At 45.6% G+C, this 105,410-nt stretch overlaps 1 protein-coding gene across 1 annotated transcript; it reads left to right on the forward strand.

The window, feature by feature from the left end:
• The first annotated feature begins 28,086 nt into the window (after window positions 1-28,086).
• Window positions 28,087-75,080, forward strand: SMOX (spermine oxidase). Its single transcript, XM_059817842.1, has 7 exons — window positions 28,087-28,119; window positions 48,887-49,121; window positions 54,568-54,794; window positions 63,178-63,351; window positions 65,950-66,649; window positions 73,411-73,571; window positions 74,664-75,080. Exons 2-7 carry the CDS (start codon window positions 48,914-48,916, stop codon window positions 74,799-74,801), a joined length of 1,608 nt encoding a protein of 535 aa, XP_059673825.1. The 5' UTR covers window positions 28,087-28,119; window positions 48,887-48,913; the 3' UTR covers window positions 74,802-75,080.
• Window positions 75,081-105,410: the final 30,330 nt, after the last annotated feature.

Here is a 105,410-nt window from a genome sequence, read left to right on the forward strand (position 1 = left end):
ACCCCTGGGATTGCTGCCTGTGCTGCTGAACCCAAACAGCAGCCAAAGGTCACAGTCTCAGTCCTCAAATGTCTCAGAAGAGGAAGTGCTGTACATGCTGAAACTGTCTCCTTGACAAAAAAGCAAGACAAACACTGCATCTGGTGTTTAAATAGCCTGACCAAGAGTAACACGGGCTTGCCAACTTTAAGAGAAAAGTAAATGCCATGTTTGGGGGTAGGAAGGCAATTGTGGGAGGGAATGGTTTGGCTTGCAGAAGAGGTGAGGGGCAGATGCCCAACTGCCTTGGAGACCAGGTGTATCTCCACTCCACATGGTGACAGGACAAGTAATGGCGTATAGGTGCCCTGTGGAGCATGTATGTGCCCCATGTGTGCATTGCCAGGAGCTCTGGGACAGCCAGGCTGGGAGTTGATTTCCCAGCAGTAGATGTAGCTACTGAGGCTGTCCTGGGGGTAGGCAACTTGTCCCTGGAGTGAGACCAGCAACCCACTGAGCATGGCAACGACTGGTAGCTGCAGCTTATAATGGGCACTGACAGAATAACCTGATCATGGGGATGGGGAAGTGCTGTCCTGGCCCATGTTTGTCAGCGCTGGGATCATGCTGGGGCTGAGGAACCTGTGGTTGGGGACTGCATGCAGCCTGTGGCTTCATTTCATATGCCTTGCTGCCTTGTTAGGGCATCATGGCTTAAAGCATTCAAGTTGTAGATTGGCTCTAGCCAACCTACATGGTCTCCAGCACTATCCCAGCATGTCTTAACACCATCTGCCGTGCCCATATGCCCACAGTTTTGTCCAAGGGCACTCAACACATACCTTGGACACCACTCTGGTGGGTTGTGACACCACCCTCACAAGATGTTTGAACTGAAAAAAAAAGAATAATTTTGTTTTGTGCACAAAGGCACCAGGGGACCCAGAAGAGACTTGAGGCAAGCACAGTTCAGAGTGGACATGGTTAGTCTATTCTGGGCAAATAGTATAGACAAGAGCCCACAGTATCTAGCCTGGAGACGAGAAACTGCTTCCTGGAGAGGGTGACTTTGGCAGCACAGAGATAGTCCAAATTAATTAGATGATTTGTAGCTTGTTCAAGGGGCGTGAAGGAGCTATTTGACCTTTTGTGATGAAAAAGTCCACAGCCTTGTTTTACAGAGTAAAATGGGAAGGTCTAAGCCCTTGAGAAAGTACTTATGCTCAACAAATGTCACTGGCCATATGGATAGTTGACCTGTATGACCCTTGGTGGCAAAGAGAGGTTGAAACAGGGTAATTGGCTGTCCTGTCCTGGTTTTGTTTGGGGGTTTCTGTGTGTCATCTTGCAATGGGAGCAGTGAGAGCAGTGATGGCGGGAAGGGCATTTTCCAGCAGGAAAATGGGAAGGGTCAGGAGAATGGGAGCAGCCACAGCAACCCTGGCTTTTTGATTTAGATGTGGATATAGACAGTATATGTGGATATAAATGTACAGCTGGCCATGAGTCTCCTGGATTAAAAAAAACCCCAAACCTTGCATAAAAGGTCCTAGGGATCTCAGTGGACAGCAAGTTGGATGTTAGCCAGAAGTGTGCTCTTGCAGTGATGAGCCACAAATGACACTATTGACAAGAGTGCAGGTTGAGGGAAGTGATTATTTCCTTCTGTTCAACACTTGTGAGACACATCCAGCTACTGAGTCCTATTTTGGTCTCCCTGGTAAAAGACAGACATTGACGTAGTGGAACATGCCCAGTGGAGGCTACTGAGATGGTCAGGGGGCTAGAGTACATGAGATAGCAGGGTTTGTTCAGCCAGCAGAAAGGCAGGGCAAGATGGTAGCTTATTGCTGTTTAGAGCTACCTAATGGGAGAGTGTAGAGAAGACAGAGACTTGTCTTGGAACTGGACAGTGGAAGGGCAACATGCAGTGGGCACAAGCTGCAACATGGGGAATTCCAGTCACATACAAGGAAAAAATTCTTCCCCATGAGGATGGTCAAACACGGAACGAGGGCACCGAGAGGTGGGGGAATCTCCATCCTTGGAGATATTCAAATATCTCCTTGGAGATATTCAAAGCTGTGTAGACAGACACCTCAGAAGTGATTACTATGTGATCTCAGATGCCTCCTGGAGTTACCCATAACATCATCACTGTGCAGTGTTCCCTGATCTGTTAGCAAATGCAGAGTATGAGGGAGCGAGTAATGCACTGTAGTTACAGCTTCTGGGATGACATCCCAAAACGAACAGTGAATTTCACTTCTTGTATCACTGCTCCCTTAATGTTCCTTTACAGTTTTGCATTATTCCCTTGTTCTGACTAACCTAAAATCTGAAATGTTGCCATGTCCCTCCTGGGCCCCTTTAATTGGGTCACCAGCCTTTTCAAGCATGAATCTTATCATCTGGCACATGGCTAAGGGATTTAGAGCCAGGGTGAGAGGGGAAGTGATGGCTGTCTCTGTCTCCCTCTGCTCCTCTGTCCTCCCCTCCAGCAGCAGCAGCAGCAGGATAAGTCCTGGCTCTCCTGGACTCATGCTCCACTCCTTTGCCAGAGCCTGGCTCTGGCTGTGGGATGGTTCATGGCGTTATCAGAAATAACTGAGGTGTCTGTCCATAATTGTTCTGTTGGTTTTCTTGATATGCCTGGCTCAGCTTCCTTGTGGAGTCTGCAGTCAAAATGCTCCAGGACAGTGCTGTTGAACACTTTCCCCAATGCAAAGGAAATGATAAGCATAAGAAAAATGGCAAGCTGAGATTGCAGACTTCTCAGGAATGTTGCTATTATTATATCACCAATAACGTCATTAAAGACTCCTAACGGTGAGAATAACCTGTATTTTCCTGCCTTGGTCACTATATCTGCCAAAACCTGCAACAAATGAGGTGAGGATCTAGTGTAAAAATTTTTCCATTCTGCACATCAGGGCTATCAAGGCCAATAAACGGTGCAGGAGTTCTGCAGGAGAGAAGGACTCTGTGCATGGACCACTTTGAATGTGTTACTTCCCAGGCTTCACACAGCTGATGGTTGTGGGTCACTGTCCTCTCACCTCTGCTTCTTCTGTATCAATGAAATTGTTGGCTGGACTTGCTAATCGTTGGCCCTGAGATCAGGGAAAAGTGGACTTCTCCTACCATGTTAGAAATGTAGCTTGGTGGGACCATGCATCTCATAGAAAGGCATGTCTAGCAGATGAGTTTGAAGAGTTCTGTGTTGTCAGAGCATGAGTGTAGTCAGCACTAGAAATTTCTTGGAAGGGTAAATTTCATTTATGTCCTCACTGGCTACAGAAATATCATTTTCCCTTCCAAATGGAAATCTCATAACATTTTCCTGTGAGGCCATGCCAAATCTGAGTGCTTCCAGACTCAAACGTGGACCACAGGACCCAGCACTGTGGACTGGAGCTGGTGTGATTCTTGCCAGTTTTAAAGCTGCTGTTCCAAGCTGACAAGAACTGTGCTGGTTTCAGATGGTGGCTGCAGGGATTTCTAGGGGTAAAAGAAGGAGCAATGACCTCGGGCAGTCCAACCAGATTTAGCTCTACCTAGGCCATTTGGTTGGGTGGCTTCTTGGGCTGCCTGGGTGATAGGGCAGTGAAGCTCACCAAAGGACAGTCCAACAGCCTGGAGATAATGTGAATTGGGATTGCACCTGTAATGAGCTGCCCCAGAGCCAGGAACTGCCAAGCTTATCTCAGTATTTGACTAGAAGCTATCAGAGAGACTTTTGTAGAAGCCTTGAGCTCATCAAGTCCTCTGCCTGGATAACCTGGGATCCTGACTGCAAATCTACAAGTCTGGCTCCCTGGAAGTATCGACAAGCCGGTTTGTAAGGAGTTCCTCACACCATCACGTGAACTAGTAGTCAGGTTCCCAACAGGGAAACATCCAGTGGAAACATCTCTCTGCCTGTACTCCATCAGAGGGTCACCGAATGCAATGTGCTTTCTGTGAAATGTTCAGTATTCCACGAATCTGCATGTTCTGGTGGGAAAAAATGTTTGTCTGGAAAATTCCCAAGCAGCTTGACTGGGTCAGCGTGGTGTGAAGCAGGTCTGGGAGTAGGGTGGTGTTGAGAAACATGACTGCATCATGCTGTCCATCCCGTCTCTTGGGTGTAACCTCATCCCAGACTTGCATAACCTGTCGCTCTCGGCTAAAGGGTCTGGTTTTCTGTCCCTGCTCCCGGCTCCCCTGTCTCTACTGAGCTTGTTTCCATGGATGTCTGCCATGGAGATAGCTTTATCTTGGTCTCCTAAGGAAACAACTTCTGTGAGCACACTTTGCATATGTATGGAAGAGAGGACTGGCTTCATCTGTGACCTCCTCTACTTCAACTTCTCTTGAAGTGTTTGACCAACTTCCACCAGATTTCATTGCAGAAGAGTCATAGATAGAAAGCTTTTACCAGTTTGCAGTCAACTTGTACCAGAGTGGGACCACAAGGCACAAATCCATGTGGAGTCACTGGGCATTATCAGCTCTGTAGCATATTGAACTGCACGTTCTTGGTCCCCTTCTCTTTCTGTCCCTGCAGGGTGAGTCTCAAGGGGCTTAGGGAAGGTCCGCAGTCTTTATCCACGGCTGGAAGAAGGAAGCTGCAGGGTTGTCTCTCTTTTGCCTCCTGTGCGGGGTCCATAGTAGCTCTGCCCCACTGAGAGTCAGTCCCCTCTCTTTCCCCTCTGGATGTTGCTCAGCGGATCAGAGAAGAGACCTGGTGATAACTGCCCAGGAAGCTGCCCTCCAGATCCTGTGTTGGCCTCCAAAACCCTCTGAGGTTCTGCAGCTTTACAAAAGGAGGAGATGTTAATGTTTCATGTTAATGAAGCACTCCTGGCTTAGCTAGCCAGAAGCCTATGCTGTGGAAACAGAAAACATTCCTGCTTGAAAATTCATGCACTCCTTGAGGAATTGCAGGGAGGCTCCAGAAGTAACCAGCTCACACATTTGAAAGTCATAAGTCAGTCCTTCCTCCTTTTCTTCATAAGCATGGCATTTAACTGAAGTTTTAGGCTTATCTGCGTGTTCCACATAAAGCACCAAACCAGAAGCCAGAAGATTCAAGGAATTCTGGTGTGTACGTGACATCATAAAACCCATGTTTCTTCTCTAATTGAGCAACTGCCAGGATGGGCTTTGGGAAGGATGCTGAAGATCGGGACACTCTTGATGACTAGGTGTGAGCTGGCAATGTCCCTTGTCCTAGAAGCATCTCAGGTGGATAAAGTTGTCAACACAGAAATGATGTATTTTCTGGCATCTGATAAAAACCTTTGAATTCTGGTATCCAGACTCTGCCCTGGTTATAAAATGGCCACAGTTACCACCAACAGTAAGAGCGATGTATTGTCTGCATCTGCACAGGAGGTCTGGAACAAGCTCCAGCACTCACCTCCCTCAAGGATGCCAAAGTCATTTGAGGATGGAGTCCATACAGTGGTTCCGCTCTGCTGGAGTATGTGAGCTGAATGGTGACTCTGCTCTGAATTGCATCCCTGGAGTCCTGCAGGAAAGAAAGATTTTGTAACGGAGTAGCAAGCCTCTGTGCAGACAGCCAGGGATATCTTTGGAGAATATCCTGGTGCTGCCAAGCCAGCTCTGCACCTGCTCCATTTTGCTGCTGGAGGCAGCTGACTCCAGCCCCGTGGGACCATGCTTCCGTTTGCTTGTTTGTTTTGCTTTGCGGCTCCACGTTCGATGCTGTGCTAGGCAGATTGTACTGCCCTCTGACCCTGCTCTTATGGAGACGTGACACATCTGCTCCTCGCGCTCCCGGTTTTGAATAGGAGTCCCCTCCCCAACATCAAAATATGCAGCTGCCTGACAGTGCCAAAGAGGCTTTCACAACCTCTTGCATGACAGCGGTGGATGTGGGGAAAGGTGATGATGTCAAGCATTGTTGCTGCAGCAACCCAACCTCAGGGTGAGTGCACCCTTTCCAAGAATGCGGTTGTGGTGCAGACCTGACGTGGAGTCAGAGCCGGAGTCCTCGGACGAGCTGGGTGAGATCTAGATGGTGTTGGGGCTGTTTGGAGACAGATGTGAGTGTGCCTGCCATCTGGGGTGACTCCCTCCAGCAACTGGATCTCTGCAATGGCCCAGCCTTGTTCTGGAGAATGGAACATGGGGATCAGCACAATTTTAAACCAGACAAAGCAGGGGGAGGAGAAGTGTAGGGAAGAGCCATGAAGGAATTTGAGGGGGACAATGGGAATCCATGAAGGATAGTATGATTAAAGGCCTGATCCTGCTAATACATGCCATCTCTGGGAGTGGCCACCAACTAACCTAGGTGTCAGTGGCATTTGACCATCAAGCATTCAGTTTCTTGCTGAGTTGGTTTGACCGGACAGGGAGACCCAATGGTGGAGGGAAGGCAACAAGCTGCTCTTGCATCCCTGACCCATGTCCAAGGTAGAATGGAGACCTCTATCTGATTAGAAGAACTTTAATTAAAAAAAGTTGAAGGACAAGCAGGGTTGCCCAGCATGATGTCCCTGAGCTGGTTAGTGGGGCTGCAGCAGTGCTTGCCCCAGGATGGACCCAAGTCTCTGAACAGGTGAGGGATGCTGCCTTATCTCTGTCTCGGGGCTAATGCAGAGGATCCCAGTGGAGGGCAGAGAAAGACTGTGGAGCAGCAGAGACTGGCAGTCTCTTCTCCTGGCAGGTTTGAACTTCCAGGTGTAGAATGTGGTGGGCACAGGGAAGCCAGCACATGGTGATCGATAGTGTGGTTAGACCGTCCTCTGTGATCTCCTTGCCTGATTCCTCAGCGACAGGTCTGCAGAAAGGTAGTGTGTTGTATTGCATGGCTGACAGAGCTCATAAGGGCTGTTTGGCTTGGTTTTGGTTCTTCTAAGTGCTGCTAGCTGGGACCTGTGGGGACCTGGTTGCAGCCTCAGTTGGTCATACAGTTCAAAACTGCTAGCCTGAGCTAACACACTGGCTCAGTCTTGGCTCCATGTTGGCTCAGGCTAGCGGTAAGAGGGTGCTCACCACCCTTCCTCATCAGGGCAGGAGTCTGGGAAGCCCAAGGGACTGATCTTTATGTTTCAGGCTCTCATCTCACTCTCTTTTCCCATACATCATCCTGGTTGCCTTCCTGCTCTCTTCCCATATGCCAGACACAGGAGGTTGCCTTGATCACTAGACCCAAAGTGGGAGGGAAGCAGTGGCGCTATGGCCCCATTATTAGCAGGGATCTATACTCATGGGATCCCTTCTGGGCAACAGATCCCTTTTCTGTCCCATGGCTGGATGTGCTGGGGTGCTCCTAATGTGTCCCAACATGCACCTCTCACCTACCTCATTGTGTGACCCAGTGTGCAGCTCTCAGATGCCCATGCTATAAAAAATGGCCATTGTTTAGGCTGTGTTGACCTGACATGGAGATCATCTCAGCCTTGTTCCTCACCTTCACCCTTATCCATGGCCACGCAGGTCTCCTCCCTCCAGTGCAGCAGACCCTTCTGAGAGCAGATTTAACTCCCTAATCTGGCAGAACACCATCCTACTGTCCAGGGGCAAAGAGGATGGAGGAAATAAAGAACCTCCTTCTAATGCAGAGAGCTGTTAATTTAACTCACCACATCTGCTAGACTTGGACCTTAATCTGAAAAGGTACCAAAATGCTCTCTTGCATACGAGGAAGAATGAGGCATGACACTTAAATCCTTGCGTAATTCAAACGCATCTCCAGGCTCCCCACTGGATAGCAGCCCAGGGGTACTTTGTCTTGATTCAGTAACACTTTCTGATGTGTGGGATTTACTGAAAAATAAGCATATGCATCAAATTACCTGTCTACAGCAAGGAGAGGGTTCAGCACTTTATTGCTTCCCGAACTCGCAGCTCGATTCTGTGAACCAAGGGTGTATATTGAACAAGAGAGGTGTGCCAAAAGATCAGTCAAGAGGCTTGTCAAGCAGTCTTGATTTCAAGTTCCGTATTCCTTTAGGGTCCCAGAGGAAAACCTCCAAAGAAATCCTCTGCCTTCCAAACACACAAAGGCAACAGACTGAAAGGGCTTTCTCAGAATTCCTCCAGACTGATAAATATAAGCCAGAAATTATTTTTTTTTTTTTAATAGAAAAAGCATATTATGCAGGCAATCGATCTGACGTTTCTTGGTGAGCAAGGATAATTAGATGGTTGTAACTATATGCTGCGAAGTGCTCTTGCTACTATAAATAAAGGTCAAACCCAAGACACTTCCTGCTACTTTTGCTGACACGTGGCTGCCATTTAGTGATTCATAATCTCTACACACGGCTTGGCAAACAGAGGCGATTTTTTTTTTATAGGAGCTGTTTTCCACTTGTGCAAGCACAACAAAGGATTTAAAGGGACCTGCTTCGATCCACCTACACAACCATCAAGTTTCAGCAAAAGGTAACTAAGACAAGTAGGACCGTGGTTTGTACGCTGAACTATGCGCAAGAGGGAGCTGATCCTCCACTAGTTTTTAGGGGTCTTCAAGCTGAAAAAAGCTTAAACCTATGCCTATTTTTGCATGTATATAGCATTTTTCTTCTGTATATCACACTGCGTTCTGTAACTGCATAAACACTGATATGACTGAGCGGCAGCGGGGGAAAATGGACGCTGGGAGATAAGGAAACCTGACAGTGTTTGGATAGGATTGTAGTGGGCTGTGGTCTTCTGGTCCACAGGCCGGGCTTTAGTTGTAAGATGGACTCTAATGAGATTAATTTAATTATCTGGGCAGGAATGGGAAAAATTGTGCATGAATTAAGCGCCGTTCCACGTTGGGTCTGTTCTGTGGTTTGTACAATGCCTCGGTAGCAGGAATATCACAGCAGCCTTGAAGTACAGCGGCAATCACAAAAGATGAGAAAGACCCTTCACATTTCGGAAGACAACTGGGCTCAATGTGTTTGTTTCATCAAACAGTTGTTCTTATTTTTGAAGATTTATGTTTAAGTTACGTAGGATCACAGTTATTTTAGTTGAGACAACTTTTCTCCATTTGTGTGGAAATTATCTGCAGGATTCAGACAAACCTGAAACATCAGGACTTCAAGAGCTGCTGGATATTCAGATATTTGGCCTGAACACAGAAAAGAGGAATGACTTTTTTTAAAGCGTTCTCACTGTTTCTCAGACTGCATTAGAAATCTGCCTCATCTCCTATTTTGATTTGTTTTAATGACCTGATAAGAAGTTTCCAATTGGAGCTGGATTGGGACATATGACCCAGGATCTGTATCGGTGAACAAGTAATTCCATGAAGGATCATCTTCTACCTTTGATGTTTGGCCCATTCCATTTCCTTTCGGTAACCTTTTTTTTTTTTGTGTGTATTTGTGGAAAGTTCAGGAAAATGGTTTGAATTCTGTCGTTTGAGGGAATTCACCGTGCGGTCACTTTGGTGTTTGCATTACAGCCTAGCTTAGTTTCCACCGTGCTGGCCACAATTTAGATGTGCAGCAAGAGCCAGTCCTTGCATGGGGAGCTAACAGCTGAAGAAAACAGGAGAGAAAAAGCTGGCTGGGGAAGGGAAATCTGGAACGAGCACCCGAATGGGAGACTTGCAGTCTGTGGTCCTACTGACTGAATCACGCTGCTGATGTCATTTATTAAGGCTGTTTCCTGGTGAGGAAGAGACTCAGCACCACACAGGTCACCAGCCACCGCTGGCACACTCAGGAGTAATGAATCACTGATGCTGTTTGTTGAGCTGAGTCACTTGCATGGACAGAGACCTTTCCACAGAAAATGTTCCCCAGTGAACAAAAAACCCCACCAATTCAGTAAAAAAATCCAGGTCCCTTTTCGGTGTCCTTTGTCCGATGAAAAGAGCGTTTTGCTCAGTCAAATATCACCTCCTTCTGAGGCTCTGGTCCATAGTAGTGTCCGGGTGCAGAGTGACCTGCGGTTTCCAGCTGGCAGAACAAAGGCGGGGGATCGTGTTTGCAGGCTGTTTGTTCAGCGTCCCAGTAACAGGACATCGGGCACCTGGAAACTTTGGCACGTAAAACTTGTATTTCATTATCATTTTTCTTTTCTCCTGAATCCTAAAGCAACTGACAAAAAAAAAAAAAGTCTAAATATTTTTTTTTCTTTTTAACAAAAAAGCAAATTGTGCAAGAGGGGAAAAATTGTCCTGAGGCCAATTTATCACCTGCTCACTTAAAAACCACTTGAATATTGGCTCAGAGGAGATAAGTGAAAACAGAATGTGGCCCTAGCTACTGAAGGAGCACATGACGGAGGTCTGGAAAATCCTGTGTGCCAGGGATGGGGTGGTGAGGGAATGGCTGTCCAGTGTCTTGGCCAGAACAAGAACTAGGGGCCAGCAAATCAAGTTAGTGGGATACGGGCTCCAGGCAAACCAATGGAGATTGGTCCTCCTGAAATGGGTAGCTGAGCTGTAAACTTCTTGTTGAAGCATATTGTGGATACAGGAAGGTTCAAGAGGCGAATGGGCAAGTGGAAGAGAGATCTGCTGGCATTTACTAAGCAGACAAATCCCACCAGGCTCAGGAGATCCCCTGAGCTGAATATCAAGGATGCAGAGTTTTGGGGAGAAGTATCACAGGTGTTTGACCCATCCTTGAGTGCCTGCTCATGGCCACTGTTTTTGTCTATTTTTTTTCATCTTAACTTGAAACAGCAGGAAGCAAAACGAGCTTAGCCACCAAAGTCACCGCACCTCATGGGTGTGATTGGAGTTGGGCACAGCATCCTTGGTCACGTGCAGCAGGACCATGTTCTCCACAGGTATCTATGTAGGTGATCTCAGGTTTTGAGATGCCCTGAATGTTACCAGAGAACATAGAATCATAGAATTGATTAGATTGGAAAAGACCTTTAAGATCATCAAGTCCAACTCTAAACCTAACCCTGCCAAGTCCACCACTAAACCATGTCCCTAAGCGCCTCATCCACATGTCTTTTAAATACCTCCAGGGATGGTGACTCCACCACCTCCCTGGGCAGCCTCTTCCAATGCTTGACAATGCTTTCGGTGAAGAGATTTTTCCTAATACCCAATCTAAACCTCCCTTGGTGCAACTTGAGGCCATTTCCTCTTGTCCTATCACTTGTCACTTGGGAGAAGAGACCAACACCCACCTCTCTGCAACCTCCTTTCAGGGAGTTGTAGAGAGTGATAAGGTCTCCCCTCAGCCTCCTCTTCTCCAGGCTAAACAACCCCACTTATCTCAACTGCTCCTCATAAGAAGACTTGTGCTCCAGACCCCTCACCAGCTTTGTCACCATTCTCTGGACATGTTCCAGCACCTCAATGTCCTTCTTGTAGTGAGGGGCCCAAAACTGAACACAGTATTCAAACATGTGATGAGAATGCTCAGCTTTGTCTTCCATTTTCTTTTCCAAGTCCCTTCCCACCCACCTTTATCTGTACCTGCCAAAACAACTCCCCAAGCTGAATAGATGCTGGGCCAGAGCAGTGTGGCTGTTTTTATGCTCTTAATGTGTCCCAACAACACCGGGTAGCCAGCCTAGCATTTTGACTGAGATTTTGATGGCTTGCTATTACCAATTCCCTTCTTCTGTTTCTTTCCCAGCAACACTGGGTAATTTTACCAGGTTTTTTTAAAGCCTTGTTTTGCCCTTCCTTTGGGGATTGGGACAAGGAACCTGTTTCCACAAAAGACATCTGAGTGCCAGATCCCTCCTAGTGCCTGTCACCAGCTGTAGTGTGCTGCTACCTTTCTCCTTCCCCACCTCAGAGCCAGGCAAACGCATTTTGTCCTTTTGCGATTATATCCTAGAGATCTGAATGTCACAGCAGGCTGCATGGTTTAACACAAGAAACATTTGTGCCTGCTATTTAAAAGAAATAAGTTGCTCATGTTTCCCTGGGAACCAGCCCGTCAGTCGAGCTTGCTTGACTCCCCTGTTATTAAAATAAAATGTGAAAGAGTAAATGGATAGGTTGCAAGTTGGGGAAGGGTAAAATGCTATCTGGATATATTTTGTACCCAAAATACATACCCTTATGCAAAGAAGGAGCTACATTTGAGTGCTTTTTCAGATTATTTAGATGGATCATTATTCTTTTGGATTACTTTTGCTAGCAGTGCTGTATCTTCATGCACAGAACTTGGAGGCTGGCTGTAAAAAAAGCCCCTGTGGCTCAGCAGTTGTCATATTACGTCTGTGTGCAGGTTATACATAATACTTGCTCCCCCGGCCCCTTGGCACTAGCTTCCTCTGCTGCTTGTGGATGTATCAAGGCTGTATTCTCTATTATACTTCTTAGTCTATTTCTTCAGAGCTTTTATCTTCAAGCCAGGAGTGCTTTCTCGTTTTGTGCAGGTTATATGAGAGCTTATCTTCAAGACCTGTGACTTTTAAAGACTGCAGGTTATCTGTGGGGCAAGCTATTTTTAGGAAATGCAGTACCAGGATGGCTCATAGCACTTGGCAGCGTACACGTGCAAAACACAAAGACAGCCTCTGTACTGGATGGCTTGCGAACTCGGCATCGTCAGGAGCTGAGAGACAGGCACGGACAGACAGCAGGGCACAGCAAAACAACAGGGCTGTTTTGGCCGGCAAGAACGGCTGCAGTCTGCGAGCAGGCATCTGCAGGCATCGCGGTGCCCAGAGCGAAGGCAGAGGAGGAGATGCAGGGGCTGCTGAGACTGGGATGGAAATGGTGGTGGGGGCAGGAGCACTCTCAGGATCATTCACTGGCCTTTGCAGGTATCAGCCCTGGGCCTTTAAGGGGGAACATCCAGAACAGCGAGATATTGGCTGGAACAGAGATATATTGGCTGGAAGTACTGCTGTCACCTGGCCAGTGCTAGAAATTGAAAACAAGACTCGTAAGACTAGTTTGCATTTTTCCACTGTTCTCACTGCAGTTGCCATTGCTTGCACTTTCCTCTGTTACCTGCTGTGAGATAAGGCAGGAGCTGCGCTGCTATCATCGGCAAAGCCTCCTCCCAGATTTCCACATTCAACCCTGTTCCTTTGTACCTGCCAAATTTTCATTTCCTGGATTCTTTGTGTTCAGAATAGTTTAAGTGATTGCGGTTTCATGCAACCTATGCTGAATTGGTGACAAAGTGGAGTAAAGGTCCATAACTGCTGTCATAAGAAGGCACACTAGATGAGCGAGGACTTTCCTGGGGATAACTTAAGAAGGATATGCTAGAGGTGTACAAAACAGTGAGAGACTTGGAGAGAAGTCAGCTGTTCGCTATCTCTGCCAATATAAGAACATGGGGGCAACAAATAAAGATAGCAAGCTCCAAGCAAATCAAAGGATGTGTCATTGATACAGTTCCTTGGTGGAACTCCTTGCTGCAGGGTGTTGGGGTTGTCAATATTTACATGGGGAGAGCAGACAAGCTCATGAAAACAAAATCCAAAGAAGGTTACTAAATACAGAGAAGCCATGTCTATCCCATGAGGTCCCTGAGCAGAAAATAACTGGGAGCTTAGAGGGGTGAGTCTTGTTCTTCCACTTGTGGAGGCAGAATACTGGCCTAGGCAGATCTGTGTTCTCACCCGGGACAGCTGTTCTGCTGTTCTTTGGCAGCCCCATTTTTCTGCCTCTTCGTTTTTTTCACCTTTTTTTTGAAGGCATCTGCTTTGTGGTGTGGCTGGGGTACTGCTGTCTTTCCTGTTGTCTCCTGAAGATGACTTTCTCCAGGATTTTTGAGAGATGTAGCAGGGTTCAAGGGAAAAAAGTGTGTAATAAAAGCATGAAATGCTGAAGCTGGGATCTACACACCAATAGCCTTGCTCACCTGATGATGGTGGGGACTGAAGGTCCGGGAAGGATTTGTCTCCTGTGCACTTTGTCTCTCCAATATGGACAGACAATGGCCTTGGCTGTACTGACTCAGGTTGTTGCCACTGTATATCCCAGAGAGCCCATGTAAGGCGTAGCAGTTGTCCAAGCTCCTTCCCAAATGAGCCAGATGTTGTGTACAACGAGGCACTGGGAGATATCCCGGCTGTAGGACAGCACAGCCCCTGGCCAGCACACAGATGTGTGTTTGTGTGTGGGGTGTGTTTGTATGAGACAGTGACATCTTTTAACCTGCTTTCTGCCTGTGCTCCAGAGAAAGTATTTCCAATTTTCCTAATCAAAATGAAACCAAAGGGGTGCTTTAGCTACGAGAACTCACAGCGACAGAATCATGAAGGATTTTTAAATTTAGCAGAGAGAAGGTTGCAGGAAGAATAAGTATTTGGGACTTGAAGCTTGACAGATACAAGCTAGAAATAGTGACACATTTCAAGCATTCAGGGTGCATGCTCACTACCACAATTTATCGAGGATTGCAATGGATCTTCCACACACAGATTTTTTTTTTTTCCATTGTTGAGATTGGATGCTTTTCTCAGCAGCTATATGCTTCCAGGAATCTATGTAGGAAAGTGTTAAAGCCTGTAGCTCTCAGAATATTAGAAGAAATTATTGTTTGAGCTGTATCATTTGGGAAATCACCTTTCTAGAAGGGAATAAGGAAGAAAAAATCTGTGAGGGGAATTTCAGGAATTCTCCTCACCTGGGCTCGTTTTCTTTCTAACCATAAAGGTGAGCTGGATGGTTGTTCTCTGTCTAGATTGTTTATCATCACAGGGAAATATTTATGATAGATGTCCCTGTCACTTAGACAGCTTGTCAAATGATGACTGAATAGCAAACGTCATTATTACTCATTCCTATGAATTACTGCAGCTACGCTGGAATGACTGGAAGGTCACAAGGCTTTTTTATCCAAGGGCAGACTCTCTGAAGCAGCTTTTGAAACTGCCTGTAGCCTGAATATACTTTCAAAGGGAGGCTGCTGGTCTTTCAGATTCCCTTTGTAGTCTTGGTAAAACCTTTTATTGACTTATTGTCAGGGGATTGTGAGGAAAAGGGGAAAAACATTCACAAGAAGTGATACTGTTTGATCTTTGCCCTTCCCCGTTGTGTTTATGATCAGCAGTCTTGCTTCAGATAAAACTTCTAGAGGGATTTTGTATTTATGTTAGAATGTTTCTCTCTCCTGCACCGGACGTGGTTTTGCTTTTTCTCCTGGGAATGTATGTTTTTGTTTGACTATTCAAGTGTTCCTCAAGTGGGTGAATGAATCATGGAAATTCCGTATTACGTACGGATGGAAAGATAATAAAGCATTATGTCTGAGCCCTCACGGTAAGCTTGCTTTGTCTACTTTGCAGGTAAAATGGATTCGTCCCTCTCTAGTAAACAAACAGTGTAGAGGATAGAAAAGTCAGCTGGGCTGTTTGGAATTGTTGTAATGTAATTATTTAACACAGACATTTCCAAACTGTACTTATCCTACTGCTTGGGGGAACACAAACAGCTCTCCCTTCGTGCGTCGCCCAGCCCAGAGCAGGAGCCAAAATCAGCGCCCAGGTGCCCTTATGATAATGATTCCTGGGTTAGAAAATCAGAAAATCCCTGTTCGAAGCTACATATTTTGTGTTTGCTTTTCAGTTAGTATTTTAACTTGACGAGGGTCCTGCTGGATGTCGGTGTGTGAGTGGATCCCCCAAAGATCTGAGCACATGCCAAAGTTCTGACATGCAATGAGGCTTTTTGACTGCAGACATGCTCTTAATGCCACCTCCGGATCTCAGCAAGAGTGGGCAATCTGTAAAGCATCGCACACCCTGTGGCTTGTATCAGATGGCTTTGCATAGAAGGACTGCTGACTTCTAGTGGATAACGGCACTTTTACCAACATTTTTAAATCTGAGGATGAAAAACACTGTGTGAGAACAGTAAGAGGCAAAGCCTTTTTATACTGAATGTCAGGAATGTGGTGTTTTGGAGCATGGAGGGGTACTGAATATTGCCTATGTTTCATCTCCACTCGTGCTCTCTTTTCCAGGCAGCTGGCTCTTTACTTTCCTAAAAAAAGCCTCACGCCAGGCTTGATCCTCATCTCGCCTGACAGTTCTAGGAATGGGGCATTATGTTGGTCAATAGGAATCTAGAGGACAATCACTTAATGGCTTTAAATCATTATTTTGCTTGGCAGGAAAAAAAAAGGATCAATCCATGCAATAGATCCCCTTGACAAGACTTTAAACACCCCCAAACCCAGAAGTGCAGCTTAATATAGTGTCCAGGTACCTCTCCACCCCCTTCATGCCCACCAAGAGCTCTCCTGATTAGTTTGCTAGACTCCCCCATTTGAATGTGTGTGTGTCGAAGGACATGAGACCTGAGCTAGTTCTGTCCATCCCTGGGAGATCTTGCCGTAACGCAAAAAACCCAACCACCCTCCCAGAAAGAGACCTTCCAGGCAGTAATACCCTTTTCTTTCTTTATGCTGATTATGTCTCTGGCTTGCAGCTCTTGGCAGTCATCTCAGGTGTGTTGCACAAAGAGGTCTTTCTCCCTAGCTTTTAGGTTACACTCTCTGGACTTTCATCATTGGCATTTCATTCATAAACCTGTGGTTCATGGGTTCTTCCCAGGAAAGATGCTCTATTTACCTTGAAGGCCAGCTGTTCACAGACCACAAGCTAAGAAAACAAATGTCAGAGGCACAAGAAGTGCCTATTTTAGGATTTCATCAAATTTCTTTGGAACCACTGTCCGAGTATGGCACCAACATCAGCCATATCTGTCAATTCCTCTTTCTTAGTGCATTGAACACTGCATTAAACATGTGCTTGCAATGCATTTTAGCTTTATTTTCTCACAGGTAATTGCATTTCTACATACCCTCAAAACGTCTTGCAAGCATGCCTAGGGCTCTTGAGCTGGCTGGGCTCTGTTGCCAAATTTAAACTGGAGAAAGAGGGTAGAGCCCAGGGGACCCCAGCTACTCAGAGCTTTCTAGATTTAGTTCAAATCCTTCAAATTGCAGCCAAGCGAGCTGAGAGCTAGTGCAGTCCTGGAGCATGGTTGTTTATTTGCTATGGAGGAAATAGAAGTGCCATTCAGTAGGAATTGGCTCACCAGCTTTCCCAGCTGCTGGATGACTAGCATCTCTCATGGGTCAGCTTCTCTGTGGGAACAGGGAGCGCCAGTCTGTTCTTCACCGTGGCTCCTCTTTGGCTACGAACAGATGCAGCCTCGATTAGAGGCAGCCCCAGGGACAGGTATTGCTCTGTGAGATGCTGATGACTACGGGCAGGAAATCGCGGCTTCCCCTCCGTCCCCTCCAGATAGGTAGCTCCAAGTTAGACCATCAAACTGACCCTATTTCCTCATCATCTCGGACTTTGTCCGGTCCGGTGGGAAAGGCTGCTCTTTCCAGCCAACATAACCAACCTTGCTGCCAATTCCTCTTTCCAGATATAGCTGGTTAAAACAGGGGTATGGCTCATTTCCCTGATGTCCTTTAATTTGCAAAGCTCTGCTTCCATCTGTAGGCTCGGTGGAGACCCTATGCTGAGGCTGCGGGTCATGTGTGAGAGGGCAGAGCTGCTCCCTCTTCTCCGTTAGCACCCCACCATGCCCAGCCTGGCTGAGCAGCACTGGCTGGCTCCTGTTGTGCTGGATGGGGACAGCCATCCTCATGGCTTGCAGGCTCAGAAACCACCTTTCAAACACAGCGTGTGGCCGTGAGATGCCCGTTGTCCTATACTGATCGTCAAATACTACTGTGGCTTCAGCATCTGGGTACTCCGAGGTGCTTTGCAGGTATCGATTGCAGCGGTGACAGCAGCAGTAAAGGGCGATCAGAAGAGCGCAAGGTCTGGAAGAAAATGGTCTGCAAACACTGTATATATGAAATGGGAAAGTTTGCACAGTTATTATTTAATATCTTTTTGAACCTGGGAAACCCAAACCCCGTGTTATTCTTGCTGTTTTCTCCAGATGTTTTGGCTGGCTAAGCAACCTCACCCCAGTCACGCAGGTGTGAATCTCTGGCAGGTGGCTGAGCGTCTTTTACAAAACTTTAAAATGCTTGAAGGCAACTTGCAGGCATGACTGTGTTCATCCAAGACGTAGCCTTTTCTCCAGACTTTTTCTCCAGACATCCAAAAGCGATTTCAGCCAGTGTTTGATAGGAAGGCTGGGGGCTGCCTGAGTGTTTCAGCTCCACTGGTGGATCATCATCCTGTGCTTTACACATTGCTCGTTCCTGGTTGGAAAGAGAGTATGATTTAATAAAATGTGCCGTTTACAGGGCTGCTGCTTGGAGATGAGACTTTGACCCTTCAGCTGCATGAGAGGCATCAAATTCAGAAGCTGGGAGAGCCCTGTCCCCTCTGCTTTAGGGCTCTGGATGCCGTCTCCCAGCTTGTTACGCCGGAATGAGATTTTTTCGCTTTCCCGTGCCTTCGGGAGCGGTCTGCGTGGCGGAGGCTCTGTGCCCAGAGCTATTTAAGAGCATCTATCCCATACCGGCCAGGGCGGTGTGTCTGAGGGGCACTGCGGGCTAACGCTGGGATCCCCCGTGCCGTCCCCTGCCAGGCCTGTCCTAACGGAGGAGACGAGGGCTCACTGCCCCCGGGGCTTTGCCGTTTCGGCGGGTTGGGTTTGAGGTTTCCGTGTCCCAGGCAGGCTGCCGGCTGCCCGCGGGGGAAGGCACCCATCCGCCCCGCGGGCCCCGCAGGCCGCGCCGCTGCCCGCGGGGGAAGCGGGCGGAGAGGAGGAGGAGGAGGAGGCGGTGGAGGAGGCGGAGGAGGAGGAGGAGGAGGCGGGGGATCCTTGAGGCGGAGCCGGGGCGGGCCGAAGGGGAGGCGGCTGGAAAACAGGCCGGCGCTGGTTCTCGCCTCGCAGTGCCAGCAGCCGCCGCCGCAGCCGCGCCGGGAGCCGCCAGACGCGGGGAGGGGAGCGAGGCGCTGAGGCGAGCCGGGCGGGCGGCGAGACCCCGTCCCCTCCGGCCACCGCAGAGAGAGGTACGAGGCGGGGAGCGGGGGGGAGGCGGCGGCGGCGGCCCCCTCCCCGCCCGCCGGAGGTCCCCCCCTCAGAGGGCACGGCGGGCGAGCGGCCCCCTCAGCTCCCCGCCGCCCTCGGCCGGCACCTGCCGCGCCCCGGCCTGTCCCTCGGCCACCTGCGGCTGTCAGCGCCGCCGGCGTCGAGGGGCTGGCGGCAAGGCCGGCGCCCACCTCAGCCGTGGCCAGCCCGGCTCTCTCCTCCTCATAAGGTGGCCAAGGAGGGTTTCCAGCCTGCGGTGGGAGAGGGTGGCTGCCACGGGGCAGAGCAGGGGGCCTGCCACGGCGTCCCCTCCATCCCGCGCGCCCGACTTCACAAAATCGCCTCATGAACGTGCTACCCCCCGCTCCTCAGCCCCAAGAAACCCCGGCCGGTGCCGCGGCGAGCCCGGGTGGAGGTCGTGAGGTTGCGGGCGGAGGTTTTATCCCTACCCGTCTTTCTGGGGAGGGGTGGGGGAAAGGACCACCGCCTCGCCGCGGGTGCGCGGGGCTCGGCCGAGGGCAGAGCGCCCGCGGATGTGTGCCGCTGGGTTGGGGTTTTGGGGTGGTTTGGGTGTTTTCTTCCCTCCGTGTGTTTATGTCCGTGTATCGCCTGCACGCGACGCGTGTCCGCGTGCGCCTCCGCTTTCTCCTCCTCAGCGTTTCAGGCGATGACATGAAGAATAAAGGTTAAGTAGGAAAGTGACCATAATCTGACGTGTGAGGCGGGATGTAAATTATGAGCTGTGAAGACTTGCAGTTCATTTGCGTTTTGGTGTTTCTTGTTTACACAAAGCTGTTACAATAACTGGGAGCTTGGCAGTTCGTAGGGATCTCGTGTTTTCAGTCAAATCCATTGACTTAGGCAGAATTGCTCCGTCTTTTAACTTGCTGCGGTGGATGAGGGATTAGTCCTGGACACGCAGTAGCGAAACGCACAAAGCCAATTGTCAGTTACTGAACCTGACCTCAAAACAAAGCTTTTTAGCAATTTACATCCTTAGCCCCAGAAATACAGCTGCTCCACTTGATCCTTGCCCTTTGATCACCCCTAAAAATCCTTTACGTGGTGTATAGGCGCTCTGTTTCAAATCCAGCGCTGAGGCCAGCTGTAATTGCCCTGATATACTAGATGTAAACACAAGCTTTACGTAAAAGTGAAACCATATGTATCAGCTAATGCACGTCCACTCTGTGATCCTGCACAAATAGAGTCGAGTCCTTAGCTCACCCTGTTGATCCACTTTTCCCTTAGCCTGTACGACACAGTCCCGTTCCCGGAGTTACCAGGCAGGTTTAGTGGAGGACAAGAAATCAGCCTAGGAGCATTTCTGCACGTTGTGCAAGAACGCTGTATGTTTTCAGTCTCATACAAATGTTGTTTTATTGACTTAGTGATAACATTTTGCTCTCCTAGGTCCTTTTCGCTTTCCACATTGTTAGCCCAGCCCTTATTAATCTTTTATGGCACTGCTGTGGAACAGACGTACAGTGTTTTTCAGCGAGTAGCAAGGTCCGTAGTTTCAGCTGGCTTTGCCTCTAAAAAAGACAGTACTGTCTTTCCCTCGTACCCCTGTTGTGGAGTGGGGAGCTGGACTGGGAGCAGATTCAAATGGCGACGGAGCTGGCAAAACCACGATGGTCTTAGGTCTGACTCAGTGCCTGGATCCAAATCATCGCATAGCTGCTCAAATGTTTACCTGGGCATCTTTGGGTTTAGAGAAGCAACTAGCTGGTATTATGGCCAAACTATATGTGGAAATAGGCGCGGAGGTCTGGGTCTTTAAGTCCTGAAAATGCCAGCTGATGTTGGGCGCTGTGGTTGTTTATCTTTCCCAATCCTTTGGCTTGGTGGAGAAGCTGCTCTCGAGCTGTACCATTTTGTGCCATGCTTTCTTGAAATGGCAATGTGTGTGGCTGGAACACCCCGAACACCCCACACGTGTCTTGGGAGCCCTTGTCCTTGTCTCTGCTGTTGCTGAAAGCACTCCTGGATAGCCCTCTCTGGTTTTCACTTGAAGGGCTTTCTCTCTATTATTTCTTTTCCACCAAAATGTGTCCGAGTGCTGTCACAAGTTAACTGTGATATCTCTGAAACACAGTCTTTTCCTGGGATGGGTGAATCTCAGTTGACTTGGTGGGGATGAAGAGGTTGAGATCGAGTTTGGAAAGCTCTGTGAAATTGCTAGCATTCCTCACAAAGAGGAGACTTAATGGTTTACAGGCTCCCTACAGGACTGTTTGGTCTAAAAGGTGCAATGGTGCTCTTTTACTGGTCTCCGCCTTAGCCAAGTAGTATAATTTGGGTTTTTCACAATCTTCCATCTGTAAAAGGTAGTGGACTCCTGCCCGTCTCTGCCTCAGAAGCTTGGAGGGGTATTCCTGCCTGTAGTGTATTCCTGCTGCCTACTACTGAAGTGTAGCTGCTTGTCCTCTCAGCCCCAGTTATATTGCTTCATGTTTTCTGTGACTGTCATCCCACAGAAAAATAATCCCTTTTAATGAAATCTAAGATTCTCCGACTGATTTCCTGCTGGCCCAAATGAGGGTCTACGGAGAATGGTGATGCTGACTTCTGAAGTTTGTGGATTTACTTAATTTGTATGATTAGGTTATATAAAAAAGAAATATAAATTAATTTCTCTGTGCCTTTGACAAATATTAAAATACAGCCTGTTGTATTTCACAAATCTAACTGTTGTCTTCTTCTCTCAGTAACCACAATTAACAGACCAGAAAATGGAAAAATGTAGAAATAGCCTTTCCCAGTGGCCACAAATATTAGTCCTCTCCAGAATTTAATGAAGTTAAGTCTATGGAAATTAAATAATTGATTTTTTTAGCTCTGTTGGTGAGCTAAAAAATTGTGTCAGAGTAATAAAGAGGTATAAAGATTACCTCTTGGAAGTGAAGTGGGTGAAGAATGGATTTGAACTCTTCCTTCTCAAGAGAGCGTCTAAACCATTCGGCTTAAGGATCTGTCCTGCTCTGCTTGGGTGCAAAAATTAACCTGTAGCACAGCGGTAATGTGGGAGAGGGATAGTAACCCACTGGTGAGCAAGGTGCTCTCTCCTGGCTGATGGGAGCTGGGGTTCAAATCCTCTTGCACACCAAGTGTGCTAGCAGGTCAGTGATGAGGGCATAGAAGCATAACTGTAAAAAAACGGATGCAACCACTTTCTTGTATTAAGGACTCCTAAGAAGTGAACTGTTTAACAAACGGCATCACAAAACATTGTGGCGTTTCCAGAACATGTTGTCATCCTTCTTGTGTTCCTGTTGAGGGAACATGAAAATTTTCACCCACCTTGATGATGTGTCCCGTTTTCATCAGCTCTTGTTGATGCGTTGGCTTTGATGTGTCCACGTATTCCATGCTCTGCGTAGAGGGCACGTGGGTGTATGCACAGTAATTATTTAATTTGAGTTTATAGTAGTCACCATGGAAATTGGTTACAAATCTTTGCTTTTTTGAAATCTAATGTTTCTGTGGTTTCCTTTTATTTTAAGAAAAGATTCCAGAAATACTGTGGGTGGGAATATGAACTACTTGGAAAATAGAACTTTGTGGGGACTCCAGTTAGAACAACGTGCATTGTGGCACGTGGAGAGCATGTTGATGCGGTGCGGCTGTTTCACGTGATGTGTGGCTCTGCTCTGGAGAGTGGCTTTGTAAGAACCTGAGTTTCGGGTTCTGTGTTTCTGTCTGTGTACAGTTGTGAACATATTTTGGGGAGCCTGTGGGGTTCAGCTCGTCCCTGTACCTTCTGAGAGTCCACTGCAACCTGTAATAAAGCCTCTTGAGGTTAAACTTGACAGATGCAACTGTCTTTTCTTGCGTAGGATATCATCAGTTGGTGTTGCAGTGGTATGGCTCTTCGGCTGTGCAGGGCGTATGCTCTTTATGGAGTTCATGGCACTGTCCTTTACCTTCACCTGACCAGAGCGTGTCCATTACATCACCGAAATACACAGCATGTTCTTTATTCATTATATGAGAAGAAAAGGCTTTGAGTACCAGAGCCAGCACCCTTAAGGAGTCCTGGACTAGAGGCTGGACTGCAGGCTGGAGAAATGGTGCAGGTAGTGGGGATTCAACCGGCAGCCCTACGCTGCCCACCCTGGCTGTGGGTAGCGCAGCACGTGGGGGTTTTATGACAACCTGTTTGCAGGCTGAACCTGACAGCAGAATGACACAGACCTTTGCTTTGGGAGATGCACTGTATATATTGGTGACCTTTTCCGCTGGAGATCTTTAAATGCAGTGGATTTGTAACAAGTGGCGCTTCTTCGGTGAATTTTAATCATGTCCTTGGTTTTAAGTGCAATTTTCGTGTGTGTGTTTTTTTTTTTTTATGGCCACTGGAGTTTTTGTTTTGTGACACCTCGGGCCAGGGACATGAGGTTGTAAGGATGGATGCAGCAGGGAGTGTTTTGGCACTGAGAACGGCCTGGGTTGCTCTGAAGGTGGTGAGATAAGCTCATCAGCAGTAATATAATGCAACAGGAGTCACGAAGCCCCTCCCTGCTGTTCACACTGGAGTTGGATCCCTGAGCTATTTCAGGGTAGTTCTCTGCTACCAGGCCATCCTTTAAAGTTTTCTGCAGGTCTCGGTAAAACAAGACGGCTATTGTTAGTGCTGTCAGATAACTCAACATGATGGCGGCTGGGAGTTTGCTGGGTCTGAGGGAAACAGATTTTGCAGCCCTGGAGTAGTGATTTACACAGAGCTTTGGTTGTCGCACATTCCTTCTTTGGAGCCATTTTCCACACCATCCTCTGAGACCATGTTTATCTGGCTTGTGAGAATAGGAGGACGGAGGGAGAAAGCTGGAGGCTATGGAGCAGATCAGTGACAGAATGGAGGTCACAGTAAGCGAGGCAGATGCTCAGCTGTGGGGAGCCCAGAGAGCTGAACTGATGTAAATAAAGATGATTTCAGCTTGCGGGGAATCTTTGGTTTTGGTCCCTTGCATTTCTTTTATCCAATAGGTCTTTAAAGGACTGCAGAATCTTTATAATGGCTTGAAAATTTCATTAAAATCCATTTTTTCTTTATCCACTGACTTCAAAGGCAGGAACTACCTTTTAAGAAATAAGAAAATATTTGTTTTCCTGGCTGACGAAGTAGAGAACTAAATGGAGGTAGATAATTTCTGAAGAATGGATAGTTGTTTAGTCATTTCTTCATGGTTCATTATTCTGCGTAATGCCCAATTTTTTTATTTTTTTTTTTCTTTAAGTGTGTCCTCTAGATTTAGCTGAGTGGCATTTAACAGCGTAGGCTGCTGGCATGCTTGGAACTACTGAAAGATTGGACAGGATATGATGATGTTTGCACACTTGGGGGGGGGGGGGGGGGGGAGAAAAAAAGCACTTTGGTTTGGATCATTTCCCTTGTGAAATACCTACTCAGGCTACTTTGGAGCTAATGTATCCAGAAAATACCTTGTGCTGAGCTAGGCAGGTAGTCCTGCCCTATCCCTAAGCTGGGTATTGCATAGGAAAGGAGCAGTTTCTTTTCTTCTACAAGAGCTCTGTTCAGCTTAATTCATTTTGCAGGGCAAGTGGGGAATGTTTTTTCTTCTGAAGAGATTGTACAGGTGTAACATTCAAGTATGCTAACCTAATGATTCTGTTGGATGGACAAACATTTAGTCTGAAACTGAATTTAAAATTCTTCTGTCCCATGGGCTTGCATGTTCCAGGATGTAGGTGTAACCTCCTGCTTTGATCTCCAATCTTTTTCTAACCGGATTTTCTTTTTTGGAATCGGTCACAGTTGTGATCCCAGAGGACTCTGCCAGGAAGATGTGCATCGTTAAAAGTGTCTGGTAATCCTTTGGTTGAACTCTTAAAAATCATAAACCCTTTCGGAAAGTCTGGGTTGCTGGAAGGAGCGTTGTTTTGCAAGACACTGGCTTCAGCAGTGCAACTGCATTAAGATATTTTCACTGTGCTGTCCTATCTCCGACTGCTTGTTTCCTCTCTTGCATAACTGTTCTCCACCCTCACCAGGATATAGTCTTACAGGTGACTTAATACAAATTTAAGGCACTACTTCTAGTGAAAGGGTTGGTCCTGTTCCTGTGTATGTTCTGGTGTGACTGTGGGCGAGAGATGTTGATCAGGGAGCCCACACACCTGGCAGCAAATTATTACTTGTTTTTATAGGGTTATTTTTCAGTTGGATCCAATCCCTGGCCTGTCCCATGACTGCTGCTGTCAGCACTACACAGATAGCCAGGACTGTCCTTCTTAAGGACAGTGCAAACTTAGATCTAAGTTTCCTGGGATTGCAAAACTGTGCCGTCAGATGTGCTGGGGTGTACTCAGAAACACACACCTGCACACATGGGTGGGTATTTCTACTTCAGACCACTACTGTCATCTCACTCACTGCGTGCTTCCATGGATAGACACGACTGAGAGCTTGGAGATTGGCTTTGCATTTACAGGAATGAGCCGGGAGGAGTTGTGGGGGGCACGCAAGGAAGCAAAAACTCCTAAAACCCCCGTGCTGCTGATAGCTCAAGCTTGAACCCTGAGATAAAGGTTAGTGCTTTAGGGCTTGCAGTTTACACTCTGCTGCTTGGATGGTCTGATCTCACTGAACAGTATGTGCTGTTAATTAATGCTTGCAGAAGCACAGTGCTTCCAATAATGTAGTAGACTAAATTAAATGTCCCCTTTATAGTCATGGGGAGCTCACACCATTGCTCTGGTTATACAAAAGCATCTGGTGCCTCTGTTTGGACTTTGAAGAGAACTTGACAAAGGGCTGAATGTGACCACGGGCTTTAGAGTTAAGCACTGTGTCATCACCCTTTTTGTCCCCTGATTCTCTTGGGGTGGGATCCAGGACTGTGTGGTGGGCTCCCTCCGAGGCACAGCGGAGCGTTAGGAGGGGATCCAAAGTTTTGATGAGACCATCACATAAAGTCAGCTTCGCTCTCAATAACTGGCTGCCACAGGCAAGCCGGTAGGAAGTACTGAAGGTTGCAGATCATGGGGATCCCAGAATCACTAAGGTTGGAAAAGACCTGTAAGATCATCAAGTCCAACCATCAACCCAACACCACCATGCCCACTAAACCATGTCCCACAATGCCACGTCCACACATTCCTTGAACACCTCCAGGGATGGTGACTCCACCACCTCCCTGGGCAGCCTCTTCCAGTGTCTCACCACTCTCTCAGTAAAGACATTTTTCCTAATATCCAGCCTAAACCTCTCCTGGTGCAACTTGAGGCCATTTCCTCTTGTCCTCGGATAACTGAAAGGTCAGCACTATCTAGGTGTTTCTGCATGAAGAGTTTATGCAGGTGGGATTTCTCATGCCAGGCTCCCAGCTGAGCAGTGCTGGAGGGGAGATGGGAGTCTGTAATGCTAAGCAGATGATCTGCAAGCTTTTTTGTTGTTAGAAGCACAGACATTTTGCTCAGGGCTTCCCCAAAACATGAAAGGGATCCATGCCTGAAGATCTTACATGTGAAAATATTCCAGGGAGGAACAGAAAAATGGCCTAAGGAAAAAAAAAAAAAAGTGAGCTCCTCTGACTGCAGGGTGGGATGTGAAGGAGGCAAAATGGGAGAAAAAGTGCAGATGGGCTTCTGTTAACAACCATCCCCGTGCTGTGGGATGTGAGAGGGACTGTCTCATTGGGAAGGCTGTGCTAGGGAGCTCCTGTTGAGGTACCTGTTCTGTAAGACCGATTGTTTATGTTATCACTGTATTGCTCCTCCAGAAACAGAGGCAGAAGTTACCATGTGGGAATGGGCAACTGCTGCACACAGGATCTCACAGCATTTCTCTGCCATGTTATGGAAATATTAGGGAAGCTTGTGTGCTCTGGGGCTGCTGCTGATACATTCTGTTGTCATATTTCTGTTATAAGCAAAGTACAGCAGCGCCGGAAGGGACCTTAATAAGTTGTCTAATCTGACCTCCAGCCCCAGGACTGGGTCAGATCTATCTAAACTTTCCCAGCAGATCTTTGTCCAACACAGTTGTTAAAAACCTCCCAGTGATGGACTTTCTCCATCCTCCCTGGGCGATCCTTTAAAGTCCTTCATTGTTCTTACCATTACCAAGATTTTCATAGTTTCTGACTTCTATTTCTCATGCTGCAGTTGAAAATTGCTAACCTCTTGCCCTTCTGTTACTGTACGGAGAACTGTTCAGTCCTTTATTTGCAGCAGACTTTGGGAATGTCTGGGCCATGTCTTTCTTGAGCTGCAGGGTCCAACACTTGCCTGCAGTGCTCCATCTAGTACCTACCTGTACTGAGCTGACAGACACAATTTTATGACTCTCATATGTAGACCTTGGGATATGATGGGTGCATGTAGTTCACGAGTGACCTTCTATTCTCCTTCCCTGCAGTGGTTATGCTCTGGGCATCTGATTTTGTATGTACTATCTCTTAGTTTCTGTGAAGGATACAGTTATTCACACATTCTCAAAGCTGGTAAAATGTGGCTGTGAAGATTATTCTAAGAGGAGAGTAGTACTCCAACATAAAGCATGACAGAAAATGCAGTGGATAAGCATTAGAAACATTACTTAGAAAGGTAAACTAAGTAACACGCCAGCCAGCATTAAAGGAAGAATTAGCCATTTGCTTGAAGGTGATTGTTGTTTGATTGTTATAATTTTAGGAAAATTATTCCAAATAGCTGTCATGTGACAGAGACAGATACCTGAGGGCTGCTTGTCCATCTGAGAGAAGTGAATTTGGGTCTTGCTACTTCCAGATGGACAGATGTCCACAGAATCACAGAATCGCTACAGTTGGAAAAAACCTGTAAGATCATCAAGTCCAACCATCAACCAACACCACCGTGCCCACTAAACCATGTCCCACAATGGTCCACGTTACACAAAACACTGTAGCATTCATTGACCTTCTCATACACCATAGTTGTATCTATTTTGCCAGGTTTTAGGGGGTTCATTTTACAGGATGCTTACAGGAAGGTGGCAGTTTCATTTGAACTGTGTCTAAGTGCTTCACTTTGTGGAGTGCTTCACTTTATTTTTGTGGAAAAAAAAAATGAAAAAACTTGTTTGTGTATATTGTTGCAGGCATTTTCTCCAGATCTATTAACACCTCTTATACCTTTCAGTGGGAGAGAGAAGGAAGTATGTATGAAAGGTATGTCTACATACAGAGAGCCTTTGTCCTGAGACAACTGAAGAAGCTAACACCAAAATGAAGGCTGGTCTGGACAGGTCTGAAACACTTCTTGGCGTCGACTCATGTTTATTGCGGTGGGAAGAGCAGGTAGGGAGGAGCAGTCTTGATTTTGTTTGTTCGAACTATCAGTACGTATCTTCTTTGAATTCTCCACAGTTTTCTTGCAGAGCTTTTGTATGGTAACTTGTATAATGTGAGTCTCCAGTTTCTCTTGTTCTGTTTCAAATAGCAGTGAAAGCTCTAGTGTTTTCTTTCTTACTCTTTTTCTCCCTTAATTGCAGATACAGGGATCTTTGGTCATGTGGAAGGTATTTTATTGACAGCTTTGGTGTCTGGAGTACTTGTTATCACTGAACAAGTGTAGAGTGCTGTAGGCTACTGGGCAAAATCCCTTGTTCAGTGTTTCTTCGTAATGATTTCTTAGAACCGAAGAGTAATTTACGTTGCATAGGACATCTGGAGCTCTCTCGTGCGACCTCCTGCTCCAAGCAGGGCCAGAATTAAAGGTAGGTTTCTTGTGGACTTTTCTCATCAAGTTTTGGACCTTTTCCAGTCAAGTGTGGCAGGTTGATGCCATGCTTAGTGCTCTCATGGTGAGGAATATTTTCCTGTTGTGAATTTTCCTTGCTGCAAGTTATGTCCATTGTTTCTTGTCCTTTTGTCCTACTCACTGAGAAGCATCTGGCTCCGTCTTCCCTGTGACCCCCCCAGTTAGGTAGTTGAAGATAGAAATTAGATCCCTCACTAACTGCCATTTCTTCTCCAAATTAAACAAACCCCGTTCCCTCATTCTCTTCTCTTACATCATGTATTCTAGTGACCAGACCATCTTAGTGGTGCTCCACTGAACTCTGTCGAGTTTGTCAATGTCTTTTCAGGGGAGTGCAGCTAAATTAGGTGATGCTCCAGATGCAGCCTACTTGGTGCCAAGAGGAGAAGAGGAGCCGTTTCCCTGAGCTCTTGGCTATTGTCCTTTCCAATGCAGCCCAGTATGTGGCTGGCTTTTTGTCGTTGCAGGGGCACACTGCTGATTCCTGTTCATCTTATTGCCCACCAGGACCCCCAGGAGCTCTTCTGAAGAGCTTCTCCCCAGTCTCCAGTTTGTGCTGACAGTGGGTATTTTTTGTCTCAGGTGAAGAACTCTTATTTGTATTTCTCAACTCCATGAGGTTTTCTTCAGCCCATTCTTCCAGTTTGCTGGGCAGTCCTGCCCTCCAGTGTATCAACTGCTCACCCCAGCATGTTGGTGTCTCTGAACTTGCTGAGGGAGCTCTCCATCCCGTCATCCAGGGCATTAATTAAGATGTTGGGCACTGTCAGCGTCAGTACTGGCTGTTCATTGAAGAACACCATTCATATAGGGCTGCCAGTTAAGACTTCGGTCTGTTGGCTGCTACCCTTTGAGCTCAACGATCCAACCGAATTTTAACCGCCTTGTGTTCCACCTGTCCAATCTGTATCTCCCCATTTGTAGTGTCAGGTTAAGTGTCTGTGGGATGGTTACTCTTTCCAAGACCTGTGAATGAGGGAGTTGCTTCAAAACAGTGAAAAAGTTGTGTTCAGACTGACCTATGGTGGGGCTTTTCTATGGGGAAGTGTGCTGGAAGAAGAGGGGTGTGACGTAAAAGCAGATGGGATTCTAAAAAGTAGTTTCTGGTCTCTTTTGCTATGTTGATAAGCCTGTGGACTCTTGTTCTTTCCATCCACATTGATGGCCATTAGCTTGTTTTTAAACAGAGATTAAAGCCAGAGTATGAAACTCAGAAGAGCTAAATTCTGAATTTTTCCTTCTGGTTGTAGGAAGAAGGAGGCTTCTTTCAGGCTGTGGCCTGCCTGCTTGCCTGGGCTAGTCTGTTCTTAGCGACATGTCTGGCTTAAATGGATCCAGCTTAATCTCATACCAGGTGTTTTTTAATTTTGTTGTTCTCCAGAAGATTCTCTCCAGTCTGCTTTTATAATAAGCATATTAGCTGCACAGCAGTGAGCAACTGAGGGCAAAACTTTGCAAGGTATAGCTAAGTGCTTTCCATGGGTTATCACTGCAGGCTGACGTTTGCCTTTATGCAGCTGTGGGACATTGTTGAACCTCACAATTGTAGCATGACCCTCTAAAATGCCACATCCTTTTCTGGAGTCTTGCTGTATAGGAAGTTGCTCCCCATTTTCGCATTTGTACCTGTGACTTCTCTTTCTTAAGTATCTCCTCTTGTTGATGTTGGACCAGTGTGTCAAGATCATTTGGAAATCTAAACCTGCACACTGTAGTGCTTGCAGATCCTCCCAGCTGAAATCATCTGTTGGTTTTATGGCCATACATTCCAGTCTATCATCCAAATTGGTAATGAAAATATTGCACAGCTCTTGTGCCTGGCTGGACCCGCTTTCCAGTGCCCTCCCAATTAGATAGCAAACCCTTGATAATTATACTCTGTGAACTATGTTGTCAAGCAGCCATTTTATGGCTAGATTACATCTAGTTCATGTTTTCTTAGCTGGATCTTACGGGAAAGTCATGTGGAACAGTGTCAGAGCTAATAAAGATTGCATTTCTGAATATCCTTATCACTTCTGTACAGGCATACATTTTTTTCCTGCTGACGCATAGATCCTTTATTGTTCCATAGATTTTTGAAGCTAGAAGGGACCTTTGTCCACACTGAAAGTTTAAAAGCGCAAGCTACACCAGATTTATCAGGACTTTCGTAACGGGACAGTTGCCATATGACAGCTCCAGGAGATCAAGAGGAAACAAACATGATGTGTTTATGGGTCCCAAACAAAATTAAACCATTACCTGAATCCAGTCTTCAGAGCAGCCTTTGAACGAATCCCAACCCTTTTTCTGCAAAGGCTGTAAAAATAAAGAACGTGTCTAATCTGTACCAGGTATTGGCCAACGATTATCTGTGCCTACGTGCTGTTACTCAGATCTCGTTAGCTGTCTAATTGGATAATAGGCAGTACACTTCACAACTACATAAGTATATTAAGCTTAATCTGCTTTGGAGCAGGGAGGGGAAGATGTGCTTGGTGACAAATGGACACAAGAAGCTGCACGGTGGAGCAGCAGTGTAAATACGGTCCTGTGTCCCCATCACTTCATTTCCAGGAACTTTCTGCAGTAGAGGCTCTGTATGTTTGTGGCATCTACATTAGCATTTGAGTCCCACAGCAGAGAGTTGCAACACTTTCAGACTTTGCCCATCTTAGCTGGGCAATTTCACTTTTAAAAGCACAGTTCTTCTAGCGGTTAAATCCCTTTCAGAGGTGTCTTTTAATAAAACATGCAGGATAACTTCATCCCTGGTTTTAAATCCAACATGATATAACAGAGAGATGCATCTTACGTGTGTGTGTGACACCTGGATTTTGCAGCAGGTTCCCTGTCCTAAAGCTTGTTTCCAGCACATGAAGGAGGTGCAGAGTGGACAGGATTAGAAAGCTTGCACGGGAGTTGGCATTACCAGTTCTCTACATGGAAGAGAAAAGCTATTTGGTTATGGAAATACTCTTCCCTTTTTTTTTCCTGAGAAGATGCAGTTACTGCATTTACCCATTTTAAAACTTTTGGAGTCGATTGACTCTTTTCAAAGGCGTAACAAAAACAAAGTCAGACTCTTGTAGAAGACGTGTGTTTATATTTTCCCAGCCCATAGCTTATTTATTGAAAGATGTGGATATGAGCACATTTCACTAGTTGTCACCACCTAGGTATCTGCAAGGGACGTTTCTGGGTACAAATGATGCATCTGCCAAGGGGATCTTTAGCTCTAGGTAATGGGAAAGTGACTATGTGAAATATGCTCTGTCCAAATCTTTTGTGGATGCCCTTGGGTTCGATGGAGGATTTTGACACAAGGCTCAAGTTTAGCCCAAATTTTGGCCCTGTATCTTGGGTGAAGTGCCTAGGGCTTTTCATTTATAGCCTGTTTACCTCATCTAAAAAGTATCTACAGCTTGTTATGCTGTCCAACATGTATCTGTAGAAGGCAGAAAAGACAGCAGTACACCTCTTAATCTTTAAGTGTCTTAAGCAAATGTAAACTCCGTTAAGTGTGTTTATCACTGAGCAGCTGATTTACCAGCTGTGCAAAGTACCTTGTGGTTCATTTATATGGGAAGTTTGGAGGATTCTCTGATGCCTTCTGTCTTGACATCTGTGTTTTTGTGGCCCGTAAGGGTTAAGAATTAGACACTTGTCCATGTGAGGAAACTATTCCACTGTAAAGTGGGGTGTGAATTTGAAGTATGCTGACTTTCCCATGGAAAATCTTACTGAATAACAAAACCTCTAAATCACTTTTATTTTGGATGAAGGGAAAAGATTGCTGGGTAACTGTTTTGGTCCATTTCAGTGGACCAACTCTCAAACCACCAATTTATTTTGGATGAACTAGAAAATAGCTGTTGAATGCAGAAGAGTTTTTATAGTTACCCACACCTGATTTAGTGCCTGGACTAAAAGCGTGGTCAGCAGGGAAAATAATATTTTTTCCAAAGGGTGCTCCACATCTCAGCACCTAAGTTACTGGGAGAGAGTCTGTGTCCTTGTTTTCACTATGTAGAAAGCCTGCCCTCCTAACTGAGACACTGACGGTGGGTGGCTGCAGGTAACTGTTCCCTTCTGTTGCTGCGTTCCTGGGTCAGACTTCAATTTGAGGCATCCAGGAGAAATGAATTAGAGTGGTCTGTTACAGATGGTCTCCCCAAAGTGTTGAATGAGGTGAAGGTTGCAAGCTTTCTGTAACAATATATACTAATAATACCTTTATCTCCCATCCCAGTCTGCTGTGTATTGAAGTAAACTCCCATACTCAATCCATCATCAACTTTGAGTCAGGCTAGACTTCAACCTATACTTATTAAAGGGTGAAGAATGCTCTGTCATATGCAGTCGATAAGGGAATTCAGAAATAAAAGTGGATATTAAATTGTCAGTGACCTTTTTTTCCCTTTAGGTTTATCTAGAAAAAAATAATGGCATATGTTGTTTTCCTTCTCCCGTATGGGCAATATCTAGACATGCCCAGCACTTTCAGGATTGTTTTTCAAAACCAAGATCACTACTACGGTGGTCCCGTCTGGCTGCTGCCTGCTACAGATCAAACCCACAGCCAGTAACTTGTGAATCAAAAGCAGAACACCTGCTTGGTTGGACATGAGTGTCTGCTTTGCAAAATGTTTTAAAACCAAAACCAGATGTGCTGTTTGTTTCCGAGAAGACAAGGTGGTGAGATTTGTGATGCTTCTTAGTTCTTGGGGAGGATTCCTCTTGCGGTTGTGGCTGAGCATGGATGAGCTGTCCTTGTAGAGGGATCCACAGTGCTCACAGAGTGAATGTGTCACTCTGGGTCTTCATTAGGGTCTTTAAGCACTATTTTAAGTTTCCTGAGCCTAAGTCATAGAACATCTTATGTCTGGAGTCAAGACCTTGACTGTGACAGACAGTCCTTGGGAAAGCTGTGCAAAGATACTAGTGTCTCTCAAAACCAGTGGCCTGTATTTCAGAAAGGGACATTGTGAGCGAGGAGAACAAGTTTCAAGTCACATGTCCCCCAGCAAGTACTGTTCTTTTGATAGGAAAACTTGTTGGAGAATGTTAATTGAGTCCCTTTTTAAATGAAGGAGGCTTTGCTTCCTTCCCAAGTTTTCAAAACAAATTTTCCAAATACAGAGCCTATGTTTCATTCAAGTGTAAATCCTTTCTCTTTAACCTGGAAGTTATCCCAGAAAAAAGCCCATCCATTCACTGCAGGACAGACCCTTGCCGTTGCGGTGGAAAAAAAGAAGTGGATCAAATTGTCCAAACAGGAAGGGATTAAGAAAAGACTTTGCTTAGTGAGCAGAGCTCTCATTTAAGTTTAAAGGGTCATCCTACAAACTCCACTTTCTATCTCTGTTGCTTTTGAAGCATCGCATAATTGAAGTGTCTGCTAAATTTAGAAATGACAAATTTTGCTTGCCAACATGCCAGCCTATCTGTAGGCTGTATGGATTTCAGCATGTAGTTATGGGATGGATGCAAACAGTGATTTGAAATTTGCTGGCTTGTTATCTCTTCGGACTTCCACATAGCTTGGTCCTGGTGGGTATCTAATACTTTTCACTGATTGCTTTTCATTTGAGGGCTTTAATCAAAATGCTTTTTTAGCACAGCTAGGTGCTAATGCTGTTTTACTCATGGTGAAGCTGAAGTATCGAAAGGTTGAACCGTGACATGCTGAATCAAATTAGCTCCTATGTAAACACGTTGAAATTGTGCTACATTTTTAGCAACTTATGGATAGGATTGTCATTCTTTAACCCCCCGTCACATGGGAAGGCTGTGGAAGAACAGATAAATCACAAGTGTCCCAGTTCCCAGTTTCTGCTGTTTACCACATGACAAGTCTTCCTGTTCTGTGAAAAATCCCTTAGATCTAAAATCTCTCTTCTTTTTTTTTTTTTTTCCCCCTCAGCCTGTGCTATTTAATTTTTCTGTTTCTGAGCAATGTTTTATCTTAATGCTGTGAAGCTGTTTGAGACATAGTTTACTGTAGAGGAGCGATGCAACGTAAACTTTCCTTTGTTTCAGTAGATGTCTTGATCTTCACGGAGAAGAAATGTTTTTGAGTTCAGGTGTGTCGTGATGAATGAAAGGCACCTTGCAGAAGTGATAATCCATCATTTGTGTGCATCCCATGGCACTCCAGGCTGCAGTCGCCTGCAGGGCACTTTGTAACCTCAAAGCCCAAGAAGTTGACTGGAGGACGTTTTCTGTTGGAATCTCCAGACAAAATTTTGTCCTTGGGCTTTGTTTTGAAGTTTACAACAACGTGGAAACAAAGCCGAAGGTGTCACTGTTGTGTCTTCATCTCTTTCCTCGCCCACCCTTCTTTTCCTTGTCTTTCATGAGCTGTTTCTGCTCTCTGGTCTGTTTTGGTGTGCATCACGCTCAGGAGGAAAATCACTCAGCAGGGTGAATTGCTCCTGCTGTGTTACAGCAGGGATGCATTCCTATATAAGATGTTTTTTGTCGCAGTCACCCACTTCCTCTCGATGTCTCTAGATGATCTGAATGCAGACAGTGTTTAGTTAGGAGAAGATCTGTGCTTTTGTATTGAAACATTTCCAGTTGTCGTACGCAAAACCCCACACCTCAAGCAGCATGGGGAAAACACCTACCTTCTTCAAGGGAAGCTTCTGGTGGGTAAAAATCTCAGAAAGACAGTCTGCCAGCCATGACCCAGACTTCACCGAGATCTAAGGACATGCTTCCCAACCTGAATTCCTCTGCCTTGGGGCTCTCATCTGATATATGAGCAAGTTTGTGCAGACAGCACGTTAGAGAAAGCTGTGTATAAGGCAGCGTGCTAAAGCCAGCCCCGGTTTTGTGTCTGCTGTCTTAGAGCTGGAGCATGTAGTTTGCATTTAACGTTCCAGCAAAGCACAAGCCCAGGAGAAGTCCCCTCAATACAGTTTCACCTGGAAAGGCATACTTTTCCTGGAGTCACGTCTAGTCTGGCCCAGGCTGAACTCAATCCAGTTACTTTGGGAATAAATCCGTGTGGTGTTCGGCTTTTCTAATTTTGGTTCTCATCCCCTAGTGTTTCTGTTGCATTTAATGATTTTCCCTGTGGCTTGAATGGTAAAGATGTGGTAACTGCTCGGGGATGGCTTAAAATCAAAGATTCAGTGTGGGTGTTGCTTTCAAATAGAGAAGAAATGATGCTATTTAGAGACTTGTGCTATTTCAGGGCAGTTTGTTAGGTCTGGGTTCTGAGAAGTGGTGAGAAAAAATAATTGCTTTTGGGATAGCATGTCTCATATGATGTGTCCTGAAATGATCCTCATGTACACATTGAGTTGGAACTGGTACTGAGCCTCTCTAAATGCGGATTCATTCCCTTTCTCACTCTCCTGTTACACAGGATGGGAGGAGGAGAAAAGATTCCTGTTGAAACTTTGCTCCCAAGCTTGCTGCAATGAATTTAAAACCCCAAACCACAGAGAATTCCCAAATGTAATATGGACACCAGTGTTTATTTGACTGAGACCCCATTGTGTTCCGAGTTGTGCAAACATGGGCAAGTTTCCTATTTAATTAAGGCTGGTTTTATCAATTAAGTTTCCCAAACAATTGAAGAGAGAAGGAGGGTAGTGAAGATAAGATCGCACGGTTATGCAGATGGGATAGAGTACAACTCTTTTTGGCAGTCGGAATACAAGTTCTGCAGGAAGCTTGTTTGCAGCATTGTTCTGATCCATTATGCCAGTGTTTTTAGTTTATAACCTCTTTTTTTTTCTGTAGTTTAATGTCTGTCTCTCCTTGCTTTAACAGTCCTGACACACCAAGCTTTGCTTTCACGAGAAGCTTAGCAGTGGCAGATACCTCCCAATACTGAATGTGATGGAGGAGCTGGAAATAAGGGGAAGATTCCCACCACGGAGTCAAACAGGGCTTGGCAAGCTTGTAAAGACATGGTAAAAGGCAGGCCAGTTTGGGTTTGGTTGTTGCTTGTCCTGGTTAGCTCAACGGCTCTCTTCCTGAGCTATTAACCTTCTGTCTTGTCTGAGGCTGACATGGCCAAACTGCATCTTGCTGTACTGGTTTGGGTTCTGGCCAGCTCACAGTGTTGATAGGTCCCTCATGGTCAATAGGGTGTAGAGACCACAGGTGGTAGAATTTTTGGCTAGATCATGATTTCTATCACCAGGGTTAAGATAGGAATATCCCATTCACTGCAGCAGGTTGAATGCCACTCTGGTGTCCCTATTCTCTCCAGCTTCTCCTCATGCAGTAGAGTGTTCTGGCAGTGTAAGCTGTCCCTGGTGATGGAGTAGGTGTTGTGGGATGCCTCCTAGGTAGGTAGGCCCTTGTACCTATCTCTTCAACCTCCCAAAATAAAGGGGATGCTGATGTGCCAGCTACATCATATACTTGTTCTATCTTCAGGGGATTTGTAGAGTAGAGGATTTACTGGATTTGCTCCTCTGTTGTGCAAGGAACATGCCGAAGCTGTGCTTTTTGTTGCTGCTGTGAAACTCCTTTCAACTGTGTCCTGTGTAATACTCTAGCCTCTGGCACATGAACCACAGCATTGCAGTGTTTTGATCTTACTAGCTGCGTGGGCAGGAGAAGCTCCATAGCCCAGACCGCATGGCACAGGGAAGTCATTGTCTCAGCTGCAGACGAGCTAACCAGCTTTGTGTGACCAGAACTGCAATACAAAGGGGAAGGAAGAGACTTGTGCCTCAAGACTGTACCAAAAGCTCAGCCAGTCTGACCATAGCTGACCCATCTTACCATCACAGGGTGCCCTTGCTGTGTGTTCCTGAAAGGCCTTTGACTTCATTCGCAGCCCATTTCTCTAGGAATCACTTGGGGGTGGTGACTGCTCCCCATGGGAGCTTCTGATGGTGGAGAAATTGTCTAGTCCTTGATTTTATTCCTGTTCTGCAAATCAAGATGCTGACCGGCTGGCCAAGGTGCATTCCAGCAGGCTGTTAAAGGGGCCTTTGAAGAGTAGGTCAAGATAGCCTGCTCCCTTCCCAGCATCTCAGAGCTGGCTGAGCCTGCTGTATTCTTGCAGTGCCCTTCAGCCAGAGGAACATGCTTGAGAATCAGCCATAAACCAGCCAATTGTTTTGATTTATTTTCTTTTCTTCTCCCTCAGATGAGAAGGGTTTGAAAAACACATAATAGTGCATTTTATCAGTGAGTTTTAAATGGCGTGATTCATCCCCTGTGTTCTTGGCATGATGTTCTTTGGTTTATTTTTTGGATATCCTTGCAGTTCTGTTAGTGCCAAGCACTGTATGGAAGTGCCCTGTGGCAGACAACCTGCTCTGCCCATATGTTAGCTTAAAAAAAATACCCAACTCATAATAGGAAGTCTTTATACTGCATGCCAAGATGCTTGGGGCTTGTTAAATATATTCTACTTGTCAACAACTACCCAATTTAAAAAGTAGCCTTGGTGTGAATCAGCTTTGAACAAGTTCATTTGACTCGAGGGATATTTGCAGGCATTAGAACAAGTTGGATCACAGTGGTAAAAATGTGCAGTGGTTTCCTGATCAAAAGCACCATCCAGTGACCCTTTTTTTTTTTTTTTTTTGTTTTAATCTCCTCTAAACATTCAAAAGTACAGAGATTTTCCCAGTTCACAAATTTTGGTGACTTTGGAGAGTGGACGAGGCTTACTGGGACAAGTGTTTCTGGGAGCTACTCGGTGTGTTACTGGACCACTTGCTGCAGACAATGCAAACTGAACATTGGTGTGCAGCCAAAACCAGCACATATGGGTGTAACAAGACAAAATATCCTGACACTTCTTCACTTGAAGTCAGTATTATTCAATGGGGTTCACTGGCTGCAGCAGCAGATTCGTCACTAGTGCACAAATCATGTGTGACGCTTCTGTGCTCCTCAGCAGGTTCCTTTGTAAAGTCAGAACTGTGGCACCCATTTACAAAGTGAGCTCTGCTCCCTGCCTGCTCCATCTTTGCTGGCTTGTTGTCTGAAATAGCCTGCCCAGTCCGCTCCCCTGCCAGCTCTGCAAATCATCTCTCAGCAGGACGGCTGGTCCGCATGTGATGGGTTTGGGAGCGGGTGGCTTGTTGCAATGCTTGCCGGCCCTCCTTGTCTTGAAGACTGAATTGTCACAGATGCTGTTTTGTCCACATTTCCCACTCTCCATGGGCTGCTGGTCTGATCACTCAGAGATTTGGACACTGGCTAGCTATGTCTTTTCTTGCAATGCAGCTTTGGATAAGCTGCTCAGAAAATCAGGCAGCAAAGGAGGTGCCCAGTGCCTCTAAGCTAGCAGGAGATCTTATCATGGAGCCTTTTCATATAATTATAAAATGTCAGATTTGACAGTTTATTCTCTCTGTCTCCCCCACATTTTTCCTGGATGATGGTGTTGTGGGAAGAGGCAAAGGGGACAGCTGTCTTGGATCATACTTACAAAAAATATTGTTTCTCAGAACATTTTGCTGTTGTTTTTGAAGAACTTATTCCTTTTCTAAGCCAGCACTGTAGAACCACAGAGTGGTGCTGTGGTTGTAGCCTGTAGCCTGCATAAGGTCCGATGGCCTCAACTCTAAGATCTAGCAGCTTTGGGCTCCTTCTTATTCGTAACTAGCGGAGTAGGTTTACAAAGGTGGCTCTGGGTGGTCATCCTTCTAAGACATAGATAGGTGAAAAGGCTTACCCAAGGTCCCACAGATCATCAGTGGTCACACTAGGAGTAGGAGTCCATTGTTTCTTGTATGTGTATTGAAGAAGCACAGCTTCTTCCCAGGTTGAGAAGAGGAAAGAATTTAATATGGCCCCACCTCTGTCTCTCCTGAGCTGTGGGGAGGTGATATTTCTGGAAGTGAGGGGGAAATGAAGATAAGGCTTGCAGCGTTTTGTTACAAGAGTAAAGGCTACAAGAGTAGGCAGCCTAGCTAAGGTCATGTTCTCAAGCCGGAGGAGACCTGAGTTTGGACAGGTGAAAGTTAATTCTGTGATCTTCCTCTGTCTCTTTTGGGATGCGTCCAGAGGAAGAAGAGTGCAGAGTCAGCCTGAAGGTTTCTGCTGCCTTCAAAAAACTGATGGTTTTGGGCACAAGGCTGCAGGTTTGGCATATGGGTAGAATGGGAAGCATTTTGTTCATGCTGCTGTCTAAGAGTACACATGGTGTGTTATTAATGTGTTTCCTTCCTTGATGTCTGATCCAGCTCTGCATTCACTGTGTGTCAGTCATTGGGGTGGGTCAGTAATTTGTAAATGGGGCTTGTAGATGCTAATGTAACATCAACACTACTGAACTGCAGCCTTTTCAGTGCCTCAAGCCACATTTGATGGCATGGGCTTTTACATGGGCTAATTTTAGTGGATGGTAGCATTCGTCCTCAGTTCCAACTTATTTTTCTCTCACAGCTACCCCTATAAATGCCAGCAGCTCTCTGGAAATCAAACTACTTTGTTTCCACTTCTGCCTGCAGAAACATAAGGCAGGGCATGGGTTGCTCGTCTGCGGCAGGAGTGCTGCCCTGTTTTTGTGAAAAGCTTTCTGGATTCCTTGTACCACCATGGTGAGAAAGATGAGCATGGCCACCTCTCCATCACCAGGGCTGATGGGCAAAGGTGAGGCAGACAGGATAAATGGTTTCTATTGATGGTGTGGGATGCAGTAGAGAGGGTGCTGCAGAGTTGATAGAGACCTGATTGGGTCCAGGGAGAATTGCTAAGTCAGGCTCGCATGTCCCCATGCAGCATCTGCAAGGGTCCTGGCTCCGGTCAGACATGAAGAGGTGATGAGGAGCAAGGGGCTGAAGTCGCACTGATGGGAAAAGCAGGGGATTTTGGATCTGTCTTGCTTGTTTCAAGCACTGGACAACACTGCATTCAAGGAGATTGTGCTGATGACGGTCCTACTTGGAGCAGGAGGTTGGAGTAGAGCCTTTCAGGGGCTGCTTCTGACCAATACTTCCAGTTTCTGTGAGCTGTCAGAACAGGTCTTCTCTGCCAAGACTGCTGCCTGCCCACTCCTGGTAGCTGCCTGCAAAAGAGGGCAGCAGGACTGGTCTGGGGCTGAGTGACTTGTTCCACCTGCCCATGTCCAGCCGGCAAACCTGTTTAGATTGAAATACCGAATTGGATAAAACCTGAGCATGAGGATGATGATGAAATGCCACTCTCCACCTGGTTTCAGCCCAGCTGGCAGTGGCTTTCCAGTGTGTGCAGGCGTAACACAAGTTAACTTTGATCTCACTGGTGCGTATGCTGTTGGTGACACAGGTTTATGAGCTTGGGAAGGGCCCTGGTATGTACGTAGATGGCTGTGGACCATTATCCTGCTCCTGCAGCTCTCCAGGTGGCTGAGTAAACGAGGCGCGTCTGCTTCCGATGCAATAAACCTCCCGTTGCACTGCAGATGCAACCTTGCCAGGTTGGTGTTTGCACAACTGCTGTACAAAGGCAGTTTGTAACAGCAGGCTTGTTTCACTCACGTATCTGACTGACGTGGAGTACTTAAGTTCAATTAGTAAGGCTCCAGCCTCCTGTTGAAAGGATGTCCGTACTTAACCCGTGCTGGTGTAAATGGTGATTCTAAAAAGGATTGTGAGCGAATTTGGCATGCAACCTGCTGGATTGAAAAGGAGGGGGGGTATGTGGAGAAGGAGAAAAGAGACATATCTTCCAGTTCGACATGTTTACAGCCTGGAAAGCTTGGAAAGAGCATCTTGAAATAACAGGCAGTAAGGATTAATGTGCTTGCTTCTGAGAAGGCTGATGAAAGGGGAAAAGAGGGAGAAGTTACAAAATGCTTGTTTGTTGTGCCAGGAGCCGCGGAGAGAACCACAGCTAACAGCGACGGGAGGCACTGGCGACAGGCAGTGCTGGGGCCAGCGCAGAAATCTCCTTCTACTTCATTTTTGTGTCTACTCAGAGATACAATCTGCTCTATCCTGACCTATGCTCACTGGACAGCCTGAGTCTGAAGCCTGGAAAGGTGTTAAAGGAGATAAAATTCTTCCTCAGCTTAGAAAAAAAGGTGCATTAGAGATGATAATTGAAAGTTTTGTTATTGCACTTACTTAGATAAAGGTTACTCATTACAGCCATGCAGTTGTTCAGTGCAAGTAGTGCTAGACTGCGTAATGAGTTAATGGCCTAAATGCTGGAGTGTCTTTACATCTGCTGAATAAGTTGCCTTTCTGTTTCCTTTGTGGACCTTTTGTCTATGGGCTCTGCTAATAGTGCTTTCAGATAACCACTCTTCTGTGTGCAGGTGATGAAATAGTAGAGATTATTACATCTGTTGAAAAAAGGCTTTTGAAACTCTGTATCAAAAAGTTTGCTGGTTTCTTTTTTTTTATTGTTTTCTGAGGCCCAGGAGATACCCTGCACTGGGTGGCCTGTGTGACTGATTGTCATTCCTTAGGCATCACTGGAAACCGCTTGTGTGTGCGCTCTGTCTCTACAACACCATGCTAATGATGCCAGTTGTGCATGAGGGTAGATTGCTGAGATGCAAAGGCCAGAAAGTTTTGTCTTGAACATCTGTCCTGGCCATCTCCATCATATAGGCAGGAGCATTCCCAGCACCACAACCCTGTCTTTTGGTGGGAATGTCTGTGAGAGATTGGATCCGGATGTAAAAGCTTCAAGCAATATCCTCTCTGTCTTTAGTGAAAAGTGTTTCAACAGCTGATTAGTGTCACTGTTAAAAATAGACATCTTATTTCTGTTCTGAATTTTTCTAGCTTCTGCTCTTGGTTGCTCAATCTCCCTTTGTCTCTGCTTAGATTGAATTAATCCTTCGGTGTCAAGTATTCTCTGTCTGTAAACACTTTCAGACTGTGATGACAAACCTGCATTATAAACACATGTATATGTAGTGCCCCTTCATGTGTTGATAGTATCTTGAATAGTTGCACTTAAAATAACAATAAAATAATAGTGTGTTTATTTCTTGTGCTTCCATTTAGTCTTTCAACTGAAATGAAGTCTTGTTGTTTTTATCTGAGTTCCTTTCAAACACACACAATATTATTGTTCAGGTTTCTGATTAAGGATGATGCTTAATTCCCATCAATTAAAATCCTAGAGGGAATAAAGTGATTCTGGTAAATTTTGTTTGGTTTATGCTGGAGCTGCTTGGTCTGTGCAGTCAGTAGGGGATTTGTTTGTGTTGATGATGCATTTCTCACCCTCCAGACTGGCTATTACACTTGTTAAAGTGAAGACTGTCAATTCAACACTCTACAGAAGGACTGAAAAATTCAGGCAAATAGTGTGGTTAGGAAAGAAAACTGGGTCCTCATGCAGGAATCTCAGAATAGCATGTGGAAGTGTCACCACTGGCTGCCTCTTCTGGAGGTGCAGTTCCTCTCAACCTCATTTTAGCTGTCGAAAGCTATTTCTAGATCAGTAAGTATGTCGTGGTAATACAAGGTGATTTGTTGGGTGAAAGAGTCAGTGATGAGGTCCCCATGTCTGTCCCTGACAGAGTGTGTGTCCCTGGAGGCTTCAGGTTGGACTTGCTGGGCTCTGGCCCCCTGAATGCCCCTTAGTGGCTGGGATGCATTTTGCCTGTCCTGGAGTGCATCTTCTAGTTTAGTTTAATCCACAAGGAGTGAAGCCATTTGACTGCTTCGATACCACTGCACAGCATGAATGAAAGCATGGGAAGTGGAGGTGTTGAGGTCACTCCAAAGCAAACTCCTGATCCTAGCTACACTGCTAATGTAAGAGGACTCAGAAAGGTTAGGTGATTGTTTTAAACTGGTCTGTAAGCTTCGTTTCAGCTTGTCCATCCTAAGAGGTATGCCAAAGATCAGCAGGATGGGTTACTCCTCCTCTTCATCACCTGAAAGGCTGCAGACAGCAGATGCAAGTTGGACACCCAAATGATGAAATGGGGTGAGACAAGTCCTACCTGGGATGACTGTGATTGTGGTCTGTGGTATGCTGGGAGCTCACAGCTATGGCTTGTGGGTATAAGACAACCTGCTGTGTGATGTGAAGTTGAAAGGAAGAAAAAGGTCATATTTTTTTAAGACTAGACAATCCTGGTGGAAAAAAATAAACAAACCAAAAAACCCAACTAACCACCAGACAAGCCTTTAAGCACGCAACCCTTGTTTTCAGTACGTTGCTTTGCCTAAGTCTTTGTGTCATCACAGCTAAAAGACAGTGCTACCACGAGAGTATTTGGGTGAGCTAAGAATAGCAGATTTCCTTGAGAAATGTTTTTGTTTATTTTGGTTTTGTATTTTTAAATTGTCGGAGCCTTGGTGACCTTTTTCTTAAGGGTCCTAGAAGAATAGCCCAATCAGAGCATATTGTTATAAGAAGGAGGGCAGTTGTGAACTGCCTTAATTCTCTGGCTTCTTCCTTGTGACCTGCAAGGTTTTACTGGCAACATGAGAAAACAAACCACGAAGTGGACATACCTCTGAACTTTGTTGCTATTGCTGCTGGATTGAAGGTAGAGCAGGCTAGTGTGACGCTTGCATTCATGCTATTTCTAGGTTGCCATTGTCTGTGTGGCCATTGTAACTTAAGTAAGTAGAAGGCACCCTGTGTTAAAGAGAATATATCCAGAATACATCTTTATTGAAAGGATGAAACACAAAGATCTGTTCAAAATTATTTCTAAGTTATTGCTAGGATAGCTCTGGTGTGAAATCCTGCTGAAAGCTAACAAGGCTGCTCTGTGCAGATGAAAAGAGTCATTTCCCTGAGCAGTCAGTGGGCTGGGCGCAAAACTGAGATCAGCAGAGATGAAGGGATGGGGACCTCATAGGATTGAAGGGTACAAATGCCAGGAATGGAAACCCATGATTCTGGGTTGGTAGAATGATGCCCATCTCTGAAAATACATTTTTGCAATGATTTGCCTGCTGGGAAACAGCATTTGAGCTCAGGGTTTGGTTTTTTTTTTTTGGAGGGGGGGTGTTTTTAGGGATTTTTTTAAGTTATTTTTTTGAGTGAAGGAAATGGGCAGCAGTGAGAAGGGATGAATGAAGGGTAGTGGCACCTAGGGAGGCAAGGACAGAATGGCGGTAGAGACAGAAAAGGGAGCAGGTCTGGAAGAAGTGATTAAAATATCATGACTGAGACACTTAGATGCACAAGAGGTAAGAGGATCAAAGCTATATTTTTAAGACAGAAGGAAGATGTGTATTTGGATATTTTTTTTTTAGTGTGGGTAACCAGTGCCTGTTAGCTGTCTCACAGGAAAGCTATAAGCAAGACAAGGCAGGGGGAATTTTACTTCTAGTGAAGCTATGATTTAGTACTACCCTGCTCTTAGATGAACACAAAGTAAAATTACAGCTTCAGAGAGATTCACAATAGGACAACTAACACACATCTTACTCTGTGATTTAAAAAAAAAAAAAGAAAGAAACAACCCTTTTTGGCAATTAAGAAAAAGTAAAAAGCCAAACTATCTTTGTGTTAGAGAACCTCGTAATATTCACTGGCTCAAGCCCTGGCTGGTGGCTTGGCAAGTAGTCAGGGTAGAGCATTGCACATAATAGACCATGTTTAGTGTGCTTGTCTTACTCATGAGCCTAACAGAGTGTATAATTGATACTGAAATAAAGTGTAGTGGGGATTCATATATTTTTATTGTCTGTTCATTTCACAATGGAGCATGTATCCTGGTTGGAAAGCCCAAGATCTTGCTAAATTTTAATTGCATTCTCCTGCTGATTGTATGGTAAAAGTTGTTGGCTAATTAAGGGTGGTTTCTAAATCAGGATTCTGTATACACAAAATACCCTGTTATTTTCTCATCTGTCTAGACAAGTCACCTAATCCAGTATTGAAGTGCCGAAACAGGAGGGGAAAACATTTTCTTGAAGCTTTCATGTGAAGAATTCACATGACTTCGTCAAAGCCAGGATTAGGAAAGCTATACTTAAAAAACTGAGCTAAACTGGTTCAATTTCTATAGGATGTAGACGGCAGAAAAGATGTTTCTCTACTGTGGCAATTAAAATACATGCATTGAAGTTTTATCTGGAGACTGGATGAGAAGTGGAGAGTGTTATAGAATGTCTATGGGTTGCAATAAATCCTGAAGACGTTTCTAGTAAGAGTTATTTCAGCTGTGGGTTTATAATAGCTCACAAATGAGGAAGGACTAGCCAGATTAAGAGTTATTTCTTCTTGAAGAAGAGATGACTAGGATCCTATATGAAGGTCTGTAGCACCGAGGAGAATGTGAACATGGAATGACTGTTCAGTGTTTCTCATGGTTTTGGTGGATGTCGTGAATTTTCATTGGGTAGTGGTTTTGAAACCACCGAAAGGACATTAATATTTGCATAAGATTAATGGGCTGTGGAGCTCCTCACCACAAAATTGTTGCAAAGGCCAGAGGTATAGAGGGATTCAAAAAGAAGTCGGTAAATGCAAGGGGGAGAAGTCCCCGGGCTTGTTACGCTTAGAGGTCTGGACATTAGCTCTACCTTACAGTGTCCTTATTGGACTCACTGCTGGCAGCTGGGTGCTGCCAGAAGCGGGTCATTCCTCTTCGTACCAACCCCAGACTCTTCAATATGACTTGCTGTGGCAGTTTTATGTACCCTTTAATAACTGTACTGCTTTGCCCTTCGTATCCCAGTGGTGGACTTCCCTGAAGATTTGAATATAGAGATCCCAATGTTTGGGCCCGTCTTAAAGGTCTTAAAAGAAGCCAGAGAAATTTCACTTTTTATCTTGTTAGATTAGAAATCAATAAATTGGCATGCTTGGGAAGGGAGGTAAAGGACCAGTGATTGACAGGGCCCAAGAAATGTAGTGGCATCACTCAACCTCAAGAGAAGATCATGGAAAAAACCATTTCTTTGTAGGAAGCCCAGCTCCTTCCCTTTGTCCTGCACTGGTAAAGAGAGAAAAGTGATGCTTCCTTTTTTTGGTTGGTTTTATTAACTTGAATGTTGTCCCTCATCTCTGTGGTGTGTGTTTCTGTTGAGGAGTGGTCTCACCTTTCCTATCAGCGTCTGACTGGCGAGGGTTTAACCTACATATCCTGGAGCAGTTCTCGCTAACTCCCGAGGGAGGTCCTCCATACCTGGAGTGCCATGTTACTGTTTATCTTAACCCATTCTGAAAATCCACTTTCAGAGTGGATTAAGATAAAAAAGAACAAAACACTCCTGTCCCAGATGAGGAAAGTCAACAGGAGGAGTGAGTCAGTGTCAGAGCCAAGTAGAGACAAGTCCTAAGGTGTCTGCAACTGGAAACTTGACCCATCTCACCAGCTGCTGTAGGGATGCAGCTTTGCATCCTCCTCCCTGCTGCCTGCTCTAGATCTTTACTGTTTCTTGTGGAACACGGAAGAAACTGTTCGCTGCTACTTCTTCAAACTGTTGTACTGCTTTTGAATCCAACTTGCTCAGAAGTAAGTCCAGTGCCTAGTTTTGGGTGCTCACAGCTTTTCCGCTTATCAAATGACCATGATGCGTGACTCTTTCACCACAGACTAGAAGGCATTGGATGCTTGATGTGTTTGACTTCAGCTTGGAAATAATTCTCCCAACATCAGTGTCTGGCTCCCTATGACAAAGGAGATGGTCAGGAGATGAAAACAGGGAGATGACTGATGTAATTGCAGGTAGAAGCCTTTAGCATGGCTGCAGGCAGAGCTGGCTCAATGTTACCTGTTCCCTTGTTCAGTGGCAGCTAGAACAAGCTGTATTGGCAGAAGCAGAGTTTGTTACAGGCACTGTGCTAATCTCTCTTGCAGGTGAACCCAGATAGGGTGGATTGAGCTGAAGTTGTTCCAGTTGAAACTAAACATTTTCAAAATAGTTGTTGAGAGCTCCAGTAGGACCATGTTACTTTTTATACCGCTGCTTAAATCACTACTGACTGCAGTCTGGTGTCACCTCTGTTACAGAGGGCAGGAGATGCTTGGTCAACATATATTTATATATGTTATGTATGTATTTATATATGTTATATATGTTAATATGCTTTAAGAACCCAGAGAAAAAGGTACTGTCCAAAGGAAACCACTATTGCTTTGTACTTCATTAGTACACATGATCATATATATACTGCAATAGCCCAGCAGAAGCACAAAGGTTTGCTTCTTCTGGTGATGCAAGAGAGAAACGGGAGTCTTTGACACTGGCCAAGTGCTGGGAAAATTGGGGAAGAGCTCAGAAGGAGTATCCAGCAGCTTGGCAACAGGTAGAGGCAGCATTCTAGCTCCTTGGATTTCTCTGCGTTGAGTAAGCGTTGGGTAGGGAGGACGGTAAGGCTAGGAATCATGTGTGCGCTTTATCCAAATCACTGGGCACCAGCTGATTCAAGGGCTGATGTATCCTGGGCTGTATGTTTATCCTTTGCAAGTCAGGACTGATGTCTTCTTGTGCCTGGTGGAGTATGTGTCTCTGTGCCCTGTTCCTTCATGCTCTTGAGGACAGTTGTGAACCTATCCAGAACCAGATTAGTAGACATTGACATTTGTGTATAGGGACATCCTACATTGGTCATCCCTGATTAAGGTTTAATCTTAACCATGGACTCAGGCCATGTACTAAAATAAGGTGATAGGACCTGAGAACTAAGGGTATACACAGTCAAAAAGATGGCTTCTAGGAGTTTGCAAAGAGAAATAGGTTACTGCTTGGAGGAGCAGCTGGATGCATTGGGTAGGTGGAGGTAGAATTGGGCTAGTCAGGACTGGTATGGTTTTGAACCTCTCTTCATCAAAGACTGAGGCTGATCCTGATGTGGCAGGACAGTGTTGGCTCCAGGGGCTGCATCATGTGGCTGTGAATTTTTCAACTGGCCTTTGGCTTTCATCAGTTGAAACATTTTTCCGTCTGTACCATTTCTGTAATGGCTGGTTTGATATCTGATCTCCATACTTTGAGCTAAATCCTCTTTACCTAGTCCCGTAGTTATATGATCTGAAGCTTATGCTTTGTGGTTGCCACAGGGGCAAAGTGAAGCTTCATCTCTGTGTTGTGGAGCTTGTCGGCACTGGACATGTGGTTTTCTTTTTCTCTTTTTTTAAAGTCCTTACCACAAAATCGCCACTTTTGGAGATTATATAAAGAGATGGGAGTTTGAAAATCCTTTGACTTCTCTGGAAATAGCCTACATGGTACAAGAGGGTGGAGATTTCTGGAGTTTCCAGTACTGGTGCTCCAGGCCAAAAAGTTGTTGCATCCCTGTTTGACCTCAGTTATCCTTACTACGCATTCCATTTTGAAGGCTGGGTCTAGTTCACAAGTTTTCTTTCTTTTCTGCTGGCCTTTTTTTTTTATAGACCTCCTTAGGATTTTTAACTGCAGAGGATAAGTTTAAGCCGAGATCCCTGAACACGCTTGTTTGCTTTTTCCATAGGTTCCTTAGAAAGAGAGCTTGGACGGCATGCAAAGTTGTGAAATATCTGCAGACAGCACGGATGATCCTCTTAGTAGTGGCCTACGGAGAAAACGACAGCCTCGAATAGTAGTTATCGGTGCTGGGCTTGCAGGCCTGTCAGCAGCGAAAGCACTCTTGGAAAGCGGTTTCACGGATGTAACTATCCTTGAGGCGACTGACCGAATTGGAGGCCGCGTGCAAAGTGTGAAACTTGGTAAGAGCAGCATTTTTGGGAGTAATGCACTGGGCTTTCTTTATTCTGCTAGCAAGGCTTTGTGTTGTCATTAGGTTAATTTGACCTTGGAAATGTGCTTTTTCAGTCAACATGAACAAGCAAAAAGTTATTTGAGGTGTGATGTTGTCAGGAACATAAATCCTTGGGCTTCTTTCAGGGTGGGTGGGTGAATCTGAGCGATCTTGTGCATATCTTCCAAGGGAGGGCTGCTCCAAAACCATAATTTCTATAAAATAAAGACCTCGGTGATTGTTTTAATTTGTACAGGACGACCTCTGTGTAGCAGGTCTGTGAGAAGCGTTCTGTGATTAAGTAACTGTATTGAGACAGTTTCCACCAACGTTTTCAAGCTTGACTCTTGACTAGGAGCAGTCAGTAAATCTCCTGGCTAGTGAACGGCTGTTTCTCAGTGACTTAAATCACTTGCAAAGGGGCAAGCTCCAAGCTATTCTGTTTCACGAATAGCCCCATTCATTTCCCTAGAACTAATTTACTGTGTAGGGCACTACCCACTGTGAATCAGGCTGCTGGAAAAACCTCTTCAATGCATCCTTTCATCCTGATTTGCGGCTTTCCTACCTCTGTGGCTTCCTTTCTCAGTGTGTAATAAAGGTGCAGACGCTGGATATTTTAATCCAGTGTCAATTGGAAGGGCTTGTAAAAATCTCTAAATGCAAAAATACTGGAACTAACGTTACCCTTTGCAGCACCATAGTCAATGAAACTTTCCCTGGTATCTAGAAGGGCATTGCCTGTCTCTTCTCCACAGGGGGCAAAAAAGCTCTTCACTTTTACTGAATCGCCTTCCTGATTTCAATTAACTAGTTCTGTTTCTGATCCCACTCTCTGTATTCAATAACTTCAGCCTCTTGCTGCCCTCCTTTCTTTTTATTTGTCAGGTGCTTACATCACTTACTGTATTTTACTCGATAAACTCACCACAGTAAATAAACAGCAGTGTCCTATGAACTTTCAGAAGGGAAATGAATGAAAAGGCAGTCAGACAAATCTAATCTCCAGGGTTTGAATAGGGCACTTTACATTCTGCTGAGACTTGGCATAGAGGTGAGAATAGGAAGTGTGTCCTTTGCTCACAATACACTGTATTAAAAATATCCTGGATCATGTCTGTGAGAGGAGGGAAGTGTTAAAGACCTGAAATCTTCAGGGAGCAATATATCATTTTGTCAGGGCACCTGTGAAATAGTTTTGTTGTACTAGTATTGAGACCAGTTCTCTCACCTTTGGACACCTTCACCAGCTACTCATTTCTTTGCCTTTGCCGGGAATCTACCTCCACTTCGTTAACACTTCTTAACTAACATGAGACAAGAGCAGGCTTTTCAGTCTGGTGGAGATCCTGCAGTTTGTAGATGTAACTGTTACTTGCAGAGCAGAGGACTGGAATACAAAGTCTTGATCTTTTAATTCCTTTCTTAAAACTACAAACTCTCTGTCTTTTCTTACCTTCTGCAAAGTATCAAAGCTACACTGTGTGGGTACAGACTGCAGTTCTCTCCCAAGGTGGGTCCATGTTCTGGCTCCTTGCATGCTTTGTGGATTCACATGCCCTTTAGCCAAACAGTTTTGGAGCTCTGTTGGGTGGTGAAGAAATCTTCAGAAGCAGCACATGCTCAGAAACTCCTTATTCCCTGGTACAAGGGCAAAAGGGCAGCATGGTCACAGAATCACAGAATGACAGGGGTTGGAAGGGACCTCTGGAGATCATCTAGTCCAACCCCCCCACCAGAGCAGGTTCACCTAGAGCAGATTGCACAGGAATGCATCCAGGTGAGTTTTGAATATCTCCAGAGAAGGAGACTCCACAGCCTCTCTGGGCAGCTTGTTCCAGTGCTCTGCCACCCTCAAAGTAAAGAAGTTCCTCCTCATGTTTAGATGGAACTTTCTATGACCAAGTTTGTGCCTGTTACCTCTCGTCCTGTCACTGGGCACCACTGAAAAAAGACTGGCCCCATCCTCCTGGCACCCACCCCTGGAGTATTTACAAGCATTGATAAGATCCCCCTCAGTCTTCTCTTCTCCAGACTAAAAAGACCCAAGTCCCTCAGCCTTTCCTCACAAGAAATATGTTCCAGTCCCCTAATCCTCTTTGTAGCCCTTTGCTGCACCCTCTCCAGCAGCTCCCTGTCCTTCTTGAACCGGGGAGCCCAGAACTGGACACAGTCCTCCAGATGTGGCCCCACCAGGGCAGAGTAGAGGGGGAGGATAGCCTCCCTCGCCCTGCTAGCCACACTCTTCTTGATGCACCTCGGGATGCCACCGGCCTTCTGGGCCCCAAGGGCACATTGCTGGCTCATGGTCATCCTGTTGTCCCCCAGGACTCCCAGGTCCCTTTCCACAGAGCCGCTCTCCAGCAGGTCAGCCCCTCACCTGTCCTGATGCGTGGGGTTATTCCTCCCCAGGCACAGTACCCTCCACTTGCCGTGGTTGAATTTCATCAGGTTCGTCTCTGCCCGACTCTCCAGCCTGTCCAGGTCCCGCTGAATGGCAGTGCAGCCTTGCTGTGTGCCCGCCGCTCCTCCCAGTTTTGTGTCATCAGCAAACTTGCTGGGCTGTGTTTTCTTCTTCTGTACTGCCTGGAGCAGCAAGATTGTACCTGGGGCATGCAAAACCTGCTCACTTCTTAGAACTGGCTAAAGCTTACAAAAAACTGTTACAGAAGTGGTTGTTCCGGGTCTTCAACATAGGACCGTTTTGATCTGCTTGCCTAAATGGCATTTAAATGCTAAACTTGTCTTGCCACTCCCCTGTCTGCACACTTGACTAACGATCCGATTTACATCTTCAACAGAGCTGCGGTGGCACCTTCTCAGGGTTATATCCTAATCCTTCCACTCTCACTGAGCCGTGTAGTGTCTTGCAGGGGACAGTATTTTCCCTCAACTGCACAGAGTATGTTGCTACTCAGCACAGGGGAATAATTTGGATTTTGAGAGGTTTGGTTGATCATTTCTAGCACAGGTGAGGCAGAGGGTTTGTGTGTTTCTGGATTGTAAGTGTGTTTCTTGTACATGATCTATAACATCTGTATCCACTGCAGATATTTCACAACAGGATGCCCAAGAAATAGTCAGGGCTGCAAAGGGAAATGTGAAAGTTCCCGTATTCCTGTATTCAGAAGGCTTGTTACGCAATCTGTGCGTTCCTCTGGAAAATGGCTGGTATGGTATATTGTTGTGTATAGGCCTGTTTTGACTGCTGCTTGTGTCTCAGTAATTATATTCACAGAATAGGAAGCAGATTTTTCTCTGTTATTTGTTGTATTGGATGATTAATTTGAAGTAGATTAATACTGAAACTAAATTCTTTTAAGGCCCTGAAAGTAAATTAGCTATCTCTGTTTAAAAAGATGTTATTTAATTTTACAATTTTAAATAATCTATCATGTAACTTACACTGGATAACAACAGGCTTATCTGCTTGGTAGTGATGATAGTGAGTTTCTAAGTATTACAGGCAAGAATGGCTATTTTTAATTTGTTGGTATTTGATTATATTCCACACAGCTACTGAAAACAGGAGAACTTGGAACACATCATAATTGTTACCGAGCACCAATACAGTGGGACCTGCTGGCATATTTTTTTCTTCCAAAGATCAGGTGCCCCATAAATAAGAGCTATATACAGGAGGATTGTTGGTGTAGCAGAGAGCAAGCTCCTGACATAAAGCAGCAGGCAGTATTCCTGCTGCTGATCTGGCATGTGATGACTCGCAGGAGGATTGCATTAACAAGGTGACTGCCACATGCAATATTTATGAGCTTTGTACCTTTGGCTGCCGATGTACAGCAGTCATTTCCGCTAGGCTGGGTGCTCTGGGAGTGTGTTGGAGTTTGCGGCACCTTAAATATTCACACGTTTGTGACTTGATGCTGCATGCTCTGAAGCACACGCTTTGTTTTAGGTACACGTAGAAATCCTGTGCTCTTGAGTCCTGTAATGCATATTTTGAAGGGCAATCAGCACGCTCCTTAATGACGAGGTGGTTGCTTGAAAAACAAGAGACGTGGAGCTTCCCTTGGAGGCAATGTCTCCGCTGGAGAGCAGCATTTCTTGGAGCTTTCACCTGTTAAACTTGACTGCATTATAGCATAGTGCTGCAGTGTCTTTCTGTCTGAGCATATATTTACATGTTAAACAGTATATGATGACTGGTAACTTCACAATCCTTTCTTCATCAAGCAGGATCCTATTAACTATCCCCCTTAATCAGGCATTCACACACCTCTGCAGAGCAAGCTGCAGTGTGGTGTTGTCTGGGGTGCTGGGAGAACACAGCTTTGTCAGACTTTGAAACAGTTAGCTTTGGACTTCTGAGAATGTATAAAAATGTGGGTGGAGGACATGACCCAAGCTTATTTTTAGCACCTCCTTTCAGCTGCTGAACATCTCCCTGTGCTATCAGTCCAGTTGTGGTAGCGCTGGCTTAGGTGGGGGCAGAGCCCTGGTGGAAACCCTGTTAGTTATAAGGAAGGGAGAGAGTGGGACTGACCAAACTCTCTGTGTTTTGCAGGCAGAGAGTATAGGTGATGAAGACTAAATGCATTTAGCGTTTAACCTGACAGTACATCTTTCTAAAGAACCTGATTTAAGTTTTCAAAGGCATAAATAATAAAATATAACCTATTTACTCATTTGGGGAATGGAAATGCATTTTTGTATTGCAGTTAATCTGAGGTATATTTGCAAATAATATGCATTTTTAATCACAGGACAAGGTTCAGTATGCAGGCCAATGTTGCTATCCCAGGGCAATCCAATTTTTTTCCTGTATCTCCGTGCTGTAGATGCTTTTCTTCCTGTGTCTGGGTATCCATCCCTTCCTCTCGAATACAGTGGATATTTGAAGTCTTTAGGTACTCTATTCTTTCCCTACGACTTTAATATTTATGTAAGTATTCTTATATGTCCTTTTTGCAATAGTACAGCGTGGCATCTTACAGCTCTTTTCCTTCCCACACCCCCTTCACTAGTACATGGCTTGTGCTGCAGTACATTCTTCACTCTCTGGTCATATTCTTAAGTGCAGGTTTAGAGAAGATGATTTAGAAAGGCCAAGTAGCAAGGATAGAGCAGCTAGCAACAACCATGGTAAGAACTGGGGACCTAGAAGATTCTGAATTTTGCCTTACATATCAGAGGTGTGTCACTGTGATGTATCTGTGTTGGAAACATCCCATCCTTCTAGTACTATCTAAACTTGCATCCTGAAGGACTGGTTTGAAGAACACTGGCATTGCCCTTGTCTAACAGAGAAAACTCGCTTAAGTGATGTTCAAACATGTGGTGTCCTTGAGCAATTGTTCTGGTTTGCACACGTACATTTTATTTAGGGTTGAGTTTGACACGCTTTCAGAAAAACGGGCTTCTATAACTAGTCTGCTTGGTTTACTCTCCTGCAGGGCACGCCACTTTTGAACTGGGAGCTACGTGGATTCATGGTTCACATGGAAACCCAGTCTATCATCTAGCAGAAGACAATGGTTTACTTGAAGAGACTACTGATGGTGAGAGAAGTGTTGGACGGATCAGTCTTTACTCCAAGAATGGGGTGGCTTATCATCTTACCAACAATGGGCAAAGGATCCCGAAAGATGTGGTTGAAGAATTCAGTGATTTATACAACGAGGTTGGTATTCAGCTGCTTTGTCAGGTTGTAGATTCGCCTGAAATACTGGGACCCCTTGACAGTTATAACGTTCCGGGTACTGGACAAAGGTAGAAAACCAGTAATGTCTTTAATTTCTATGCAAAAAAACCAACACTTAGTTTGCTCTCATCTGTTGTAACTATACCCTATTCGTCCCTGATGTGGGATTAACTCACTGTTGTTAAGAAGAACAATCTTTCCACATTTGTCATCAATTTAATCACTTCCAGCAACTATTGCTGGGGAGATCCAGTCATTTGCTCTAGAAAGTTGCTACTTAATTAAAAGGGTAAAAGAGGGATCAAATTACTAAACAAAGTAGAACGTAAAACCTTAGCAACAACCAGCTAAATATTGTAGCCCTGTGACGTTTTATTGCTGTTATAAATACCATAGTGTGCTGTGTATTGTAGGAATTGCAAGTTTTCTTGCATCAGAAGGAAAGGAACATCTTTTCTGGTAGAGTCAGACCAGTGTGGACTTCAATTTAAGGTTATTTTAACTTCTGCTCGATGTTCAGTGACATCCTCTTCAGGAGGGGGCCCTCAGTATGTGACAGAAGAGCCAAATAGAAAAAAACCCGAACTACTACAGATGCAGAACCTAAAAATACTAAATAGAAGCCTGCAAGATGGAAATGAAAATGCTTGTTTAGTGGAAAGATTAACCTCTGCTAAAAAAGCAATGAGCCAATGTTAGACTCAGACAAAAAAGCTTAAATTTACTTTCATGTAACTCAGCACTGCTGCTGTCAACTTAGTATTTCTTTCAGAGGGAAAATGGGGTTTCTTACTGATTTGTGTGTTGAGCACATATGAAACATTGGTATTAGTTCCGTCTGCTTTCAGTAGGAAGTTTGGCCTTAGGTAGAGTGAAGTGAAAGAAGGAGGCTTGCCAAAGTTAATTATAATTATTCCCTGCATTTTTTTTTTTTTTAATGCCACTTATGAAGTACATTTGGGGGGGTCAATGCAGAATGTCTAGTCCTCTAGATAATGTCATCTCTCAGTGGGTTATATAAAGTAGAGCAAAACGTTATTATTTTCATCAGGCTGTAGCCATGCCTAAAGCCTTCAGATTTTCGTCTAACAGTGAACTTCACCAGTATTTGATGCTTGGCTAAACACACACTAGATTCAGGTTATTCTTGCATATTTCATGTTTAAAAATATGTCCATGAGCATTTAGAAAGCCACCAAGAGAAAAGTCCCTGTAGCCTGTAAAGAATTATGAAGAATTGAATGGGGAGCAGAAATGGGGATTTTTTTGTTTGAAAAGACTTTTGACACTGTCCTGGGTTTCTGAACTGGAATCTGTGATGGGATGGCACAAAATCATTTCCGTTTTAGAGAGAGGTAGTAGGAATTTCAACGAAACCTCATTATGGAAGGAATTTAGCAACCTGCGGCAGGGAAGGAATTCTTCTTGGACAAAATTAGGTGGAGGTAATTAATCTGAACAACTTTTTCATATTACTGGATTGAAAATAGAACCAGAGCCAGCCAGGAAAAAAGACAGGTGAGATGTGTGTGGAGCAAGATTGACAGTAACTAAGACTAGAAAAGGGAGAGGGAGTAGGTGAAAATACTCCAGTGAGCAGCATTATTTATGTAAATGGAACACCGTCAAACTGCATGCAGTGCTCAGTGATCATCCTGTCTCAAAGATGATAGGAAAATCTCCAGCAAAGGGAGGGTGTCAGAGGCAGGCAGACTCTGAAATGAGAAGAGAATACAAAGATGAGAGGTACTTAGTTGTGAGATACAGCTGGTAAGAGAAAGGCCAAAATAAGGTGTCAGTGTTTTAGAAATTATTAATTTGGTAAATCTACTCTTTCTTTTAAAGCAAGAGAAAGGGGGCAGCCAGTGACATGAGAGAACAACACATTAAAAGTTAATCTTCTTTATGCAACACATAATTAGCTTATCGCTGCCACAGGATATCTTTATCGCTAGGAGACAGAAAAGGCTTTCACATTTATGGATTGTAAAAATGTCTACAGCTACTCTCTGCGATAAAAAGTATGTAAGGGACAGCTTAAGCCAAGAAGAGGACATCAGCCAACCTCTTAATTGCTGTTGCTGGGGAAGTGCTTTCTCTGTCTTCCTTCAAAGTGTGCTGGAATTTCTTGCAGGGGCAGCTCATGTTTTGTTGAGCTTCTTGTCCCAGCCTCTTTGGGGTGTCAGATTGGACCATCTTCAGTGATTTAAGACAGCTGACAGTGGTTTCTTCCCTGCACCGCATAGGAAAGGTGGGAATTAAGGCAAGCTACGTCATCTCCTTAAAACCTCCAGTTAAAAAAGACTGTATGAAATACAAGTGCCCCGGTGGGTGGGCAGTCAGGAGCATGTGCAGCAGGTGTGTGGATTTGGGGACCTTTTCCTCTGGCATAAAGTGTAGAGAATGTGTCTGTTTACACATGCTGAGTCTGCCTGGTGCATTTCTGGTTTGTGTTTTGTTGAGTCCCCCACACCCCAGCATTTTTTTTCTTTGCATTTTCACTAGAGTCCATTTCATCATTTTTTTTCATCCTGGCTGGCCAATACTCTGTTGCTTTAACTGGAGATGAAATAGGTGCTGGGGAGGAACAGTAGGAATTTGGTCTTCAGTTCTGCGTCTCTTTTCTGTTGAGGAGGTAGGTTTTTTGAGAGGTGCTGTTAGAATGTCTTGAAGTTGTCCATGATAAAAAAACATCTTACAGATCACCAAATCCTGAGTTTAGGCTCCTCCTCTGCCTCACAGGAGCTCCCAAGACCCTTTTCAGAGTCTTGGGGTAGCTTACTGTTAGCAATCCCACCATCACATCATCTCATCTCTGAGGCTGCATCTCCCCCTTTAGAAAAGGCTGAGAAAGCAAAGGCTGTGACACATGCTGTCCTGGCTTGAAAAGAAAAAAACAAACCAAAACAACCAGCAACCACATGATGGACACAAAGCCTAATCAGGAGCACTGGCATTAACAGTGGAAAATGTAGTCCTGAATGAACGGGGCTAAATTTGTCACAGTTTCAAATGCCTGCCCTCCCCTGCACAGCCAGCTCACTTCCCATGCGCTCACACACTGCCCTTCTTTCGCTGCAGCTGCTGCCATGTGTTTGGGCTCTAGCATACACCTTCTGCTCTGCTTCTCCATCTGTTCTCTCTCTAGCCCCAGTTATCTTGTCATCTGGATACCAAATTCTAGTGAATGCAAAGTGCAGAGGGTCTCCCTTGAGTATTTCACTTGGGTATGTGGAGTCACTGAAGCTGGACCCTAGCAAGGCGAGGTCTCTCCTCTATGTGCTGAATTTTCCTGGTGTGAAAGGCAAGGCACCCCAGTACCTCCAGAGCTTTGCCTCGCTAGTTCATTTGGAAAGTTCTTGTGCTTTTTCCAGGCACTTGTCCAATCTTTTTTGGCTGGCTTCTTCTACTTCAATACAAGTTTTGCTTCTTTTTGTTTGCAGTAGCCTGAATTTTTAATAGCTGTAGGGATGCCTCACAGAAGCCTTTATTTGGTTACGAGGAAGCCGAGCAGTAAGACTGCTCAGCTCTTCATTTCTGTAGCAGAAAGTTCCCTATGAGAGGCTGCCTTAACTGAGGGGCTGTTGCACTGCTTTGAAGTCAGTCAAGACCTATCATGAGCTTGTGACAGAGATGACCTGAATCCTCCTCTGTGAGAGCACTAGCAAACTGAGCAGTGCCTGTAAGGAAGGTTTCCAGTCCTGCAGAGCAGCTACCTGGATTTCCAACCACACGTTGCCAAACGATGCACCATGAGAAAGGGCATTGAGCCTGTTGTTGGCAGGACAGCTCTCCAGCCACTGTTGTTTTACAAATAGCCTTCTTAGACCATGTACTGTGTGGGGCTGGCACTGCTCAGGGTCATCATCTGTCCGTTTGGTCAGCCTCTCAAAGGAAGGGGACACCAGCATTGGAAGGTTCCCCAGGGTGTGATGTCCGTACCACATATTCATAATCTTCCCACCTTCCTCTACACTCCTGCTAGGATAACTGGGGGTATCCTGGGGCTGGGGGAGGATTTTGGCCTCTGCCTGCTTATACCGCATCTGCATGACCCTCAAAGAAAAGTGACAGGAATGTGACCTCTGAGGGTAATGTCTGCAGCTTCACTGCCTCTGTGTGTGTATAACTGCTGGGAAAATGTGAATAGGGACAACCCATCTCAGAGTTGCTCTTCTGTCCCTGCTAAATCCTCATTTCCCTCTCCAAAGAGGAATTAAAGCCAACTCCCAGGTATTTGTGAAGGGTGGGAGGGAGGTGGTGAGCTTGACTAGTTAAAGGCAGGTGAAAAATCACACTGCTTTGCCTGCCCAAGAATTTCACAGTCCATCAGCCAGCCTGATTTAGAAAAAATGCCTATTTTTACTTAGGCTTTTCAGTAAGGATATGATCCCTAAAGACCTGCTTCACAGGAACCCTCCCTTTAACAATCAGCTAATTAATGGCCTTGTTATCTGTCAGCTTTCTCCTGTGTGCTGCGCAGTTTCTGGGAGACGGATGCAGCCAAAAATGACAAAGTTTTCCACCCTTCTCACCCCCACCCTCTGCTGGGCTTCGTGCCATCCCCAATTAAGCTCCAGTGCCTTGCCTTGCTTTATCATAGAAAGCAGGACCAAAGGGCCACTGCGAGTCACTGTTCCCTCCCTGCCCCTCTATTGCCCTGACAGATGTCTGGCCTGGTAACAGCATGGACCTATCTCCATCGGGGGTTTTTTACTGACCGGGGATTAAGTCACTGCAGTTTTTAAGCCAAGTAAGACAAAGACAATGGTACGGATTGTCACCGGTGCTAACAGGAAGGAGCATGGATTGGGATGTGCTTTCCTGACCTCCTTCAGTGCTGAGAAACTTCTTTATTTAGATTTGTTCTTCCTAAGAGACTGCCTCTTCCTGTGGTGGAGGAGCACGTATGTAGTAAACACGTGTAGGTGGAAGCCTGTAGGTAACAGAGAGGACATCCCTGGTGGTACCCATGTTCTCTGCAGAGATCCTGGTTGTGGGATGTCCCAAAGCTGGTCAGAAACAATACAGAAGATCTAAGCCGAAGTGGAGCCATTGTAAGGTTATGACCATTCAATTAACTCCTTTTAATTTCTGATCTTCAGCCTCATTTCCCCACAGGATTGTATGCAAACCCTCACAATTAGGGATGAAAATCTGCATAGAATGAATAGTCATTTGAGATATTCTGCATCTTTTGCTTCTGCTGATGGTTCTTGCAGAGAGGCTTCTAGGGCTAGTTGTTCTGCTGAAACCCAGAGGAGCTTTGGAGCAAGACACAATTAGGTCATTGTGCTGGGATGTGAGTTTGCCAGTGGTAGGAGCTGGGAGATGATGCGGTCTGTCCTTATTTTTTTCTTCCTGCTTGTATTAGGTCTGTGATAATAGGAAAGGGAAATCAGTCTGGACTGTATATGGTGTAGCTCTCCTTGCTGATGGGCCCGGTGCTCTCAGTTTGGATGCATGGATATTTTGTAGAGTTAACTAGGAAATCAGCAGAATCTTTCAGGTAGTTCTTGATGCTGCCTTTCAGCAGGCTTTTTTAATTAAAGCCCACTTGAACTCTCTCAGGAATCCTTCTGTCATCACATCATGATGAAATGATTGAAGGAGAAAGCGTGTTCAAATCTCACGAATGCCTAATACGCATGACTTCAGAGGCGGACCCATAGGCATGATGATGCTTTCTGTTACTATGAGCAGTTTCCCATCCAAGGAAGCAAAGCCCAGGTAACTCAACTCCAGACAGAACAATTCTGCTCCTACTTCATTAGAAACCTACTTTAAATGGGACTTCTAGTGAACCTTTTCCATGGTTTCTTTTACAGGATATGTTCACTGCATGTGTACATTAAAGAATACATGTTGAGCATTTTTTTGATTCTTTTATTATAAGAAAGTATCTCTTAATGTAGGAGCTGCTGTTGGTTCTCTTCTTGCTTCTTTCCTACAACAGCTTTACCTTCTGTTCTTCATCAAATGGTTCAGCACCCCCAAGAAGAGAAAAGCAAAGAAATAACAGGGATTTTGAGAAAAAATAGTAAGTCCTGGTGGTGATTATACTTACCTGCTGTCTGATTGATGGGACAACATATATAGGAAAGACTTTACTTGATGTTTACAGCACAGACAACTGTGCATTTCTGCTCTTTTCTGTGTTGGTCAATGAAGAATACAACAGTTAATAAAAACATACCCATGGCTCACTTATCCTTTTGGCCAAATGGTAGCTGGATTTTAACACAGCTTTGCTTGTCTTGTGAATGCGTTATCTGCTTACAGTGTGCAATCGGCTTATGAAGGCTGAGCTGCATTATGCTGACGCAAGGTCTATGCAGCTTGTACTTGCTGGAAGTGGTTTGGGCCTCAGAAATCAGTGGATCTGAGAACCGTGGGATGTTGAAACTGTCAAAGAGCTTTTGACATTTGGGAACAGAGAAGACACTATTTCCTTTCCTTTGCTGGAAGCCTTCATTTCATATAGGGCATTGGTCTCCACATTCTTTTCTGGAAATGTCCATGGAAGACTGTGTCCAAATCAGTGTCTGTAGTTACCTTTTGTATTCAGCAGTTCTACTCAATTTTCTTGTGATTACTTCTTTGTTTTTGTAGTTTATTTTCCCCTTTTTTCCATCTTTCACTTTTTAATTGTTTCCTCCTCGTCCCTTACTTGTCCTTATCTACTCTCCTTTCTCCATTCACTCACAGACCTGCTCTCTCTTACTCCTACCACTGCCATGCATTTTCCATCACTACCTCCCTTTCCTCATCATCCCTCTATTTTGCCTCCTCAAATTCACTTTGTTCCTAAAACCCAAGAGAAAATCAAGCTTCTGGGGAGCATGAAGGTGGGAAGAAACTAAAACATGGTGAATTAGCCATATCAGCAGAGAATGGGAAGCTATAGGAGCCTTTGAAGGAGAGGCTGCCACAGTGTTGCTGTCCTCCTACCAGGCATTTACTTTTGAGTTGAACTCCTCAGTATGTCTGAACGATCTGTCTCCAAAAAAGGATTGTAAGTTGTAATCAAACCATCTTTGACAGGAAAAACTCACCAAGCAGGCATCTTGCCTCTCTATTTGTAAGTGTACTGTGTACATCTGTGACATGATATAAATGAGAAAGTGACTCATTCTGGACAAACAAGTCATTAATGGGATGAGTTGCACTTCTGCGAGGCATATTTTAAAAGCTTTCCTGTGTTAAAAGATTCCTGGGAGTTTTTCCATGGAAATAAGGGGCCATGATTCAACTGCAGGCTCTTCTGGCAATCTTACAGACAGAAGTACTGATTATTCCAGACAGCCACAAGCAGGTGGCCAAGGTGGATGGTTGTTTTCTTGCTTTTGAGTCGCTTGTACAGTGGAAAACTGGGGTTAATAAAATGTCAGGAAGATCTCCTTCAAAGAAGAATGATTTGTTAGAAGGGGATTTTTCTTGTGGGTCCTCCTCAGGCTGGCTCCTGGTAGAGGGCTACTGGAGATGTCATTGTTTTTCATGGATCTATATCTGTCTTGTGCTCAACAAGTAAAATGTGTGTGCATACAAAATTTCTTTGCTAAGCCTGTGTTGGTTGCTTTCTGTTTTTCAAGGGACAAAGGAAAAGTAACTATGAAACTGAATTCCCCCATCCTGGTGGATTCCTGGGCATTATTGCTAAATAATGGAGAGGGTGAAAGGGTTGGTTCCAGGTTAGAGCAGTCAAATGTATGGGCCCCGCAACCTGGGATTGCACCTGAGACACTAGGGTGGGAGAAGACCTGGTGCTTTATTGTCAGATGCGAGGAAGTACATGGGTCCTGCTGCTTGAGTTCGCTCCCAGTAGACTTTGGATGGAGACTGGTGCCAAGTCAGGCTGTGACACTGCTCAGCAGAGCCAGAGATTACACATAGCAAACCCAAACCTGTTCTGCGGAGGTGCTATGCAGTCTGCACTTACTTGGCTTACTGATCCGGCTGCAGCATCTAAACAGCTGGTTGAACAACAAGCTTTAGCTACTGAAAAAGGCAGGACTGCCTCACTTGGTCTTCAGCAAGTGATAGAATGGACATGCTCAAATTAAAAAATAACTTAATAGTAAGTTAATGACTTAATAGTAACTAGACTGTTGCAGGTGAGTAGGGTTGGTTATCTTTGCCTGGAGGAAGTGTTGCTTCCTACCTTCTAACCAGCATAGCTGTGGGTGCAACTTGACATGGCGTTGGAGCAGAGTGCACAGAAAACTGCCAAAGCTGATCTCTAAAGCTGGCAAGAGAAGGTGATCTGAATGTGCTGGTTTTGGATGGAAGAAGTTGTATCCTGCTTGGGGCTTGGATTCTGCTGTGAATCACGTTGTCCGTCTTTCTGTCCTGTCTCTGGCAGGTCTATAACCTGACTCAGGAGTTCTTCCAACGAGGTAAACCAGTCAATGCTGAGAGCCAGAATAGTGTGGGCGTCTTTACACGGGACGTAGTGCGCAAACGTGTCAAGGCTGATCCGGATGACACAGAGGCCGTCAAGAGGCTGAAGCTAGCCATGATCCAGCAGTACCTTAAGGTGTGTGTGCACGTTCTTGTTTTTTATGTTTTAACTAAGAGCAGACAAATCTTGAACCTCAGACACTTAGCTAACCCTTGCCCATCACTGGGGAATTGCTTTCTGTGGTCTCTTTCTTGCAGCTGGGGCAGTTTGTGTCCATATTGACAAATTTTCCTTGTGAGGCATATCCGAAGGCAGGGGGCTGCAAGAAATAATGCCTTTATTCTTTTTTTTTTTTTTTTCTTACCTTAAACTTCTGGCTTTCTAATTAGATGGGGATTTCCTAGGCCCTGTTAAATTTTGTGGTGTGATTTAACATTTTCTTACCACCTGAAGCTACTCTATTGTCAGCTTCTTTTAGTTATGTCTTGTGCCTTACACCTGGGACCCCAGGATCCTGTCTGAGTGTCTTTCACCCCCTTCTGCCTCTGTCCATATCTCAGAGACCAGAAGAAATGTAACTTTAATACTAGTAATTTGCTGAAGAAATCCCTAGACAGCATTTTGAAGGTAAAGCAATAAAATCAACGGTAGATTGTATAAACCCATGTCCTAATCATCTTTCCTCACGGCTTCCTTAGTTCTTTTTGTCTCCTTGATGCCTTGGCCTAAGTGAGATCTCTGTGGGATGAGGACTTAATGCTGCATCAAGCACTCCACAAGTAAAGTGTAACAGTCATTTGTATTTCAATTATAATGACTTAAAGACTTATGAAATGAGGCAGGGGAGGCAAGCAGGACTCTCTGATGTGGGTAAGTGTATGGTATTCACTATTTACGGGTGGGAAGCTGAAACAAAGAGAGAGGAAGACCTAAAGAGTCTCACAGGAGATCTGTGATAAAGCTGAGATTTGAACCCAGGTGTCCTGAGCGCTGTTCTGATATCTCAGTGTCCTAACCCAAGAGCTTGTATCACAGGGCATCTCCACAGCTGCCACATAAAGACTAGTTATTTATTGTGTTATCCATGTAACATCACCCGTGCAGACAATGTTAGTCATTTGATATAGCTCTGGTTTTCCTGGTGGTTACTTCTGTGGTTGCTACAGGTTGCCACAGCCAGAGACTTTTCTGCAAGTCTTGCAAATCCCTTCTCGTGTACATATCTGAGAACAACAAAGCTTCTGACACTTAAGACTATCAGATCAGAGTGGTTGCTGAGAGAGTGGGGATTAGCTGGTGTCTCAGGCAAAGTATAGTCTTGATAGTTGCCTGTTTTTCTCCCTGGCGTTTTTCCTTCATGGTTGAAAGAATCAAATAGCCATCACTGTTTGTTACCTTCATAACGTGGAGTGTCCTGGGGGAGCATCCAGGCAGGATGAGCGGCCTGTTGTGTGGCCCAGGGTGCAGGGTTTGTATTGTGGGCCAGCAGAACTGACCGTGGGTGAGTGTTGGAGAGTGCTCGCTCAACCATCAGATGGGGTGGAACCACAGCAGTCTCAGAGGATATGTCTTCTTCAAGACCTAGCTGCTGGCAACCTGGCCCAGCAGTTGTGTCTGCTCAGCCTTCACTTGAGTCATTGGGCAATGACCAGGAAGGAGCGACCACCTGTTTGTCAATACAGTCACAGGAGCAGCCTGTGAGCTACTTAGTACAACTTCCACTGGTTTGCTTGACATCTTAGCCCAGCACAGAGGTTCCTGCCCTGCACCAGGATCTCCCACCAGGGAGAGGGTCTAGGCTTTCCAGGCTTCCAAACATGGTCATTGAAGTGTGGAAAGGCCTGGAAAATTGGCCAAAGGGTGAGGCGAGGAATTGTAATGTTCCCTTTACCTAAAATGCTTAAAAATTACAGTGTGAGAATCATTGTGACTCTGGTGATTTGTAGATTTTAAGATCACTGTGTCCCATGCATCAGTATTATCATTAGAAACTTACCACAAGACAGGCCAAACATCCTGCCTTTGTTCCAGGGACTGTTGGAAGCTACAGCTATGCCTAATACTCCTGTGAACATTAACCAACAGATCCCAAATCTAAAGCTTTGATCATCCCATCAAGTGAATCAAACACAAGTGTCGCACATCTTGGCATTTCCCTTTTCTGTCTCCTTCAGTTCCTTCTATGTTGGGTCCACTCACCTCCAGCAGATTGTTAGCTTGCTGATTGCTGACTGTTTGACAGCATGTTGAAAGCTGCAGACAGCAGAAATAGTTGCCAAAAGTTTTTGATGGCTTCTCATGGGAGCATGTATTAACATTGGAAAGAGCACCTGATGAACATAGCTCCAGCTTCTGTTGTAGGAGTACCAAGCAGCCAGTCCCTGGCCAGTGAAGTGGGTTTTAAATGATAGAAAACAGTCAGAACTGTAATCCAGAATCATGCAGAAGCAAAGACATCATCTCTGAACTCTGCATGATGCAACCGTGGCTGATGCAACCAAAGCTGATACAGCTTACTACCATGAAAAAATGGTTTCTCTGATTGGAAGGAAGGCTAAGGATTGATTTTGTCAAACCTATGGCCAAACACTTCTTTACTAGCAAAAATAATGTGGTTTAAGGGTGGGATTCAGGACTCGCAGCTTGTGCAGCTCCTCTGTGCCTTTGCTATGTTGTGCTGTGGCAAAATGAGTTGCCCTGTGGCAATGTTGCTTTTGTGTTGCTTTTCCTTAGGTAGAGAGTTGTGAGAGCAGCTCCCACAGCATGGATGAAGTCTCGCTCAGTGAATTTGGGGAGTGGACCGAAATACCTGGGGCTCATCACATCATTCCTTGCGGTTTCATTAAGATCGTGGAGATTTTGGCCCGCTCCATTCCCGAGTCTGTCATTCAGCTCCGCAAGCCGGTCAAGTGCATCCACTGGAACCAGTCGGTCAGCAAGGAGATTGAGAGGGTGGCTGACCACAACAGTGACCTCCCCGAGGAGGACAAGGGCTCTGATGTCTTTGTAGAGTGTGAGGACTGTGAGTTCATCCCAGCTGACCATGTCATTGTGACTGTGTCCCTGGGAGTCTTGAAGAAACGCCATGAGAGCCTGTTTCATCCCCGCTTGCCCGAGGAGAAGGTGATGGCCATTGAGAAACTAGGAATCAATACGACTGACAAGATTTTCCTGGAGTTTGAAGAGCCTTTCTGGAGCTCTGAATGCAACAGCATCCAGTTTGTCTGGGAAGATGAGGCAGAGAGTGAGAGCTTGACTTATCCCGAGGAGCTGTGGTACAAGAAGATCTGCAGCTTTGATGTCCTCTACCCACCAGAGAGGTACGGCCATGTCCTGAGTGGCTGGATCTGTGGAGAAGAGGCTTTGATTATGGAGAAATGTGATGATGAAACTGTGGCAGAAACCTGCACCGAAATGCTACGTAAATTTACAGGTCAGCCATGCTCTGGTTCCTTTGGTGAGTGGAGAAGAGGGAGAGTGGGGCTGGGGTGTTGAATAGCCGCTAGGAAGGAAATGCACTAAAGTAATTTTTAGTTCTTTGGCATTTTATGTTCCTTTGAATGGGCTGTGCGTGTGCTTCCAGCATACCTCCTGCTTGGGTGTGCCTGAAAGCTATTTATGCAGAGGGGCTGATAACCAGCTCAGGAAGTGGTGGGCAGAAGTGCTTGAGGATTCCACATCCTCTGCTTTATTTAATCACAAATAACTCCTCAGCAGCTGGAACTGTCAGATTCGGGGCTCCTGAGGACTGATCTTGGCTGTGGAAAGCAGGATAGCTCTTTTAGAGCCAGTGGAGTTGAACCTGTTTAGATCAGCTGAGATGTGGTGGTTGAATCACATCCCTGACTTCCGTTCAACATGAGGCTATATGGAAATCTCATTTGCTTAAATTTCAAAGAATCCATTGATCTTGAGAGTTCCCGTTTTGTGGGTACCTCACTTAAACCTTCCTGGACTTCACAGATTTCAGATTTACTGAGCACACATCACATTAAAGGCAGCAGTTGGAGCAAGACAGATCTTAGATGTATTATACTGAGAAAATCCAAGATGAATTCACTAAAAGTAGTAATACTTGAACACACTGGGCCTCAGTTGGTCTGCAGTCACTTCTCTACAGGTTGCACACCTTCCCAAGAAAAGGGCTTTTTGTGTCTGTGGAGGCCCTTGAGTGGAAGACGTTGTACAAGTGCAAGTATAAGGTAGTAACGCTGAAAGAAATAGTGGTTGACTCGTTGGCAGTCTTGAAATAAGGATTTTAAATTTATACATAATTATAAGCAATTTAAAAAGCAAGATCAGATGTATTTTATGCTATTCTAGAGATGGGTCCCATGATTAAGTGATTTATATCTGCCTGCTAGCTCGTGTTAGCCAAATCTCAACACCCAGTGGGTTTCCAGCCTTACCTCTTGTCCATGGACCTCCAATTAACTGAAGAAATTTGTCTTCACAAGTGTAGCTTTCCCCTGTGCTTACAGACCATTTGCTACCAACAACATGGAGGTCTAGAGAAAGGGTCCTGGAACCTGAGGACTACCTGCATAACTGGCTACTGCCAAAAGAGGTTTTACATTTTACTGCTCTCTTCAGAAATCATAGGGTAGACACTGGATTCAGCGACCAAAACTGAATCCTTGTTTCAGCTTGTTCGGTGTGGTGTTTATGTTGGATGATGAACCTGTGGCTCCCCTGCAGTCTGCAGAGGAGTAGGATGAATCACAGAATCACTAAGGTTGGAAAAGACCTGTAAGATCATCAAGTCCAACCATCAACCCAACACCACCATGCCCGTTAAACCATGTCCCACAATGCCACGTCCACACGTTCCTTGAACACCTCCAGTGATGATGACTCTGCCACCTCCCTGAGCAGCTTATTCCAGTGTCTCACCACTCTCTCAGTAAAGAAATTTTTCCTAATATCCAGCCTGAACCTCCCCTGGCGCAACTTGAGGCCATTTCCTCTTGTTCTATCACTAGTCACTTTGGAGAAGAGACCAACACTCACCTCAGTGAATGCTCGACTCTGGGCAGCTTCTGTCTCCTGAGCTGTCTGTTTTCAGTGGTGTTGGGTATCCCTGTGTTATGTTGCAATGTCAGTACTTACATGCCTTCTTTCCTCCTGACCTTAGCAGGCCAACTGCTGCCCTACGCAGGCGTAGCAGGAGACTTTTATCTTTAAGGCCGAGTTGTTGCAGTGCTGACGTCTCCCAGAGCATATAAACAACCTTGTTTGTTGCAGCTCTTCTTGCTTAGGACCACTTTTCTCTAAAACACCTCGATTCATCAGTGGGAATTTTGCTCTTCTGAGTCTCTCTTAGTTTGGCAGATGGGAGTATACTCTCCCTTTTCCTTCTTGGGCTCCTTCACTGTTGTTATTGTTTGCATGTGTTGGATGTTCCTCTCTTCCTCCCAGGATGGAAATATGTTGGCACTGGGTCATTGGTATGTGCTGCAGTTGCTCTTCCAGCTGATACTGCACCTGGTCACTGTCCATCAGCCCCTTCAGCAGTGTGAACTGTATCTCAGCCTTCTGCTAATCGTGGGTTATCTAACCCTGGAGAATTTCAGACTGAATTTACCAGGGCCTTGCACTGCAATGAACATTTTGTGGATAAACTGAGAGATCACCTCTCAGCTGCTCGAAACTGTGATAAGAAAACCTGTCCTTGGAGTACCCATTACACAACATGACCTGTTCCACTTTCTGCCCAAAAAACTTGTTAGTTTGTAGAAGACCTTTTCACAGATCTTCCAGGATGGCCTCGCTAAGGTAGCTGGGTTTATCCTGTAATCCTTGCTCCCATTTTCCCTAGAGGCTTCACAGAAGACGCACTATCTCAAGGCTAATCTGGACCAGGTGCCCATCAGGCTGAAATAAGAGAAGTGTGCACAGCTCTCCATGCACCTACCATGTTCTTCACTAATGTGTTTCATCAGGAATGTGAAAGTGAGTTAGTCCAGCTAGGAGGAGGTTGGTGGCGGTACAAAACAGCCTTCTGTCTGTGATCTAACTGTAGTCATTTCTGAAAATGACTTGTCTCCTCTGGTCCAATTAGCACCACCAAACCCAGCTTTTAAAGTGTTTCCCACCACCCAGCTTCGTGTAAGTGAGCTGACTGAGTTGGAAAACTGGTCTTCCTAGGATCCTAAGCTCAGTGGAAAGACAGACTCTTCCATAAGGCAGTTCAGATCTTCCACGCCTCACTTGGTGCTCTGTGACATCTTCTGAAGAAGCTTTTCTCTACTGAGTATAGAGAGAGCCTTATAGTCAATAATGAAAGTAGGTAGTATGAGCCTTTTAATGTTCACTTTGCCTTTTGTAGTTTTGGTGTTCTGGGTGTAAAATCCCCCACGTTCTTATTTCTTATTCTTCTATTAAAGAATTAATGCATTAGCCAGGTGGGTTCCCATCTTCAGCTGTGTTTTCCCAGTCCGTTGCTCATGGAGGCCTTTGCTTTGGCTTCAGAGGGTGTTAGACCAGTCCTGTGTTAAATCCATTCTTTTAGACTCGGTGTTATTTCACACTGAGGATTTATCCCTGAGAGGAGATGATCTGCCTCTGTGACCTTAAATTTCACATGCAGGTTAGTGTTGCAGATTATCTGGGTTTGCTGTGAAAAGCTCTGAGCATTGTTCTGACCTAAGAACCATTGACAATTACTGCTTTTCACAACTGGATGGCTGAAAAGCAGTGTCTTCTAAATCTGATGAAATGGGATGCCTTCGAACAATCACAAGTCTTGCTCTGGTTTCTTTGCTGGCTAAGCTCCGAGTGTTAGAAACCAGAAGGCAGTCATTGCAGGCCTGCTCCCGCCTGAAGGACTTACTGATTTGTCAAGCTGCGGCTGGAGATGCCCTGAGTTGTTGTTCCCATCCTCCAGCTATTTCTCTAGAGGGGAACGGATCTCTTTTAGGTTCTGCTTCGTACCTGCCAGCCCCACGTGAACGCCTGGGATACCCTAATGTCTGTCTGGTGGCTGTAGACACTAATGTGTGGGTACCACAGATCTCTGTTGGCCTTGATGGGGTCTTAGATACACTGCTTTCAGGTGGGCAACTAAATTTGGGTGTCTTAATTTAGACCTGTGAGCTGATTTTATGATAATCCTGTGTCTCGTAATCAGCCCCATATAATCAATAAATCCATGTAGCCACACCTCCCAGGACCTGAATAAAGACGGGATTGTTTGAGGCACATGGAGTTGTCTTCCATAGCTTCACAAGTGGGAATCTGGCATAAAGATATGTGCGCTCCTATTTCAGTGAAGACTAAAGTCCTTTTTTAGCCATTTTATCTCTCTTTGGACAGTGGAAACTTAGAAGTTTCCATGTCTGTATTAATTGTTACTTAATCTGTAGGCAAATGCACATGTTCACCCATGTGTTTAAGAGCAGGTTGAGAAAGTCCAATTAAATATGTTGCTTGAATGAGAGTGGCCCTGCCAGTCTTTGTAGTTTCTGTCTTGCAAACAACAGTTCAGGATCAGAGCTTATGTTACCTTGTTCCCATGTGACCTTCAGCCAAGTCCCTCCTCTCTGTGCGCAGCAGAAATGAAGGTCTCCTGGTTTTTCTCTTAGAAACAGCTCCTTACGTTAAAAGGTGCATAAATGCCAAAGCGCAGGGGCACAGTAGCTGCACAGTGGACACCTGCATCATGCTCATGCGGTCTGATGCGTTGAGGAACCTTAAAGGAGCTCGTGAGAGCTGGTATGTTTGCACCACACAGCATGGTGCTAGGGAAGGAGACTGGCTTCGGCTGTGGGAGCTGTACAGCTGTGTTGTAATGCACCCAGGCTCCTTAGCTCTGCTCCACGCTGGCAGCTGGCTCAGGCATCTCAGCATGAAGCTCTGCCATCTGCCCAAGGCCACATTTTTCATGTTGCTGTGCTGCAGTTTCCCTTGTGATGAAGTTGCTACGTGAAGAATAATTCCCCGGTGGGAAGGCTGCTGCTTACCTGCTTGTATACACAGTGCAAGGTCATCCATGGGAAGCACTAGAGAGGGACAAAGCTGTTGATTTTACCAGTCTGGATGATTGCTTTATTAAATATTGCTGGATTTACACAATTGCTGATTGGGCTTATGACTCTACAAACCCTTTCGTTAATAAATTTCAGTCTTTTAACAGATCTGTGGCCTTATCTGCAGGCTGACAAGCCCTCATCTCATTGCTTGTAACGCTGTGTGTTCCTAATGTTAATCATCTTTTTACCAACATTTTACTGTTGACTCTAGTATTGAAAATCTTCTGGCTACTTTAACAGTGGAACATGAGAACATAACACCAGCTACAGAAGAGGCACCACCACTGCAGAGACTCCTTTCATTTGAAAATATATTATGCGATTGTTTTTGTGTAATGCAGTGTGATGGATGACTCCTTTGGTCCTGTTTGGTGGTGTGTTGTCTAACAGCTTTCATGGTGTGTTCTCCTGGGCTTTCCCACAGCCCTTAAAAATAAAACGTGATAACTTATTTCCTTGACGCATCTGAGAGCTCCCTGTTCTGAGACTCCCTTGGGCTTTTCACTTCCATCCCAGGCATTCCTGCTTTGAAGATTCTTGGAGGAGCGTATTTTAGAGGCTTTGTTATGCTAAGTTGTTACTCCTGAAACAACATTCAGTTGTAGGATGTATTTTGTTTGTAGGGTATATTTATTTGCTAGTCGGTGCCATATTTTGATCTGGGGGTTACTGGTTAGAAAGTGTTCACAGTGTACTCTGGCAAGCCATCCAGGTGCCTTTGCTGTGTTTCAGCCTTGTATTTCCTAGTTCTGGTTGACACACGATACTCCTAAAAGCCGTAGTTGAACCAGGGAAGTAGCCTGCTCCCGATTTTAAGGAATTGCACAACTAAATAATTGTTTAGTAGAACTAAATAATGTAGTGCCTCACTAGTCTTTACAGTTGGATGTCTCCCTCTCTAAACCCTGATGAAGAAAGTGGGGGAATTTGGATTGTCTTCATAGCAGGCTAAGCATGCTGAAATGTTACAGAGTCAGGGGTCTGAAACAGGCAAAGGAACTGTGTAAGATGCAAACATGTCTCAATTACTTTTGCTTCTTGTGCTGACAGTCTCTTAGACTCAACCTGAGTAGCTGAACCTTGCCTGGATATGTGAGGTTGCCTCAAGGGTGGTCTCAAGGGTGGATCTCTGGTGTCCTGCAGAGGGAATTTCTCATCATTACAATTCTCCATGTCCTGTCTCCCCATTCATCTCCTGCCAAGCCAGATATGATCATGGGATGCCAACAAAATCTCGGTCAATGACACTGAGGTGGTCTCAAACCAGCCTAGCAAGAGGGTCTCCAAAGTACGACCCTCCCTATTTCAGTCCTACCTGAGGCTCTTGTGGCACCAGCTGGTGGGCTGCCTTGGCTGCAGTCCTGGATCCCATGTGCTCCTGTATGCTTTAGGATGGGAGCAGTGGCTGATGACGGCCCTATCATTGGTGCACTGAAGTGCCCCACACCAACAGGTCCTACATCCTCTTAGCAGTGGAAATCCTACAGCAATCTGGAAATCCTACTTGCAGCCTCAAAAGCCTTCTTTCCATACTATATGTATCCCACAAAATGGGTCTGTTGGATTTTAGGTTAATTATGGGGGGTGATTGGGTAGCAGTTGGAATGAGTAATACAGGTTTTGAGCACTTTCTGACAGGTTTTCCTATGACCCCACATAATGAGGATTTGTCTTCTAACATCCTTATCTCTGTTCCTCTTTGGAGGTGCACCTCTCTTGCAAGACTACCGAAACATCCAATTTAGACTGGACACCCAATTAAATACCTAAAATTAGGTGAGATCAATCATGTGCTTGATCACCACCGGGTTCCCCATGGCAAATGAGACCTGGAGATGCTCTGTATTTTCAACCAGACTGTGTCCAGTGTTCCCTGAAGCTCCCCAATCTTTTAGGAACATAAACATTTTAATGCTCTTTCCCAAAATGAAAGACCGCAGCTGAGATTAAAAGGCATGCTATTTCTGTTATATAGATACTCAGAACTCAGTGATAGAAAAGAGATCTGATTTAGGGCCTCTTCCCTGTAGCCTGCAGGCTCTGCTAGGAGGTATTCTCAATAAATCAGACTGAATACGTGCCACCCCACACCTTGCACAGGCATTGCCATGTTTTCTCTTGGACACCTGATCTTACTTTTTGTCTTCTTCTGCTTTCCACCCAGGGAATCCAAACATTCCAAAACCTCGCCGGATCCTGCGGTCCTCCTGGGGCAGCAATCCGAACTTCCGTGGATCCTACTCTTACACCCAAGTTGGGTCTAGTGGGGCTGATGTAGAGAAACTCGCTAAGCCACTGCCTTATGCTGAAAGCTCTAAAACTGCTGTAAGTATGGCCCACATCAGTTCTGTGGTATGAAGGCTAACATGATGCTGGGCAGCGTGTTTTCTGGGAGGGAGGTTGAAAGAGACAATCTCTGGTTGGGCCTCCAGTAGTGTGTTTGCCAGTTTTTTGTTCCTTCCCCGTCCGAACAAATGATGTGTGTAGGATTTCACCACTTCAGTGTGCCAGAGGTGCATACTAGGAGATCTTTCTGTGTTGGCAGTAGAGTGTGAGGGAGGCCCAGTCCTTGGCTGAGGGACTCATGCATTGGCAGGGGACAATGAATTTGCTCCTCAGACACTGCCTTTGCTTTCTGAATATAGGATGGAGAACAAGTGCGCACGTGGAAAGAGTTACCACAGCTCAGCTGATGAGCAGAAACATACTAAGCCAAACTCACCCCATCATTCAGGACTGCGTGTCCAAATCCAAAGACAATGGCTGATGAATATACAGCCTCCAAGCATCTGCCCAGTCCATTTTGCTGACCCAGAGCCTGACCCCACCATGTAATTTTGTTCAGCACAGAAATTGATTTTAAAAGATATAGGAGCTTTAGGCTGTGTAGTTTACAGGGAAGAGAGAGACTTGAAATTCCTGCCTCAGAACTGAGTTGGCAGGAATTTTAGTAAGCACCTAACTTGATGTAAGAGATAAGACACTGTGTCTCACCCTGTGGGTTTTGAGACACGACTATTTTTCCTTCCTTCTCCAGAAAAATAAATCCTTAATGCGCGGAAGGCTAAAGTATAATTCGGGGGAGCAAAGGGAGGAGTCAACAGAGAAGTAAGGTGCTCAGCGAGTCGTGCAGATTTGTTTGAGGTTATTGGAGCTAGAGTCTGGCTCTGTGATGGTGCCTCAGCCCTGCAAACAGCTCCGTGCAGGCATAGCAACGAGGATGAGCTTGACATTGGCAGACATGTGCTGTGCCTGTCCCCATGGTGCACCTTGGGATTTTGAGAACCAGCACTCTAAAAACACTGGTGTCAGCTCATGGAGATGTGAGAGGGCACAGGAAGTTTTGTCTCCTTTTAGCCTCATGTCTGCTTTCCAGTAAGCGCTGCTGAGCTTTTCCACTTTTCTTATCCTCCCCAGCCGATGCAGGTGATGTTTTCAGGGGAGGCCACTCACAGGAAGTATTATTCCACTACCCACGGTGCTGTGCTTTCTGGGCAGAGAGAGGCCGCTCACCTCATTGAGATGTACCAGGACCTCCTGCAGTGCCGGAGCTGAAAGGCCCCATGTTTGTGAACACCACCAACTCCCAAATCCTTGTACAGGTGTGTGGAGGGTTCTTTTTTATTTCAGTTCACAGTAGAACATCTTTTATCTTTTTCTATTAAAAGAAAAATGCCATAACTGTTTAAAAAGTTAGTCATCAATAGCTTTATTTCCGTGTGCTGTATTGTTAACAGGGAAGGGTGCTCCTTTTGTCTGGTAAACTGTTTGTCATTTTAATTCTAACTTCACTTTTGGTGCCTATCATATGGTTTTTTTTCTTTCTGTATTGTAAGTAAGTGCCTTCTATACTAAAATAAATGTTGTAATAAAAAGACTGGGTGCTTTGGGACTTTCTGGACACTTCAGTCAGTAACTTGAAACTCTTTTATTCAACGTTATGAAAACAGGGGTTTTCTCCCTTCCTACAAAATTTGGAGTAGGAGGATCTTGAGATGGATCTGGATACTCAGTGTACCAGTTGACCTTACTGTTTGTTCAAAGAATTGGCGCCTTAGAGACACAGTCATTTCCCTTGTCCAGATTAGCACAGAAATCACTCTGTATGACTATTTTTTTAACTCCGTGTGTCACCTATCAGCTTGTGCGGGCCGTTGTGCTTCAGGGAATCTGCCTATAATTTCTTGGGGGAATTTGTCTTCCCTCTGGGTTCACTCAGCCAGTCTGTGGGAAGTTAGCAAAGGAATCGCAGCATTGGAGACTGTGTCCACATTTGGTCTGGAATGGTATCTTGGTGTTAAAGGGAGTGCCCCAGTCATTCCCACTTTCCAAAACCTGATTTTGTTCACAAAGTGGGTTTGATGTGTACAAGTTAGGCTTCTCTCTAAGGAAACTAAACCAGAAGTGTTTCTCCAGGAACTCCCCAGGTATGGTGCAGCCTGTAAAGACAACATCAAAGTCTAACCCATCACTTCTCCGTCAAAAATTCCACATTGTGGAAGGAGCATTCATACCTGTGCACCAGATTAAAGTGCAAAGTAAAACTCCAAAACTACCTTGGTAATGCAGATGCAGCTGGAGTGTCATCTACAGCTGTAATTGGGGCAACTAGTCCAAGTGGAAAACACCGTGCAAACTTACTTATGTGGGAGTGTGGGTAAGAAGGAGAATGAAGAGAAGCAGCATTCCTGAGCTACCTCTGTGATGAAACTCCATCTTTTGTTGGACAGCAATACCCAAAACAGGTGAGGTTTTCACCCCCCAGCCCCAGAAAAGAAGGTCCAAAAGTCTGAATGACAACATTGATGTTGAAGAGTTTTCTCAAGGAGGTCAAGGCCATTCCCACTAGGAAGGATTTTTGAAGGAATGTAAAAGCTTGGCTCAGTCATGTTACATCTGGACTAAAAATGTATTTTCCATGGAGCCTACATGTGTTAGCTGACATGGGCTTCAATTAAAACCTCTTAAATGCAATTATCCCAGATTTATGCTTAGTCCAAATAGAAGCTGGGCAGCCCTGGGTTACTCTGAAGAGTTCAGACCTTATGATACAGCTTGGAAAGCTTAATTTTCCCTGTAGGGATGCTGCATCTCACACTAAAATGACTTTTATTTTGTCTGAGAGGAGGTGGCATCCCAGAACCTCTCATATACAGTGAGTATCCCCATGTCTCTTCCTTTATGTTCAGATTGGGCCCAGTTGCGTATAAATGTGCTTGGTTTATCAACAAGATTCATTCTTATATTAAACTATTTCTGCAATAAAGCAACAGGCTGAGAGACACTGTTTTAAGGGACTGCCAGACCCACCAGGGATGGAAGGCTGATTGAATAGATGTCCTTCCTTCCTTTGCTTGGGTGGACGCAGTTTCTCCTCCATGTTTTGGGCGGAGAGGACCAAAAACTGCTCAACCGCGAGAAGACTAAACACCAGTGCCAAGGATAAGGAATGCCTGGCAAGGTTTGTTCATGAGCCTGCCAGCTCCTCTTTGTGTGATCTGGGGAGCACGTCTTCATCTGAAGAGCACCTCTGGCAGTGACACCTCTTGCAACGACAGAGTAGAACTGCTTGAAAATTCATTCAAATGTGCTTGAAAAAATGGCTACAAATAAAACTGGTGAAAAAGGGGAATTTAACAAGAAAAAGCTTTGAAAATTAACTTGGGGTGAATGAATACAGATAATGCAACAAGCCTGTCCTAATGCACGCCACTTAAACCTCTGGGAGGGGATCCAAGATAAAACTTTCCTTCTGGGTGGAGAGACAAACTGGTTCTCAGTGGAGCCTTAAGGTAATCACCTATAGCAGTCTGTATAGAAATAAACAATTCTGATTACACAGTGTCAGAAATATGTCACATAAATAGTCTTTTGTATGGAAGAATCTGTCAGAACTGGGGTTTTCTTATTCCAACAATGTAATCCAGACCAAAGAGGTCCGGTTAGTGCAAAGCTAACAGGTAAGTGAGAAACCATCTGTGTGCTGTGTTCAAGCCACCCCTTGGTTTAGTGAGAGAATTCTCCATTGACCCAAACAGGCTTCCTGAAAAGAAACTTGTTTATTTTTAAAATGGGTTCTAGTTTTAGTCACTGAAGCATCTGTGTGTGTGTATTTGTGTGCATGGTTTGTTTCCCTCAAAGAGTCCTCTGATTGTGTAGGCAAGTATTTGCTAGGACATATGTTTCTTTGATAAACCGTAAGCCCTATGGCAGCCACGCCAACTTCCAGTATGTCCTGAAGAGGAGTTGGGTGCAGAGTCAGGAAACGTTCAGGCTTCACAGTTCATCAGGGTTTGGGATCTCCTGAACTGCGTGGGATTAGAGAGAAGATAACTCGTTCTGGCTTTGAGCCTCTACCCAGCTTAGCAGCACTCAGTGCCGCTACAGCAAATGCGGAACATGCACATGTGTCTTCTGCACCATCGGGCAGCGACGTGAGCCATGGTGCGTCGAGGCCCACAGCTCGCTTCTGAGAGTGGCACTTCACACTTCGGTGTCACTGGGACTGACACTTGAGTCCTCAGAGGACATTTTCTTGCTAGGAGGCTTTGTAGCATGAGGCTTTGAAGCTCAGCTTTTTGCTTTTGGAGCCTACCTTTCAGGCAAATGGCTGTCCTCATGGCAGGGGTAGGTGTTTAACCCGAGAAATTTTTGGCTCTGCTCTTCCCCTGGGGTAACAGCTTCCATGGGGACTCTTATACAGTGTGCCCCTTTGTTAATGAGTCCCTTTGTTGCCTTATGCTTTAATTGCACGTCCTCCAGCTTAACAGGAGCACTCTCCCCCAGTCTGAGCAGCCCCTGAACGGTGCAGATGTGTGTCGGTAGGCACAGATGTTAGTAACTAGGAAAGTTGTGTCTTGACCTTGTGAAAGGTGCCTTCTGGAATGAGAAAAAACTTTTTTTTTTTTTCTTTAGAGATATAAATTCTGTTCTTTTTTAAACTCAAGTGAGCAAAATGTAGACATCAACGTAGTTTTAAAATGTCTAAACAGTGTTTTTCCAAAAATAAAGTTTTCAGGGTGAAGAAGGCGCGTGTTTAGCTGTTGTCTTATCTCTCTGTGTTTCGTTAACCCATCTGGCTGGCTGCTGGCCAAGGGCTCATGCAAGGAGTGAAGAATGTGTCTGTTTTGGCATCCGCTACCCCATGTGAAGTGTGCGTCCTCTCTCTGTGCTTTTCTACGAAGCATCTGGGCTGGGAGTCGGGTTGCTTCACTCCAGCTATTTAGAAGTGGGATGTCCAGTTGATAAATGAGTTACAGAAGGTCCTTCTAGAGACAACGAAGAGAGGGAAAGAGGCAGAGAGAGGGGAAAAAAATCCTCTCCAGAGGGTGAGTCAGTGCATCCCAAGACAGATGTCTGGAGAGGAGGCACCATCTCTGACTTTCTCTCTCCAACCTCTGCTGCGTTGTGCTGAATCTCTGCTGTTGTGTGGAGGTGGGATGCTTTCCTGGCTGCTGGGAAGTTGGAAAGGATTGCAGTACATTGACTTCATGGTGGTTTTTCCCCCATTTTATCTCAGAAGCAAACCCCTTTTCATGATGTTACTGAGTTGTGAGAGCGTTCTGCTGTGGGAAGAGAGCGCGGTGTGCTTGAGTTGAAGAGAACAAAAGATGAAAAATCTGTCCGGCTTCGATCGCTCAGCTGTTGCCAGAGCTTAACCTCAAGGAGCCAGAGCTGATTTCAGCAGCCAGATCTATTGCAAAGTGGAAGCAGTGGACAAAACCAAATCCTTTGGGCATATGAGGCTATGACCTAGGGAAAGCCAAAGGGTTGCTTTCTCCTGTGGCTTCTTTATCATGGGATATCCAAGAAAAGCTGCTATGCTGGTAATCAGGGTTTCAAAGCTCCTTCTACTTTGTGCAGACAGTATGACGATGGTGTCTGGTTTTGCTAAATAGGGATCTATGTCAGTGCTCACTCAATGGATGTGTCTCAAGACACATTCAGAATTGAATGTCCCAGTGCCCTGGCTTTTAATAAAGGGTCTTCTCTCCATGGCTTGTTTCTCTGTGTGCCATTCAGCCTTGGGTCCTGGTGTACACCCCACAAGCAAGGGGTGTTGTCCTGCTCTTATCACCCGGTTCCACGGACTTGCCTTTGCCTGGAGAGGTTGTGCATTTCTCAGTGAAACCCGAAGTGTTCCTCCTGCCAGCGCAACGTGCCGCGGTGTTGCTGTCCCTTGTGCAAGCCAGCTGAGCTTGCAATGCCAACAGCCGCTGGCCACGAACAGGTAGACGTGCAAACAGGCAGCTCCTGACGAAGAGGGGTGCGCAGGCAGCCATTCGGGAGCCCTCAAGGAGATGGGGAGGGCTGGTGCTGCTGCTAGTCGGAGCGTGATTCCCCACTTTGCTGGGGCTTTCCTCTGCCTGAGAACTGGAAACCTGTGCGTGTGCAGGTCGGTGAAAGGAGGAGAGGTGAGGGACAGCGCTGCAGGACGGACTGAAGCTTCATGCCTCCTGGTGTGGTGGTGGTTTTCATGCTGCCTTCATATGGGGGCTTCAAGTTAATGTCTCCCTTCCCCACCAGTAAAACCTTGCAGGGCAATCCCACTTCGCCCCTTCACTCCTCTGCTTCCATCACCAGCAATCCAGCCTTTAAAACCAGGCTCGTGTTTCTCTCAGAGGCACTAAATTTAGCCATTGTTTACTAAGAGGTGCTTAAAATTAGCAGCTAAGGCCACCCTGAACATGTGACGAGGAGAGGTGGCATCACCACGGGGCTCTGTGACCGCTTGTGTGACCCCCCCCACCCTGCTCTCCCTTCTCCAAAACCTGCAGCATCCTCTCTCCAGCTGTGCCCGCCAAGAACTCATCAGTAGGATGAAGGTTGGTGGAAAGCAGACATGGGTGCTGTGATGGTAAGAGGCACCTAATTACCCAGAAGTAATTAGAGACAGCTCCTCCTGGCCGGCTGGGTTGGGAAAGTGGTGGGTGGGAAAGGCAGGGTGCTGGCAGAGGGGAGTCTCCGAAGCCCCATAGGTGATGGGTCCATGGGGGAACGTGCACGTCTTTCCCCGGCTACCCATTTCCTGGCTCATCCTTGAACTCAGTAGCAAGAAATGCCTTAAAAAGGAGGTTGTTTGAAAAGTTGGAGCGCTCAAAGCTTCTCTTGCACTAGGAGGGTGGTGGTATTACAGGCCATGTCCTGGCTTTTGGCTTAACATCGCTCCTTGCACAAGTCGTTGCCAATCTGCGGTGAGCAGAGAACCCCTTTAGTGTCACCGTGTTGTTAATCCTGAGTTGGTGGCACTAAGTGGATACTGTCGTTGTCCTCACCGCCACGCACAGAGGGGACCATCCAGACTGCGTCTGCACCAGCATGTTTAATGCTCCCAGCACGATTTCCTGGCGCAGGGCTGTGGATGTTCGCAGTGTTTAGCCCTTTCCCCCTCTGCCCTGCGGGAGTGGTCCAGGATCCATGCTGGTGTCCGAACTGTGCAAGTGGGCACAAGCCAGGCTGTACCAGGAGATGCTAATTATACAATAGTGCAAAGGATGGAGTTTGGTGCTCAGGAAATTTCCCTGGTGCTGATTTATTTGCACTAGCAAACACAGACCCAAAGCAGAACAGGAGACTGTGCCCCCCCGGGAGATACTGAGACACGTAGCTGGAATTAGGGGAGGAGACGGGAAGGAAGGGCAGCAGCTTGGGATGTAGGGGTACATGGACCTCTGTATCTGACTGTATCACTACCTTCGCTTGTGCTTTTGCTGCTGCTCAGGGCTCACTGGAGCCTTCATCTCCTCTTTCGCAGCCCAAACATCCCCTCTTCCAGAGGCTTTTTCCTGCATGGAGATGCAAAGCTGGAAAAAAAAGAAGAAACCCCCTCCCCTGCAAAAGGTAAGAGTTGCAGCTTTCTGCTGGGTGCCCGCAGGACTGATGCGCCCAAAGTTCAGCACATTAATGCCCACGGGCTTTGTTTGCTTCATCTGCAGTGATTAACACCCCCGAGCACATCAATCCGGCTTCTCCAGCACCTCGGTGCTGTGGGGTGAAGTCGAGAGGCTCCGGGTGTCCAAACCAGACTCAGCTGTCACCTCGGAGTGATCCCATGAGTGCCTGAAAGATGGACAAACTCGGCAAAACAAAAGTGCTTGCAGTGCTGAAATTGCAGATGGTTAAGTGATGAAAAAAGCGGGTCCCGGCTCTGCACGTGGTGGGGTCGGATATTTTTTCCTCCTGTGGCCATCCCCAGGGTGAGACCACTGCCTTCTCCATGGCACCGGGGCTGGGAGACCTTCTGCAAACCGAACACAAACTGGGGAAGAGTGATTCTATGCTGCCATCTTGTGGCATTAAAATCTTGTCTAGAAATATGAGAAATTATATGCTATAAGAAGTAGGTGCATACATACACGCGTATATGTGAGAGAAGTAGAAGAGGCGGGAGCCCAGAGGGGTGAGCGCAGACATGGCCTGGGGAGCAGATCGTTTATCGGTGAGTTTTGCTTCCAGTCAACGGGGTTGAAGAGCTCAATAACTTGAGACGCCCTGGGGTGTCTGAGACATCCCCGGGGGGCTGGCAGGAGCTGTGGGAAGTAGACGGAAGAAGCTGGATCATCTTCCGACTCTCAGAGCCCGTGCGTGTGTGCATGTGTGTGAGATTTTGGCCATGCCGCAGGCTCCCTGGGAGACCCACTGCCAATTACTTGGTGTCTTGGGCGATGGTGGTCCACCTGCTCCGTATCTGCTTGGCTTCAAGGGCAGCATCATCGCGTGCCTGCAGCAGCTGGCACATGAACCTGCACCCCTCCAGGGGCTGTTCCCTTGTAGAAATCACAGAATCGCAGAATGACAGGGGTTGGAAGGGACCTCTGGAGATCACCTAGTCCAACCCCCCACCAGAGCAGGGTCACCCAGAGCAGGTTGCACAGGAATGCATCCAGGTGAGTTTTGAATATCTCCAGAGGATACTCCACAGCCTCTCTGGGCAGCTTGTTCCAGTGCTCTGCCACCCTCAGAGTAAAGAAGTTCCTCCTCATCTTTAGATGGAACTTCCTATGACCAAGTTTGTGCCCGTTACCTCTCGTCCTGTCAAATAACAGTAATTAATCAGGTCCTGCATGAGGGGCCAACAGTGATGTGCTGAATATAGAGGGTTTCCATGAGTTGCAGGGATGTGTGAGGGCTCAGCACCTTCCAGGATCTCCCTCTCTCCTCCCACCTTTTTCCCCTGCTATAGTCCCTTGCTGACCTACAAGGAAAGTTGGTCACACATAGTCATGGGCTGGCAACCATGTGGACTGGCCTCCCTTCTCATGGGCGGGTACTGGTGACATCTCACTAGAGGGACAGGCCACAAGGGACGAGCAACTGGCGTGAAACCGGTCCAAGAAAAGGACTCAGCTCTCAGCAATGCCAACTTTGTCAATGCAAAAACAAGCAAACAAACAAAAAAATCCTTCATGAAGCACTGGGAGAGATTTCCTAAGCCCGGTTAGCCTGGTGGCTCCACGGCAGGGTGGTTTGCGTTGTGTATCAGTACGGTAAGTGAGGCAAGTGTGAGAGCAGCAGTAAAACAAGAAATTATGGTCGGAGGAGAAGAAACAGTGTTGGTTTTCTCACGAGCAGCGTGACCCCGGCCAGGGTGGCTTCCAGAGGGCAATTTGTCAGGCATTTGGCAAATGAGCATTGCCTAATGGAAAGGCAACAGCACAGGCAGTGATTTAGGAGCTGGAGAAGTTGATTTATAGGGGCAGAGATTAAAAAAAAAAATAAAAATTAGCAGAGCTAAATATGTCGCGTTTGGCTGGGCAGCAGGCGAGGGCTGAGCTGGTGGGATGCCAGGAACGTGGGAGGGTTTGGCGGAGGCTCAGGGGAGGATTTGTGGCCGTCATGGGTGGCGTGGTTGGGTGCAGGGGATGACAGCAGAGCAAGGAGAGAGGGCACGCAACCCTCCTGCCGATGGGATCGTGGATGCACCGATGTCATCGTGGATGTGCCGATGTCTGCAGTAGTGCTGTGCTAAGACTCACCAGCTGAGGGCCTTAAATCTCCAGGAAACTTCGGTACAGGGACATCAGTGCAAAACCTCTCCTTCCCTGCCCTGGCTCACTTCATACAAAACACGGCTGGAAACCCTAAATTTATCTGCTTACAGGTAAGCACGCTTCAAAGTCCAAACTGGTGCTTTCTCCCTCACCTGGGGATGTTCAGACCATCTTGATAACACCTGGACTTGCTTGTGCTTCTAAATATGCCCAGAAATCATTGCTTATTCCTGGTCATGCTGCTGTTTCCCAGGTGAATGGGTTGAATTTTCACCTGGTTTTGTGATGACAACCATTGTGCTCCTGTGTGGTAGGAAGAGACGAGACTTACACATGCCAGGAGCTGTACTCCTGCCCAGTCCCACAGCTCTCCCCTCTCTGATGTGGCCCTGATCTGCCTGCTCCTTGCTAACCTGAGAGTATATGAACCTCCAGCAGTCATAGAGGGACATCTGCTAGTTGAGTCAGTGACTTTGTGCTACCTTGCTCTTCTTTCTGGATGCTGCAATGCTCAAGGGAAAGACAGCAGTTGACCCTCACAGCTGTTCCATAGGATCGTACAAGGGGTATTTTGCCCTCACAGCAGAGATACACCTGCACTGGATCTTGGTTCAATTTACAGTCACAAAAAGGACCTTGAGCAAGGACCTTATTTTGGGCTGTCCTCCTTCTTTATCGCTGGTTTGCAGCTATTTGTTGGGTGTCACCATTCACGGCTGAGCCGGAGAATCCACCTTGTCCTGGGATCTCTGCTCGGGGATCACTTTCTGCTCTCAGTGAAGTTTCTCCGGAGGGGCCATGGTCTGCGGGAGGTCCTTGGCTTGGCAGTGAATTTCTGGTGATGTGTCCCTGAGATGGTCCATGGACCCTTGGATTGCTCTCCAAGCAGAGCCACAGTCTGAACTGGACCTGTTGGTGTAAGCATAGACCCAGACCCCTGTTTTGAGGTTGTCTATTTTGGGGTGGCCACCCCAGAGGCTGAATTCATCCTGTCAGACGAATTACCCGGTACATACCTCATTCCCTGGCACCATCTCTCCTGAGGGCCCTCCAGTGTAGAGAGGGAAGGAGCTGTAGCCTACATGAGTTGTATTCAGATCCTGTCTTTTAGAAATGTCCCATCACCTGTCTGCACGTGACACGTGGCTGCCATTGTCACAAGCTGGGCACACACTCATGTGTGTTGCTCCCTGTGCATGGGACTGGTTGCACCCCATCCTGCTCTTCCATCATACATCGGGTCTCTGTCAGACCCTGTCTTTGCCCAGGCTTAGGGACAACCTGCTGGAAAGGTTCAGCTCTGTTTCATTTTGAAAAGAAACCTACCACTGCACCCCTTTTTGTCTCGTTTCATCTGAAAAACTCAACAGTTCCTCTGCTGAGGGTGTGTTTTCCATCATCTTCATTACGGGAGGGCTGTGGGACTCATCTGTACACAAACAGGAACATCTGGTGCGCTGTCTCCCCTCTCCCAAGCTGAGCATCCCTTTTGGTTCTTAAAAATGCCCCCCTCAACAAACGAACTAAGGTTGGATCTTCTAATTTCTGCTGCCCTTTCAATTAAAACACCAATTTAATTCCAATGTAGCAGCCTTCTGATGGGACTGCTGGGAAGGGCTAGGTGATTTTCCATGGCCATTTCCTAACGCTGAGCCCACGGAAACCTTTCTGCTATGACTTTTAAACAGCAAAAATCTTTCCCGTCCCCAAAGAATAGGAATATCAAGCTGCCTGCTGACACAATTGGCTCTAAATGGGCCAGGCTTTCAGCACAATCAGGACAGAGGAACGACAGCTTTTTCCTGTACTTTTTCAGACAAGGATTAATTTTACGCCGACCGTCTCCGCTGCTTGAATCATGTCTGGAGATGATGCAGTCGGTATTTTGTGTGTAGCCCTCTCAGCAAGGGACGGCTCTTCTGGTCAAACCCAATTCTGTCCTGCACCTCATAGGACCACATTTTTCAGGTGGAAAAAACTATATTTGAAATACCACACAAAGCCCCACTTTGTGAAAAGACATGCGAAGGTATCCCCGCTTTCAGATAACGTGTCCTCTCAGATAATCTGCACACAAATGAGAAGCAGCGGGGTAGGGAGAGAGCCAGAATATATAACGACAGGTCGGAGGCAGGTGGAAAGGTTGGATTTGGATAAAATGCCCTTTAAATCATCTGGACCTGTATGCAGTTGTCACTGCAGCTGAGTCACAGTTTTATTTGCTTGAACTGAAAACTCCTAGTAAATATATATATATATATATAAACCCATATATTCTCATACAATTATTTATATATTTATATATTTATGTATTTATATTTTTATACATTTATACATTTATATATTTATATAAAAATGTATTTATATATTTATAAATATATATATAATTGCAATGACCCTCACTCTCAGGGCTCTCCCAAGCAGAGGCAGCCCATGCAGCAGACTTTGTAAAGTGGCTGCACGACCTTGAACTCACCAGACTACCTCTGAACTCATTTTCCAGCAGAATCCCTTCCCAAAGCAAGCTCTAGCCCTGCACTCTCCACCCTCCTTCCTACTCCCTTCAGCCTGTGCACAATGTCATGTCCTTGCTATGCGGTAGCGTCACTGCGGCCACGCCTGTTGCTCCAGGACAAATACTTCCACTGGGAAATGCAAGAGTGGGAGAGGAGGAGCTTTGCTGAGCCAAGCGAGGCTCATCGCTGCTCACCCCTGCTCTGAGGGCAGCTGAGACATGTTCTTCTGGACCTAAAGTGACCCACCTCAATTCATCCTGCATTGGGGTAGGTTCCCCTTCGCTGGAGGATTTGGGTCAGGATGGATGCGGCCAATCCACTGACCAGTCCTTCCAGGGGACGCAGAAAAGGTTTCCTCTGTGGGTAAGGAGAAAGAAAGAGCAAACAACAAGAAAATCTAGAGAAAAAGGGGAAAGGATGTGATTTGGAAGAGAGATCTCCAAGAGACAGGTGCTCTGAAGACAGTGCCAAGCATGCTAGTTGCTGGTTGTAAGTAACACCAGGAAGAAATGCCGTTTTTCATCACTCTGAAAGTGTTTGATATAAGGGCAGGTGGTTTTTTTGGCACTGCATTTCAGTGAGAAATTTTCAACCTTTTCCTTTGACCTGAAGGTAGATGGCCACGTCTTCTGAAGATTTTTCTTTTGTGGCATGTTCCTGACCCAGAGCTGGATGCAGATTAGCCCTTTAGCTTAGGAGAACCAGCCCGTGGAGGCAGGTGTTTATCGAAAAGTGGGATGGTGGGAGGTACCCAAAGCTGCCTTGCGATTTTGATAAAAAATTATGTGTCCATCTTTGTCCTGCTGCTACATCCCCAAGTACCTTGCCGGGTACACAACCTCCAGTCATCTGAAGGGAACTGGATCAGGCAAATGCTGTGGAGGGTTGCACACCGGGGTAGGGCTGTGCAGATGGGATACCTTCATTGCCTTCAGTCCCGTGTTCCCTTTCTATCGGGGTCCCGAGAGCAGAGCTGACCGTAGCGTCAGGCAGACCTCCTAGGAGCAGGGGACGGCATGGAGTTACTGTGATTGAATTGGCTGTTGTCTCCTGGGCTGTGACTAAGGCAGAGCCTAACCATACTTGAAATGCATGGAAATATTTATCAGAGCAAGAAAATATCAAGTCTACAAGTATGGCAGGCCAAGGAAGAGAGAAACCCATTAGGGTTGCTAAATACATTGAAAAAGTGTCCGGATTTGGGGATTTTTCCTGTGGGACCAGGACCTTGTGGCACAGGAGGTAGCTGACCCACACAACTCCAGGGCAGAAAAGGCTGCTTTCCCTGCTCCCTTCTCCCCACTCCAGGTACCGCTGCGCTCTTGCCCCTCGGTTAGGTGTGGGTTGTTTTGGTCCATCTGGAGGGAAGAGAAACTCTGACCAGGGTGCAAGAGGAGAGAAGAGAGAGGTGGGGACAAGTGCCCAGCGTCAGGTGGAAAACCTCTGCAAGGAGATTTGCTGAAATTAATTTTTTTTGAGAGTGGATGGGTTTTAGGAGGTTTCTAGTGGCTCTCTCCTCTGAAGGCTGCTCGCTGCCCAGTGCCGAGCTGCCCCTGTGTTATGGACACAATTATGGGGATGCTTTCAATGACTGTCTAAGGTAACACAAAGTGGCTGACAGTGGGTAAAGCACTCAGGTTTTGATAGCTTTAAAAGAAAAAAAAAGAAAAGATAAGCAGGAAGAACTTGATATTTTGCACTGGGATGCAAGTCAAAGAATCCGGGGCCTCATTCAAAGCCCATTAATGATAAGGGAAAGACTCCAGATGACTTCAGGATATTGGGGGTAACTGGTTGCCAATGGCTCCGCATCATACTGACACTTAGGAGCTAATCCAGTGATTATCTGCCTTCTGAAATAGGGAACTATTTCCATCTCTGTCCAGCCAGTTCTGATTTTCTTACATACTTCCCATACTTCCCTTATATTACATGTTCTTTCTGGTTTACCCAGCCCTTTGTATTTGCTGGGCAGAAACCCTATTGACCCAAAGACGTAGAATAGGAATTATTTATAGGAGTTTTTAAAGCCAAGCCCCAGATACAGGAATAATTTCATTACAGAAGCTCCCAGTAAAGCACCTGATCTTGTTTCCATATGCAATGTGGAACACGTGAATCGTATATAAAAACTTCCACAGCTTGTCTCAGGAGGCCTTTCCCAGGGGTCCAGATCATCCTGGCAGGCATTTTCAAGCAATTTAAATAGGGCTTGATTGACTTACTAAAGAAAAGAAGCAAGGATGGGATATAGGGAAGGTTACGTTTATATTCAAAAAGCCTTAAGGTGAGATTGGGGGAAGTACAGGTCATCCCTCCTTTCATGTCTCCTGGGGAAATTGGTCTGAAATGATATTTAAAAGCAGGATAATGAAGTTTCAGGGAGATAGCTCACAACGGGAGAGTATGGACCCAGCAGCCTGCGGAGAAGGAAGGTGTCACAGAGAGATTGCGACTCAATGAGAGTGTCAGGAAAACAATGGATGAAGAAGACTTGGTAGACATGGTGTATTTGGATACCCAGAAGGCCTTTAACAAGGTCAGACTAAAGACCCTCCTGAGGGAGCTAAGGGGTCACAGCATGAGTGGGAAACTATTGTCGTGGCTCTACAGGTGTCCTAGCAGAAAGCAAAGAGAAGGATTAAATGTCAGTTATGGCAGAAGGTCACAGCTCAGTGCTTAGTCTCAGGTGTGCCATGCTGGTTAATGTGCTGATACATGGCTTGGAAATAGAGGCAGATGAATCTGCTGATGACACAGAACTAATTTAGGCAGTCAAAAGCCAGGTGGAACGTCTGAGACACCTAAACAAGCCAAGGGAATTAGCATCACCATAGCAGAGGAAATTAAGCACTGATAAAATGCAAACTAACACAGAAGAGAGGAGAAAATAAGCAAATCCTGAGCTGGACAGAATTCTCAGATAACCTATGCCTGGTCGAGAGTGACACCTCTGTATCAGGACAGACAGTTCAATACAAACCTCTTTTCACTCTATAATTGCAGTCAAGAAAGCAAACAAAAGAGTATGTTTTATAAATACTGGGATGCTGACTAATACTGATAGCGCCTTCACATAAAAATCAATGTGTAGTCCTCAAAAAAAATAATGGCAAAGTCATTCAGATGGTGGTAACTGGGATCCAGGACCTAGAGACAGCTGAGTTCACTGGGAGAGGCTAAAAACCTTTGCATTATTTACAAGACAAATAAGGGGGGGTATTTCACAAAAGGTTATGAAATAATACGGACTGTTTAATGTCACAGGATGCAGAAGACCACAGGCGTGCTGGAACTTGCTGTTCTGCGGATTTAAAATGAAAACAGCTCCTGTGATTAGGTTACCTGGCCAGCTCTCCTTCCAGAGGAGGCTAATGAGACAGGGAAGAGCATGGTGGTGAGCCTGCCTTGCCTTGCCTTGCCACAGTACCGTCAATATAGCATCTCAGTGGGCCATGGCATGGCAGAACCTGCTCCCACTGTCAAAAAGAGGAGGCGTTTGGGTTTAGTTTTCATCACATAACCCTTCCTCTCAGTGCCTGTCATCTAAAAACGCCAGATGGACATTGACGGTGGCAACCTCTCTGGAGCCCCGAATCTCCCTGGTACAGGTTGTTTGCTTCTGAGAGCTGCAAAGCCATGGAACTGCGGCTGCTCTGACCAAACGCAATTTTTAGATGCTTGATGATAAGTACTGGCCCTTTTCCAGAAAGTCAAAACCTCTGGTAGCAACAGCCGTATGACAATTTGACAGCTTCTCTGCATATTTTGAGTCATTCACAGAAGGGCAAAGATACACTTTGCTGGCTCTTTTTTTCTGGTGTAGGCAGTTTCTGGTGGATCTGCTCTCAGTTTTGTCCCTTCCATGTATGATTATTTAACTTTCTTCACTGATGAGTTTGGGCAGGGAGTTGGACTCCATGATCCTCATGGGTCCCTTCCAACTTGAGATATTCTATGATTCTATGTGGGTGTGATCAAAATGTTGAAATCCCTCATGTTCGTAGCAGGGAACTCAACCCACTGGGGTGTCTCTGGCTTAATCTGGTGGGCTTTTGTGATGTCCATGTCACATTAGGACTTCAGCAGGTCCTTGAGTGCCATGTCTGTCTGGTAGAGACACAAGACAGGCACTGCTATATCCTCTGGCCTCACCCACCTCTGTGCCAGGACAAGAGTAGAGGTGCTCTGTCACCTTCGCTCTTGAGCTGGAGAAATACCTAACGTGGGTGATGATGGGGAGCAAGGACTAGGGACTGCCTGACCAGGGGCGATACCCATGTTATGAAAGACCTTTGATTAGGCAGGAAGGCTTTTTGGCCCCACTATTCCTAGTGTGATCACCCCTGTCAAGGGGTCACACACCCCTCTTGGGAATTGGTAGGATGGTTGTTTCCACGCTTGCTCACCCTAGTTGCCCATGGGTTGCTTGGGCTATGCTGCAAGGAGACTGTAAATCCTGCAAAGCTTAATGAATTCCAGGTCATTAGTGTGGGTGTGATGGAGGGATGGTGGCCTGGAGCAGAAGTACTTGCTATGGTGGAGGTGAGGGTTAAATTGCATGCTGGGGAAGGGGCTTTGTGAGTGGGGGGGTTTTCCCAATTCCTGCATGAATGAAGGGTATTCTGACCACGACCAAGAGTTTGAAAGGAGGTAGAGGGAGGAAGAGAGATGCTGATGTGGTTCATAACACTCCTGGTTAGAAAGAGATCTGAGCCAGCCACAACTAAGAGATGCAAAACATTAGGAGAGATCAGCTGCAGGATCAGTGGACTTTAATATGGGAATGCTTACAGGCAACCCTCCCGGCATATCAGAACAACTGTAAGATTCATATTTATCTCCTTTGGAGTTGATTTTACCACCCTAGATCAAGGCACTTTGCAGGTAAGTGCTGCATTTTCGGCCTTTATTGAGCTACAACTATTTCAGATCAGAGCAACAGCCTTTCAGTAATTGCAACAATTTTCTTCTTCTTAGCATAAAGCCATTAAGGAGGAGGATAAAGAGAAGGAGAAGGCCCTGAGAAATGAAGTTGTGCACCTCAGCAGCGAGAGGCAATCAGTGTCACACCAGTCGCAGGTGACCAGGGACAGGGAGGATGGAGGAGCGGTACCCACGTGAGCCAACCTCTGCCTTTATACAGCTGAGCAGATATCTCTTTTTGCTCTGCTTGAAAGCAAGACTTTCCAAAGAGAAAAGAAAGGGGAGAAGTTATGGAGAACAAAAAAGAGAGAGAAAAATAAGTTTTTCTGAATAGCTGTGTACATACATAGTGAATATGAAAGCACTTTTATCATAAACTTCAATTACAATAAATAGACCATTTTACGTATTCACTGGGGAGGTCTGATGAAGGTGTATTAGCATAAAAGTGACTCAGTCTCTCTACGTCTAGATGCTTCTGAGTACACCCCATTTATTTTCCACTTTTAATGGCAAATTTCACTTTCAGTCATCAGCAGGTTTTTCTAGCTGATGATATTTACATGCCTTTTGTTTTAGAGTGAGTTGAGAGAAAGCCAAACAAGACTGGCATTTTTGGTTAACTTGCTCCATTACCTGGGCAAATACTGTTTGTGCTTCCAAATGGTGGTGGGTCCTGGCTCCCAAACCCTGCTGAGCTCGGAAACATGAGCTCTGGGAGATGTTGGCTGTCACCCATGTGGGGTGTCCTGGAGAAACGGGTCACAGCCAGCTCCTGCTGTGCACCGCTGATTCCTCTTCTCTCTTCTGGTACCCCCCTTGGTGAGACCCAAACAGTAAACACTGAGGTGTTGGTGTGGGGAGGCTTTTCCCTTGGAAGTACATCGCTTGACCTTAGTGCCCTTTCTGTCACTAGTCTTTCTGATGACAGGACAGATGTAATGAAGAGCTATAACCAGTCAGAACAAAGTCGGGTGATGAAAACTTAGATCATTAATGATTTACGAGCAACGTCGGGTGCAGGGTGTGCCGACCTTAAGAGCACATCTGAAATGAAACAACAGGGACTGTGTTTTCCCCTTGATATAAACAAATCAAAATCAGCAGGGAAGAAGAGCATTTTTACTTTTTTATTATGCTTTTAGTATTCTGGACAGCAGCCAATGTTTCTCAATGAAGTGTCTTTAAAAAATGTGCCCAGCCAACTCTGAGGCTGTTTGAGGGGTGTACATATGGCTGCTCTGCAGCCTGATAAGAGCTGTTTCTTCTAAGGCTATTCAGAGCCTCTAATTACGCCCTCCTGTTGCTTCTCTCCAGAACAAAATGACCACTGTGAAGCTCTGCTCTCTGCATGTCATGGAAAAAAGGATGGCATTTCTCACTGGAGCCTCAGAGGAATTTAGCCCAACACAAATGGTAGCTTACAAAAAAGGCATCTCCTAAAGGGGAGAGCTGGAAGTCTTACACATATGTGATCTATTTTCCACAGAATTGTAGGCTTGAGGAATTAATGAGGTTGGAAGTCTCTATTTCAGCCCCTTGCTCAACATTGGGCCAACCTCAAGGCTGCTCAGGGTCTTGTTCAGTTTAGTTTCAAGTATCTCCAAGGATGGAGGCTGCACAGCCTTTCTGGACCCCTGGTCCAGGGCTGCACTGTACTCAGAGGAAATATTTTTTGCTTTCTATCTAATGGGAATTTCCCTTGTTGAACGTTGAGCCCATCACCTCTGAGGCGAGCCTGGCTCCGTCTTCTCTGCAACCCCATTAGAGCAGTGCAACCAGCTGCCTGCCTGAAACTTTCTTTTCTCTAGGCTGGATGAACCCAACTCCCTCGGCATCTCCTTGTGCACGTGCTCCAAACTCCTGACCACTGCCATGGCCTCCTCTGGACTCACTTGTCCAGGTCCCTGTGCACGGCAGCCCGGCCTTCCAGCGAATCGACAACCCTTCCCAAGCTGGTGGATCCCAGGGACATCTCCTAGAGATCTGCCGATGCATCAGGATCAATGCCTGGATGTCTCCTCTGTATGGGGAAGCAGAATACTTAACTTTTCTTTTCTTTTCTTTGGTTAGTTATTTATGGTCTATGCAAATGTGAAGGCCAATTTTATTTTCTTTTTACTTTTTTTTCTTTTTCTTTTCAACTTGTGATGATATTTTGGCTGCTCTGTTTGATCTAAGACTCTCAAAGCAAGAGGCTCATCCAGCTCCTCTTTCAACCTCTCTCATAGTGAGCAGGAAGCCTTTTTCTCCTTTGTTCTGCACTCAGCTGACAGATTCCCTTTTCATTTGAAGATATTTCCAAATCCTTTTTCAGTTATTTTGGTACCTGATCCCTCTATTTGATATTACCTCTCGAAGAGACCTAGGGTTTGGAATATTTTTAAGCCATATTAGGTATTTCTAACCTAGTGCAATTATGGATTTTGTTTTTTCATATTTACCTAAATTATTAATAGGAATAATAATTCATGCAAAGCCTGAGTTGTATCTGCTCACTGCCCATGACTTCTTTTTTCTGTGCTGCTAACAGTATTTTTAGGAATACGTTGGCACAAGCACTGTGTTCTTGTTTAAAATAAACACATGACCCTTTTACTTTGCAGTTGCCTGTCGCATTGACTTTTGCTATTGGTCTGTCCATTGCTCCCATGGAAAAAAGTATTTGATCTAGTGACGTTGGCATGTGACGCATACTGTACACAGTATCCATACACTAATGGCCTTTGCAGTTTCCTCTCCAGTGATACTGTCCATTACTCTTCCTCTTCGCTTTCCCATATAGTCAATATTGCTTTCTTTTATGAAGGTTTCATAGTGTTTACAGTCTTGTGTCTAGTATTCAGCAGTCTATCCCGAAAAACTTCCTGTCTCTCTAAGCTGTCATGGGATAAGGTAAAAGGTCTTCTGGTTTAATAACTGGTGGAATAAACAGAGAAGAAGAAAAGTATGATTAAACAGCCATTTCTCACAATGGAGGACGGCTATTAGAAATTTTCTTAAGGTAGTGCTGGGTCCCATTATAGTCACTGTATTCCAAAAAGATCTGGGAAAAGGTATGAATAAAAGTTGGTGACAGTTTGCTGACAATCCTTCATTATTCAGGGCAGTCAAAGCTAATGCTAAATGTGAATATTTGTGGAAGGGATGTCATGATATTGGATTAGCAGGTGGTGAATGTAATACTGATGAATGCAAAATAGTGTAGATGAGGAAAAATCTATGCATAGGTGGTCATGCACTCAAAAGTAGTCATTAGCATTCAGGAAAGAGTTGCTGAATCTTTGTGAATAGCTGAAATGGAAACCTCATCTCTGTGCTCAGCGGTGGTCAAAAAGGCCAATAAAATGTTAGGAATTACTAGGAAAAGAATTGTGAATAAAGAAATATATCATTAAGCCGTGTGCATGATGATGTTATGAACTTAATGATATCCCTGGTGGAACTACAACTGAAATAGTCTGGTTAACTTCGGCCACACGCTCTGAAAAGGGATATAATAGACCAAGAAAAGGTCGGTGGAAGGAGACCATTAAGAGGTCTGGAAAAACTTCATATTCAGATACGTTAAATAGGATAAGATTCCTTCATTGGAAAAGAGATGGTGGGGATGGATGTGATGTTCTATAAACTGTGAATTAATTACACCCATCTACAAATAGCAGATAGGGAACAGTTATTCATGTCATGTCAGAGTTAAAAATGGGGAAGCACTGGGCAGCCCATCTACAACTGACAAAAGTTATTGCCACAGGGTAAATCGGACACTGAACATAGAGGTGGGATAAAAAGGGGATTAGAAAAATTCACTGATCTGAGGCCCATTGGTGACCACTTCTTTGCATGCTCCGAGTGTCAAAATCCAATTCCTTGGCTTAAAGAGAGGACAGACAAAGAGAGAGGCTCTCTCAGGCCGTCAGTCAGGTTCCTTTCTCTGCTAATAAATCACTCAAAAAGAAATACCTAAATGAAAAGAGTAAAAAAAAATAACTTGTCTGGCCAATTTCCACCAGCTAAAAATAGCTGCAGGGGCCCTTGATAGAAAAAAGTAATGCAATGAAAACGGACACTAAAAATAAAGTAAGAAATAAACAAATTACTCAGCGAGAGGAGAGGAGAGGAGAGGAGAGGAGAGGAGAGGAGAGGGGAGGGGAGGGGAGGGGAGGGGAGGGGAGGGGAGGGGAGGGGAGGAGAGGAGAGGAGAGGAGAGGAGAGGAGAGGAGAGGAGAGGAGAGGAGAGGAGAGGAGAGGAGAGGAGAGGAGAGGAGAGGAGAGGAGAGGAGAGGAGAGGAGAGGAGACCTTTCCACCCAGGTTCCTTTGGGTCAGCGGCAGATGCCTCAGCACAGTGTATTTTCTCCTTCCAGCAAAACAGGTGCAGTCTTTGGGCAATATTTTGAGCTCACCAGGACTTGCCAAGTCAGGCAGAAAAACATTTATTTTTAAGGTCAGACAGCACATTTTGATAATTTAGCCTGACCTCCTGTATAAGCAGGGCAGGAGAGCAAATTTTTACATCAAGTCCGCTACTTCTCCCTGAACCAGAGCATGCATTATAAAATAATTCTCTTTTCTTCTAAGTTTTGCATTTCAAGAACCTCTCACATTTTTGAGAAAATATGCTCCAGTTGTTGATTACTGCCCATGAACGCTTTGTTTTTAATTTTAATTTGCCTAATCTCAGCTACTTGCCAGTGATTTACTAGCCCTTTGCCCATTGAACAAAAGCGTCCTGCTTACCCTGATCCCAAGAGGTCACTGCTGTAGATGTGGTCTGCAGAGAGAGGAGCTTGGCTGAAACACGTATGGCGCTCAGGAATAGCACTGTGCCAGAGGAAGGATGATCATTTAGAGACTGATAGGAGAAAGTGGAGACTGGAAAGAAAAGCTAAACCATCTCTACTAGTAAATTAATCAGTGGGGGAATGTTTATTCCTTTTTACAGGCAGTTTGTTAGCACAGTCGTTCATCCTTGCTCAGTTTTAAAAGCTGGAGTTGGGGGTAATACCCATAGTACAATCAGCAATAGCTGCCCAATTCACAAAACTTGAAAAAACCTTTTTCTAAATCCTCAGGGATAGGGTAGGGTGGAGAACATATGGAACAGTATAGACTATGGGATGATATGGCTCATAGGAACCTCAGAAGGCTTAAATTGCCCCACCACCTGCAACATGATCCGTCCTATCTAAAATGCTACCTAAGACAAATATTTGCCTGAACTCCAGTGATGGAGAAACATCCTTTCTGGGCAACTGATTTCAGTAATGGAATATTCGAAAACTCATTTATTGATTTCCGCATCACCCACATGGTAATTCAGCAGCTGCACTCAACATACTGTCTTTTGGGTAGTAGCTTCTGGCTCAGGAGGACGTGGGACACAGCCTGGGTATGAAGTTAGCTACAGGCAGAAGAGTGCTTTTGCCAAGAAAGCGCAAAGAAGTGTTTGAAGGATAAAATCTATACAAATTTATATGTGTATCTCTGTGTATCTATGTAGACATATCTATTTACACACATATATGAATATATACCTATACAAAAACATGTTTATACACTGTCAAAACCCCCATATCCTAAAGCGATGAGAAGTAACATTTAAACTTGCAAGCCTAAAACAAGTTAGAAATGAAAGCGCCACAGCAGTCAAAGTTAAATTGGATTTGTACTGTGAATCATCTGTTGAAGACTGTAGTAATAAACATGCATAAAACAATGGCAATTTACTTGCAGATTAACATTAGTGCTGTCAGGGTAGCAAGCCTTTTAAACCCATAAAACTACCTCGCTGTGATAGAAGCTGGGTTACCCAAGGGCATTCCCTTTTTCCAATACTTTGTTGTTGAGAAATTCCAATCTGTGTCAAGGGAACTTGTAAATGACAAAGAGCTTTGGGGATAACTCAATGTAAGTATAGTTTTGCCTTGCATGCTCTAATCAGTGCATGCTGGGCTTTGGGCTTTTTGGGGTCTTTTCCTATGTTCCTGTTAGGTTTCTGTATTTCAAACATCCTCTGTGAAACTTTGGAAATGGAAACTCTCCATTTCACCAGGAAAAAGGCTCTTGCAATGGTATTCCTCTTCTGACTCTGCCACCTGAAACCTCCTGGCCACGAACAGGGCTAGGCTTTGGGACCTTCTCTTTCCAGAAACACCCTCCTGCCGCAACAGAACTCAAATTTCTGATCCATGTGTTATTCTATCAGGCTTTCCAGCAACCACAGGTCTGCTAGGAGGCAGCAGTGGGGTTTGAAAAGGCAGTGCTGTGTCTCTGAGCAGTGATGCTGCTACTTAATTACGGTCAGATTTCAATGAGATTTCAGAATCAACTATAGCTCTTAGGGAATTCTTTTTTCCGTTCAAAAGGTAGGACCTGTGGAGGAAGGAACAGTAAATATTCATCCCTGGAGATGGATTGGGCCTTGATTTTTTTTTTTTAAACACCCAAATGCTTTCTTTAAGGTCTTAGTGAGATTTTTTAGCATTGGCCAGCTGGACCTATCATGGGAAGAGTCCCTATCTTGCTTCAGTCTTTCTGAAGGTAAAGGGAAGAAGTGCAGAATTTCCAAACTGTGTGAAATGTCCTGCATGAGGCTGTGTTGTGAAAAGGAAATTGGAGAGCTGGGCATAATAAATGGAAGATAATGCTTCCAGAAAATGCATAAAAATTATTTTTGATGTCCTCACCCTACCCTCCAAACCCCAAGACATCTATTATCCACCAGCATTGCACACAGGAAATCTTTAAAGTTAGATAAGTTTGGTTTATTGAACTGAACAGAACTGAACATTTTGCTCTAAATCCTTTTTTTTTTTTGCCTCATGGGACTTCAAGATAGGTTACTATCTCTGACTTGTCCTTCCCACCCTCTTGGCAGGACTCTGTCTCCCAGGATGCCGCAGGGACTGGGTGGTGTGGTCCATCCTGCAAGTCAAGCGTTGATCTGACTTTTGATGATATGTTAAACCACAGTAAATATTCTATTCCCGTGGGGAAAAAGTGGGGATCAGAACTTCAATTTCTGCCTGTTCTTTGCCCAACATTTACTTCTCCTCCCAGCTTACAGACCAGGTCCTCCTGCCATGTTCCTGAGTCAATTTTGCACAACAGGTTTTATGTCCGATTTCCTGGGCATGTACAGATGCCTTGAATAGGCTAGGATGGCTCAAATGGCATGAAACACCTATATTCAGGTCACTTTTTTTTGGCCTATATCTCCATAATGGTGTTTAAACATCTGGTTCATACGTGGGCACCTTATTGGAGAGGTGATGTCTTAATCTGTCGGCTGAATCCTACTGAAGGTACCTAGGGAAAGCAAACCTACTCGTCAGTGGCCTTAATGTCACTATGCATGATCTGTGTCTCCATGGAGGGCTATTCAGAGGCCTGAGCGTGGAAAAGAAATTGAAACCTTTGCACAAGATGGCTCAAGTTTCTTGGGAAATCTCTGGGCAACTCCCAGCCCCAGCTACAAGCCTGTCCTCTGTGGAAAGATCTTAACAGTTAGTCTAGTCAGGAGATGGTTTTCAATTCTGAGTGGTGTTCAGTAGCAGAAATTTCCCTGTGGGAATTGGCACTCAGCAATGGCAAAATGGTATGACCTCATTGATCTAATGTGTATCGGAGAAAACCTTGAGTTTTCTATATATATTCTCTTTTTAGCCTGTGGGCAGAGAAATGAACAATATAACTATGGCACTGATGGGCTACTCAGCATGCAGATGAAGGGGACATACAAACAGCTGTACCGGTTTGGAGCCTGCATCCTTCTAGCTGAGTCCCCGCTATCTGACAATGGAAACTCTGGGAGGGATCGAGGGAAAGAAAAAACCTACAGTGAAATATCCCTTGAAATATTCTCCCAGCTGACAACGTTCTCTGCCTCAGGGACTTCTCAGCTCAGTGATTATATAAATGTTTCCAACAGCCTTTGATGGACTTTTCTGTCATGAAGGCACCTAATTGCTGTCCTAACCCCTATAGACTTTTGGCAGATGCAATATCTCGTGGTGATGAGTTCCACCATTTAAGTATGCGCCGTGTGAAGAATTACCTCGCTTTGTTCATTTTGGTAATTGGGTTTGATGTCATTTAGTTCTTGTATTATGAGAAACAGTAAACAATCATCCACTATTTGTCTTTTCCCTGACACTCCTGGTTTTATAGACCTCCATTGTGTTCTTCCTCAGTCATCTCTGTTTTCCAGGAAATTGCCCTTTGATTTAACTGTTCTTTGGATGGAAACTATCCCATGACTTTGGTCATCTTTATCAGTCTTTTCTGAACCCTTCCTAAGTCCATTCTATCCTTTCTCAGCTGGGCTAATCAGAAAAGCAGACAGCAGTCAAATTACAGGTACATCATATATTTATTCAGATGTGCAAAGGTATTTTCAAGTTATTCTCCATCTCTTCCATTCTCCATCTCTTTTCCAAACTTCCCTAACATGCAGTTTTCACCTGTGACTGCTATCAAATATTGATCCAATGTTTTCATATTACGTCCCCTTTTGATATTCCCTTTTGCCCTTCCCTTTCCTGTCTCAAATATATATTGTATATATAGATATGTTTCATATATCACAACAGCTGATCCTCCACAAGGCCTCAGCAGCATTATCATCAAGCTCTTGCAGGTTTTCCTGGTGAAGTTCCCATCTTACGATGAGCCACGCTCAGGGTGTGCAGAAAGCCCCATAGAAGGGTGTTGGGGCAAGACCACCTGGGTTTGACCAGCAGTGTGACAACCCTGGGGTGAAAGCTTCCTAGATGGGGTCAGGGGAATAGATCTCTGGGGCTTAAATAGGCAAAATAGCTCGGCAGGATAGAGGAATGAAAGCACAGACTTTGTAGGGTGAGATGACGTGTCAACTGTGAGGCCAGCCAGGCCCTTGGAGGAAGGAAAGAGAGACCACGGTGAGATGAGATGAGATGAGATGAGATGAGATGAGATGAGATGAGATGAGATGAGATGAGAAGAGAAGAGAAGAGAAGAGAAGAGAAGAGAAGAGAAGAGAAGAGAAGAGAAGAGAAGAGAAGAGAAGAGAAAGCAGAAGCTGCCTAGGGATGTTCAGACATCCCCCAAAATGGGGATGCAGAAACAAAATAGTCAAATTTATCCAGTTGCAACCAATGTCCTTTGCTTTCTAAAGGAGTAATAGGCTTTTTGCAGTGTTTCTGGGCTATCTTCTTTAGCTGCCATGCATCACTGGTAAGGCAATACCCAGGCTATTCATTAGGCTGGAGAGGGATCTGGAAGAGAGTGTACTTAACTTTTTAGGGAGCCTGGGTTGTCAGGCACAGATCACAGGGCTTTGTGTGCTCAATTGCCTTCTCTGGCCTCAGAAAGGGTGCTAAATGAAGAAGCCACCCCCAAAAGCATACTCATGCTCCCACCCCCAAGGCAGTGTCCAGGTTCTGCCCAGGTTTAGCTCCAGCATGCTGGAGAGCAACCAAAATACCAAGTGTTGGCTTCCCTCAAACCTGAATAAAAATGAAAAAAAAAAAAAAAAAGTAATGAACTTAGTTGGATGGTTATCACCAGGCTTTTAGGGGTGCACCTTATCTTACTGGCAATCAAAGAGGACATGCTCCTCATAACTGACAGCGCTTTGGATCATGGCCAACAGTAGAAAGGTGCTTTGCAAATCACCTGCCCACTGGTGGCCCACCAGGGCAGAAGAAAGCCTCTTCTACAGCTGGAGGTTGTCTACAAGGGCCATAGCATGGAGAAAGGACACCAAGGCCTCGGGTGAGACAAGGGAACCGAAGTCCTCTCAGGGTCAAGACACCCCAGCACTCTTCCCCTTCTGACCGGACCCACTCTGCCCGGGCAATGCCCAGCCAGCACATGGAAAGCATGAGGAGTCATAGCATGGATTTTGGTGTGCAGGAGGAACAGATTTGGGGATTCATGGGGCAAGGGAGAGAAGGAAGCACTGGGAGTTGCACGGGTCACATACAATCCCCACGGGGCTGCATTAACAGATGCATCATCTTTTATGGGCTGCTGTGAGATGAGCGAGACAAGCACCAGCCTGGGCTCTGACAGACACCAGGGCAGTGTAGCCCTTGCCCCTGACCCTGTCTGCGTAGCTCAGGGCACACAATATTCTCAATGGATTAAACTTGGGGCGAGGAAGGATGCCAAAAGCAACATGCCCAGCCCAGCCTTGTGGCTCCAAATGCTCATTCAGTCCTCATGGCTGTGGCATGGGTCTTTCTTATCATACCCTTGGAGCAGTCAACAGCAAAGCACCTAATGCTTTCTTCCTGGCATCCGAGCAGGGCAACAGCCTGGCTTGACAGTCATACAGAAGGGAAAGAAATCCCTTTAAAAAAATGCGAGCAGCATCAGTCAAGAGCATCCTTTGCTGCGGGCTCGCCAGGGAACATGGCATCCATCGCCCTTCACCAGCATCAGTCTGAACTCAACCGTGCATGAGCATTAGCAAAATGCACAGCGAAGTCACGACAATCTTTCCCTGGAGCTGTTGAGTTGCATTTGGTGGCTGCTCGCTTTGCTTCTGCCTGGAGCCATCCCTGAAGGACAGCCAGCTTTGGGCTGTGTTTGGTCATTTGTTTTGCAAAGAAATATTTCTTGGATGCTTGTTGTTGGATGTTTTCAGAGCTCTGTTCCTCCCCTCGCTGCATTTCAGACTTTGCTATATGATATTGCTCTAGTGTCCTAGAGGTGAGGCAGGTGTTTTGCCTTCTTTTGCCATTCTCCCCTTTGGTCTTTCCAGCTCAGAGTCCTTCCTATGACACCCAACCCTGAGACACCACTGCCCAGTATCTAGAGGTGCCATCAGGCTGCATTTTGTGAAATGGAGTACCTGGGGTGAGACTGGAGCATAATAAATGCTATTTCCATTTCACCAAGGGTAGTGGTTTTGTGAATGATGCTGGAATTAGCATGTCCAGAGAAGGGCGATGAAGCTGGTGAGGGGTCTGGAGCACAAGTCTGATGAGGAGCGGCTGAGAGAGCTGGGGTTGTTCAGTCTGGAGAAGAGGAGGCTGAGGGGAGACCTTATCATTCTCTACAATTACCTGAAAGGGGGTTGTGGTGAGGTGGGTGTTGGTCTCTTCTCCCAAGTGACTAGCGACAGGACAAGAGGAAATGGCCTCAAGTTGCACCAGGGGAGGTTTAGGCTGGATATTAGGAAAAATGTCTTTACTGAGAGAGTGGTGAAGCACTGGAGCAGGATCTCCAGGGAGGCGATGGAGTCACCATCACTGGAGGTGTTCAAGGAACGTATGGACAAGGCATTGCGGGACATGGTTTAGTGGGCATGGTGGTGTTGGGTTGATGGTTGGACTTGATGATCTTACAGGTCTTTTCCAACCTTAGTGATTCAGTGATTCTGTAATTTTAACTTTAGAAGAAAAATGAAAATTTTTCAGAGAACTCTTCAATGATCTGAAATTTCAGTTTTCATTAAAAAACCCTACTCTGATTGAAATTATTTCAGCAGAGCGTGTTCCTGACCACCAACTACACAGCAGCCTTCCCTCCTCCTGCCCTCCTCCACTCCCATGGGTCATGGCTGCATTCAGACTCCTCCTGCTCCAGGGAGCACCTTGGAGAAGGCATGGCTGGTGTAACCCCTTCATCCCTGCATGGCACAAAGCAGAGAAAGTCCATTTCTAACTTGTTTTTATCATAAATTCTTGCATGTGGGAGCAATTACCCTTGAGAAATTACAAAAAAGTCTTTGAGAAAAAAACAACAGCAGATAATTTGCAGGTTTTTCTTCTTCTGTCCCTCCTTCCCTCATCCCCTACAACACCTGTTTTAAAAATCAGACACAGCAACAATTCACAGGAATGTTTTAGACAGGTTTGTGCATGTATTTGGTACAAACAAACAAAAATATGTGCATTCTGTTTCATAGAGCTTACATCAATCTGACAGAACTTGAATCACAAAACAGAAATACTCCGGCTAATAAATACATCTGGGGATGAAAAATAAAAATCTGTACATAAAAAATTCCAATGTCTGCTAAAGAAAATGTACACTTATATACACACTGTAAACAATAGTAATGCAACCCAACTGCAGTCCAGCTCAGGCTGACAGGGACCTTCCTTCCCCTTAAATAGGACTCGTGAGAGTCTACTGACGTAAAACGTGCTGTTCACCATCCCGCACTCTCGGTTTGTCGAAGCAGCAAGGTCTGACGATGCAATAGTGACACAAAGCCAGCGTGATGAGGTGAGAGCTGCTGGATAACCAAGGTACGGGTGCTTTGGGAAATGGCCTGTTTGGCAAGTTTGGAGAAACAGGACCATACCCTCAGCTGGTCAACACCCTTGTGGGTCCAGAGAAGTCAGTGGGATCAGAACAAATTTACCTGCTGAAGGTCTGAGACCATTTTTCCAAACTTGGGAGAGCTTAGAGATTAAGGGAATCAAAGAGAAATACACAATTTTAGACCCTCAGGTCATATTTCATACAACATTGTCCTTCCTCCCCTGCCAGCAAAGGCAGCCCTGTCTACTCTAAATGAAGCTCTGCGTGCAGAGGCGCAGAGTCCAGTCCTGGCACTGCCTCTTCTGATGCAAGCTGCTAAATGAAAGGGCGGCCCTGGCTTAGGTGAGAAACAAGTATTTAGCTTGAATGCAGCACAGCAGAGCTCAAGACTTTCCTACAGCACCTTCTAGAGTATCTCTCAGGGCCTGATCAAACACGGCACAGCTGCAATGGAGGAAAGTAAATGAGCCAGAGTTCGGGCATTTATGTGTGTGTATGCATATGTGTGCTTAAACAGATTTTATCCTCATTTTCTCCCCTGTAGGTCTGTAAAGAACTGGGATGGCAAGGCAGTAAACCTCCAGACTAATCTTTCTTTCCCTTCTGGATGCTTTTGAGGGGCTGGAGGCTGTAAATGTAAATATTTCAAAATTGGAAAGAAAAAGAAAGAAGTATATTTAAAAGATCAGGGAGAAGTGTAAGCAATGATTTCATCTCATTCTTGGGAATGAACTTCTTGCCAGCAATTGCTAAAAGCCCCTGCAAAGTCTCCATTTATAGGAGAATGTCTGCCATTTTTGAGATGACATTTGTATATATAAATGTAATAAACTGGGTATGTGTGTCTGTATGGTCATGGATGCAGACGTTACCATGTGCTATGAGTATCTGGCTGTGGAGAGACACCAGAAGAATCTGCTCCTGAGCATCAGAGAGCATTTAATGGCAAATGTCCATCTTCGCCCTTGGCTTCACTTCTGATATGTGTATCAGCTTGTCCTAAACTGTGCCCCCAACTTGCTTACATTATGCACTTGTGTGTATTAGACCTGCAAAGCAGTGTCACCAGGGACCAAAAATGCAGGTCTGTGTGCATTTACTTCCTCCAACAGTGGCACCTGTGCACATGCATCCCAAGAGGTGGCTGGAAGGCGGGAGGAGTAATGCTTTCACCTTGACCTTCCCAGCATCTCCGATCTTCAGCGACTGCCCTCTCCCTGATGCCTTCTCTGCTACCTCCCCAGTGCCAGCAGTAAGCTCTCCTATCAGACTCCCCAAACCCCCGGGGAAACCAGTGGCAGCTGCAGTCCTTACACTGCAAAATGACTTTCTGTGTCACCCCATCATCACTGTAGGGTCTCACTTCCCTCGAAGGCTAGAGAAACAGGAAAAAAAAAGATGCATTTCACCACAGAGGTTCCCGTGGGATATTGGGTCCTTGCTTTGGTAGGGTTGAACCTCTCAAACTGGCAACCTCTGGCTGATTTTGCAGACGCTGGCAAACATGCAGGCAGTAATGAGTCTGGGTTCAGTGTAAGTGCAATGCTGCCCATGTGCCTTGGTGGGATTTGCTGCTGGGAGGGAAATATTTGGACAAAATCTGCAGGTCTTTGTGCAGTAATTCATCCAGATCAGAGTCTTGCATTGAGTAAAGGCCAGAAGGGTGTTAAGGGTGTTGAGATAGGGCCAACTCCAGATACCATGTCACAGTATGCACTGTACAAAAAAGTAAATAATAAAAGAAGTCCAACTTTTCCTCTGATTTCCTTTAAAGCAAGTGAATAGCAGAAAGAAAGGTGACATTCTCTTTGCTATGCCTAGGAGCCTTTCATCTCCTTTGATAGCCACCCTTAAGAGGATTAGCTAGCTGTGCTGTAGGCACATTCATGAAAGACTTGTAATGGGATTGGGGGACAGTGCTGATGTGGATGAGTTTCCATCCAGGAGATGTTCAATGTCATGTCTCCACCCCTTGATTTCATGTTCCTGTTCTTTATTCACCTGGGTTGAGACGCTGCACCTCAGATCCAGACATTGCCTCCATCGCCTACGTATCTTGTGCCTCTGCCCACAGCTTAATCTAATGATGTCTCTTTGTGGCTCATTGCCTGTCTGAAATTAGGTAAAACCAGTACCTGAAATAGATGGCCAAGCAGACTTTGGGTGACCATTTTTCTGAGTTGCAGAACATGGGCTGTGTGAGTCCAGCTGAGGTTGGCCTCTATGGCTCCAACCTCCCAGTGGTCCCCTGAGGAGGCCACGGTGCCCTCCTGAGGGGACCTCACACTCTGGGGCTGTGAGAAGAACAAAAAAACCCCCTTATCAACATTGCTTTACCATGCTAGAGGACATAACCAAGGGCAATTGTTGATAGCCACCAGAGGCTTTGATGTATCAGGCATGTGGGAAGCCACCGAGGAGAGGAGTCATGAGTGTGACCCTGACTGGGGAGAAGATGCATCTACACGAGGGT

The sequence above is a fragment of the Gavia stellata genome, chromosome 5, assembly GCF_030936135.1.
Source record: "Gavia stellata isolate bGavSte3 chromosome 5, bGavSte3.hap2, whole genome shotgun sequence".
Lineage (NCBI taxonomy): Eukaryota > Metazoa > Chordata > Aves > Gaviiformes > Gaviidae > Gavia > Gavia stellata.

Excerpts from the sequence above, each read along its gene's own strand:
- SMOX (XM_059817842.1), top strand. The coding sequence starts at position 48,914 with ATGCAAAGTTGTGAAATATCTGCAGACAGCACGGATGATCCTCTTAGT. Across the intron at positions 63,352-65,949 it reads TGATCCAGCAGTACCTTAAG|GTAGAGAGTTGTGAGAGCAG; the intron begins GTGTGTGTGCAC and ends GCTTTTCCTTAG. Across the intron at positions 73,572-74,663 it reads CTGAAAGCTCTAAAACTGCT|CCGATGCAGGTGATGTTTTC; the intron begins GTAAGTATGGCC and ends TATCCTCCCCAG.